Source organism: Erythrolamprus reginae, chromosome 5 (genome assembly GCF_031021105.1).
Source record: "Erythrolamprus reginae isolate rEryReg1 chromosome 5, rEryReg1.hap1, whole genome shotgun sequence".
Classification (NCBI taxonomy): Eukaryota; Metazoa; Chordata; class Lepidosauria; order Squamata; family Dipsadidae; genus Erythrolamprus; species Erythrolamprus reginae.
Genome location: NC_091954.1, coordinates 59,459,263 through 59,600,111, shown reverse-complemented (window position 1 = coordinate 59,600,111; position 140,849 = coordinate 59,459,263). Strand labels below are relative to the sequence as shown.

The 140,849-nt window shown below is 38.9% G+C and overlaps 1 protein-coding gene across 5 annotated transcripts; it reads left to right on the top strand.

Annotated features, from left to right (window-relative positions):
• Window positions 1–48,890: 48,890 nt before the first annotated feature.
• On the top strand, window positions 48,891–135,773 carry ADD3 (adducin 3). 5 transcript variants are annotated; one of them, XM_070752728.1, is made up of 15 exons: window positions 48,891–48,969; window positions 110,505–110,713; window positions 114,783–114,921; window positions 115,946–116,097; window positions 117,037–117,117; window positions 117,938–118,087; window positions 120,349–120,492; window positions 120,579–120,677; window positions 121,106–121,279; window positions 124,892–125,149; window positions 127,081–127,200; window positions 129,802–129,888; window positions 130,376–130,499; window positions 132,386–132,481; window positions 133,196–135,773. In XM_070752728.1, the coding sequence occupies exons 2-15, from the start codon at window positions 110,519–110,521 to the stop codon at window positions 133,486–133,488; spliced, it is 2,112 nt and encodes a 703-aa protein (XP_070608829.1). In that variant the 5' UTR covers window positions 48,891–48,969; window positions 110,505–110,518; the 3' UTR covers window positions 133,489–135,773. The 5 variants fall into 5 exon arrangements, with proteins under 5 accessions (XP_070608829.1, XP_070608828.1, XP_070608831.1 ...); XM_070752727.1 differs by lacking the exon at window positions 48,891–48,969 and adding an exon at window positions 50,563–51,229; XM_070752729.1 differs by lacking the exon at window positions 48,891–48,969 and adding an exon at window positions 51,238–51,611.
• Window positions 135,774–140,849: the final 5,076 nt, after the last annotated feature.

Genomic DNA, 140,849 nt, shown 5'->3' with positions numbered 1-140,849 from the left:
TGGAAAATGTGGAGCATTGCTGATTGGATAGACTTTGGATTGCATCAGAGCTTCTAACTTATGAAAGGCTTGTAACAAGCCAATATACTTAACAGATAGCTCTTGGTACATCTTAAAGTTATATTGTTTCCTCAGTGTGTCTGCATTCTTCTTTGGAATGCTTCGGGTACATCAAAGCTTTTGAAAGAAAGCTATTTGTCTCCTTTTGTCCAAAGAGATTTAAAGTTATACATCGAGATGCAATAACGTGGTTTCTGTGGTGCAGTTTGTGGGAGTTTTATATAGTTCTTTGTCCAGCATAGTTATCAAGTTTTAAATGAAATAAAGTATCTATTTTAATAAACTACTTCTGCACTAAACATATAATGAAATTTCACCCGAAATGTAAGACTCTAGAATTGATTTAAACATTCATCATTTGGATATCACATTATATGAGGCAAACGTGTTATTTCATTTAAGATAATGAAATTTGAACTGAATGAAAGAGGTTGCTTTTTTTTTCTCCTTCAAAAACTGAAATATGCAAAAGTGGTTTGAAATGTTACATATATGTTAATTATTAATAAATTAATATTCATTAATTATTAATTATTATATTTTAATAACAATTTAATATTTATAAATTATTAACAAACATATATCAACCTATATGTTGTTGGTAATTTTGCAAAATAGCTGCTAAGAGCAGATTTTCTCATTCAGTAGATATAGAGATTTTTTTTCTTCTTCTGTTCAATCATGTCTCATTGTCAGAGAATGCCTGGACCAGTCCCTCCTGTTTTCTTGGCAAGGTTTTTGTATACAGTATCTTCAAATATGGATGGAATAAATGAGTTGCAAAACCAAATTAATAAGGGGAAAGTATCTAATGCTAGCTCATCAGCAAACTATGACTGGCAAAGCGATAGAATTTTTTTAAACCAAAAATTGGTAGCATGTTCCACTACAATAAATTTAATATCAAGAAAAAGAGATAGCATGCAATTATTTTTAAAGGCAAAAGTGTGGCAAATTATGTTATTTCATTGTACAAATAGAACACAGGAATTGAGCTATTATTGATATGAAAATAATCTGGCACAATGTGTATATAAAAGAAAAAGAACAAAAGAGCGGAAACTGAAAGAAAGAAAGAAAGAAAAGAGCTGTACAGCAGGATTAAATAACAATGACTCAATTGGTTTGATCTCTGAGGCAAGAGTGTTCCAAAGAAAAAGAAAAAAGAAATGTATTTGTTTTACAGCTGAAACAACTGATGTACAGTATACTTAGAGAGCAGAGAAGCATTCCTACCCTCTTAAAAATCATCACTTTGAGAAACTGACCAACATTCAGTAAAATGTCTAGCTTATATTTTTACGTTGAAAGATACTTTTTTATTTTTAGTCATGGAAAAATACCTTCCAAGTAATAAAAAAAAAGGTTTTACATAGCTTGTGAATTATACCACTTTTTTCTTCTTCTTTTTTTTTTACTGCTTAATCTTTTATGGATGATAGCACCAATTCAACAGATTGGCCAGTGTTTTACAGAATAGAAAAGGCTGGATTTAACTTTATAGAGCAGCAAAAAAAAAAAGTAGAAAGGGCAGGTCACAGCGATCTGATCAAATGAGCCGACATTACAGAAGAAAGTCTTGTTAAAACTTTCATTGCTTTCTGAAGTCAGAACAAAATGAAACAATAAAAATAGACCCTGTTCTCTTGGGAGAAATAAGTAGAAAATACCAGTTCCAAACTTCGCAATACCTAAAGAAATAATATGACAGATTAATCCCTAGTTAAATCATAAGTACCAATTTTCAAGGCTGATTTATATATATTATTATCATATAATATGTATAATCACCTGCTATGCTTCCACAAGCCTATAGTGAAATGAAACATAAGTTGGTAGAAATTTGAGAATAAACCGAATCCACTTTTAACTGCATTAATAAATCTATTGGATTCAAAGATTATATATGCTACATTATATTCATTGTAATATGATTCAGAATGAGCAAAGTTAACATGAATGATTAGCATGGATATAAATGAGAACTTGCTCTGTGATTAATGTTCTTTCTAAGAATCTACTCCTGCAATATTTGAATAGCATGGAGAATGCTTGAAATGCCCAAGAGTGGAATGAGATTTTAAGTGAACCTGGAATTACTTTATACTAAATTCTGTGCTTTTAGAAACTATGATAAGCATAAAAGCTTCTGCAACTACTATAAAATTAAATAATTAATTCATTAATCACATTTCATGATTTAGACTACAAATATTCTTTTAGAGCCACTTAATCGGAGCTAAATCTACAGGCTCATTTTTAAATTATGTGTTTATATTGTATTTTTGTGTATACCCTAAAGTGCATGTACTAGTTGTAGCTGGGGAAATAAAATTGTACTTTTCCTATCTCATTTGTACTGTATTTTTTTCCCTAAAAAGCAGGATGTGATATCAGAAGATAATAATGTCCGGCATTGCAAAGGATGTTACCCTTTTGTTATCCTACCCATATCAGGAAATAAACAATTCCTTATCAGTACTCTTAAATGTCACACCTTTATAACCCTTTTAAAAAGTATGTTCTAATCCCTTCCCTCTTACTATTACAGCTCACTTCCAAACATCATCCTCCAAAATCAATACAGATGGGGGGAAAGTTCTCAAATATTTTTGAAAGCTTTCTAGTGAAGGGAATGAATTACAGGATTTATCCTGCAGCAAGGCTGTAAGCCTATTTTATACATCTGTATATTTTGTTATTTGGCGGCAGCTAGAGAATTTAATATCCTCAGAATTTTTATTGATAGATTGTTTTCTAAAGCAGTATTTATAGCTGAACAGTTAAAGATCTTAAGTTTGCAACTAATAATATTAGTAATAATTTCAGTTTAAAAACTGAAAACTAAATTGGCCCGAAGGATAAAACATGTGTTTCACATTGCTTCTTATCACTGTTGTATACTGTATTACACTTCAATACAGATTTTCCTAAAAATTGCACAAGTGCACAGTCTAGTTTGCCTAGCAATGTAATATTTAATCTAACCCAACAGTCGTGAAGGTTAGATTTCAATAATTACATTAATTATCTGTCTTCAGCACTCTTATATAAATCCAGCATCTATTGTCATGTATCACATATTTCCAGCATCCATACAGTTTCCCTATTCCTGATCTGAAACTGTTTCAAAAAACAATAGATACTGAATATGTTATTGAAAAATACGGTCTTTTTTTCTCATAAAGCTCATAACTTTCCCATCTTGGTAGAGTTAGGTATTGTATTGCCTTTGATTCTAGAACCATGCTGCACAAATGGAGAAAGGTCTCAGATTGGGTAGTGCTTTTGACAAATGAAAAGCCAATATCATTTGCACCATAAACAGGTTTTTGTTTTAGACTTTAAGTAAAGAGTGTATACTTCTCTCAGTCAGATATCTCTAATACTATGTAAGATTGCATTAAATAATTTCTCATCTTCATTTGTACTAAGATAATTAAGATAGTCTTTTTAAATGATATGAAGTGCTTCTTCCCAGGTTTCTTTTTACCTGGGCTAAATTGCTAATTATGAGGTCAGTTGACAATTGACTCACCTGTTTATCTTTATAGTTTGTTTTTGTCTGCTGACTTCTATTTCATTCTCAGCCTTCCTATAATCTCTCACATTTAAAATTACCTGATTTGAAGTAATTAGGTAAGTCCAAGGACATCACTACACTTATTTATTTACTATTTTGTTTATTAATTTGATTTCTAGGCTGCCCTTCTCCTGAGACTAACTTGTTCTTTCTACCTGTCAAAAATCAGTTTTCATGAGCCAATTGATTCTAGTGCTGCAGTCCAGAATTACACTACAGGCAGGTGGGGGTTGCTACTCACCACCGCTACCAGTGCAGAGAGCACATGCATCTTGGTGAGATTTTGCTTCTGCACATATGCATGAAGCAAAATCTCGTGAGAGAACGCACGCGAGAGATTGCGGCGGTTTTTCAGCATGCGCAGAAGCAAAATCTCATTGGGACCCATCCGTCCACCGGTCACCCAGAGCTGCACAACCATTGCTATTCTCATTACCAGTGTGCAGAGTGGCCCGTAGCAGTAAGGAAGCCAATATTGATTACACGTAATTTTCCATAAATATACTGAAAATGCAGATCTTCAGACAAGACTTATTCCTTCCATGGTGAAACTTTTACTGTATCCCACTATCTGTATCCTAGGCTCAAACCATCCACTGCATGCTTTCAGCAGCTTACATTTTTCAAGCCTTTTAAGTACAGTACAAGCACTCTTGAAGACTTTTTAAACGTAATACTGTTATTTTAGATTCTAATTATTAGATTTGTCATTATGTATTGTTTTTATCACTGTTGTGAGCCGCCCCGAGTCTACGGAGAGGGGCGGCATACAAATCTAATTAATAATAATAATAATAATAATAATAATAATAATAATAATAATAATAAAATGAGCAAGCAAAACTACTGTGGGACTTCCGACTTCAGACTGACCGAATTCTGAAGCATAACACACCAGACATTGTGATCGTGGAGAAAAAGAAAGTATGGATCATCGACATCGCAATCCCAGGAGACAGCAGAATTGAGGAGAAGCAGCTAGAGAAATTAGTGAAATACGAAGATCTAAAAATCGAGCCTGCAACGACTCTGGCATAAACCAGTCAAAGTGGTCCCCATGGTACTTGGCACGCTGGGCGCAGTACCAAAGGATCTCAGTGGACATTTGAAAACCATCGGAATTGACAAAATCTCCATCTGTCAATTGCAAAAGGCCACTTTACTGGGATCGGGAAACATAATTCGCCCCTACATCATGCAGTCCTAGGTGCTTGGGAAGCACCCGACTGGTGATGAAATACGAAATCCAGCATAGTCATCTCGTTTGCTGTGTTGTACTGACATAATAATGATGATGATGATGATGATGATGATGATGATGATGTGTTCATTGTCAATTATTCCTATGTTCACACAAACATTAAGAAGTGAGCAACAGCTGTAAAGCACTGTGAAGTGGTGTAGAAAGTTAGTATGCTCCCCTCTACTAGAATAATGAAATATTCTAGGAAATATTTAAAAGGTAGAATATTTCTGCTAAAAGACAAATCAAAAATCTTAAAGGAAACAGAAACAAAAGACTCCAGCTCCCTGCCTGCAGCAGATATTTTGGTGCCAGCTTATCTACAAGACAAAAGACTGGGCCAGTCTAACTCCAACTCCAACTATCTATCAGCTCCAGGATAATGGGAATATCGTTCAGGGCAAAGCCATTCAGAAACAATAGGAAATTTCCCTTCATTGCATCCATCACCCAACAAGATTCAGCAAAGCCTGAGACAAGACCCACCCCTTGAGAGTCTGACAGCCAATAGAATATATTTTTTGCACAGGAACAGGAAGCTCAAATGCAAGGCCCAGAAGAGTATGTTTGAAGCGAGTATAGAAATTGGTGATAAATTGCCACACTATCTATAGAAGACCTGATGTTTACGGGAACTTGGGAGGGGTGATTTTCATGAGGGAACAGATGCGGCCACAAATAATTCTTTCAAGTGGTTCAAGGCCATCCTATGCTCACCCACCTGGGCAGAAGTGGGAGGAGGACTGGCCATGCTGGCATAATCTGAGTGGGCAATGTGACAGGTTTGTGAGTGGGGGACAAGGGATGTGAACTTTCAACTGGGTGGGAAACTCAGATTCAGGTTTCCCAGTGTAGGTGTTCCACCCCATCCTGCCTGCTGCCTACCTCTGGGTGCCAGGATAGCTCCAGCAATAAATTGGAACTTTGACAAGTACTTTGACTTGGACTCTGATTTAGCTTGGATGTTACCTGGAACCTTGACATTATGTATGTATGTATGTATGTATGTATGTATGTATGTATGTATGTATGTATGCATGCATGCATGTATGTATTTATTTATGCATGTATGCATGTATGTATGTATGTATGTATATCCTTGATGTGTTCAGTTACCCCAAATCATATGTGCTTAGTGGTTCTGCCTCACTATTAAGCCAACCTTCCAAGCAGCCCCCATGTTTCCAGTGTTTTCTTTCCACTTGGAACTGAACCCAGATAATCATTTTTCCCAATAATTGTACATAAGGCTAAGTGCTAAGTAGGTAATATAGTGTAATAATGCAATTGCAGAGTGGTACAAACAGGAATGTTAAAACAACAAAATGTAATGCATCCTCTATTTCTGATGTATAATTTTTTTACAAAAAAACATCAACTATAGAGTGTTTCCCTTTCATTTTATTCCTTCCTTTTAGGCTAATGATAAGTTACATAATTTATTTTAATAAATCTTCTCAAATTACTTGCCTACAAAAACCAGGAACAGTAATAATAATTTCAAACTGAGTCTATCTGAATAACTGTGCAATCATTCTGCTACACACCGTGGGAATGAGATTGCATATTGAAAGATGTTTTGGCTCTTAGTCTCAGAGGTCAAATACAGGAAGTTGAATCGTAGGTCACACTAAGCCATTATTTGCTTAAGCATTTCTTATCACATTTTGCTAGGTTCATACCACATGCTAACGTAAAACCAAGCTAAACCAAATATATTATGGTTTAATGCAGTGCTGTGTTTTAAATTAGATTGCCACTGGTTTGCTCATGCACAAATGCTTCTGTGCATGCACTCCTGTGCAATACTTCTGTGCATGCGCAGAAGCATCCTGCGGGGTGGGTGGAGCCTCCCACCACTGCCACTACCGCTTCTAAGAACTGGTCCGAACCAGGAGCAAGCCACCACTGGTTTCATGTACAGTAAAGTGCAAGCCTAAGCAATGTACTTAAAGCTGATTTCATTTACTATCTTCAACTAGGAGATGAATAGGGCTGATACTGAACTACCATGAGAGAAGTAAAATTCCATTTCTATTAAAGTTAAACATGTTCTACAATAGATTCAAGAGTGAAAGGTTTGTGGAACTTCTCATTTGTTATGGAGATCTCAAAACCGAACAATTAAATTTAGATGTCAGCCCTTGCCATAATGTTGCTGATCAGTTTGGCACACTCTCTGGTGGTATAATGCCATCGTCAGAGGCACGTATCTCCTCTTTGTTCAACATATACCTTTCTTGAATAGCTGCTGCCTGATAATATCCAGACCAACTTCAAAGACTTTCGCTATTCAATGCCCCAGAACTATCCAAAATGTAGCTCACATAAGTTTTTGAGTACTTTTAGGCAGTCAAGTACCAACGTATTGTCAGACAAAAGTACTAGTTCTGTTGCTGCCATCCATTGGAGAAACATGTCTGAGACCAGAGGTATAGTTGATAAATTCCTTGTTTTGTTTTATTAAATCTGTGTGTCTCTCCTTTTTGTTCAATTTAAATAGCTTTTGCAATGCTGTCAATGAGTCAATTTTGTGTTGCCCTAAAAGTTCAAGCTGGTTTGTGAAATCTGGAATTTTCAAATCATTCAGATTTCTGTGTAGAATTCTAATTGTAAATATTTATTTATTTATTGGATTTGTATGCCCCCGTCTCCAGAGACTCGGGGCGGCTAACAGCGACAGTAAAACAGTGTACAATAGTAATTTGGTATTGATGATTAAAAATCAATTAATATAAAAACCAAACATACATACATACATACCATGCATAGAATTGTAAAGGCCTAGGGGGAAAGAGGATCTCAATTCCCCCAAGCCTGGCGGCAGAGGTGGGTTTTAAGTTGTTTATGAAAGGCAAGGAGGGTGGGGGCAGTTCTAATCTCTGGGGGGAGTTGGTTCCAGAGGGCTGGGGCTATCACATCGAAGGCTCTTCCCCTGGGTCCCGCCAGGCGACATTGCTTAGTTGACGGGACCCGGAGAAAATCCACTCTGTGGGACCTAACTGATCACTGGGATTTGTGCAGCAGAAGGCGGTCCCTGAGGTAATCTGGTCCGGTGCCATGAAGGTCATAACCAACACTTTGAATTGTGACCGGAAACTGATCGGCAACCAATGCAGACTGCGGAGTGCTGGTGTAACATGGGCATATTTGGAAAAGCCCATGATTGTTCTCGCAGCTGCATTCTGCACAATCTGAAGTTTCCGAACATTTTTCAAAGGTAGCCCCATGTAGAGAGCATTACAGTAGTCAAGCCTCGAGGTGATGAGGGCATGAGTGACCGTGAGCAGTGACTCCCGGTCCAAGTAGGGTTGCAACTGGTGCAGAAGGTGAACCTGGGCAAACGTCCCCCTCGCCACAGCTGAAAGATGTTTCTCTAATGTGAGTTGTGGATCGAGGAGGACGCCCAAGTTGCGAACCTTCTCTGAGGGGGCCAGTGATTCTCCCCCCAGGGTAATGGACAGACAGATGGAGTTGTCCTTGGGAGGTAAGATCCACAGCCACTCCGTCTTGTCTGGGTTGAGTTTGAGCTTGTTGACACTCATCCAGGCCCTAATATTGTCCTCTATCAACTGTAAAGTGTGCAAGTGATTTCATATGATCATTGACATTACACTACAAACTGGATTGTCATTGCTTAAAGCAGAGGAGTCAAACTCAATTTCATCAGGGTTATGTTTGACCTTGCAGGTCGACATGGCCAGGGTGGGAATGGCCAACTCAATGTTACTCATTGAGGTTTGACTTTTGGTTGGGACGGTTTCCTGCAGCCCTTGACAGAAGGCTACAAGAGGCCATTGTGGCCAAAAACGGAGCCCTGCATGGCTCTCCTGAGTTCCATTTTGGCTGGCAGGACACTGCGTGCCAGTCCTTTGATGTTTCCAGGTCAGGCCTGTTTGGCCATATCTAAGCAATCTGTGGGCCGGATCCCATGATGACTTTCATATTTTATTTTAAGCTGCATGCATTTAAAAATTAAATTAAATTTCTTCAGGTTAAAAAAAAAAGCATGAATTCATGAAAGAATCTTAGTCATTTACAATATTAAACAATCCAAACACTCTCTTATAAATGCCACACATAAGGTGTTTATGTAGATTATGTTAAATTTTCATGCGGTTTATTTGATTTGGCTTAATGTATTGCATGAATCCAGGAAATAAATCATAGTCTATGTTTGGTGTGTTGTATAAACTCAACCAACTTTACTATAGTTGTATTTTACTTTGGCTTTACTTTTACTTTGGTTCAACTTAATAAACTATGTGGAAATGATGAAGGCTCCTTCAAGTTAAACTTGATTTGTAGTGGATTGCACAAGTAGTTTCCATAGAAACCCAGAAGTGGTTTGATAATTGTCTTTACTTAAGTTGTTTGTTTCTTTCATTGTTTCATTGATTGATTCTTTGGGTTTCCAAGTGACCTCCCATCCAAACCTGCTTAGCATTGAACTATCAATCACGTTTGTCAGGTACAGCTGTCTCTTATGAGGAAAAATAATACAGATTTAATTCTTGTTTGATTTTACTACATGGATGCCCTCATAATGCTCTCTTGGTAATAAAACAGAAATAGTTTTCTGCCATCTTCTTCCAAGGTATTTAATTAACTTTCCGGTCCAACTCATAACCCTATATTTACTGGTAATCTTTAACTCCAATCTTTCCTTCCTTCCTTCCTTCCTTCCTTCCTTCCTTCCTTCCTTCCTTCCTTCCTTCCTTCCTTCTTTTTTTCTATCATTCATGGAGGACTCATGAAAAGCAAAATACTGGACACAAATATGTGGCACTGCAGAAAATTTTAGAAATTAACAGCCATATGAAATGGGAACTTTTCTTATGGAAGTTCAACTAGCAATGCTAATGGACAGTTGGTCTTATATCTTGTAACAACAGTGTTGCTATTATAGGCACAAAATCAGAAGAGAGAAAAACACTATAAACGGAGGAATGGCTTGTGAAGATGGCTGTGTTTACTAAAATAGACAAATTGACTTGATTAAAAAGGAAACTGCAAATTTTTTTTTTATAAAAGACTGGAAAATGATTAAAAATGAACTTTTGGTTTCTTTGTTTCTAACTGCTGATTTTAGGATTTATTGATTAAAAAGAGCTGTTTATGGGAAAAAGAGAACTGATGTACAATATGCAAGGATGCATATTATATATAATTGATATAATTGTTTGTAACTGCTGCAAAAAGATTGCAAGACATTTCTTTAAAAGTTTTTCTTCAGTTTTGTTCTTACCCTTTTTTTCTTTTATTTCTTTTATATTTCTGTGGTTTGGAAATTTTTCTTAAAAAATGTAATTAAAAAATGTAAAGCAAACAATTTTGCCATGAAGGATAAACTGCTAACATGGATTAGGAGCTTCATTTAAAAACAAGTACTCTCCTCCAGCTTATTTTATTTGCACGATTGCTTTTTATGGGTGGATTCTAACTTACCTCGCTGCCAGTTCACTTCCTCCCACACCACATTGCTGTGTGCACGTGTTCACATGCATGTGCATGCGCATTGCCAATTTTTAAAAGAAAATTCTGGGAAAAAGTGCCACAAACTAGATGGAAACATATGCACAGTGCCATAAATTGGCTTTTGCACATGTACAGAATAAAAAGATGCTTGGGAAACCCTCCCCAAATTCCAATAAAATAAAATACAAAATTTTAAATAGAGGGTGGCATCCACAAGTCGGCACTGACCGAACTGGTTCCGTGACATCATTGTGACATCACCAGCGGGTTGTTACCAGTTCGGGTGAACTGGTCCAAACTGGGAGGAACCACCTCTGGCTTTTCACCAACAGTAACAAAATCCCCAAAACTTTTTATTCATAGAAACATAGAAGACTGACGGCAGAAAAAGACCTCATGGTCCATCTAGTCTGCCCTTATACTATTTCCTGTATTTATCTTAGGATGGATATATGTTTATCCCAGGCATGTTTAAATTCAGTTACTGTGGATTTACCAACCACGTCTGCTGGAAGTTTGTTCCAAGGATCTACTACTCTTTCAGTGAAATACAGTGATCCCTCGAGTATCGCGAGGGTTACGTTCCAAGACCCCTCACGATACTCGATTTTTCGCGATATAGTGGTGCGGAAGTAAAAACACCATCTGCGCATGCGCGCCCTTTTCCCATGGCCGCGCATGCGCAGATGGTGGAGTTTGCGTGGGCGGCGGGGAAGACCCAGGGAAGGTTTCTTCGGCCGCCCAGCAGCTGATCTGCTCGGCAGCGCCGCAGCAGCGAGGAGCCGAAGATCGGGGTTTCCCCGCCGCCCACGCAAAGGGGAAACCCCGATCTTCGGCTCCTCGCTGCTGCCCGCCCACCGCTCGCCCGCCCGCCCACCGCTCGCCGCTCGAGAGCAAGAGGGGGAGAGATAGAGAAAGAGAGAGAAGGAAAGAAAGAGATGAGAGAGGGAGGAAGAGAGTGTGAGAGAGGAAGAAGCAAGAGAGAGAAAGAGAGAGAGAAAGAAAGATGAGAAAGGAAGAGAGTGACGTCATCGGGTGGGAAAAATCGCGATATAGCGTTTCGCGAAGATCGAGATCGCGAAAATCGAAGGATCACTGTAATATTTCCTCGCGTTCCTTTTGATCTTTCCCCCAACTAACTTCAGATTGTGTCTCCTTGTTCTTGTGTTCACTTTCCTATTAAAAACACTTTCCTCCTGAACCTTATTTAACCCTTTAACATATTTAAATGTTTCGATCATGTCCCCCCTTTTCCTTCTGTCCTCCAGACTCTACAGATTGAGCTCATTAAGTCTTTCCTGATACGTTTTATGCTTAAGACCTTCCACCATTCTTGTAGCCCGTCTTTGGACCCGTTCAATTTTGTCAATATCTTTTTGTAGGTGAGGTCTCCAGAACTGAACACAGTATTCCAAATGTGGTCTCACCAGCGCTCTATATAAGGGGATCACAATCTCCCTCTTCCTGCTTGTTATACCTCTAGCTATGCAGCCAAGCATCCTACTTGCTTTTCCTACTGCCCGACCAACAGATTCAACAGTATGATTACTCCTTCTTTGAAAAATTATTCCTTAATTTTACTACATTCCTCTCCAGTCTGTATAGGGTTGCTAAATTTTTTACTATCGCTCTGAGGAAATGGCTAATTTTGTAGGTGTAGCTTGCTGGTCATGTGACTGGGAGGGTGTAGCTTGCTGGTCATATATTAGTTATTTCAGAGAGATGTTTTGCTATTTTATATCTTACCTGAAAAGCTTTGCATAAAAAGTGTGTGTTACACCATGGCAGCACAGCAAACTTTATATGCAGAAAATACTGTAATTAAAAGACAAGCAAATCTCATAAAGCATTTTTGGTTTCAGTCATGGATTCTTTAGACGAATATATTGAAGACTATTAAAAGAACAATATGTTTTAACAGTCCTCAATATTTTTGGCTGAATAACAGTATAAAACTGTATAAAATTAACAGGATAAAAGGTTAAGCTTTCAGAAAATGCCCACTTTGGAAAGTTTTAGGCAAAAGCAAAGGAAAAGTGTCGAATGTGAGCTTCTTATTTTCAAGCAAAGGGATGGGGGAAAGACTTAATTGTCAGATTTTCAGTTTTTCCAGACAAGCAGGCAGTTGATTAAGCAGCTTCCAATGGGATGCGGGAAGAGAAAGAGGAGGCGCAAAGAAACTTTTAGTGCTTGCTCAGAGTTTGAAATACACAACACACTTCTACTGGGTACAGTGGTAAACCAAGACTTGGGAAGAATCCTCATCCGAATCTTTAGCCTGGATGGGGCATGGGTCAGTGGGGGGCATACTCACTGGTTTATGGGTGGCACATTCAGTGGGATAGGCACCTCCTCTTCTTCGTATTTGGGCCCATCAACAGAATCACCTTCATCCAGAGTGCTCAGTCCCCCACTGGAAGCAGTGGCTACGGAGGTGATGGAGGAGAGACGCTCCCAGCAGTATTGGTGGCGATGCCAATGCCGCCCTCAGAAAACAATAGTGCTGTGGCTAGCAGTCCGTTGGATATCACTGCAGGGAAAGGCCTGGAACCCATTACATGTTCCATTGTTCCATTGTTATACTGTTTTTTATTACTGTTGTGAGCCGCCCCAAGTCTTCGGAGAGGGGCGGCATGCAAATCTAATTAATAATAATAATAATAATAATAATAATAATAATAATAATAATAATAATGTGATCCCTGGATTTCTCCCACACTGGGCTCATTAAAAGCGGGAAGGGATGGAAAGAACCGAATGGCAGTGGCTAAGGCTGATGGCAAAGAGGGGATCTTGGCAAAGCTTGGAGAACCAGGGGGGGACATTGCCCACCACCAGTTATTATTATTATTATTTATTGGATTTGTATGCCGGCCCTCTCTGCAGACTCGGTGCGGCTAACAACAGCAGTAAAACAGTACAACAAAATCCAATACTAAAAAAACAGTTAAAAACCCATTATATAAAAACCAGTCATACATACAGACATACCATGCATAAAATTGTAAAGGCCTAGGGGGAAAGTGTATCTTAGTTTCCCCATGCCTGGCGGCAGAGGTGGATTTTAAGCAGCTCACGAAAGGCAAGGAGGGTGGGGGCAAGTCTAATCTCTGGAGAGAGTTGGTTCCAGACGGTCGGGGCCACCACAGAGAAGGCTCTTCCCGCCAAGTGACATTGTTTGGTTGACGGGACCCGGAGAAGACCCACTCTGTGGGACCTAACTGGTCGCTGGGATTCGTGCAGCAGAAGGCGGTCCCTGAGATAATCTGGTCCGGTGCCATGAAGGGCTTTATAGGTCATAACCAACACTTTGAATTGTGACCGGAAACTGATCGGCAACCAATGCAGTTGCTTGCAGCAGGGGCAGCAAGGGTGCAGCAGCAGTTCTTCCATGGGGCTCCAACCTGAATACCTCTACCCATTCAATGATCCTAGGCATTGCTGTGCATTCAGGGCTTCTTGGGCTGCTGAGAAGGGAGGGAATGGAGATAGCTCCTGCCGCCCATTTTCCCCCAGCAGCCCGAGAAGCCCAGAATGTGCGAAGATGCCTGGGATCATTGCTGCACGTTCAGGCTTCTCAGGCTGCTGAGAGGGGGAGAATGGGCAGCAGGAGCTCTCTCCATTCCCCAACCCCACAGCAGCCTGAGAAGTCCGGAATGTACGAAGATGCCTGGGGTCATTGCTGCACGTTTGGGCCTTCTCGTGCTGCTGAGGGGAGAATAATGGAGATAACTCCTTCCACTCATTCCCCCCTCCCTTCCAGCAGCCCAGGAAGCACAGAATGAAAATGCCTGAGATCTTTAAATGGGGAGAATCATTCAGGCCGGAGCCTCCTAGAAGAATCTCCACCGCGTTCCTGCTGTTCCTATTCCCACCCCTTCCTAGCCTTTAATGGGACGGCCTACAACTGGGAGGAGGCAGCCGAGAGGCACATGGGGAGAGAGCAAGAGGACTGTACTCCGTCTCCGCCTCAGCAGGGAAGGGAGGGAATCGGTGAACCCGAACTGTCTGAGACATGGAATGGGAACTATAGAAGAGCTGCGCTAGGACTCAAGTCATTTTCTAAAAGGGTGGGCATGACAGTGATGTTACCAGTGGGCCACCGCTACCGGTGGGGGTGCACCCGACCGCACTGGGAGGAACCCACCTCTATCTTCAGTCCATTGCTATAACCTTTTAATACAGATTGAAATAGCAGAAGTCCTTACCATTAGATTTCTACATCTGTATTTACTAATCTAGGGGTATGGGTGGGTGGATGATAACTGTATTTGTGTGAGTGTACACACTTTTGTTTTAACAGACTACATATGGAGTAAGCTACTTACGGAACTTTTTATCTTTAAGTTATGACAACATCCAGATCCATGAAACATTGTTCCCAGCTTTATTCATGAAACAAAACAATGCTGCAACTGAAATGTGAACCTTACCTGTTTCTGCATGCCAATGGGAATGATTACATTTAATATTAGCTTTAAAAAAGCAATGCCACTAGTCAACAAAGCTTATTCTTTGTTTCAATAGTGAGCCGTTTGGACAAACACTTCTCACGTTGACAAAAGCTCATTTGATCTGAAAGCATTCACAACTCAGTAAGTAATATTGCATTTCCTTTAGTTGCACAAGTAAATTACCGTTCTTAGGTAACAGGCCATCATTTGAAATGCTTAACTGGATGTAAACACCAGTATTACTTCCAGATAAATGTTTATGAGCTGAGTTTGTAATGATTTTTATCTGTATAACTTTAAGAACAAGATCAATTGAATAAAATAATTACTTCAGAGTTGTTATGTACAGTTGGATGACATAGTTCAGTCAATTTCCATTTTTCAAAAAGTATATGTCCATTATAATAAAATATTACCACCTGGCTGTAAATCAGTATTATATATCTTGGAATATTTCTGATTTCAGCATTTTTGTCAACTTTACCTTTAAATGACTTTTTATTATCAGATTAGATTGTTTTTTTATCACTCCAGCCATTTTTAAAATCTGGTTTCCTTTTCAGTGTTTCTTTCCAAATGATATATCAAAAGTCAGAGTCAAAGTTGGAATGTCTTTCAAAACAAACAATAATGAAACAATCATCTCATTCATAAAATATGGTTGTTAGTTCTGCACTTTCAAAATACTGATACTTTCACAAAGTGGGAATGGCATTGTGGGGCAGGTTCTAGCAGAAGAATTATATATTCGTTTAAAGTGTGATTAAATTGTATACTATCTCAGTTTTTATTTTTTTTACTTTAGCACCCTGTCAATTAAAGGGTGGGTCATGAATTGAAATAATAAAATTATACATGTTTCTTTTTGAGAGGGAGAGAAAAAGGAAGGAAGGAAGAGAAAAAGAAAGAAAAGGAAGGAAGGAAGGAAGGAAGGAAGGAAGGAAGGAAGGAAGGAAGGAAGGAAGGAAGGAAGGAAGGAAGGAAGGAAGGAAGGAGATCCTCGGCCAAAATATTTGTTTTGTTTTGCTCTAGTCCCTTAGCAACCCTTCCATAAGATCTCACTTAAATATAGCCCCCCCCAAAATATCTATTCTTCCTAGTTTAAAACCCCTCCATATTTGGAAGTAAGAACACATTCATGTATGTCTTGCAATCTTGTTAAATTCCTATAAATTAAATAAGCCCAGTATCCTATCTTTGTGAAAACTATTTCAGTTTTTTAAAAATAGTACAAACAAAATTATTTTAAGGTAGTCTTTTTCTATTCAATGATTTTTTTAAAAAAGACTATATCGCAATGCAAAAATGTAAACATAATTAATGGGGGATATGAGAAAGAGACGCTTTGGGCCTTACAGATGTTTCTTATTCTTCCATATGCATAATACATGAAAACTTAGTCTTTCAAGTTTTTCTTTAGCATTCTTTTTTTTAACATTCACTATTTCCATTTCTTTGTTTAAATATTTCTTCTCTAAAAAGAGTTTAGAATAATAGTGTCGTCTCCCATTTCAGATAAACTGTAGAAACAGACCTTACAGTTGAAAAGCACCAACTTATATTGTTTTTAAAGCAAAAGTTCATTTACTTCATCAAGCCTACTGCGATGTCATATAAATGTTTAAGGTCTAATCACATTAAGATAGTACAAGTACATTTTTGTACATGTAGCACAATAGACTGCAACCTTTGAAAAAACAGCATGAATTGTTCAGACCAATGAACTTTGATCACCTGAGTTAGACATGCCCCTCCCTAGCTTCTCTCTTTAGTAATCTGTTCTGTTCTGCAAGCTCTTTTAAACATAGAATTGTATAAATAAAATCTGGCTATTGCTGGGTTCTTTATTGAGTTTACAGTTATACTTCAAGTAAACACACAATCAATCAACACTGTTTATAATGAAAAATATGATTTTCATGCATGTGGGAAGTATCTAGGAACTGCTATAGAATTGTGAAGGAAAGTAGAAAACCTACCACAATGCAAACATGTTAGGATCTCAGTGTAATTTTAGTCTAAAATTTAAAAATTAGTACTGGTATATGAATGGGGTTATGTGGCATTTAAAAGCAAGCACTGAAAGTACAATATTTTTATTTTTGCTAAATGGACTTCCTCTTTGTATGTCTATGTACATTATTGTTTTCTCAAATCACTGAAAAGGAGGAAGGAGCATTAAAAAATGTAAATGGGCTAAAGTAAAAAAAATTGAACTGAAATAAAATCAAATATTTATTACGGAAGACTATATCTTGAGTTCCTGATAAATCTTGATTACTATAGTCTTATCACTATGAGATTAGGAGGTAGTTTTAAAGTTCAAAAATCAACTTGAATGCTAACTGATTTGTTTTTAAAAGAGAGATTAAAGTTTTGGGTCCATACACCCTAGCCAGCAAAGAAGTATGTTTGTATGTACCTGTGGTCTAAAAAAAGCTCTTATCCTGTCCTATCTGCACCCAAATGTATGAAGTTATTTTTTTTATTTCTTTGTTTGTTTTGTCCAATACACAATAATACACAATGATGGTTATAGAGGATATAATAAGGTAGAATGTATTAAAGGGGGAATAGAGGAGAAAATAAAGGAGTAAAATATAACTATGAGAGAATAGCAGAAAAAATATAGGTATAGAAGAGGAGATATAGGAGAGACAATAGGACACAGGATGTTAGGCACTCTGGTGTCGAATCAAGTCCCACTGAGGGTATGGCTAGCTGATGAGGCCAAAATAAGGCCAAAATAGATCTATCCTAGTCTCCCTTAATTTTAAAATTCAGCAAAAAAACATGTGATATATATATATTTATATATTATATATAGATATAAATATATAAATATTCAGCAAAAATATGTGATATATATACCAGGGTGATCTGACATTAAAAAAATCTCAATCTCTCTCTCTCTCTCTCTCTCTCTCTCTCTCTCTCTCTCTCTCTCTCTATCTATCTATCTATATATATATATATATATACACACACACACACACACACACACACACACACGCGCGCGCACACACACACACACACACACATATGTAGATTGTTCTGAGTTCGGGTTTTGCCCTGTGTAATATTTTGCATGTCTATGCGACGTTTCGGTGAAATCACATTCACCATCATCAGGCTGAAGTTTTAAGCTTTGTGTTGCTGTAAATATGGAATGTTTGTAACTGCCATTTCTTCCTTATATATAGTGTTGGGGGTGGAGATTTGGTTTGAATGTAGCAAATAGATTGGGTGACTATGTTTTAGTGATTTGATTGGTTGGTGGAATCACACTTACTTGAAAGATTGATATGGTGATTATTCTGATATGTTTTTTTGTTTAAGGCTGGTTTCCAAATCTCTGGTAGGCGGGACGTATCATCCCTTTTATTTATGCATAGGGGGCGTTTCTCAATCTCTATGGCTTCTCTAGTAATTCTTCTGTATAAATTTTCTGTTTTGGAAAGTAATTTAGTTTTTTCAAAGTCAATTTCGTGCCCTGTTTTTTTAATGTGCTGGACAAGGGAGGAAGTCTTTTCTTCTTTTTAAACTGCATTCACATGTTCTGCAATGCGTTGGCTCACTCTTCGATTGGTTTGTCCAATGTATGTGGCTGCACATGTTTTGCAAGGGATTTCATAGATTCCTTGGTGTTCTAGTCGGATTTTATCTTTTGGGTTCCTTAGGATGTTTGATATTTTTTGGTTACTGACAAATGAAGTTTTAATATTATGTTTGTGCAGGATTTTACTAATTTTGTCAGTGGTGCCTTTGATGTAAGGGAGAAGGGTGGTACCATTGTCCAGTTCTTGATCTTGATTTTTGGGGGGTGTCCCTTTTTTGATTAGGTTTGTGATTGTTTTCCTTTCGAATCCATTAGAAATTAATACATCTTTGAGTTTGTTCAATTCAATTTTTAAGTGCTCCTGGTCAGCTAGGCGTTTGGTTCTGGTGATGAGAGTTTTGGCTACTGAGGTGATTTGTGCGGGGTGGTGGTGGGAGTGTGCATTTAGATAACGGTTGGTATGGGTTTTCTTTTGGTAGATGGTGTGTCCAAGGGTGCCATTGGGTTTTTTATAGATTAGTACATCTAGAAAGGGAAGTTGATCATTGACTTCTGTTTCCATAGTAAATTGTATTTTGGGGTGTAGGCTGTTGAGATGTGTGAGGAAATTGTCTAGTTTTTCCCTTCCATGTGGCCAAATTACAAAAGTATCATCAACATATCTCAGCCAAAGTTTAGGTTTGTGTTTAGATTGCTCTAATGCATTATTTTCAAAATATTCCATATAGAGGTTGGCGATGACAGGTGAGAGAGGTGATCCCATGGGGGCTCCCTCTATCTGTTTATATCTTTGTTCATTATAGATGAAATATGTATTAGTCAGACAGTGGTTGGTTAGATCTAGGATATATTTGGGGGGCTTCTGTTTGTTTTGGATAGCTGTTAAGGCTTCTTTAATAGGTATTTGTGTGAAAAGGGACACGACATCAAAACTTACAAGTAGGTCACCAGGTTGTATGTTTTGTTTCTTAATTATTTGCATAAAGTGGAATGAATTTTGTACATATGAGGTGATAGTCTCTGTATAGGGTTGAAGATATTTGGCTAAAAATTTGGCAAGATTTTGTAGAGGGGAGCCTATGGAACTAACTATTGGCCTGAGAGGTATTCCCCCCTATGCATAAATAAAAGGGATGATACGTCCCGCCTACCAGAGATTTGGAAACCAGCCTTAAACAAAAAAACATATCAGAATAATCACCATTCCCCATTCCCCCCTATGCATAAATAAAAGGGATGATACGTCCCGCCTACCAGAGATTTGGAAACCAGCCTTAAACAAAAAAACATATCAGAATAATCACCATATCAATCTTTCAAGTAAGTGTGATTCCACCAACCAATCAAATCACTAAAACATAGTCACCCAATCTATTTGCTACATTCAAACCAAATCTCCACCCCCAACACTATATATAAGGAAGAAATGGCAGTTACAAACATTCCATATTTACAGCAACACGAATCCCAGTAAGGGTGTGGCTAGCTGATGAGGCCAGAACAAGGCCGAAATGGTACCATCCTAGTCTCCCTTAATTTTAAAAAATTTCAGCTAAAAACATTTGATATATATATATATCACATATTTTTGCTGAATATTTAAAATTAAGGGAGACTAGGATAGTGCTATTTTGGCCTTGTTCTGGCCTCATCAGCTAGCCATACCCTTACTGGGATTTGATCCCGGGGCTTCTGCCTTGTAAAGCAGAGAATTAACCTCTAGGCCACCGGATCTGATCCCTTCAGCTTTGTACCGGGGAGGGGCTATATGTTTTTTCTGTTGGATCACCCTGGTATATTGAAGGAACGTCACAGCTCCTTTTTGACTCTAGGCCCAACCCAGGGCCATTTCAATGCAGTTAATTTATTCATAGCCAACAAACTATGTTCCTTATGTATCTCATATTTTTGTTGAATATTTATATAAATATATACACATACATACAGTATATATATATGTGCAAAAACATCACAAGTTTTTGCTGATTTTTTAAAATTAAGGGAGACTAGGATAGCACTATTTCGGCCTTATTGTGGCCTCATCAGCTAGGCCACACATAAATACACACACACAGTGTTTTATATATATATATACACACTCTACCTACAAACGCCTCTACTTACGAACTTTTCTAGATAAGAACCGGGTGTTCAAGATTTTTTTGCCCCTTCTCAAGAACCATTTTCCAATTACAAACCCGACTCTCCAAAATTGTAACTGGAAAAGGCAGGGAGAAGCCTCCATGGGGTCTCTCTAGCAATCTCCTGGGAGGAAACAGGGTCTCCACCCTCCCAGTGGTTTCCCCAATCGCTCGCATTATTTGCTTTTACATTGATTCCTATGGAAAAAATTGCTTCTTCTTACAAACTTTTCTACTTAAGAACCTGGTCATGGAATGAATTAAATTCGTAAGTAGAGGTACCACTGTGTGTGCGTATACACGCACACACACAGCTAAAAGATAAAGCTAAAAATTACACTAATCTCCAAATCCCCTTTAACCATATGTGATTGTATTTAGCATGTAGAAAGGTCACAAACAGCATATGTAAATATGGAAGACAATATATTGTCTTTTCTTGTTTTCAGCATTCAGCTGACTAGATTCTTTTTTTTTTAGAAAAAAGTTTTATTGAATTTATGTACAATTTAAAAAGACAGTACATTATCTATGGTATCTTATTCATATTCTATAAACAAATCTTGTATTGTACATTTGTCTTCGTACAAACAAACATTTAACACAAAAAAGGAAAGAGAAGGAAAGTAAAGAAGGAAAAGGAAAAGAAAAAACCTGTACCTGTATAACAAATACCACCTCCCTTGCTGTCTATCTTGACAGCCAAACCATTTATCATTTATATTATTTTACTATGCTCGATACCAACGGTTTTCATTTGGCTTCATATAAAGCCTCATTTTTCCCACTTCATTTGTGTATATATTCTTATTCATAATTTCAACCATAACCATCTTATGTTTTTATAATTATTTAACATAATACCCCTTTATTATAATAATAATATAATTTATTAGATTTCTATGCCCCCCTTCTCCGAAGACTCGGGGCGGCTCACAACATAACAGCAATACAATATAAATACAAATCTAATGTTAAAAAATTTAAAAAAGTAGTTTAAAAATACATTGTTTTAAAAAACTTATCTGCTATACAATCATAGGCACTCAGTCCGACTGAACATAAACATAATAAAGGTCAGTGAAATAAGGAGGGGGAGAGATTAAGCCCCCCATGCCTGGTGGCAAAGGTGAGTTTTCAACATTTTACGGAAGGCGAGGAGGGTAGGGGCAGTTCGAATCTCTGGGGGGAGTTGATACCAGAGGGCCAGGGCCGCCACAGAGAAGGCTCTTCCCCTGGGTCCCACCAGACGACATTGTTTTGTCGATGAGACCTAATCGGCTGCTTGGATTCGTGCGGCAGAAGGTAGTTTTGTAGGTACTCTGATGCCATGTAGGGCTTTATAGGTCATTACCAACACTTTGAATTGTGACCGGAAACTGATCGGCAGCCAGTTCAATCCGCGGAGTGTTGATGAAACATGGGCATACCTAGGGAAAGCCCATGATAGATCTTGCGGCCGCATTCTGCAAGATCTGAAGTTTCCAAAAACTTTTCAGAGGTAGGCACATGTAGAGAGCATTGAAATAGTCGAAACGCGAGGTTATGAGACCATGAGCGACTGTGAGCAGAGACTCCCTGTCCAAATAGGGCTGCAACTGGTGCACCAGGCGAACCTGGGCAAACGCCCTCCTCACCACAGCTGAAAGATGGTGCTTTAATGTTAGCTGTGGATCGAGGAGGATGCCCAAGTTGCAGACCCTCTCCGAGGGGATCAATAATCCCCCCATAGGGTAATGGACGGACAGATGGAATTGTCCTTGGGAGGCAAAACCCGAAACGGAAGCAGAGGGGGCGGCATCCAAAGACAGCTGCCATCTTCCGCTTAACAGTTGATCTCACCATGCTCTTCTTCTTCTTATCGTTGCCGTCTCAAAATGCCCCGAACAGAGCCCCTGGCCATATCAGACTCAGCCGCTGATCTTACATGTCAGGTAACACCAAAAGAATGCAGTCTCGAACTAATTAGTTATCTATATCCTGGATGTTTCTGGCTGTAGTCAGGCGAAGCAGCGTCTCCCAGCTACCTCCTGCTGCCCCACCGGAACCGCAATCTCTTATACAGCTTTATTCTGTTTCCTTCTTTCTACTTTCAACTGGGTAGATTCTATATGATTAATGTTAAATTTATTTTATATTTGGGTCACTTTTTCTCCTTTTTTGTACAACAAACTTCTTTCTTTCTTGTTAGTGCTAGATATATTGCTGTATGTGTTTATTCTTTTTCTTCTCTGTTTTGTATTGTATCTTTTATGATAAAACAAAATAAATATACTTAAAAATGAATCTTCTACTTATCGGACCAATCAAGCATGAAGGTGCTTATTATAGCCTCAAAAGCATTTGACATTATTACATATAGAAGTAAACATGGTATTTACTATGTACTGGAAGCCATTAAACTATCAAAGGCTAACACTGGATTTGATGCTTTGTAGTGTGCAGGTACTGTATCTATCAACAGGAATGCTTCCAGCTTAGCTGTAGTTCATTCTAAGTTCCTTATTCCACTCTCAATTGTTTTATTCTTTTAGAATTAGGCCACTTCTCCTTTGCAGCCTGAGTTAGTATATGCTGTACACATCTTAAATATTGGCTTGAGTCTTTCTTAAGATGACAAATCAATCTAGAGTTGACTTACTGAGGTTTTTCCTTTCCAGTACAGTAATACCTCATGATACGAACTTAATTGGTGCAAGGAGGAGGTTCGTATGACGAAAGGTTCGTAAGACGAAACATTGTTTCCCATAGGAAACAATGTAAAGTCAATTAATCCGTGCAACCAAAACCCCCCCCGCAAAAAACCGGCTTTCGGCGACTGCTGGGAAGCCACGCGGCTGTTTTAAAAGGTGACAGCCAGCCTGGGGGGCTTCCCAGCACCCCCCGAACCCGGGTTTGGGGTCCGGGGGGTGCTGGGAAGCCCCCCAGGCCGTCTGCGACCTTTTAAAACAGCCGCGCGGCTTCCCAGCTGTCTCCGAACGCCAAACGCGGAAGTTCGGCTTTGGCGTTCGGCTTCAGGAGACAGCTGGGAAGCGGCGCGGCTGTTTTAAAAGGTGACAGCCGGGCTGGGGGCATTCCCAGCAACCTCCCAAACCGAACCCGGGGTTCAGAAAAATTTTGCCTCTTCTTACGAACTTTGTTCGAGTTACGAACCGGCGTTCGGGAGGCTTCTGGGAAGCCCCACCGCCTGGCTGTCACCTTTTAAAACAGCCGCGCGGCTTCCCAGCAGTCTCCGAACGCCGGTTCGTAACTCGAAAAAAGTTCGTAAGAAGAGGCAAAATTTTTCTGAACCCCGGGTTCGTATCACGAGTTGTTCGTAATACGAGGGGTTCGTATCTTGAGGTACCACTGTATAAGCTGCTCTCACTCCTGATAAAACCATAGCAGAAATTAAGCTGCATTGTAAATCGGTAATTACTGCACTTCTCTTTAGTCCACACCTAAATGCTTTTAAAAATACTTTGCATTTTACAGGAAAGACATTTCATTTTGGCTCAAATTGACCAATTACCTGTGAGGGTGATATTCTGGCATTCCCAATGAATATTGTACTTATATACGCCGGTGTTAGTTCTTTGTATATTAATAGAATGTAAGCAATATACCAGTGTTTCTCAACCTTGATAATTGTAAAATACAGGTGAAACTCGAAAAACTACAATCCAAAACCTGTGGGATACAACCAAAGCACACATTAGAGGTTAACAACAACATATATGATAAGGAGAAATAGAAATAAAAATAAACAAATCAATGAATTGCAAAAGAAAATTAGAGAATAAATAACAAGTAGAATCAATGACAAACAAAATTAGGGAAAAATAGAACTAACAAAACATAAAAAATTATTAATACAAGTTGAATTGGCATAAAAAATTAAAAGAGCTAAACAAAATTATTTTGAATATGCAAATAAGCCAGGTAGGTGGCTGGCATACAAATTAAGAAAAGAAGAAGAAAAATTTATAGACCAATTAGAGAATTAGATGAGAAATATAAAAGTAACAATGGAAGAGGAAAAAGATATAATACTTAAATATTTTAGTGAACAAAAGGGAGGAAACAAAATATGATGACATACAAACATACCTACAACAAACAAACCCTCATCAATAACAGAAACAGATAGAAAAACATTTTAATTGAAGAAATAACAACAATGGAACTAGAAGCAGCAATACAAAAACAAAAGTTCCGGGGCCAGATGGTATCACAGCAGAACTTTACAAAGAATTACTAAATCCGTTGAAAAAATTACTACTGGCAACATTTAATGAAGTATTAAATAAGGGAGTACTGTAATTCCTAAAACATTGGCAGAGTCGATAATCACATTAATACCAAAAGACCAATCAGAAAAAAAGATACAAAACTACAGGCCAATCTGGCTGCTGAATGTAGATTATAAATTTTTTACAATATAATAGCTGAAGAATTAAAAATATAATTGATAAACTTATACATCCAGACCAAAATGGTTTTTGCCGAATAGACATACCAGAAACAATACAAGAATAATTCTAGGTATACAGTACTAGAATATTACAAATTAAACTGGAGAATTCTCAGAGTTGGAGTCCACTATCTTAAAATTGTCAAGGTTGAGAACCACTGCTATATATCATACTAAATGCAGGACAGAATTTATGACAGCAATTGTAAGTTTATTTGTTCTGACCCGGAAGTCATTGCTTTTCATCTATGAGATCAAACCTTACTCATTTCTGAAAAGTTACCTAATTTCTAACAATGGCAATAGTTCGTTCACATTTCCTCAAGCTTTCCTGTATAATGTTTATTATTATATTATATCTTACATTTGATATGCTGTTTGCAAACCTCCCGTTGTATTGTGTTTTAAAAAAAAATGATATTTATTGTAAAATAATAACAATAACAGTACCTTTGGGACAATCTCAGCACTGAGATGAGGTTTAGCAAGTCATGGAGGCCTTTGTCAGGGAACAAAGCCATCAGATACAAAGAGCAACTCAGGTTCAGACACAGGCAACCAGTCATAATGGAACACACTATGTCTTCCTGCTCTTGTGTAATTTTATATGATCTTCTTCCACATAGGCTGACATTAACCAAATAAAGGTACTCAGTAGTTTGATTAATAAGATGCAAGATAGCAACTGGTATAGGAGAAGACATCCACACCCAAATGCTAGTCCCTCTTCTATTGTAATGAGCTTTCAATAAATGTAATAAAAGGTTACCTATTCCTACTACCTGGATTAAAAAGTTATCTATTAATTTCTTTATTAGAGAGTTATTCAATTTTATTAGGTAATATATAACCTGCCTTTCTAAAGTGCATTATATAATAACATATGCAAAATATTGTATATTATTAAATATACTAGATACAGCATTATTTCATAGTTTCTCTTTGCAAAGCAATAAGATTCTGACGCAATCCTTGACTTTCTAGCATCTACTCTATGTTGTACAATGATGTACAATGATCTTTGAAATAAACTATTTCATGAAATATAGACTAAGTTCACATTGGATTTCACAATGAATAAGCATTATGCAGTATGCTTAATGTTTCTAGATCACCTGAGCACATCAAGAAAAATATAAATGGAAAATTTGCACGAACCTGGTTTGTCAAACTCGTAAAGGTTTTCCTTGTCCATTTGTGTCTAACTCTAGATGGTGCTCATGTCTTTTTCCTAGGTGAAGGAGCCAGTGTTGTCCATAGACATTTATATGGTCATGTGACCAGCTTGACTATATGCTGGAACACTGTTACCTTCCCACTGAAGTGGTACCTATTTATCTACTCCCATTTGCCTGCTACCACAGGTGGACAGCAATTGAAAAAAAGAATGGGAGCTCTATTGGGTCTTGAACCTAGGCGGTCAGCTTTAAAACTAACAAACTTAGTGTCTTTAATCACTCATATACCAGAAATAAACTATGATTGGTTGTCAAATATTTATTTGGATGCAACAAGCTGGAACCCTAGTAAATTATCCAATTTTTTTTACCTTGAGTTAGTTTTATCTATTCAAGTGGACATGCTTTTTCTCAGATCAATGGCACTAGTGTATCATTTTGAACAAAAATACTGTATTGCATATGTATTAAGAGAATTATAGCCAATGCTGTTAAATTCAAAAGAAATATCAATATTCCAGAAATGTAATTCTCACAATTTCTTAATCCAGATCCAAGCTTTTAATATCAGCTTTATTTTCTTTGTCTAGCAAGCTGCCCACCTTAACTAGAATAGATAGTATGATTCAAATTTATATTTTGCTCAGCATATATTAGCATGTACCAGGAGACAGGAATTTTGCATAAGAAACAGCACATCTGTAATACTGCTAATAATAGTAAGTTTAGTGATTCCAGGAGCAATTATCTCTATTAGATTGTTAATTCTGACATGTGAATAGCTGATTAGCACTGATAGCTTAACAGCTGTTCAGTACTCTTGGTGCCAAATATGTATTCATCAGAAATATCAAATATAGAACAGCTTGAACATTCTCAGGACAATCCTTTCTTAGCTACATATTTTAAGTTTCAAATGGGTGTATTTATCTTTTTGGATTGTTTTTTAGCACTTCGCAGAACAAAAGTACTGTCTCTATGCAGCTTTCCTACATTTTTCACATTCATTTTTTCCTCTTTCAAAGTCTTGAAACAACACGGCCATATTGCCATTGAGCAGAGTTATTTCAATGCACTACAGTAGAATTTTTCCAGCCAGAGAATTGTAGACCAAACATATCTAAAGAATAGCAAAGAAACCAATGTCACACTGTTATTTATTTATGTTTTTCCATTTTTATCCATGGATTGTTCTTGCAAAAGCCATATGGCTTTGAACTTTATTCATTCATGCTAGGAAAATATTAGGTCAATAGCCTTCCAGTTATGGGAAAAATCATACAGGAAAATCTAATCAAACTCTAGAGGTCACCTCTCTGTATGAGAGAGGGTGATGACAACAACTTTTTATCTGTCAAGTAGTTATCACAGATGCAGCTATTCCCTTCCACTGTGCCATCGCTTAAAACAATTGTAACTATTAGTTCATATCTTCAGGTTTCTAAAGGATTAGATTTCATACTAATTAAAAAATCAACCACTTTTATTCAGGCCAGGTGAAATTACATTCCGAGGACTATCATATTTTGTTTGATATCATGGTGCATATATTTTCTATCCCATGTTTACAAAACCAAGCTAGGACTTTCCTAGCATCATACAGAGATTGCATTAAGTTTCAAAGTGTCTCATTGATTTTTAAGTACATGCATATGAAGATCAAGACGTTAAGAATATTGCAACATGTTTAAAACAGATTTACTCTCTTAAATCTACATGAAATATACCATTGCCATGAATGTTTCCTGCCTGAGAATAATGAAAAATTTTGTTCAGCAAGAAGGAAAAGCTGTAGCTTCTTTCCTGTTCCTGTTTGCACACGCAAGCAACACTTGAAATATGCTGCATCCTGTCTTATTGCTGAGTTACATTTTGAAACAAACTTCCCCATTGTTCAGTATTTTGGCTTTAAAATTATGTTCCCTTGAATAAATGTTTGACTGTAATGGGACCATTAGAAGGAGGAGGGGGAAAAGTACAAGAACTGACCACAGTGGAAAGCCACGTTTATTTTGTACAATCTATTGTAAATAAAACCTAGCAAAAGAGAACAGAAAATATAAACGTCAAAATTATCATCCAGGCTTTGTTGTAGAAGATTGAAACCATACATGTATCTATATTTTTCCCTAGGAGAAAGAAAGATATTCATTTCTCAAGTCTTGGGCTATGGTGGGTGTCAAACTCCTTTCAGGATTTAATATTATTGAATATTTTCTTTCAGACATACATTGTTTACTTAATTATTCTGGTGTCTATTTTATTTAAAAAATTATATGCTAACAAGTTGAGCAGCATTCTAAATTTAAATCAATAACATTTTTTTCTAGAAAAGTTGTGCATTTGAGACATAGTTAAGAAGTCTGGACTTTTCACTGTGCTAGAAGAGATACGATTTCCGCAAGTCTTCTCTGTACTTCTAATGCATATAGAAATATACATCTTACTCTGAATCAGAATCATAATCTAATGGTGATAACTTACCTTAAAAAGATTATCAGAAAATTTCAAGAAAGTGGTCACTAGCCCATACTGGTAATCAATCAGAAACTTTGGTGATGGAAGGAGAAATAGAACACATCATAAAGATTGGAATGGAATAATCTACAAGGAAGCATGACAGAGGAAGCAACCCAGCTGGCTAGGGCAGTGATGGCAAACCTATAGCACGGGTGCCACAGGTGGCACGTGGAGCCATATATGCTGGCATGCGAGCTGTAGCCTTACATCAGTTCCAGCGTGCATGTGTGTTCCAGCCAGCTGATTTTTGTCTTGCATAGAGGCCTGGCAGGTGTTTTTGGCTTCCAGAGAGCCTCCAGGGGGATGGGGGAAAGTGCTTTTACCCTCACTCGGCTCCAGGGAAGCCTTTGGAGCCTGGGGGGTGGGGTGAAACATGAGCCTACTGGTCCCACCAGAAGTTGGGAAACAGACCATATTCAGCATCCAGAGGGCCTCCGGTGGCAGGGGAAGCTGTTTTCACCCTCCCCAGGCATAGAATTATGGGTGCACGCCCACGCACTTTCGGCAGCCAAAGAAAAAAAGGTTTGCCATCACTAGGGAATTCTGAGAGTTGAAATCCAAACAGCTTAAGGTTGCTGTGGCTGAGAAAAAGTGCAGTATCCTAAAACCATGCAATTTGTTTCAAAATATGTCTCTGATATTCCTCAATTCTTTTAGAAGTTCCTAAAAAAAATAGAAAGTTTTTTTAAAAATATTCATTCTAAATTCTTTGGATCACTTATATTTTACTATTGAGCTTCGATCATGGATCTAAAATTAAGCTAATGCTATATTCCAGGGTGGAATATTTTTCATATTTAATACTTTAGATACATGGAAGAATTTTTATATCAGGTATTTTGAGTAACTCCAGACTTGACTACTTAACTTTATTTTAGAAAAAAATAAAGAGGAGAAAGTGATAGATTTTAAGTTAATAAAAGTAAGTTTATATTGGAGAAAGGATTTAGAAGTTAGCATTGTGACTTGAAGTTAGGTATTCTGTCCAATATATACAATTCATTAAGGCAATTAGAAACAGTAACTTTCAAATCAAAATTAAGGGAAAAATAGTGTTTTTCTTTCAGTATTCACAGATTTCAATTGCTAATCAATCAACAATCCCATGAAAAACCAACACTGGTGTACATTCAAGATGTAAAGGTTCAGCATATGCTGAACGAAAAGTATGTTATCAAAAATATAAAATACTACATTCCATTACTAGATTCCAAGATATTTAATGTTTTAGCTCTGGTTCGTCTCATTCCTCTGGAGATAACTTTCCCTTCCCATCAACTGAACTTATGATCACACAATGTAGTTATCTCCTTTCAAATTCTTTAGGCATTTCGCTATTTAAGACTGAACTCATTTAGAAAAGATTAATGAACCAAGAACTGACATTCTGCAGCTTGAAATCATCTCAAAGCTAACAATAAAAGATACAGCATAGAAAGCAAAGGAGGCGAGATTATACTGTATATTGTGAACAGTTGTCACAGCAACCTGATATGTTTTAGTGAGTAAAACATGCTGGGTGCACATTGTTAGAGACCTGGACACGTTCAAAGCGGGTGCCTTGCTGTAAAATCTTGTTGCCAAGGCAATGCACAGAAAGCTAGACCTGAAATGAATACCACAGATGGCGCATGACAGTATAGTCATGTACCGGTTGAACAAAATATGTGTTCAAAAAAGTGCTGAATTAAAAGAAGCACTGGAGTGAAAATCAGGTGAAGTATTATAAGACAAAACAGAACCTATAACCTAGTATCAAATGATTGGCTTCATATTTTTATTGATAATATAATTTTGTGTTTTTAGTGTCAAATGATGTATTGGGGGAAGGAGGCAAATTAACAGAAACAAATTCATTCATTTAAAAGAATGTCTTATACAGAATTCTACATTTATACGAAATGTAGCAAATTTTTACATTTGAGAAATGATCTGGGGGTGGAGAAAACAACTTTAGCTGGAAAATTGTTGTACAAAATAATATTGTAGGCTTAAGGTGCAAAATATATTTTACTAAATAAGGGGCAAATTTGAACAAGGGTGAATTATAAGGACAGATAAGGATTAGTCAATTTAAGGTACTACTCAATCCATATTAGGTTTCTATTCCAGAGTTACATTTCTTAATAATAATAATAATAGCAACAACAACAACAACAACAACTATAATAATAATAATAATAATAATAATAATAATAATAATAATAATAATAATTGCAGACAACTTCATAGTCCAAAAAGTAAAGGAGGGAACTAGAGGGGCAGCCACACTGGACCTAATTCTCACAAACAGAGAAGAAGTGATAGTAGAGGTTGAAACAGATGGAGTGCCGTGTGAAAGCGACCAAGACATCCTCAAGTTCAATATAATACGGTAGCAACACAAATAATTGGACCCAACAAGACCAAAATCCCAGATTTTAAAAAAGTAGACTTCAATAAACTCAGAGAAAACTTGAGAGTGATCCCTTGGACAACAGCTCTGAAAAGCAAAACCACACAAGAAGCTTGGGAAATCTTAAAAATCACGATCACAAAAGCCCAAAACAATGCTATCTCTATGAAAAAGAAACACACAAAATCCAAAAAGAAACCAGCTTGGCTACACAAAGACCTAACAAACAAACTGAATGAAAAAAAAGACAGATACAAAAAATGAAAAGAAGGGCACATAACAAAGGCAGATTACCAACAAACAACCAGAATCTGCAAAGAAAAAATCAGGACAGCAAAAGCCCAGTACGAACTAAGCCTAGCTACAAAAGTCCAAGACAATAAAAAAAGCTTCTTCCAAAACATAAATACCCAAAACAAAACTAAGGAAGCAGTCAGTCCACTAAAAAGAGAAGATGGCAAAGAAGTAGTGGACAATAAATAGAAAGTAGAACTGCTCAACACTTTCTTCGCATCTGTTTTCACTCACAAAAGAAACAACAAAACAACGAGTTTGTATCACAGCTGCAGAAATTAAAACTCTACTTTAATAAAAATACAGTAAGAGACCACCTATTGGAACTCAAAGAGTACAAATCACCAGGACCAGATGGACTGCACCCCAGAATCCTAAAGGAACTAATTGATGTCATCACTGAACCTCTGTACAACATCTTTCAAAAATACTGGATCACATGGGAACTACCAGACGATTGGAAATGAGGTGATGCGATCCCTATTTACAAAAAAAGGCACAAAAACCCAGGCCCAGAAAACTACAGACCAATCAGCCTAACATCTATTCCTGGGAAAATACTAGAAAAGATAATCAAGAAACAGATCTGTCACCACCTTGAATCGAACAATATAATAACCACCAGCCAACATGGATTTGTCAGAAACAAATCATGCCAAACCAACCTCATTTCATTCTTCAACACTGTGACCAAATCAATTGACCAGAGAAACGCAGTGGACTTAATATACCTAAACTTTAGCAAAGCATTTGACAAGGTGGACCAAAACCTACTACTCTCCAAAGTAAAGAAGAATGGGATTGACACAACAGAATGGATTGAAAACTGGCTGACCAATTGAATCCAACGAGTAGTCCTCAATGGGACTAAGTCCACATGGAAAGAGGTAGGTAGTGGGGTGCCACAGGCATCAGTCCTGGAAAATTCATTATTCTGTTTAATTAGTTATATTTTGTATGGCTAAGTTTGGACATTTTTTTGTAAAGATGGGAAATCAGAAAACTGGATTTTCAACACTTCTTCTAAGACAGTACTTCTTAAACTTAAACTTAAACCCTAGGGAAGTGATGGCAAACCTATGGAATGGGTGCCACAGGTGGCATGTGAAGCCATATCTACTGGCATGCGAGCCATTGCCCTAGCTCAATTCCAATGTGCACAATGTGCCGGTCAGCTGATTTTTGACTTGCACACAAGCTCTGGCAAGGTGTTTTTGGCTTCCAGAGAGCCTCTGGGGGATAGGGGAGGGCGTTTTTACCCTCCCCCACTCCAGGGAAGTCTTTGGAGCCTGGAAAGGGCAAAACACAAGTCTACTGGGCCCCCCAGAAGTTGGGAAACAGTCCATTTCCAACCTCCATAGGACCTCTGGGGGGCAGGGAAAGCTGTTTTCACCCTCCCCAGGGATTGGATTATGGGCACTCACGCATGCACGATAGCACCCACCCACACTCTTTCAGCACCTGAGGAAAAAAGGGTTCATCATCACTGCCCTAGGGTTAATGAAGCACATTGAAATTCCTTGTTTGTGAATTGAGGATACAGTTGTGAATTGAGGATGATTGCCACAGCTAAGATGCTGATGTAGAACAAGTCTGTACTTTTGTGGGATATGACGTTATTTGAGCCTGGTAAAGAGGTAATTGGGTCAAACATTTTAAGAACCACTGTTCTAGAAAGTTACACAATTAGAATTTGCCTGTCCATTCTAGCATTTCACTGGTGAAATTTTATGCTTTCACTTTAATACTATAGTTGCATTTTTCACTCAATGAATCTCCAGATAAAATATTGTATGAAACACACCCTAAAATGTGGGTGTTGTCTTCCTTCACTACCAGAGATAACACCAAACTGTTTTCATTGCTGAACTTATATGAACTCTTTACTAAGCATCTGTGATGGGCTATGAACAAATTAAGAAAGATCTATTTTGTTTGTATTACATTTATGTAATTTAAATCCATGATTAGAATTGTCTTTTCTTTTCATATCCTCTCAGATTGATACAAGCCACCCCACCCCCTCATAGTTGTTATTCAACTTATATATTTTTTTAAAAGTACAGGATGTTCTTTCCTATCCTAAGGGGGCTAGCAGGAAATGAGAACTAGTTTTTCTGGCAAAATATAAAATGTAATACTGTTTGGAGAATAATTTTACTACATAAAGAGTGGTATATGCTTTATTATTTTCATCATCCCAAAACTTTATTTTCAACCATCTTTGCTGCCTGCATTTCTCCTGTGGAAAATGGAGAGTACATTTCAATAGGGTTTAAATTGCAAACTGAATCTGATAAATCTGAAAAAGATTCAACATTACACGAGTGAATTGGCTTTTCAATTGCATATTTTATTTATTTATTTTGTCAAGCGGGTAAGAAAAAGAGATAAAGAAAGAAAGAGAAAGAAAGTGAAAATAAAGAAAGAAATAGGAAGGGAGGGAAGGAGGGGAGAGGGAGGAAGGAAAGGAGAGAAGAGAGAGAGAGAGAAAGGGAGGAAGAAGAGGAAAGAGTGATAATAAAATAATTTGGAACCCACCCCTGGTCCAGAAATGCCATAATGCCATTTTAGTTTTATAAGTACAGTAGTTTGTCATGTACTACTGAAGAAGAACAGTGATGACGAACCTTTTTTCCCTCGGGTGCCGAAAGTGTGTGCGCACACACTATCACACCTGCATGAGTACCCACACCCATCATTCAGTTCCTGGGGAGTTCAAAAATTGCCTCCCCTGTCCCCCCGGAGGCCCTCTGTAGGCCAGAAACAGCCCATTTCCCAATTTCTGGTGGGTCCGGTAGGGGAAGGCAAAAATGCCCAACGCCCAACCCCCAGAGGCCCTCCAGGAGCTGAAAACACCCTCCCAGAGCCTCTGTGCCAGCCAATAATCAGCTGACCGGTGCACACATATGTATTGGAGCAGAGCTAGGGCAACGGTTCGCATGCCAGCAGATATGGCTCCATGTGCCACCTGTGGCAACCGTACCATAGGTTCGCCATCACTGGTGTAGAAGTTGCAGATTGCAGGATAATTTTTTTTTCTGAAACCAAATTGTTTGTGAGAGAGTAGGTTGTTCATCTCTAAGAAGAAGGTGATGATAAGAATATAAAGAAGAAGGGATGATCTTTAATCATTGCAGAGTAGCTTACTGGTGGGCAGATTTTGTTTCCTAAGACTACACGTAACATTTATAGTGGACTTAGGATCACAATACATGGGGCCATGATGAAAAAATAGGAAGAAGTGTCATACTTGAGAAACTATTTTAAATCAAAAGTTGGAAATATAGTGTAAAGTTGTAGTTAGCCATTTCTGTTAGGAAATTATTACGGGGAAATTCTAGATTACTTTGCACACAGTATACTCCCAATCAATCTACAGTACATGTGCAAACTAGAACAAACGTGAATGCTACTTAGTTCAGGTAGAAAAAATATAACTTGATGATTATTTATTAAACATCCGCAAACATCCAAATAGTTAATTGGTAAAATGATACAAAAGGCAGGCAAAAGTAGATAGAGAAATAAAAACATCAGGGGGGAAATAGAATGGCATAGGATTTAACAATAATAACCTATGTTATCTACATATCTCTCTATAACAAAAGCAGAGAACTTTCCAGATCTACTAGAAACAATATTGCAAAGAATTAGCATGGAGGTGCCAAAGGGAGTGCTCACTGGTCACCCCAACCTTAACCCTTTTATGTACATAAAAATAAAAGAGCAGAGATGGAAAAGATAACTTCAAATCCTCCTCCTTTATTTTGCACTATAAAGGAAACAATTTATTCTATGGGGATGATGCATCCAACAATTTTAAGGCTTATAAAATAAATTTCATGTTCAAAGTATTAATCTATATAACTGGTTTTTAGAAAACTTTGGTCAGAAGATCCTCTGCAACTCTTACAGGACAGAGACAATAGAGAATTCCATAGTACTTGGGACAGGTATATCTGGATAAACCAAAAATTATTTTTTTTAAACTTTGACATTGCATATTTATTTAAAAGAAAATGGGGAAAATGCAGAAACAAAGAAACTGTTACCAAATGTACTTTTATCGACTTTTATAGAACCACTAATTCGCAGTTAAATATAATCCTAGGAAAGAAGTAGAGAGATAGAAACAAGGTAATTTAAGAAGATTACTTATTTACACCCATTTCATTTCCTAATTTCATTATAAATTAATCTTCTTAAATAGCCTTGTTTCTAAATAAGCTGTAAACAACAAGGTCCAGCCAAACAGCTGGCATTTATGTTAAGTTCTGATACCAATGTAAATTATTGTATAAATCATTATGCTTTATTATGTAATGTTTCTTGTTTGTATGTTTGTTTATGTTATCTTTTTCTGTTTTAAATAAAGATTTTTTTTAAAAAAGGAAAAGATAACTTCAAGTCATCCTCCTTTATTTTGAACTATAAAACAAATAATAATAATAATAATAATAATAATAATAATAATAATTTATTAGATTTGTATACTGCCCCTCTCCGTGGACTCAGAGCGGCTCACAACGAATAATACAATATAACAAAGCTAATATTAAAAACATCTAAAACCCAACATTAAAACCATACAACACAGTCATTCCATGCGTTAACTATATATACCTGGGGGTATCTTAGTTCACCCATGCCTGGCGACATAGGTGGGTCTTTAGCAACTTAAGAAAGGCAAGGAGGGTGGGGGCAGTTCTAATCTCTGGGAGGAGTTGATTCCAAAGGGCCGGGGCCGCCACATAGAAGGCTTTCCCCCTGGGGTCCGCCAGCTGACATTGTTTAGTGGACAGGACCCGGAGGAGGCCAACTCTGTGGGACCTATTCGGTCGCTGGGATTCATGTGGCAGAAGACGGTTCCGTAGGTATTCTGGTCCGATGCCATGTAGGGCTTTATAGGTCATTACCAACACTTTGACTTGTGACCGGAAACTAATCGGCAGCCAGTGCAGGCCATGGAGTGTTGGAGACTTATTCTTTGGGGATGATGCATCCAACAATTTTAAGGCTTATAAAATAATTTCATGTTCAAAGTATTAATCTATATACAGTAACTGGTTTTTAGAAAACTTTGGTCAGAAGATCCTCTGGAACTCTTCCATGCACTCCCATTAGAACAGGATCGGCTGGGCTAGTGATAATTCATTCTGTTACTGTTTTTTCCACACATATACCCCACTTCTTTACCTCAGAGTTACTTAGAATCGTAATCTTCTCACCTTGAATTCGTGGGCTGCTAAGGTGGAACGGTGACGTGTGCTCGCCCCCGTGGCTCTGAGTGCTAGCGGAATCCAGCACAATTCTGCTACTGCACCTGGGCAGATAGAGAAATCACGCGTGGAGTGGACATGCTAGCACTCAGAGCCAGGGGGGCGAGCGCCCATCACCATTCCACCATAGCAGCCCACCTATGAGAGACAGTGCAGAGAATTGGAATTAGGATACAGATGAAAGAGGCAGATCAGAACCTAGGGAAGTAGAAATGGGAAACAGAACTTTATTGTTGTGGCATCTTATCAGTTACAGTATATCCTTACTTTAGGAACCAATCCTGTCAGTCTTTCTGACATATAAGGCTTTTCTTTTAGTAGAATCTCTTACTGGATTTTATTCCTAATGTGACTTTTTTAAAAAGATGAAAAAATATGTCTGGCCATGTCTAGCGGAGACGGGCAGCATACAAATCCAATAAATAATAATAATGATGATGATGATGGAATCTTAAGCTTACAAGATAATCATCTTGTAATTTATTCTTAATATATTATTATACTATTGTCTTCATGATAGTTGTTATGGTAGGTATTTGGAGAATTCTGATAGCAAACCATTGTGTTTCAAACATGTGGTACAATCAGACTAATATAGGGATAGTAGTAAAGGAACACAAATGTATTTACATAAGCAGAGGGAATCAAGATAGATGTTTTTCATTTGGCACTGTGAAACTAACTGAGATGTTACCAAAATTGATTAATATTTAAGATAAAAGATGGTCATGAAATTTCTTATAGAACAGGCAAAGCACTCAGAATAAATTAGCCCCCGATCTCTGCTTTACCCAAGGGCTGGGTGGGCAGATAAGATTTATTTCTTAAAATGTACAACAGTGAAGGAGTTGGTGTTTTATAGCAGGTTCACAGAAAGAAATTGCACTAAACAAGTATATCCTGCTGCTCCAGTACTTTGAGCTGCCAAAAACACATGGAATTTCTAGAGCATTCTACTTCTTCCAGAGTCTTACGTACACAAATCTAAATGTAGACTTATTGAGCTGAAATTGTAATTTATAAATTGTGCTGTGTCTTAGAGATGAAAAGGATTTTAATAAAGATTTTGCCAGGGATTCTTTACTTCCATGTATCACTGTTCCTTCTTACCATTGACAGGAAGGTTGAGATTGAACATCCAGCTGTGTTGTAAGTACCATGTACAACAAATGTGCAATGCCTGATGTAGTGGCAGGAATTACACTTTCCAGGGTACAACGAGCTTAAAAGAACCATAACCATATTTTATCTTTTCAATTAAAATGAAAGGCTTTTAGGAAAGTTTGTGGTACCTGTACTTAAGAACGCCTCTACTTAAGAACTTTTCTAGATAAGAAGCGGGTGTTCAAGATTTTTTTGCCTCTTCTTAAGAACCATTTTCTACTTAATAACCCGACCCCGAAAAAATTTCCCAGGAAATTTGAGACCAGCACGAAGGCCCAGCCAGTTTCCTGCCATTCCCCTTTTAATCCCAGCCATCTGGGCTGCCAGAGGAGCCTTTTGGTGGCACTTAAGGAGGCTTTGGCAGTCCAGAATGAGCAAAGCATTTTCCTTTCTCTGGGCACTTGGACAGGGAATAAACCTCTGCCAGCGCCCAGAGAAAAGAAAAGTTCCCTTCGCTCTGGGCAGCTGAGGTGTCACCACAGTGCAGGAAAGGTGCCGGCTACAAAGTGAGTGAGCGAGAGGAGAGAGGAGCCCTTCAGCATGGGAAAGAAGAGGCAGCAGGTAGCAGCAGCAGCAGCAGCCAGTGCATGGGAGGCAATGTAGGGGAGGCAACCTTGCACCGGGTGTATTGGAGGCGCGTACTCCTCCTCGCCACTTCAGAGTCCCTCTTTTTTTTTTAAGCCTTAAAGCTTTGGATTTTTTGATTCCCCTCACCTCACCTTCTTCCTTCAGCAGCCACTCTCCTCCTCCTCTTCCTCCTCCTCTTCTTCCCACCCAAATTCCAAGCTTTTATTTATTTCCTAATGGGTTTGCACACATTATTTGCTTTTACATTGATTCCCATGGGAAAAATTGCTTCTACTTAAGAATGTTTCTACTTAAGAACCTGGTCACGGAAAGAATTAAGTTCTTAAGTAGAGGTACCACTGTACTAGGATGTCATTACATTTCACACAGAGCATCTCCCCGTTCAATTTCCTCCTGTGCCTTTCTATCTGTATATTCCATTATACAAAAAAACCACCTTCACTTACCCCTGATGAAATCTTAAGCAGAGGTCTTCTATTTTCCTAATGCTAAATCTTGGGATTTATTTCTGAATAATTATTTATAACCCTGTTTTATTAACCAACAATAGAGTTCAAAGGCTAGATTCATATCTCCAACCAAACCTTAATATTTGGTTGGGACCCACTTCACCAAATAAATGAACTAATCTACGAGTGATAGACGCAAAGCCTTCTAATGTAATTCCTTTTCAGGGATTGTTGTACTTTCCTATGGAGTACACTGCAGAGATCTTGCATACACAAGACATGTTAAAGGAAAGGAACATAACAAAGTACAACTCAAAGGAAATACCAAGCCACTATGCTCCATTCACAAGCTTGCCATAAAGCTGTTCTTTTTATCATTTCTTTTCCCAGATTAAGAAGAGAGACAAAGAGAAGACTATTCTCAGAGAATATGCAAGGCATTTTCTTTTTCAGAATAAGCTTAATAGTTAGCTTTTTGTACCTCAAATGTTCAACAGGCATAATCAGGGGTGGGTTCCTCATGATTCACACTGGTTCACCAGATGTTGGTGACATCACAATGACATCACCAAACGGATTGGTTGGTGCAGATTTTTCCAATTGTTTTGAGCATGTGCAGAAGCTGGGTTTCCAGCACTGTGCATGCAGTTGCCATCTTGTGGAAGCAAACCAGTAGTGAACTAAGTTAGAACCAGGGGTGGGCTACTGCCTGGACAAGGGGAAATGCAGTGAGGTAGCGAAACTGGAGTTCCACCCAGAGCACCCAATTCGCGCTGAAAGATGTTGAAAGAAAATGCAGGGAGTCGTGAATAAGCCACGCCCACAGTGTGGTAGTAAAACTTTTGGTAGCCCTTCACTGGTTAGAACACACCCCTGCTTGGGTCCCCTCAACTTTTCAATCCTGGAAAGTGTTGTCTTTGGGCCTGGGCCAGCCGTTGCTCCCACAGATGGGAGAGACGCGGCACAAAGTGAATGTGAAAGCCTGGCTGACAGCCAGGAAGATGTGGCAGACAGCCAGGAAGATGTGGCAGAGAGCCAGGAGGATTCAGCAGACAGCCCAGGGGATTTGACCTGCAGTCCCTCAGACAGTTTGCCCTCGCTCAGTTCGTCTGCAGAGCAATATATTGATTTACGTAACCGAAGAGCTTTGCAAAGAAGGGATCGCTTTAAGAAGTATTATAAGTCATGATAGGAGCACCTGGGCTGGGTGTGGTTCCCTTAATGAGGGTTAAAGGGGAAAAAAGGGAACAGGGGCCAAGGCAAACTGTGGGTGTTTATCTGTGTTGTTTTGTGGTTCCTGCTTCGAAGTTTCTGTGCTGTTGGAGTTTTCAACCCAGCTTTGTCAGACAAGTGGGAGGTGAAAACTCTGGGACTTGCTGGTCGCTTCCAAAGATTCAAAGGGACTCCTGAAACGTCTTTGTTCATTCCAGGTTGTCTTTGTTTGTTTTTCCCTGTGTTTTTGTATGCGGCTGAAGTAAGCCTTGAACTATCATCGTTTTCGGACACTAAGAACTGTTTTCAGTAACCATTTTTGTTTATCTAATACAAGTTTGCTGCTTAGCAAAGCACGTGTGTGTTTGATTTCTTTTCATTGGACTATTACACATTGCTGAGCCAGTCAGGCAGAACAAAAAGCAGCTGAAGAAATGTCCTTCTCCTGTTTTGCAGCCATGGACCATTTTCTGTCCTTGCCTCCTTCCCATTTTTATTCGGTTTTCCCTCCCATCCTGAAAGCAAATGTAAGTGAGGGCAGAAGGAGGGGGAGGGAGAGAAGGATCTAGAAGTGTGAAGGGAAGAGGTTGGGAAGAATGAGAACAAGGAGAGCTTCCTGTCTCTGGGAAGGCTTGGAGTCTGGAATCCAGAGCATGCCTTTCACCTTCTCTCTCGCGGTGCTTTTATTCCCAGAGGGCCTCTCCCCCAACTCTACTCTTATATTTTTAAAATCTTTTTGAATGGCTCTAATCATGTTTATAAGCTGCAGCAGTAGTTAAGATAATGTAGAGAAGCAGTATGTTTTTACTTACAAGTATTGTCCTTCTCCATTACTTTAGCTACTACTTAAAGTGGTTAAAATACATATTTTACATTGCAGCAACTGGAATACAATGTGAAGGCACTTTCATATATCTATCATTTTCACTCTACTGGAATAATCCAATTAATTCACTCCTCAGTCCAGTGTTCCCTCTAATTTTGGTGTGTGTCTATAACAGTGCAACTCTATCAATATCAAAATGCCACTTAAATAGTTGAGCTAGTTTCGAACTAGATTTTTATTTTCTTTCTCTCTTCCTTACTCCCATTCTTTTTCTTTCTCTTTTCCTTCCTCTCTCTTTTCTATCTGTTTCTCTCTCTTCCTCTCTTTCTCTCTCTCTCCTTCCCTCTCACTCTTTCCCTCTCGGCTGCTGGGCAGGTTTGGAAAACTCTGAGTTGATGATGATTTTTAAGTGAGCGATTGCTCACTGCTCAGCTTAGAGGGAACTATGCCTCAGTCCATGCAAAAGAAAATAAAGAACTAAACTGAGATAGAATTTTTCATATATGTTCTTCTTCTGTGGAATAAAAAATACAGAATCGTTCTCTAATTCACAATTTATTAATTCAATCCAACATGAGGACCCAGATTGTGGGGACAATAGGTTGGCTCTGTTAGAAAAGTGCTATTGCTAACATGTTGTAAGCCGCCCTGAGTCTAAGGAGAAGGTCAGAATAAAAATCGAATACATAAATAAATAAATAAATTTCCTTTAAATTTCCAGTGGGTATTTTTTTTTCTCAAAAGGCTAAACAAAGTCTGATCTGGTTAGCACTTGATGCAAAGCACATAAATTACCTGGGAATGAAGGAAGGCTAAACCGGGGAGTTTATAAAACATAGAATAAGGCAATTAGTGTATTGTTGCCAATACAAGGCCAACAGAAACTAAAGAACACTTTACAATGAGGTAAGAGTTTCCTCCAATGGGGCAAGAGAATAGCCACAAACTGCAGTATTTCACTTTTGTCAAAACAAAAGACAGCTTTTCCCCAGTAAAGTTTATAAATGTACATAATTTGAAAACTGCACCTTTTCTCAATAGACCAGACTCCTAAATCCTTTAAAATATAACAACTCACCTTCATATATAAATAATTGTTCAATAGCTGTCTTAAAACATGACCAGCTAGGATATGCCCATGTTACACCAACACTCCACAGTCTGCATTGGTTGCCGATCAATTTCCGGTCACAATTCAAAGTGTTGGTTATGACCTATAAAGCCCTTCATGGCATCGGACCAGAATATCTCCGGGACCGCCTTCTGCCGCAGGAATCCCAGCGACCGGTTAGGTCCCACAAAGTTGGCCTTCTCTGGGTCCCATCGACTAAGCAATGTCATTTGGCGGGACCCAGGAGAAGAGCCTTCTCTGTGGCGGCCCCGACCCTCTGGAACCAGCTCCCTCCAGATATCAGAGTTGCCCCCACTCTCCTTGCCTTTCGTAAGCTATTTAAAACCCACCTCTGTCATCAGACATGGGGGAATTGAAATTTCCCTTCCCCCTAGGCTTATAGAATTTATACATGGTATGCTTGTATGCATGAGTGGTTCTTTAAATTTGAGTTTTTAGACTGTTTTAATATTAGATTTGTTTACATTGTCTTTTTATATTGTTGTTAGCCGCCCCGAGTCTTCGGAGAGGGGCGGCATACAAATCTAATAAATACAAATACAATATACAATATGAAGATTTCTATTATCTCCCAGCCTTCTTCATTCAACTGTGGTTGGAGTTAATCATCATACTAAACCATGGACAGCTCTAACTATTATATGTCAAACTACATGTAATGGATTTGACTAAATATATACATTAATTTACTACCCAACGTTACATCATCCCTCCCAGATGAAGTTGTCCCACCCTACTAGCCTTCCAGAAGCCCCTCAATATGTCATTTTTAAAGCCAAACAGGCAGCCTGCAATGGATTTATTGAGTATGGGATTTTTTTTTATTAAGAAAAAAGGTAATTGCTAAAGGAACAGCAGAAAAAAAAGATTTCAAGAGCATATGACTGTGTATGACTCTGGGATCATTTGTTGTCCATCTGTAATGAACTAAAGTTTGTAAACCATAATGATTGTCTTTACACATTTTCTCTTCTGTTCAATCATGTCCTATTCTTGGAGATTGCTTGGATAAATTCCTGCAGTTTTCTTGGCAAAGTATTTTAGAAGTGTTCTGCCATTGCCTCCTTCCTAAGGCTAAGAGAGAGAGACTGGATCAAGGTCATCCAGCTGTGATTGTGCCAAGGCATAACTAGAACCCCTAGTTCTCTAGTGGCTTAACCATTATATCAAACTGCCTTTCCTTTACACAGTATATAAACACAAAACATTGCTTAATTACAGCAAGGTTTGGATTCTGTTTTAATTCTGTCTGTTGTCTGGGTCCCCCCAGACGCCAACACCAACCAAAAAGAGTAGTCAGACACACTGGTAAAAAGCAAAGGAAGTTTATATAATTCAAAGCAAACACAGGTAACAAAAACTGTTCTTACAGACAGGAACACTATGAAGCTTCACAGAGGTTTCACGAAGGCCAGACAATAAAACAGGATTCTTGCTGGCAAAAACAACGGTCGAGATAAGAAAACCCACCCCTCCCCAAGTCTTCCAGACTTCTAGGCCACAAGCCAAGATCAGAGACACCGAGGATCGAAGCAAGGTCACAGGACTCCCAATTGATAACTCTCCACAAGACTGTAAGGGCGGGCCTGCCTTTTCAACCCTGCTGAGGAGAACCACACCCAAACCCAGCTGTTGCCAATTCAGGGATGGAAATACGTTTCTAATTGGCCCCGTCTTTGAGCTGCTCGTCGCTGCCTCATGTCTATTATAGCCTGTGCGTCTTCATCCAATGAATCCAGGCTACTAGCTAGGGAGAGGCCCCCCTGGGGGTCTCAGGCTGCTCTCCTTCCTCCTCTTCCTGATGTTCCTCTCCCCCGTCTGCCTGGTCCTCCCCCTCCTGTTCACTGTCCTCCTCCTCTGGGCATGGATCCGGCAGAGATCCAGCCAGTCCCTGAGGAGCCTCAGGCTGAATCACAACACTGTCTGCCTTTTGTCTCAGCTGAGTTACTTTACTTTCTTTCCTTTTCCAACAATATACCATTCCTCTCATCAGCAGAAAAATGCTGCTCCATTCATATTACTGGCTGATCCAGAACATAGCATTTCTGTCAGATATGTAAGGGAAGGAGGAAAATTTTCATCAGGTTTTATTCCACATTAACCTAGCTGTTTCTGAACAGAAAAAAAACGATCTGCAGTATTCTTTTTGCCCTCTTCCTGTTTTTATTTCATTTTGTCTATATGTACACATTAATAATATGGAGAAAGACAATGGATCGTTTTCATAATCACTGCTAAAATTTTGGACATTTGGTGAGGGGGTTAAGATGTTGCAAAACGCTAATGTTAGAGACCAATATCCTGGTCTACAAATTCAGTATTGTCTTATAGACAGTGCACTAGCACAGTGTTTCCCAACCTTGGCAACTTGAAGATATTTGGACTTCAACTCCCAGAATTCCCCAGTTGCAACTGGCTGGGGAATTCTGGGAGTTGAAGTCCAAATATCTTCAAGTTGTCAAGGTTGGGAAACACTGCACTAGCAGAAATAAACATAGTATTCCAATACTGGACTGGAAAACGGTCTGCATACAAAAATTGGCAAGGGAACACAATCAATAAAGGAGAAAGAAATAATATTTCATTATACCCAAGGTCAAGAAGATTGATTGAATTATCTAAGGATATATTTTAAAAGGCCTCTACTGCAAAAAACAGAGCCAATGAACACTGAATTCTGCTTCTTGAGCCAACTTCAGAAATTTTAATCTATGTGGCAGTGGGTTGGCAACTAGACAAGACTGATTCTGAGACTTGTTTGGTCATTTCTCTCCTTCTGGCTTTTCCCATTTGCAGGCAAAACGAATCTACTGGTTGGCTGCTGTGTGGAATGGTCTTTTTTCATTTAGGAATTGTTTCCTCCTTGTTTTCTTCTTGGTATTTCTTGGCTTTTTCAGATATCTCAACATACAGTATATGTCCCTTCAAATTCCCTTCTCATATATTCTACTTTGACATTGAACCCCTTGTCTTCCCTTCTCTCCTTATTGTAGCATTGTTACTAGGTTGTTATCAAGAAACAATTCAGCAATGGAACAACTGTTCTTTTAGTTCTAACCTTCTTCTCTTGGTCCATGGAAATGTTATTTAAAAATTTATTTAAAAAAGAACTGGTAGTTCAACTTCATAGGAACAAACTAACAATCCTCCTATATTGCAATTTTAAAGGTACTGAAAATATGAAAGGAAGGGAAAGATTTCAAGTATTATGAAAAAGGAATAAAAAATAAGGGGGAACATGCTTCACCTAGAATGAGAAAGAACATCTATTGGATAATGTAAGAGGTTAGCATTGAATTGTAAGGTTATTTAAATATGGATAATATAACAAGTCTGCAGTCTTTGTTGAAACAGCTATGCAGGAAGAGAGCCTCTTCCCATCCATTGGAAGAGAAGGGGGATGCTAGGTTTTCCAGTCAATCAGAGCCAAGCTGGAAACTATCCATTCTGAAAAGCTTAGTAGTGCAATAACATTTATTCCAAACACAACACATAGGCTAGATTTTATCCTAAGAATTGGTGTAGTTACAGTAGGATATTGGTCAAACAAATTAATCTAGATATGCAAATCATGCGGTGATCCCCAAAAGTTTAGATGAGAAGTGAGACATTTCAAGGAACAAAACCAAGAAAGTCCAATTGCCCTCTATAAAAACACCTTTAGGAAAACATGAACCTATGGATGATTGAGAATAATCAACTCATGTAATAGATTTGGTGCTTAAAAGGCCCTTAATGTGCTGCATGTTGTATTTTTACATACAATGCTTATCTGAAAAAAGGCATTCAAGAAAGAAAGTGATGGCCCTCCGGAGGCTACTGCACTATACTCCCATCATTCTCGAGTTGTGCTGTTAAAGAAATCCAGTGCCACCAGAGAGAAGTCAAGTTATTTTATTTATTGTTATTTATTTTGTCCAATACATAATAATATACAATGAAGCTTATCAGCACCTAAAAAACAATAACTTTTTGGACCCAAATCAGCATGGCTTTACTGAAGGCAAATCATGTCAGACTAATCTCATTGATTTCTTTGACTATGTCACAAAGGTGTTGGATCAAGGTGGTGCCGTGGATATTGCCTATCTGGACTTCAGCAAAGCCTTTGATACGGTTACACATAAAGAGCTGATAGATAAATTAGTGAAGATTGGACTTAATCCCTGGATAGTTCCGTGGATTTCAAGCTGGCTGAAGCATAGACATCAGAGAGTTATTGTTAATGCGAGTATTCTGAGCAGAGACTGGTTACAAGCGGTGTGCCACAAGGGTCTGTTCTGGGTCCTATTCTTTTTAATATGTTTGTGAGTGACATAGGGGAAGGTTTGGTAGGGAAGGTTTGCCTATTTGCCGATGACTCTAAAGTGTGCCATAGGGTTGATATTCCTGGAGGGGTCTGTAATATGGTAAATGATTTAGCTTTACTAGATAAATGGTCAAAGCAATGGAAACTGCAGTTTAATGTTTCCAAATGTAAAATAAATGCACTTGTGGAAAAGGAATCCTCAATCTGAGTATTGCATTGGCAGTTCTGTGTTAGCAAAAACTTCAGAAGAGAAGGATTTAGGGGTAGTGATTTCTGACAGTCTCAAAATGGGTGAGCAGTGTGGTCGGGCAGTAGGAAAAGCAAGTAGGATGCTTGGCTGCATAGCTAGAGGTATAACAAACAGGAAGAGGGAGATTGTGATCCCCTTATATAGAGCGCTGGTGAGACCACATTTGGAATACTGTGTTCAGTTCTGGAGACCTCACCTACAAAAAGATATTGACAAAATTGAACGGGTCCAAAGACGGGCTACAAGAATGGTGGATGGTCTTAAGCATAAAATGTATCAGGAAAGACTTAATGAACTCAATCTGTATAGTCTGGAGGACAGAAGGAAAAGGGGGGACATGATTGAAACATTTAAATATGTTAAAGGGTTAAATAAGGTTCAGGAGGGAAGTGTTTTTAATAGGAAAGTGAACACAAGAATTCAAGGGGACACAATCTGAAGTTAGTTGGGGGGAAAATCAAAAGCAACGTGAGGAAATATTATTTCACTGAAAGAGTAGTAGATCCTTGGAACAAACTTCCAGCAGACGTGGTTGGTAAATCCACAGTAACTGAATTTAAACATGCCTGGGATAAACATATATCCATCCTAAGATAAAACACAGGAAATAGTATAAGGGCAGACTAGATGGACCATGAGGTCTTTTTCTGCCGTCAGTCTTCTATGTTTCTTATAGAGATATAGTATAAGAGATATAGGAGAGACTATAGGACAGGGGACGGAATGCATTCTATTGCGCTTATGTACGCCCCTTACTGACCTCTTAGGAATCTGGAGAGTTCAACCATGGATAGTCTAAGGGTAAAGTTTTGCGGGTTAGGGGATGATACTACGGAGTCCAGTAATGAATTCCATGCTTCAACAACTCGATTACTAAAGTCGTATTTTTTACAGTCAAGTTTGGAGCGGTTAATATTAAGCTTGAATCTGTTGTGTGCTCTTGTGTTGTTGTGGTTGAAGCTGAAGTAGTGTTTGATAGGCAGGACATTGCAGCATATGATCTTGTGGGCAATACTTAGATCATGTTTAAGGTGTCGTAGTTCTAAGCTTTCAAGACCCAGGATTGTAAATCTAGTTTCGTAGGGAATTCTGTTTCGGGTAGAGGAGCGAATGGCTCTTCTGGTTAAGTATCTTTGGACATTTTCGAGGGTGTTAATGTCAGAAATGTGGTATGGGTTTCAAACAGATGAGCTGTATTCTATGATGGATCTGGCAAAAGTTTTGTAAGCTCTGGTAAGTAGTGTGAGATTTCCAGAGCAGAAGCTACGTAGGATTAGATTAACAACTCTTGAGGTCTTCTTGGCGATGTTGTTGCAGTGGGCTTGGGCACTTAGATATTTAGTTATTAGTATTCCAAGGTCCTTGACCGAGTGGGGATTATCTGTGATAATTTATTTATTCAGTTTGTATTTGAAGTTCTTATTCTTTTTGCCGATGTGTAGAACAGAGCATTTGCTGGTAGAAATTTGGAGTTGCCATGTGTTGGACCAGTCAGAAACTGAGTCTAGGTCTTTTTGTAGAGTAGTTGTGTTTTCAGTGGTGTTGAAGAGTTTTACATCATCTGCAAAAAGAACACAGTTGCTTGTGATGAGATCGCAAAGGTCACTGATGTAGAGAATGAAGAGCGTAGGTCCCAGTACGCTACCTTGGGGGGACGCCGCTTTTAACAAGGATGGATGTGGATATGGAGCTTCTTATTTTGACCACTTGTTGCCTGTTTGACAGGAATGCAGAAATCCAGCTGTGGAGGGATCCTGAGATGCCATAGGATTTGAGTTTTAGTAGTTTGTGAAAGAGAAATTGAAATTCCTCACAAAACCTCATTATTCGGGTTAAATTGCCATGTTAGCACTTTGTGATAAATAAGTGGATTTTAGGTTGCAGTTTGGGCACTCAGTCCCTAAAAGGTTCACCACCACTGAATTAGGATAACAATTAATCATGCAGACTTGGACAGATTTTGAGGTACAGTTCTGGTAGAGTTCTAAATTATTAGGAAATAATTTTCCCTGAATGAAGTGAAACTTCAAGTCTGAGTAGTCATGCATCAGATACAATATCCTTGATTCACAATCTAGTAAATTTTTCTCTTTTTAATTTTAATTTTATTGTACCATTCTGCTGCCCGGATAGTACTTCTCATAAGCCTTTTTGGACTCTAGGTGGAAGGAAACAGTGGGAATGACTCAATCAGTTTTAGCAAAAATGCCTTTTGCTTCTTCCAGCACATAGGGGCAATATCGAGCCTCTAGGAAGCAAAATACTTTCCTGTCCTTTGGCTTTAGAACTGCTGCAGTCTGTTCCCTCCCTCCTTCTCTCTCTTCACTCTCTGCAGCATTGTGAGATTTAACACTCCTACAAAAAGGAAAAGGCACCATACAGGAAATCTGGGAAAGCTGGTAAGGAATTTCTATCAGTTTCTAAAATGAGAATGAAAAAAAGCAGGATTATTTTGTCAGGAATCATTATCTGCTGCATGCTTTTATGTAAAGGTTGCAGACTTGGATAATTATCTGATGATAAGAGACACCTCCCCTTTCCCTGCCCTCTAGAGTGCTTTTGTACAGTTAATTAATGCAAACTTTCATGCAAGAAGGAAGTAATTATAACTGTGTATTCCCTTTTAATGATAGAGAAGTATGCAACCTCTTCCTTTCCAGGGAGACTCAATCACAGCAAATAACAGATGACTTACTGCCATAATGAAGTTGGCCAAATCCCCACATTCTAAAACAGCAACATTAGTTCTGAATGTAAAACCTTATGAAGATGATATATTAAGGTGACAGTTGAGGGGATGAGATTGCAACTGTGGAGATATTTTTTTTAAAGCTTCACCTTTGTCATCAGAAAAAAAAACTTAGAATGATAAAAAATATTTACATACTGGAGAAGGAAAATACATGTATAAATAGACTGTATTTGAACATGATGTGGGTGTACCTGATTAGGTGAGTGGCAGCTTGAAAGAAATGGAAAGCATTTTAAGTGTATATGTACATGCTGAAAAACCTGGATATGGGTTTCTTGAAAAAAATTAAGAGAAAAAAATCTTATGATATATTAAGAAAATCAAACTTTAAATACAAATTTAAAATTATGTCACAAAACTATACTGTATTTACTTTTAAATAATTTTCATTGGTAAGCATAAATTACTATTAGTGTACACTGTAGAAGTTACTGCTGAATAACATTATAATTATGTTCAACAGCTGCAGTTCTTTGCCCTGAATACATGGGAGTAAACCTTATAGTAGAATTTACTTTTGAGTAAACATCTTTGGTGTGGCTTAAATAGATGGAGCAGGTGATTGTAGATATGAGAATTGGCTAATATGAAGGAAGCTTGATTTTGAGAGTAGGGACAAAAGTTAATATGAACTCAAAACTGATTGATGTTTCAAGCCACATATTGAAGTTGTCCTTTTGAAGCCCATTTGTTTAGATTACTTAATGGATATTGAGATGGCAAAGATTATGCATAGTACTTGATAGAACAATGTTTTAAATCCACATTTGGATAGTTTACTATCAAAAGAACGCAAAAGCATTGGTAGGTATTGAACTAAACGGCACCGAGGCATGGCTGCGGAAAGAAAAAGGGAATCGAACAGACGCCGAGAGCTGCGTGAATATTGAGCGTTCTTAAGATATTTATCGGGAATAAACAGGAAAAAAAATACCCCCAGTTTATGGGTTCCCTTGCTTTGGAATGGGGGTGTTTGCAGGCATAGTGCTCGCCTGCTAGAATGGGGCAAGATGCATGTTGGCAAATTTGGGAGTGCACGGTAGGCAGTGCAATGCCAAATGAGACCTAAACTGTACGTGTAAACCCGCCATTACATTAGCCATTTTGTTCTAGTCGATATCGGAGCGGCGGAGGGAGAATACGGACCGCGAGGGCCACGTGAGCTTGAACGAGCGATAACGGCGTTGTGTGTTGTTTTTTTTTAACGCGCGTTTCACCTCTGGGAGGGTTAACGTTCGGCGCAGAGATGCCTGACCTGCGACAGCCACCCCGCCTTTAAAGATGTGCGGACGTATTTTCCCCGCCCTTGATCGATGTAGCTAGAGAATATCTGGCGAAAGAGGGCGTGGAAGCGGGCTCCACATCCTGGCGGAATGGGGGAATGAGGGACGAGGCGGGGAAAAAAGCAAGACGCTCTGCTGGCCGGCGTCGCCCCAAGAGGACCACCCTCCGGTTCGCTGGTCTCGGAGTCTCCGCCTTCAGGCGTCGTCCGTGCCTGCGGGGAGATAAGAAGCTGCCCGCTTTAGGCCGATTCCCTCCTCCGGCTGCGGAGCGGGAGAATGACTTGAAGCCCTCAAAATCTTTCATCTCCGCGGAGGGCCGCCTCCCATCTCAGCCTGCCCCGCCTGCCCCCATCTCTTTTCTTGAAGAATTAGAGCCGAGTTTGTAACGAGGACCCCAGCTCGGGGAACCGGTGTGGGCGGAAGGGGCGCTGCTCGTCAGCCTGGCCCGCGAGCCCCTTCCTGCCAGCCGCTGAACGGCCCACTCCGCCCCCTCGTGGCTTTGACCAGGCCCGGCCCTCCCTCCGTAGGAGGTGCTCTGCTCCCCGGCAAACCAGCCAGAGCGCCAGAGGCAGCAAGAGGGAAACACGAAGCAGCCTCTGCACCCCTTTCAGCCGAGGGAAAGAGGTAGGTGAGGCCTTCGGAGTAGGGGAGGCGGCGGGGGTTGGTTTGGTTTGGCTTGGGTTCTGCTGCCGTGGTTCTCGCCAATAATCCCGAATGAGGGTTTGAACGTGACTGTACTGTTGCTGGTTGTTCTTTTTTATTTATTTTTGCACTGCGTTTTGTTTGTGGTTTTTGGAGGGAAAGGTAGCTTAAGGGTGGGACAGATTCTCGGAAAGGCTTTGACCAAAAGAGAAAGAGATGAGAAAGGATAGCAGATAATACAAAAGGCAGAGAATCGGGAATATGTGGGTATGCTAAAACGAATGCAGGAGTTTCCATGGCAAAGAGCAGGAGCTGCTGGGAGGCTTATTTGCAGACAGAAGGAGTCGAATATACGCGGGACTGGGTGAGTATTTCTTACTGATACAAGTTCGTGTTTTTAAAGGATGGGAGACGAAGGGGGCAGTTCATAAAGCATCGGTAGAGTGAGAGCCATTTGCTTAACTATGAAGTCAACCTTCGCTTGGGTTGAAGTTTGTCACTGTTTTTAAGATGGTGTGACTAGCAGAGGATCTTCTGATTCATGGTTATTCTTAATACTGTTTTGCAGGGCTTGGGAGAGTTCAATTTTAGGTCGTTTCTATTCAGTAATTATGTGAAAGAGCATGCAGGGCTTTTAAGACGGGTTGCTACTTAGATTTGGGGATATTGCTCTACTGCTGCCTTGATCACTGTAATTTAGGCTTTATGTGCTAATTACACTTAGAGTCACCTTCATAAAGTCTTTATTTTGCAACTGGGCTACAATGTTTCATTTAGTGACTGCCAGTGTAAATATAAATTAGTGTTGTGTCTTATAAATTGCATTGGATTATTTATTGTGGTCAATATGCACTAAAAACGCAGTGCTGGCATGTTTACCTGTGAGATGGATTTTTTTACTACCTTTCCTGTTAATATTATTTTGCCCTACCGCAAGAAACTGGAATACAGTGACAATTCATGCTTTACTTCTTATCTGTACATAATGCACTGTTTACATCCTTTTAGGTTCTGTCCTGCACTTTTGTTTCTGGAATGTACTGTTAAGTAATGGAAGAGAGGATAATAATAATAATAATAATAATAATAATTAATAATTTATTAGATTTGTATGCCGCCCCTCTCCGGAGACTCGGAGCAGATGCTAGGTAACCTTCATGCTTATTTCTATGGAATATAATTGCCCAACATACCTCTGTACATATATGGCTGAGGTGCTGAAGTCCTTTTTAGAAAAGCAAAGACAGATCCACTAATTGCCCATTGAAGCTAGCACATTTTTGTACCAATCACTTTCCTCCACCCCTCTTTTCTTGAAAGTAGGCCCTGTTATATCTAATGGAGCATTCACATAAACATAGCATTCTGTACAACAGCTCTATCAATGCAACTTGATACATTTTACAGTACGTCTGATTACAAATTGTATTGCATGTCTAGGTTTTTTGTAGGTAATATAAATTAAATATTCGGTATTGGAACACAATAGTGTGAACATGCTATATAAATATTTTCCCAATTGACTTTTCCTAGATCTCAGTGTTTGAATAATATATATTTCCCTTTTACCATGTACAGTATTGTAAATTTGCTAGCATCTTACATTGGATAAAATTTCATAAAAGGCTGTCTTTTGTGACTTTTCAAAAAATATTTAGCTTTTTATATATGCCAACACTTCTTAGGATTGTATTTAATGTTTGTTTTTTTCAAGAAAGGGTGCCTGGTTTTCATTTACAGTATTTCCTTCTTGCCTCCTAAAAAGATATTTCTCAGTATTGGGGAAATAAAGAGATAAGATAAGATAGATAAACTAAACTTCATTGTCATTTTTTTACTGTAAGCACACTGATACAAAAATGAAATTACGTGGCCTGCTCTCAAAAGAAAGTTCTGGAATACCAAACTTATAAAGTTGATTTCTATGTTTTGTTGCAAATTAAAAATCACTGTTTCAAAGAACTAAAACTCCTTAGTTTCTTTTCTTTATGTTATTTAATAAAACGTTATCCAAGTTAAAGCTACAGACGTATGCAATACTTTTCATATACTTCATCTTGTGAAGTATTTGAAATACTACTTTTCTGCAGTCTTAGGCAGAATCAAAACTTAATCATTATTAACTTGATTATGATAATGAGAAAGTATCCAATGACTATATCATATTGAAATATTATAAAAACATTGTCAAGCAATTTTGCTTAGTTTACAATTAACATGAAAATATATAACAGAATGTCCATCCTGTACTTGGCTAATGGTTGTTTTAGACCTCTATTGGTTGTTTTAGGTCATAAGTTGTCTGCAGTAAACTAATGTGCTGTACTTACAATATACATCTTAACTGTGATTTATTCTGATAAACAATTTTCTGTTTGCAAATGCTGTCTTTTGGACCATGATATACATTATCGCTATTTTAACAAGCAGGATATAAACAGTAATTCAGAAATTACAGTTGTCCTAGGCTAGGTCAAATGTCTGTAGGTTGAAAGAAAGATCTCCCTAAAAGAGAGTGGGGGAGGAAGAGAGAGAGAAAGAGAGAGATAGGCAGGCAGGCAGACAGCCAGACAGATAGATGAAAGTAAAGTTTTGTCCAGAAAAAGTGTGTGAAATTGAACTACATTTTTTGTTTTTTCTATTGTAGAGAAATGAATTAACCTTGAGACACATAGTTTTACAGCCTGAACTTTGCTTAAAAAAAGAATCCAACTTTTTCAGAAACTAAGGCCTATAAATCACATTCCTTATTGTCTTTATGTTCTACATTTTGATAACATGCTTTTAATTAAAAAATAAAGACTACCTAGTTGAAAACATTTATTTAAATATAATTTTAGGGTGTTAAATAAGAGGTGCATAGCTTACATTTAATTCCATTGTATGCCTTACTTTTTGGATTCCTTCATAACAGTGTCTTGCCTATGTTTTAGTGGTTGGAAATATTAATAGAACTCCATCACTTAAGGATAGTTTTGGGAACCCTTGGAAGCTGTGAGTGTATCCTAAAATACTCTATACTGGGTTACAATACATTTACTGTCATAGTATGAAGAACTTGTTTCTAAAGAAAACATTCATATCTATCATGCATTTGGGTTTTCCATCATGACATGGAATCTTGCCAGCAATAGCACATCTTCAAATAAGTATTTTTTACAGCTTAAACTGCTGTTTTAAAATGCTTTTTAAAAGAATCTGTGATTGTTATAGTTTCAAGCTGCCAATTTTTGTGCTATGGTGAATCCAGATTCTTTTATTTACGTTGCAGATGCAATCCTGCAGATGTTCAAACCCCATGACATTGGCTGCTGGCCAAAATATGGCATTCATCTTTTCTCTGCAGGTGTCCACTATTGTTTGATGGGAACTGGGAGGGAATGGCAAAGGATGAATCGTTCTGTGATTGTTCTGTTCCTGACAGGTTTTTCACTAGTATTTGTTACTTCACCAGCATAAGAAAAAATAACAGTTAAGCAGCTGAGCACGCATAAGTAGCAGGTTCTGTAATGTATATCTTTGAACTTTTGAAAATAGTTAAAGTTACCATATATTTCATGGTTTGTGTATTTTTCATGATCCTGAGACTCTTATTTGTAATGTAATGTCTGAAATTTTTCTGCTTTATGGGTTGTTGGGTAGACTTTAGAAAATTCTATATTTTCAAATATAAAATTTAAACTTGAAACATCTTTAGACTTAAAAGTATACTACGTGTTAGCAGGGTAACAAATTCAAATGTCAATATCTTGATTTTTTTTAAAAAAAATCTTCAGTAACAATACTGTGACAGCTTTATCTATTATTTTTGTTTGCAAGTCGATAGTTCCCTTAACTTCTCCTATTCTGCCGCACGTGACTTCTTACATTTTTTATAAAAAATATATAATGGAGAAGTAATATATTCACATCAGAGGTGGGTTCCTCCTGGTTCAGATTGGTCTGCCCAAACTGCTAGCAACCCGTCGGTGATGCCACGATGGTGTCATGGAACCAGTTCGGTCAGTGTCATTTTGTGGGCATTGCCATCTTTTTTGGAATTTTTGAATTAAAAAAAAAACATTCTTTTCCTAAACACATCGCATAACAACAATCAACAAATCAAAACCAGCAAAAGAAGTAGTGGTTCCTTTGGTAAAGTGCGTGTTTTTTCCAGAGTACATTTGTGAAGACAAATAGGACAAAAGAATTACATTATAGTGATGTAACATGAAGTTTATCAAAGTCTAGATTACTTCACTCAGGCTATATTTATCCAAGAAAGATGGAAAATGATGAGCAACACTTCAAACTCTGCAGGTCATGAGAAGGATGTGCACTTTTTTAATCTGAAGGGAGAAAAATGCCTTGGCTTCAGTGTGGGTGAGTGAATTGCTAATCAGTGGCTCTTTAGAGAAACTGCATTTTTCCTGTGCTATCCCAGTAACTACATGGTCCCTGTAAAATATGTTCATCAGTTAAAGAAGTGTTGACAGCACTGCTAAGCTGTACACTTGCTTTGATGCAGTTGTGGCTATATGCAGAATAGGTTATGTGTCTGCTTCTAAACTGGGCAGCTACAATGTCTCAATCTCACTAGATGGTAAGTAATTGGTTTTGGTGTAGACCGCCAGTCTTTATCAAGAGTCTTAAATAATGTGTAGCATAGTGATGAAGGACTTCAAAGCAAGATCTGGAGGAGAGAAAGAAAAACTTTCACTGCTTCTTTTACTAATAAGTCACTCATAATTATTTTAAATAGTTTATTTTATTGATATGAAGGAGGAAGATATGTGAAAAGTATTTTTTATGTAATGCATATGTTTAAGATTCTACACATTTTTACATTTTGAATTTGCTTTAAAAGTAATGTATTTTTATTCATTTATTTTTATTTATTTATATTTATTTATTTATTTATTAGATTTCTATGCTACTCTTCTCAAAGCGACTCAGGGTGGCATACAATATTATAAATGCAAAAGAAATCTAATTTACTTTAAAAAAATGATACAAATTGCTAAAAGTGTTAAAAACTTCACATACAGACATATACATTCATCAAATTCAAACATTCATAATATCGGTTGGAGACAATCTCATCACTCACGGCCCCCATGCCCGCCGGAAGAGGTGGGTCTTCAGAGCTTTATGAAAGTCCAGGAGGGAGGGGGTGGTACGTATCTCCGGAGGGAATTTGTTCCAGAGGGCTGGGACCGCTACAGAGAAGGCTCTTCCCCTAGGTCCCGCCAGACACATTGTCTGACTGATGAGACCTGGAGAAGGCCGACTCTGTGGGACCTAACTGGCTGTTGGGATACATGAGGCAGACGACAGTCCCGAAGGTAGACTGGTCCTAAGCCATGAAGGGCTTTATAGGTCATAACCAGCACTTTGAATTGCACGCATAGACCAATTGGCAGTCAGTGCAGCTCACGGAGTGATATTGAAATGTGGGCAGATCTTGGTAGCCCCACTATAGCTCGCGCGGCTGCATTTTGCACAATTTGTAGTCTCTGAACACTCTTCAAAGGCAGCCCCATGTAGAGAGCCCCATTTATACCATTTAAGACAAAATAAATTGAAATGACATTTTAATCAAATCTCTCCATATCTGTTTGATTGGAGACAGAAAATAATTCTGTGAGAATAATTCCTATTTGTGAAGGAATCTCATTAAATAAAATAAAATTCTGACTTTTTCCATCTTACTTAAGTATTAACAGAGATAACGAATGGGAGATGTATCATCTATATATATTTATTCTTTAGGTGCCAGAACAAGAAAACAGTTAAACCTAAGACATTGTATTTAATATACAGTAGACCCCCGCTTGTTGCGAGGGTTCCGTTCCAGGACCCCCCGCAACGAGCGGGTTTTCGCGAAGTAGCGCTGCGGAAGTAAAAACACCATCTGCGCATGTGCAGATGGCGTTTTTACTCCCACAGCGCTAGCGAGGAGCCGAAGATTGGGGGCGGGGCGGCTGTTTGCCGCCGGCATGGAGGGCTTCCTAGCAGCCCCCCAAACCCGGGTTGGGGGTCCGGGGGGCGCTGGCTCTCGGCGCTTTCGAGCTGAGTCCGGGAGCGAATTCGCTTCCGGACTCAGCTCAAAACCGCCGATAGCAAGCGGCAAGGAACGGCTTGTCTCGGCGCTTTCGAGCTGACCGGACTCAGCTCGAAAGCGCCGAGACAAGCCGTTCCTTGCCGCTTGCTATCGGCGCTTTTGAGCTGAGTCCGGGAGCGAATTCGCTCCCGGACTCAGCTCAAAAGCGGCGAGAATGAACGGCGTGGGCGGGCGAAGGGCGGGCGGCAGCGAGGAGTTTGCGTGGGCGGTGGGGAAACTCCTCGCTGACGCCAGCAAGAGGGGGAAGACCCAGGGAAGCCACTGCCATCTACGCATGCGTGCCCGGCACGCATGCGTAGATGGTATTTTTGACTTCCGGGTTGAAAAATAGCGAAGTACCCTGTTCGCAATGGTTGGGGACGCAATAAACGGGGGATCACTGTAGTTTAATGTTGTTGAATAAGACAATGGTTTATTTCACACAATGCTAAGCTATAAATCATGGTTAATGAACCACATGTCTGAGTTTACATTTCTTAGCCAAAAAAAATCTTAAGGTGACTTATTAATCCATTATAGATCTTTAAGGAAAGTGATAGTCATAAAAGATTGTAGCACTCATTCATATTTTCAGCAATATAATTTGCTAAAAAGGTGCAAAAGACACCTGTGGATTAAGATTGTGATCTTCAGATTATACATCAACTCTAAGTGCACATTAATACCCTAAATCCGTGATAGTGAACCTATGGTACATGTGCCACAGATGGCACATAAAGCCATACCTGAGTGCATGCAAGCTGTTGCCCTATTCCAGCACCAACACGGATGTGCACGCTGGCCAGCTGATTTTTGGTCTTTTGGAGGGCAGGGGGGAGGCCATTTTCTCCCTCCCCAGGTTTCAGGAAAGCCTTTGGAAATTGGACCCAATGGGCCTATTGGAAGTTCGGAAATGGAAACTTCCATTAGGGTCCATTTTTCCATACAAAGCCTTTCCTGAAGCCTGGAGAGGGCGGGAAACAGCCCAAGGGGCCTACAGGAAGTTCATTTCCGAACTTCTGGTAGGCCTGTTGGGCTCGTTTTTCACTATCCACTGCCTCCAGAGGCTTTCCTGAAGCCTGGGGAGAGCAAAAAATGACCCCAAGGACCTATTGGAAATCCATGCAGAGGGGCAGTGCGGGGGAGATGTGTGTCCACATGCATGGGAGGAGGGCTTTACATTATGGGTGTGATTATATACACATGCAACCTTTTGGCATCCAAGCAAAAAAGGTTTGCCATTACTGTCCTAAGTGATAGACATCTTTGAGATTTTAAGTATCATTTGTGCAGGTGTGACGAAAAAAATATATAAAACTTTTCATTGTTGTTAGCTGCCTTGAAAAACATTTAAATTAACATGTTTACGCCAGTTTTAGAATAAAGAATGATTGACTTCAGTAGAGTTAAAATGCTAAACACTTTTTAAAGCCCACATAGTTCAGCATTTGGGAACCTACTTTAAATTTTTGGGGTAAAATTTGTTTGCATTTTTTTTAAGATGAAGACAAAATGGTAAATTGAAGTGAAGCTTTGCCACGTAGGATTCTAGCATTAAACATACAAGAACAGATAATCTTATTTTCCACCCTTGTAATGTAAATTATGTGTTGCTTCCAGTGACTTATATATTGAAATATACCAGTACTGAATAAAGTTATATATCCAATCCATGCTATTCGAGCTGAGATTTTACTAGGGAAAATAAATCCCTCTCATCAACAAGGCGACCTTTGAATATATTTTAGTTTTAGACCCTTTTGTACAAAATATTGCTTAACAATGTTACCTGCCTATAATTAAATAGTGGTTAATTAAAAGGGTATATTTGAAGTACAAAATCAAATATAATTGCTTTATATATTAAAGTTGCATATGGAAATAATCTATCCTTTCAATGGTTTATAGTGCATTCTATTCATTTATAGTGTAGGTATCATACAGACACACAGAGACAGAGTCACGCACACACATTTACTAATACACATCAAGGGTGATACTTGATTAATATAATTAGTTATAATTATAATTAATATAATATAATAATATAATATTATAATAAAAGTTATAATATAATTAATATAATTAATATAATAAGTTATAATTTTCTTATTGTTTAATTTGAAGGAACGTATATCTTTCAGATATATCTAAAATGAAAATAATTGTTGATGGTGGTAGAGAAATAAATTGAATCCGGTTGCCAATTTAATCAACTTTCCAAATAAATTCTAGGGAAAGTTTGAGTTCCTTGATAGCTATCTGGTAATTTCATGATTAGTTGTGATCTTGAGAAAATATTTATAAATCGTGACACTTGTTAGTATAGACAAACCTCTAAGACAGTGATGGCGAATCTATGAGCCATATCTGCTGGCACACGAACTGTTGCCCCATGTGTGTGCTAGCCAACTGATTTTTGGCTTGCACAGAGGTTCTGGCAGGGCGTTTTTGGCTGCCAGAGAGCCTCTCGGGGGATGGGGGAGGGAGTTTTTACCCTCCCCTGGCTTCAGGGAAGCCTTTGGAGCCTGGGGAGGGTGAAACATGAGCCCACTGGGCCCACCAGAAGTTGGAAAAAGGCCGTTTCCAGCCTCCAGAGTACTTTTCAGGGGCAGGGGAAGCTGTTTTCGTCAGGCATTGAATTATGGGTGTGGGCACTTGTTAATGTGAGATAACGCGTGCACACACTCTTTCGCCACCTGAGGAAAAAAAGGTTAGCCACCACTGCTGTAATATATACACATTTGTATAAAGATACATGCCTGTAAATAATTAAATGTTGGATTAAAACATATTTCTAATATAAAAATATTTTTCAAACTGAGTTCCAGTGTTTTCATGTTTCAGTTGATAGAATTGTAGCCTTAAAAACAGTTTTCTGTTTCTGGGTTATTTGTAACTTCCATCATATCATAAGCTAAAATCAGAAATAGGAAAAAAATGTTTAATTTATGTCAAACTGACTTATTCTCTTGAGCCATCTCATTCTCTTGGGCCAGCTTACTTTCTACCCAAGAAGAGAGAAAAGAGGATCATTTTGTACTTTAATTTAATTTTGATCTTAATATTAAAAACAGAGAGGTAACAAGCCTCTGTAATGTTAATTTAATAATCAGCCCAATTTATTTATTTGTTTGTTTGATTTTTTAATGCCGCCCTTCTCCTTAGATTCAGGGCGGCTTACAACATGTTAGCAATAGCACTTTTTAACAGAGCCAGCATATTGCCCCCACAATTCAGGCCCTCATTTTACCCACCTCAGAAGGATGGAAGGCTGAGTCACCTTGAGCTGGTGATGAGATTTGAACCGCTGACCTGAAGAAGAAACAATGTGTAAATTCTGGTGCCTTTATATAATTTATGTTCGTTCGTGTTTAATAGTTTATTTTTTTCCAAATCAAAACTCGGTATAACAATTTTTTTCTCCAGGAATGTCTCTTCCCCCCCCCAAACAATTCTTAATTATTGGTGTGAATAATTGTTATTTTCTCACCTCAGTTTATTTCACTAGATGAAAATTATTGCACAAACATTGTCATTTGCAAATAAAAATGTATTTGTAGTATTTATCATGTTTGATAAAATATTGGGTTTTTTTTATTACTATACAGTGATCCCCCGTTTATTGCGTCCCCAACCATTGCGAACAGGGTACTTCGCTATTTCTCAACCCGGAAGTCAAAATACCATCTACGCATGCGTGTATGGGCACGCATGCGTAGATGGCAACCGGGAGATCAGCTGCTGGGCGGCTTCCCTGAGTCTTCCCCCTCTTGCTGGCGTCAGCGAGGAGTTTCCCCACCGCCCACGCAAACTCCTCGCTGCCGCCCGCCCTTCGCCCGCCCACGCCGTTCATTCTCGCCGCTTTTGAGCTGAGTCCGGGAGCGAATTCGCTCCCGGACTCAGCTCAAAAGCGCCGATAGCAAGCGGCAAGGAACGGCTTGTCTCGGCGCTTTCGAGCTGAGTCCGGTCAGCTCGAAAGCGCCGAGACAAGCCGTTCCTTGCCGCTTGCTATCGGCGGTTTTGAGCTGAGTCCGGAAGCGAATTCGCTTCCGGACTCAGCTCAAAACCGCCGATAGCAAGCGGCAAGGAACGGCTTGTCTCGGCGCTTTCGAGCTGAGTCCGGTCAGCTCGAAAGCGCCGAGACAAGCCGTTCCTTGCCGCTTGCTATCGGCGGTTTTGAGCTGAGTCCGGAAGCGAATTCGCTCCCGGACTCAGCTCGAAAGCACCGAGAGCCAGCGCCCCCCGGACCCCCAACCCGGGTTTGGGGGGCTGCTAGGAAGCCCTCCATGCCGGCGGCAAACAGCCGCCCCGCCCCCAATCTTCGGCTCCTCGCTAGCGCTGTGGGAGTAAAAACACCATCTGCACATGCGCAGATGGTGTTTTTACTTCCGCAGCGCTACTTCGCGAAAACCCGCTCGTTGCGGGGGGTCCTGGAACGGAACCCTCGCAACGAGCGGGGGTCTACTGTAGGTTTGTATTTTCATTGTTATGCTAGAATCAATTAGAAAGAGTCATTTAGGCATTTGATTGCAATGACTTGGATAAACTTATTATTCCAATCTGAATTAGGTTTTCGTGTAGTTCTTTGTCTTGTAGTAATAGGAAATTCAGTTGCAAGAAAATAAAACCCTCAGGAAGAAAAAAAATACTTTTTTCCTGTGTGAATTTGTGCACATACCGATAGTCACAATATTATTTTTTTTCATTTTTCTGTTTGGGGCAAGCAAAAAAAAAAAGTTTTATTGTTGCCAGAATTTATGACACTTCTACTAATGGACAGTGCTGCACTCCATTATTGTTTTGACTAACTGAAACTCTTGTGCAGAAAATTTTCAATGTATGTGGAATATGGCTGAGTGTGCTGAGTTTGGAAAATGCATTCAAGAAAAAGGCCACTATCAATGCAAGAGGGAATGGAGGGATGATACTGGGAACAATGGAAGTGTGAAGCAGAAGGATATGCCTTGCTGAAAAATCGATAGGAACAGCTGAAAAAAATAAGAAAAAGTATAAGAAGTCAGGCAATTCAAAACTATGTCATGCTGGGGCAAACCAGATAAAAGGAGAGAAGGAAAGTTTATAAAACAGAGGTGGGTTCTGACCAGTTTGCCCGAACCAGTAGCAATCCACTATTTATGTTACAATGACATCATAGAACAAGCTCTGTTGGTGCCAGTCTGTAAACGTCGCCATCTTTTAATTTTTTTAAAAAAAAATTCCCAGTTTTTTTCTTCTGTGCATGCGCAGAAGCCAGGTTTCCAGCACCACGCATGTGTTGCCATCTTGTTTTCAGCTTTTTTGTCGGGGGGGTTGGGGATTTTTCACCACTGTGCTATCATTAGTTAACCTATAACTTATTGGAATATTGTAAAATACATTTCATATTTTTATTAATGTTTCATTCTTCAATTTAAATGGACTTGCTAATAATATATAATTGTCATAACTGTTAATAATTGACTGACATTTTGAAACTTCAGGGAAATGATTACTAACCGTAATACTTTTATATGACAGAATGTTTATTTTTAACATTAACTTCCTTGTGCTTAGAATACTATGTATTTTTATATAGTCTTAACAGGTGATAGCACCTTTTAATTGGTGATGTTGGAAGATAAGCAGGATCAGACATGATTGGTAATTGTATAGGGGACCACCTAAAAATCCCAGGACAGTGGGTTAGACTGGGAATTGTAAATAAATATCCTGGAAGCAAACAGCAACAAGTCACTTGTATAGTACATCCAGGAAAACTGAATAATGTGGTTGTTAGGAATTGACTAAGAACTAATACCTTCTTTAACTTTGTAATCTTTTTATTATAGTAGTTACTGAACCTATTCACTGCTGCCTCTGGAGAGAAATTGCTTCTCAATGCAATATACTTAATTCAAGTGTAGCGCAAATTAGAGTCAAAAACAAGTGAGTTTGTCTGAAGCTTTTCCTGTTATAGTCTAGGATCTTGCATATTCTAAAATATACACAATTCTCATTCTCTCTCTCCTTCATATTCATGTCCATGTTTATACATATAAAGTGATACCTCGTCTTACGAAGTTAATTGGTTCCAGGACGAGGTTTGTAAGGTGGAAAGTTTGTCAGATGAAACAATGTTTCCCATAGAAATCAATGGAAAAGCGATTAATGTGTGCAAGCCCAAAACTCACCCCTTTTGCCAGCTGAAGCGCCTGTTTTTGTGCTGCTGGGATTCCCTTGAGGCTCCCCTCGCTGGGAAACCCCACCTCCGGACTTCCGTTGCCAGTGAAGTGTCCGTTTTTGCACTGCTGGGATTCCCCTGCAGCATCACAAAAACACGGAAGTCCGGAGGTGGTGTTTCCCATGGAGAGGAGCATCAGGGGAATCCCAGCAGCGCAAAAACGGGTGCATCACTGGCAACAGAAGTCCGGAGGTGGGGTATCCCAGTGGTGGCAGCTTGGGTTTGTAAGGTGAAAATAGTTTGGAAGAAGAGGCAAACAAAATCTTAAACCCCATGTTTGTATCTCGAAAAGTTTGTATGATGAGGGGTTTGTAAGATGAGGTATCACTGTACCTGTTATCTTGTACATATTTGACAAACAAAATAAATAAATGAATAAAAATATTCTCTAGCAGCCATAACATATCTAAATCCTTAGTTCTCTAGTGTGCTGAGCTGATAATCCAAAAGCATGGGTTAACTCTGCCCTTCTTCCCACAGAGACTTTAAACTTTGTAGCCACACCTCTCTTGATTGTATCCCAGTTTCAACTCAGTCTATGCCCAAGAGACAGACATTCTTGGAGAAGAGCAAAAAAGATGGGGTTAAAGGTTTTTGGATTCTCAGCTTTTTCGGTAACAGAGTTGTCCAGGTGAGCCTCACAGCCACAGCAGCAATAATCAGCTGATTGGTATGAGAGTGCCAAAGGGTTTAACAGTAAATCAGCTGTTTTGGGGAAACAACGTGGTGCTAGGGGCACGATACAGCCGCTTCAGGAACCAGGCAAGTAGCACAAATTACAGGCGAGGATTGTAGCTGCTTCAGCAATCAGCTGTTTTTAGCAAAGATACAGCATTGTGTAAATCAGCTATATTTTGGCTACTAGGGTGAATTTAGCTGCTTCACATTTTTTTAAAAAGCCCCAACAATTCAGCTGGCTCTCCCGTTTGATTGGCACAGCAATTGCAACAATAAGCTCAATTTAGCATTGCCATAGATCAACAACTAAGTTTGAGCCGGAATAGCTATAGAGCAACGTGGCCGGAGCCTTTGTTTGGCTCAAGGCCCCCCCCCTCTTTAAACGGATATGATGTTCGGCATGCTTTTCAGAGCAAACTCTCTGGTGCCTCTCCAGCAGGGGAAACAAAGGATGGAGGATGCTACAACATCAGAGAACCATCAGATGGTTCACACGAGTGGGAAGAAAAGTGGGAGCAGTAAAGTCCAATATTAAGCAGAAGCATGCCTCAGCATCAAAAGCGGGCTGCAAAGCTGATGCTGTCTGAATAAAGGCATTCCAACATTCTCTAATGCTGAGGAAAAAGATGCCCGAAGACACTAAAAGGCCCTGGAGAAAGAGATTTCCAAGACTGAGGCAAGCTGAAAGAAGGAGAGAGATAGATCCCTCAGGCAAATTCCTTCACTTGTCTGATCCAACCAGTAAATAGGAGACTATCAGCCTGCCAGATGGTGCCAAAGAACAATCTCTACAATTACCATTTGTAAGAAGAAGCTTTGATTATCCTTTTGCACCACAGGCAGATAGACTGCAATCAGAGAGTCATTGGGATCCAAATCTAAAACACAGGCAGTCTTTTCGGCAAGAGATCCGACAAGAGCAACTCTCCCACCAGGGTCCAGGGTCCACACAAGGTACTCCAGTCCTTACACTCGTGGAGGCCTGGGCCATTACAAGAGAATGTGGCTTCGAGGAACGCTCACTTTCAGTTGCAGATGGCACAAAGACGGTGGTCAGAGGATGATCTGAGGAACAATATCAACTGGCTGGAATTTAGAGCAGTATATATGGCCCTCGTTTTGTTCCAGGACAAGATCTCTGGCCATCATGTCTTCATTACGATGGACAATGTAACCATCACAGCACACATCAGTTGCCAAGGGGACACCCACTCCATAGTCCTCAGGCGAGAAGCAGAGAAACTGGGCCTTTGGGCAGAGAAATACCTTCTCTCCATCAGGGCGGAACATATTCAGAGACAATGAATGTACAGGCGGACTGGCTCAGCAGGACCACAGTTGGCCATTCGGAGTGGCTACTGCATCCAGACTTGTTCAGGGAACTGTCAGAATGGTTCATGACTCCTGTCCCAGACCTGTTAGCTACCCGGTTAAACAATCACTTGCTGTTCTCAACACGGGACAAAGGGGAGCAATGCACTATCCACTCTTTGACCTTGAGGTCTCTTATATGCCTTTCCCCCTCCCAGATCCCTGGGTTTTTCAGGAAGGTATGGCAAAAAAACCAGAGGTATTGTTCCTGGCCCAGATGACCGTTGTTTGCGGACCTAGTCAATCTGACTGTGGCCAAGCCATGGAGAAATCTTCAGGACAGAATATCCCTCAGTTGGGTCCATAATCCACCCATAAACGCAATGGCCCCAACTGACCGTATGACATTTGAGCGGATGTTTCTGAGGCAGAGCAAGTTCTCTACCAGGGTGATCTGGCTAATCTAGGCCTGTAGCTGGTGCTCCAAGGGCAACATTAGCCCCACCTCGGTATCAGTTGCCCAAATCCTGGAATTCCTTCATGATGGGCTGGACAAAAGTCTATCCCCCAACACCATATGTAGACAAGTGGCAGCCCTCTCGTCTGTATTGTCATGGGGATCTGGAGTCCCCCTCACATCACCCCATCATTTGCAACTTCCCTCTCCCTTAGAGAGGGAGCCACTGAGAAGGCCTGCAAGAGAGGCATGGGTTCAAAGCTTAAAGGACTCAGTCTCTGTGGGAAGAAGTGTGGAGTTAATCCACGCCGAGGAGGAGCATATTAGGTAAGACCAATGTCCCTTCTATGCAAAATAAGAATTTAAATCACCCTTGCTCTGATTTATGAGCATGTGCTGAATCAGGGGCCTGCAGTTAGCAGCTTGAATACATTATATAAAGACATATTGAAATTAAATGCATTATTACAGCCAAACATTCTTCTTAACAATATTGAGGTATAATGTTAAAAATGTATAATCTGAATATGCCCTTTGTTAACATCCACCACTAGTTGCTAAAAAGCTTAATCAGAAGTATTTAACCATTAGAGTATTGTACCATCCCTGAGAAAGAACAACTGTTTATCCTTGGAGATTTTAATGCCAGAGTCGGAGCCGATTATAGTTCTTGGCCTACCTGTTTAGATCAGTTTGGCTTTGGAAAGATGAATGAAAATGGCAATGTTAATATATAAAAAGCTGGTAAAATGTAAAAGCCACCAGGTGGAAATTGTATTATTCCCTGTACATTGGAACTGAAAGAAATGGAATTTGTTAGAAGCTTTATTCTCATGATGAATGAAATGACATTACCTTCTGTCAGCCTTACATATTTGTAAACAAGCTGTGGCTGTTTGAAGAATCTTTGAATTAATAAAATTTAGTTTTGTATTCAATAGACAAGTATGAAAACAATTGCTCACAAGTTCTTGGCATAATGAACAAGTAGTATGATGAACAACACATGTGCCCCTCCTAGACGACATTTAATTGTTGCCAGGAATACATTTTAAACATCAGGTTTCCTTTCTTTCTCTCTGTAATTTGCTTGGAACTAAATTAGAATTAATCCTGTCCAGATCACCTGATATATATTGTGCTATTAGTAAAGTGGTTTTCTGATAACATATTTTTTGATTGAGAATGATGAGAGAATTGTTTAGTAATTGCTACATTTCAATTAGAGGCCAATAGTATAGTGTAGTGGTTGTCAACCTGTAGTCCAGGGCCCGGGATGGGATTGATACCAATAGGTCCATGAAGTCTTCAAAAAGTACTAACGATTTAAATCTTGAGTTACAACTTGGGGATCCATTGTCATGATCCGTTGACACAAAAAGTATTTAAAAGGGGCCATGGTGAAGAAAAGATTTGAGAACCACTGGCATAGTGGAAACATGTTCCTTCCATTGAAATCAGTAGGTTTTACAGTGGTCCCCCGATTATCGCGAGGGTTCCGTTCCAGGACCCCTCGCGACAATCGATTCTTCACGAAGTAGCGGTGCGGAAGTAAAAACACCATCTGCGCATGCGCAGATGGTGTTTTTACTTCCGCCGCAGCAGCGAGGAGCCGAAGATTGGGGTTTCCCCGCCGCCCACGCAGATCTTCGGCTCCTCGCTGCTGCCACGCCCGCCGCTTGTCCGCCGCCTGCCTGCCCGCGCGCCCGCCGCTCGCCCGCCCTTCGCCCGCCCACGCCGTTCGCTCGCGCCGCTTCCCAGCTGAGTCCTGAAGCCAAACGGCAAAGGCGAACTTCCGCGTTTGGCTTCAGGACTCAGCTGGGAAGCGGCGCTGGGGTCTTACCGGCCGCCCACGCAAAGGGGAAACCCCGGCTCCTCGCTGATGCCCGTCGCTCGCCCTCCCGCCAGCAAGAGGGGGAAGACCCAGGGAAGCCGCCCAGCAGCTGATCTGCCCAGCGGGGAACGCAAACTCCACCATCTACGCATGCGTGGCCATAGAAAAAAAGGGCGCGCATGCGCAGATGGTGTTTTTACTTCCAGGTGGAAAAATCGCGACATAGCGTTTAGCGAAGATCGGGATCGCGAAACTCGGGGGATCACTGTATATGTTATTTTACAGCCATTTTATGAGTTATTACGTGAATGTATGACTTATACTGCTGCAGCTCATTCTAAATGTTAAGAATTTAATATAATTGAAATTTTATATTAATATAGAAAATAACATAGGTATAATTTCAAATTCAATCTGGCAAATTGTGAAACACATAAATGAAAACCTGGATAATTGTTTAGCAATTGTAGGAAAATAAATAAGAAAAAGTAATAAATAGAAAACTGGTATTGCATTATGTTTTCAATGTTACTTGAAATTTATTATCTGATTTTGTCTAATGCAAAAGAATTGAAAGGACTCCTTCCTCTCGTAAAGCTTTATCAAAACACAATAAGTGAACGTTAAAAGACAAAGGAGGGCAAAATCATGGCATTGATTACAGTGTTGCTTGACTTTGGTTATTTTGGTCCATGTAATTTCTATCTATCCCCACTCCTTTCTGAAGAATAAATAGACTTTAAAAAAATCTTCCATATATAAAAGAAAGAAAAAGGGCAAGAAGACTGCTTCTCTGTACAAATAAAAGAACAACTTCATTTCAGATCTTAAGAGACCTTTTACCTTTTCAAGGACAATTTGATTTCAGTGAAGTGGAGCTATTGTTCTATAATATCTGATCTTGTACATCAGTAGTTTGTGACCTAGAGGTTGAAGGATTTTCCATTAAAGACTTGTTTATTGAGATACCTTGTACTATTTGAATTCTGGCAAAATTTCCTCCTAAGAGAAGAAAACCTGTAGAAAAATCTGTTATCATCACTATTTGTCTTATATATAAAATCAAACACAGGTAATCTTCAACTTATAACAGACCTATAATTTGTTTAGTAACTATTTGAAGTTGGAACAGCACTGAAAATAGGGACTTATGACCATTTTTCACATCATCATTGCAGCATCGTGATAGACAGTTCTAATGTTCCAAAGTCATGTGATCACCTTTGTCAAGCAAAGTCAATGGGGTAGCTAAATTCACTTAACAGCTGTATTACTAACTTAACAATTGTAAATTCATTTGATAGCTGTGGCATGGAAGGTTGTAAAATGGGGTAAAACTCATTTAACAACTGTTGCTTAGCAATGGACTATCTGTACTAAAAGAATTCTCTTCAATAGTTCCTCATCAAATTGAAGTGAGTAAAGCAAGGCTTTCTAACAATTAGATCAATTTAAGAGTAAAACCCCTTTTCAAAAGACAACTGGACTTTCTGCTTCTTTTTTATTTTACGATGTTTCACTTCTTATCCAAGAAGCTTCTTCAGTTTTTACTGAAGATGTTGGGGAATGGAAAGATTTATAGAAACATAGAAGACTGACGGCAGAAAAAGACCTCATGGTCCATCTAGTCTGCCCTTATACTATTTCCTGTATTTTATCTTAGAATAGATATATGTTTATCCCAGGCATGCTTAAATTCAGTTACTGTGGATTTACCAACCACGTCTGTTGGAAGTTTGTTCCAAGGATCTACTACTCTTTCAGTAAAATAATATTTTCTCATGTTGCTTTTGATCTTTCCTCCAACTAACTTCAGATTGTGTCCCCTTGTTCTTGTGTTCTCTTTCCTATTAAAAACACTTCTTTCCTGAACCTTATTTAACCCTTTCAAATATTTAAATGTTTCAATCATGTCCCCCCTTTTCCTTCTGTCCTCCAGACTATACAGGTTGAGTTCATTAAGTCTTTCCTGATACGTTTTATGCTTAAGACCTTCCACCATTCTTGTAGCCTGTCTTTGGACCCGTTCAATTTTGTCAATATCTTTTTGTAGGTGAGGCCTCCAGAACTGAACACAGTATTCCAAATGTGGTCTCACCAGCGCTTTATATAGCGGGATCACAATCTCCCTCTTCCTGCTTGTTATTCCTCTAGCTATGCAGCCAAGCATCCTACTTGCTTAGTGCCCGACCACACACACTGCTCACCCGTTTTGGGACTTATACTCCTTGCAGGCAGCTGGCCATTTGCCTTCTTTTAGTAATAAACCTGTAGGTTTATTTGTGTTGTCAGGGTCACCTAAGTAGTCCAAATGAGTGTGGAGCCTTCTTAGAACTGTAGAAAGGACTGTTGTAGACTGGAGATAGATGATGTTGTATCTCTCCCCCTCTCTTGAGAGAGAGGTCTGTTCAGTTTTGACATAGATGGCCTCTTTGATCCCTCTTTCAAACAAGTGGTCATCTCTGTCTAATATGTAGACCTTGCTGTCTTCAAAAGAAGTAATATGTAGACCTTGCTGTCTTCAAAAGAAGTGGACTTTGTCTTTTAAATGCAGATGGACTACTGAATCTAATCCTGACGGATTTGTTCTCCTGTGTTGTGCCATGTGTTTATGTTTTGGTTTCCCAATGTACAAATCTGCACATATCTCACTGCATTGTATTGCATATACCAGAGTTCCCCAATCTTTCTGGGTTGATGGTCTGGGAGGGCGGGACGGGCACCTTTAGGCACGCACGTGGAAACAGGGTAGCGAGCCATGAGTTGGGTGTGTGCTCGCAGCAACACTAGCACCTGAATGACATTCACAGCAATGCTAGCGCCTATGGGATAATAATAATAATAATAATAATAATAATAATAATAATAATAATAATAATAATAATAATTTATTAGATTTGTATGCCGCCCCTCTCCGAAGACTCGGGATGCTAGCTCTAGGAGGAGTGTGTGTTCATGGCAACACTAACTTGTAGCATTGGTAGCCACCGTGTAATGCTGTGATACTAGTGCGAGTGGGGAGGTGTGCATTTGTGTGCATTGGACAATCATTCACGTAAACCATTGGCCAACAGCCCAGTAGTGGGCCGCAGCCACAGGTTGGGGGCCCCTTGAACATACCATTTTGCTCAGTTTGTGTCTTGGTGTTTTATTCTTGGGATGGAACCTATGTAATGATATGTAAATAAATGAAAATAATAATGAATCAGCTATTGTTCATTGATCCATGGCTGTAGTAAAATTTCACAAATTGATTATAAACAGTGTCATAACTGAGTTGCCAGAATTATTTATTTGAAATTTTGCCAGAGGTTTAGTTCCAAACAGACAGACATCTTGTTCATAGCATGTCTGATATAATAATTATTATTGAAAAGAAAAGCAATTATTGATGTTGCTATTCTGGGTAATGCTAGGATTGAAGAAAAACAGTTGGGAAAAAATGATGAAATATTAAGATTTGTAGATCAAAGTTGAAAACCTAAGGAAAAAAGAAAACTCTTACTACACTAATCATGATTGGAGTCCTTTTATCAATAACCAACGGACCATAAATCAAAGTTAATATAATACATATACACACGCGCACTCACACATCAAGAAAGAAACAGAACACCTACAGTTTTGTATTAAGTGCTTGGTTTTAAATAACAGAGTCCTTTAGGAATTGGGCGGCCTATAAATCCATACAAAGAAGCAAACAATAGTTATAGATTGATTAAGTGTCTACCAATTGAGATACTGATTCTGGCTTCCCCAGGTTGTACCCTAGAAATGTGCAAATCTATACAGCTGCAACTAGCAAACCATTTGTTTCTAACCTGATACTGATGGGAATTATAGTCACAACTAGGGAATCTGGAAATTGAGAAATATGATATACTACTTCCTTCTACCAATTAAAGAAGTAAACATATATTCTGTATATATTTTTCCTTTTGCAGTTGCAAGATAGAATGATTTTTACATTAATGTTTTAAAAAGAATTTTAGTTCTTAGTCCTATTGTGTTTTTACTTAAAACTGGAGACTTTCTTTGAAATTCTGGATAATTTACTAAGATATCATGCCTTTGCTATGGTTACTCGATTATATCCAGCCATGGGAATGTTGAGTAAGCCAAGTTCTAGGGCGGATTTGCTCTGGAAAATAATTAAAAAAAACTTTATTGATGGGAGTGTGAAGTTGGCATACCTTTATATAATACCATACTGACTTGACAGAATATTTATGAGCAGTCAAGGAATAATTGATATTTGTAATAAACTGTTTTAAGTTAGAAGCAGTTAAAATTGGCAATTGATAAAATCAAGCAAAATAATGGACATTCATATTTCTGCTTCATTATCCATACAAAATGATGGCAAAATTATTATATGAATTTCAGCTGGAAAAATTGTAAAGGTCTATATTTTAATGCATATGTTTGAAGTTTTCTTGTAAATTATTTGTAATTGGAATATTACCTGTGCTAATATAACATTTAATATTGTTTATTTAGTTTTTCATTCTCAATTATAGTAATCTTGAAGCCAGTTAAAATGGATTCAGAAATTAGCAAAAGTGTTTTTAATTTTTTTTAAACAGTGGTTTTAATTTATTTTCTAACTGAAGACTGAGTCCCATTTATAGACAACTTCTCTGCCTTTCAGTCTTTATTAGACTGGGAATAGAGAAGAACAAAGAATGATCCTTGTAGTTGTTTTGCAAAATTGAAGAGGCATTTACTAACTGGATTGTGCATAACTGAACTAAAAAGTGGCACACTTGGCAATATAGATTATTTTAACAATATATTTGTATGGGCCTTGTAATGAAATGTGCATAGTCGAGGGCCAAGGAAGGTTTTGTATTTTGTTCCAGCTCTGCCTTAAAGTGTTGATAAGTGAGTCCAGAGAAAAAAATGTTGGGGAAGAACAGGGTGGCAAGTAGGAGTTGCACTTGACAGTTAACAGTGACAGTTTGGCAGGGAGTCTGGCTGGAAACAGTCATACAAAGAAGCTTTGTATAACACACATGATTTTAAAAAACCTAAAACAGACGTGTTTAGGCTAGGAGATAGAAGGAAGATACCTGAGGGTTTTCATAAATATATATAGCCATTGGGACTTAAGATGAAGTCAAGCATTTAGTGTCCATTAAAAAAAACTATTTATAAATTATTAAAAGAACTGTATACTGTACAGTACTACTATTACATAAGAAATATCAGAATCTTTAGAGCTATGTAAGCCTAGGGTGCAAGAATAATCTACTTGTTTGCAAATAAATATTATTTTATTTAAGTTTTTGCTAAAGTGATTGCAATCAAAATCTGCTGAAGCTTAATGTAAATATGCTAACCTGTGAAAAGTGATTATTATTACTTGTACTAATTATGGTGGTAACTATATCAATTTTGACATTTTTGCCAGGTACGTAAGAGATATTTTACAAACATAATAATTGCTAAGATTCTACTATCATAACATTTCATTTTTGTTATTGTTTAAATGAAATTTCCATATTGAATTCAATTAATTTGAGAATGGAATGCTTTGTTGCTGAATTACTACTTTTTTACACAGCCCTAATACGTTTATATAAACTCCTGAACATGTAGATGCAGCCTTAATGTCTAATTCACATAGAAGAATTTAATCTGTTCTTATAGATGCCTTAATTTTTAAAAAAAAATAAAAGTAAACTTTATTTAAACACACAAAATACAAAAAATGACTCACACAGAAAAGGAGAAAAAACATTAAAATAAAAGTTGGAAATTATTGTGATGCACCTTTAGTATAAACCTAATGGTGCTTATTTACTATTACATAAATTATATTTACATATATACATCGAGTTTTAGCAGAGATCTTATTCTGATATGTCTTTTGGTTTTCCTTTTGTGACCAATTCTCTGAGATTTACTTCCCATATTATCTAATATTTATTAATGATTTTACTATTTTTCCCTTTTGGAAGAATTGTATTTGTTCCTAGATGCCTTATTCTTTTAGCATTAAAAAACTAGCAATGTTTATTTTTATCCCTACTTTACAAGGTGACAAATATACCTAATACTCCTCCTTTTTCCTATTTTCCACACCACAGCCCTGGAAGGTGGATTTCGCTGAGAGAGAATGACTTGGCCCAGAGTCACCCAACCTTTATGCCTAAAATGGGACTAGAACTCTAGTCTCCTGGATTCTAGGCCAACATCTTAATCAATAGACCAAACTTTTTTTCTAGTTTAAATTTTTTAAATTTTTCTAATTTCAGAATTTTGAAAAAAGTGTTATTTTCTTTCTTGTCTACAAAAAATAAGTGAGAGGTGATTGCTAGAATACTTTTTAAAATAACTTTTCTTTTGAACTATTGGGAAAGAAATGGCATACTGGAGTTAACATTTGTGGCTAGAACTAGTAGCCAAGAAGTACAGGGGATGGACACAAAAATGGAAACACTTGACTTTTTGGCATAATGTTTGAACATGTTCAAATCAATCAAAAGTTGACATATTTTAATGTTTAATTTTTTAAAAATTCTGTTATTTAATATGTTTTTAAACTACCTTTTTTTAAACAGAAATTTAAGGAAATTGATTATAACCTTCTAAAAATGGCAGACCTCTCCGACTTTCAAAGAGGCCAAATTGTTGGTGCTCGAATGGCAGGCACTAGTGTAACAGAAAGAGCCTGAATGTTTGGCGTTTGAAGAGGTAATGTCTCAAAAGTAATGACTGCTTTTGAAAGAGAAGGGAAAACGTCCTCAGCCAAGCACAGGTCTGGTTGAAAGTCATCTGAAAGAGACCGTTGGACTCTAAAGTGAATTGTTAGAGTGGATCGCAAGACTGCAGCTCCTAAAATCACTGCAGAGCTCAATAGACATGTACAGAACCCAGTTTCCACAAAAACTGTTCGAAGGGAGCTTCACAAATCTGATTCCACGGAAGAGCTGCAATTAGAAAACCTCTGCTCTCAATGACAAATGTGGTATAGAAACCACCAGAAATGGTCCCTTGAGCAGTGGCAAAATGTTATTCCTTTGGAAACAATTCACAATTTGTATTAATCAATACCTTGGAGAATTGAGGCTGTATTTACCACAAAAGGTGGACTACCACCATATTAAAATATATTTTGATGATTTTTCAAGGTGTTTCCGTTTCTTTGTCCACCCCCTGTAGATTGGCACTTTCTAATCTAGGTAGGCTTCGACTTACAAGCCCAAGAGGGCTCAAAATTTCTGTTGCTAGGTGAAACAGTTGTTCAGTAAATTTTGCCCCATTTTACAACCTGTGTTTCTACTATTGTTAAATAAATCACTTCAGTTATAAAATTAGTAACACAGTTGTTAAATGAATCTGGTTTCTCCATTAACTTTGCTTGTCAAAAAATTGCTGAAGGAGATCACATAATTCCAGGACACAAACTGTCTTAAGTATGACTCAGTTGCCCAGCATCTGAATTTTGATCATGTGATCAAGGGGTTACTGCATTGCAATTTTTAATGGTCACTAAACAAATGACATCCATAGATCTGATGAAGGCATACCTCCACTTGCCTATTTTAATTTGTACTTTGGTTCAGTTGTGGCTGATTTCAATCTGATATTTCCACAGATATAGCAAGCTAAAAGTGTTTAAACTTGCATATTTTTAATTTTTTATCTCTTTGTATTGGTGGAAAATTTTATCCTGAAATTCCATAAAATAATGGTAACTGAAACCTTTACTTGAATTCTAGTGCAGGGTGTAAGACAGATCCACCTGAAATGGAGATCTTTATTTCCTTGGTGTTGGAAACAGATTTGTTGTATTCTATTGCTTCTCCTATTTTGTTTCCTTAGCAACAAACAAAAGCAACTATACAATAGGTATTTATAGTGTGAATGATTTCATTTATTCAGATAATAAAGAATTCTTCTCAGCAATTATTTACAATTTGCTATTTAATAAATAGTACCGTCGATACTATTTTTCAAGAGTGTATAATTCAATAATAAATGAGCCAGAGATCAAATTCTTTCCTATTTCTTTCTCCAATTATTTTCTTCATGGCATTTTTCTTAAAATACTAAAATGTTCATTTAAACATTTTTAGGAACGTATCATTAAAATTCAAAAAACATAAAAATAAAAGCAGTTTTTCCTCATATTGAAGGAAGAGACCAGGATGGGTTGTTCTAGCCCCATAGCTCTATGGACGGTTGAATTTTCTGAGGATCCACCTCTCTCATGATGTTTCTCAGTTGTTTCCTTTTTGTCATTTTCATTTGTGTTTCCCTAAATATTCCTTTGGTAAAAATGAAGAGAGAGCAACTGAGTGCTAATATGCATTTGCATAAATTTGTTCTTGTCTTCAATATGAGCTACAGTGGAACCTCGACATACGAGCAGATCTACTTACGAGCTACTCGAGATAAGAGCTGGGAGCGGAGCGACATTTTTGTTCACCTCCCGAGCTCACATTCGGGATACGAGCGCCAAGGAGCTGTCTCCTGAAGCCGAACGCTAACTTCCGCGTTCGGCTTCAGGAGACTGCTCCTTGGCGCTCGTATCCCGCATGTTTTAAAAGGTTGCAGCCGGCCTGGGGGGCTCGGGGGGGTGCTGGCAAGCCCCCCAGGCCGGCTGCAACCTTTTAAAACACCCGCGCCGCTTCGCAGCTGTCTCCTGAAGCCGAATGCGGAAGTTAGCGTTCGGCTTCAGGAGACAGCTGCGAAGCGGCGCGCGTGTTTTAAAACGTGGCAGCCGGCCTGGGGGGCTCGGGGGGAAGCCCCCGAACCCCCCAGGCCGGCTGCGACGTTTTAAAACACCCGCGCCGCTTTGCAGCTGTCTCCTGAAGCCGAACGCTAACTTCCGCGTTCGGCGGCAGCGGGTTTTTTTGTTGTTGCACGGATTAATTGACTTTACATTGTTTCCTATGGGAAACAATGTTTCGTCATACGAGCGTTCCGACTTACGAGCCTCCTTCCGGAACCAATTAGTCTCGTAAGTCGGGGTTCTACTGTATTAGAATTCTATGTCAGCAACAAATAGGGTACTCTTTCTCAAGCTTGCAGTTTGATTCTGCTCACTAAAATGTAGTCTTTTAATTAAAAAAAACCTTTGAAAATAAAGTTTTTAAAATAAACTTTCAAAAATAAACTGATAGGAATAGAAATTATTTTGAAAATGGGGGGTGGAGAGGAGAATTTTAGAATGCTTCTTTATGTTTTTCAGTAAATTGATATGAGCCAATATTTTATCCTTTTCCATCTGATCAATTTAATAGACATTATAATTCATCATAAGATATTTGGCCAATTAAGTGCAGTTGTGTGGGAGTCATAATTCTTTTAAAGATAATTGCAACTTGATCCAGTCTATAATCTATACTTAAGAACATGGCTAGCCCTGGGATTATTTTTTTATAGTTACTATTACTAATGATTTAATGCATCACATATGAATTTATAGTTTATAGTTGAGTCCTCGGAGAGGGGCGGTATACAAATCTAATGAGTTATTATTATTATTATTATTATTATTATTATTATTATTATTATTATTATTATTATTATAGTTGAAAAAATAGTTTAAATATTTGCTTCATTCTGAGACTTTTTGCAATACACAGATATTTTAATTGTTACTGTTACCTTTGAATGCTTTTGGAAAATATTTTAGCATTGTACTTAGTTTTTGAACTTGTGCAAGGAAATGAATGTTTCCAATATCAAGAAAAATTCTTAAATTAGCGTATATAAAAATGGTGACCAACATGTTTTCATCTCTTGGGTTAAAAGTCCGATTTATGTAGGTCAATCTTTGCATTGTTCAAGAGCTGTCTATATTGACTTTTCAGTAAATTGAGGGGGGTGGGGAAGCACTTTGAATCAGTCTGTGCAAGTCAAACTAATTTTACCATATTGCATGATTTTTTACAAATATAAATATGAAATGTCATTTTGACATTTATTATCACCACTGAGTAATTTAATTTCTTATGCCACATGTCATACAACTATATTGAGAATCATAATGTTCTAGTGTTATGAAAGCATAACTTGATTCTGAATTGGCTCCTTTGGTGAATCAGAGCCAATTGAAAATATGACTTAAAATAATTGTCTTATTGTATGTTCAGTTCAACACCAGGCCCCAAAATCAATTTATTGTTGTAAATTGGCAAATATTTAAGAAATGTAGCTGTAGATTTTCTGGAAAATGTACTATATCATTGCCCTGTCTTCAGCTGAACAGTTTGTATAATACTATATTGTTGTCTTTTCTAGACATGTATAAGCAGATTTTTTAAAATTTTGCCAATTATAAAAAGTGTTTTCGTAGAATGATGTATATAACATCTCTGGCTTAGGTTGATTCTGCTCTTCTGGGGGAATTTGTGAAGCAGAGCTCACAGTTGTGATACAGCAATGTGAATTGTGGGGTCCCTGGTGCTCTCTGAGATTGGTTTTCTTTATAGATATTGTGTTACCAAAATAGACAACAACATTCACAGTGTGAATTCTAATGCAAAAATTTTGTACTGCTGATATTTTTGTCATTGGATCAGATTAGTTATTAATGTTGTATTTGTGAATATAGAGGCATAAAAGAAATAATTTATCTGGGCATGGATGTTATAGGAATGCCTTATATACCATATTTTTCAGAGTATAAGACGCATCGGAATATAAGACGCACCTTAGTTTTGGGGGAGGAAAATAGGGAAAAGAATCTGCTTACCAGGTATTTATTCATCTGGCTAGTGTCCTTAGTCTGGTTAGCCTCAGCACATTATTTTATCCCCTGGTTAAGGGCTTAAATTTTTTTTTAAATTCTGAGAGAGTAATAATGAAAGAGCTTGCAAGCCAGTGAGAGCTGGGAACATCATTAGCACCTGGAAAGAAACAGTCTGAGCAAGTAGAGTAATGGAAAAAACTGCAAAGACTTAGGGCTTGGAAAACATTGTTCGCAGAGAGAAACAATGAAAGAGCCTGCAAGTAAGAGCTGGGAAGATCATTAAGAGGGCTTAAAATACCCCAGCTACATTCAGTGTATCAGCCTCTTTTAGGGAGGAAAAAGTTGCATCTAATATACTGAAAAATACAGTATACACTTATAAAATCCTTAAACTTTAAGGTTGCTCACAACTATTGCCTCTTGCAGAAATGAAGGATATTCACTAATGGCTATTAAGTTGTTCCTTAAGAGAAACTAAATCAGTGGAGTTGATTTAAGGCAAGTTGATTTAAGTTATGATTTAAATCATTATTTAAATCACTAGTAAAATGGCTTGATTTAAATCAATTTGACTTAAATCATAATTTTAAAGAGCAACTGTCATCTCTGTCCTACAGCAGCTGCTCCTCTGAACCACTGTTGACTCAGCGACACAGCGACAGTCCCAATATTGCAGAATATACAGCCTCATGCTACATAACTAAGCTCCATTTCATGCTGAATAAGCTAAATTATTAATGTATCTTAAATAGAGAACTGTCTTTGGATAGATTTTTACTCCAAAAGCATTTTATTAAAATAAATTTGATAAAAATAAACCAATTTAAATAAAAATCAATTTTTCTCCATTGTGCTGAGCAGAGAATCCAAGATTAACTCTGATCTTATCCATGGCATCCTTGGGAGAGTCCAGGATAGGATGGGTACCTCTAGCCCTCTAGATCTATGACTGGGTTGAATTTCTGAGGACTGCCTTCCTGTCAACAGTCCCCAGTTCTTCAACTCAACCCAATCACGTCAGTCACTTATTAGTGAGCTCCAAAACTTTGAGGAGATTTAATTTAATTTATTAAATTTATAGGCCACCCAACTCCTATCAGACAACTCCTATCACCCAACTCTGATCGAATAAGTATTTAGCTTAGTATTTGGCTCTGAGTCTACGGAGAGGGGCGGCATACAAATCTAATAAATAAATATATACCGTTCAGCACAGAAACTATGAAAAAAAGGAAAGAAAATCTCCCCCTCCCCCAGGCTACCCCGCCAATGGTCGCCTGTTGGCCCAGGTGCAACTCAGTGTGGGTTGCTGGCTCTGATATCTCAGCCTGAGAGGATGATCACCCTACTAAGTCTCTCCTGGGCTTACACAGCTTGGCCATGACCCTTGGCACCTCAGTGGATTACAGCTTCAAAGGCATGGCCATTTTGGCGCAAATTGGAACAGCACCAGAGAGCAGCAGAACTACTTAAGAGTGACATTTGTCAACTGTATTGTGCTGTATTGTATACCTGTATTGTACTTCGACTCAAATCTTTTTGGTCCTTCATGTCCTTGTAGATCTGTATACATTCAAGTTTATCAATATATATGAAAAGTGAGCACACAATAACAATAGAATTCTTTATGAATCTTAAGAGATCTTGTACTTTATTTAACCTATAAATATATATTTTTCATATGTCCACAAAACTTTGTCCATCAACCGTTCATCTTAAGAGTAATCATGACTAAATAAAGATGCTCATACATTAACTTTTTACTTGCTTACTTTAATGTTTTTGCCTCTATACTTGAGAGGCAAATCTATAAAATAAAGGGTTTTTTTATGTTTTAAGAGTGTTCAGTCTCCCACTTAACATCAAAGGGTCTAGTTTGTAAGAGGTCTATTATTAGCAATAACATATGAAAGAGAAAGTGTAATCTAGACTATAAAATGTATGCTGTAATGAATCAATTGTGAATTTAACAGTGGTTTGATCTGTCCTTTAATTAGATAGTTAATGGATACATTCAATTTATACTTTTGTGCATTCCAAAAGAATGCTTTTAAAGTTTTAAAGTTTTATTACTGTGAAAATGCTGTGTATTCATTTTCAGCAGATACTACTGGGTCTGCTTGCAACAGTAATGTATACATACTGTAGTGAAGTTGGAATTTCATATTGTTCCATTGAAGTGTTACATTCAGATAACAAGATCTTCCCTTTTCTATTTTCTGTCTTTTTAAGCTTCCAAAATATAAAAAGGTATGAAAGAAATAGGATATAGTCCTGCTTATATTAATAGTATCTTGAATGTTGTTTCAAACCAACCCTTTATGAATTGTGTGAAGCTCTGCCAGTCTCTGGAATGATACAGAGGGCATTGAGAGCATTTTTTTCATTATTTTTTTCCAGATATTTAAAAGAGAATGGAAAGATTACTGTATGTTCATACTCACAATGCCAAAAGTCTATAGTCCTGGATCATAATCAGTTCTGTATAGCTGTTTTTGTTGTATTATCTGTTCCTGCTTCACTGTAAAATTATGCAATAGAGGCAAATTTTATATTTTAAAAAATTAAAACAAGGGTGAACTGTGAACTGAGAACATCCCAGTTTAAATCCATCAAATGTTCTACAACAAGCCATTTTCTCAGCTTCACTTCTTCCTTAATTTTATTGTTGTATTGTAGAATCATTATGCTTACTAGTCTTGCTGTAAGAATTATTATTAATATTCATTAAGTCAGTAGTGGGCTGCTGTATAGATGGTCCAGTATGCAGTCCTGGTTGGAAAAATGGAGATGCACACGCATCTCTGCGTCCCTGACGTGTGCGCTGACACGAGATTTGGCTTCTGGCATGTGCAGGAAGTGAAATCTCATGCAAGAATGCTCATGTGTGAGAGATTTTGCCAATTTCCAACAATTTTTTTTGCTGCTGAGCATGCGTGGAAACAAAAAATTCCAAAAATCGGTGAAACCTCACATGCACAAGCTTTCGCGCACAAGATTTTGCTTCCTACACATGCGCAAAACCCAAATCTCACAGCAGTGCAACTGCGCCGATCACCGGGAGCACACTGGTAGTGCCGCTGAGGGGGAGCCCTTCACTGGTGAAACTAGTTTGTAGATAACTATGAAGCTAAACTCTTTCTCTTGAATGTGACAAAAGAGCTTTTGCTATTTCTTGAATACCATGAATGTCTGAAAATAATAATAATAAAGTTTGGATACAACTAATAGTGTGTAACCATTATTTGTTTGCTGTAAAACTCTCAGCAACTCTGGGACAAACAAATAGCATTCAGACTGCCATGGTCTATAGTTGTATACAAATTTACAGTTGGGCTTAAAATGTAAGTAATATGAAGAAGAGAGAATAATGTACATTCTTTTCTTTAAAATCCATTCGTATTTATTTATATCGTTAATATTTTTCTTTAAGTCAGTCGCAAATAATATAGTTTTATAATGTACAAAAAGGTATATTTGGAATTTGTATTAAAACATAATTATTGGACAGCACATAATTTTTTAAACAATATAAAAACTAACACAAATTAAGAAAACTAAGCAAAACAAAAAGAAAAAAGTTGAAGAAAAATAAGCAAACCAAAAAGAAAAAAGTTGAAGAAAAATATAATAAAGAAAAAAATCAATGTCCTATAGCAATGATGACGAAGCTTTTTTGATAAGTGTGCCAAAAGGTTGTGCATATGTGCGCTAGCGTGTTTATGCATTCCCACACATCTGCGTACCCCCACTGCCTCAGGCATGCGTACAGACCTCATAACGAACTCCTAAAGCCTTAGGATGGCGAAAAGCAGCCCAGAGGGCCAACCATAAGTTTGGAAATGAACTTCCGGTTGGCCCATTGGGCTGTTTTTCACCATCCCCAGGCTCCTGGAGATGAAGCATGGGGAGAGTGAAAATGGTCACAAAGAAACCCGAAAATCAGTTGGCCAGCGCACGTAAGTGCACTAGACTGACCTCAGGCAATGCTTTGCGTGCTTTCTAATATGGTCCATGTGCCATCACAGTCCTATAGCATGGGAAGTGTATTGATTAACTAAGTTGTGGCTTTGAAATTAACCTTTAATCAATGCATTACACAGAAAACTGCTCTAATTGACTACATGGAATGCTACGTTCAGTGATTTAAAATGGCCTTCAACTCCATATCTAGAGAGGTTATGGTCAGGAACTTTCAGAAGTAAATATACTGTTGTGGATAAATTGTGGTGGTTCATGAAAGCATCTACAGGGTGTGGACAAGAAAATGGAAACACCTTGAAAATCATTAAAATATTTTTTAATATGGTGTTGGTCCACCTTTTGTGGCAAATACAGCCTCAATTCTCCAAGGTATTGATTAATACAAATTGTTAATTGTTTCCAAAGGAATTTTAGCCCATTCTTCAGTTAAAGCACCCTCCAGTTCTTTTAGAGATGATGGTGGTGGAAGTCGTCTTCTTACTTGAATCTCTAAAATTGACCATAAATGCTCAATAATGTTGAGGTCTGGTGATTGTGGTGGCCAGATGAGATGCTGAACTTCATTAGAATGTTCCTCGTGCCATTCTTTAACACTTCTTGCTCTATGGATTGGTGCATTATCATCTTAAAAGATGGCATCCCCCTCTGGAAACAGTTCTTGAACCATAGGATGAATTTGGTCGGCCAAATTCCTAAATAGTGATGGCTGTTAATTCTTCCATGAAGGGAAATCATTGGCCCGATGGATTTCCAAGAAATAGCACCTCAGATCATCACTGAACCCCCGCCACGTTTGATGGTTGGGAGAAGGCAGTCTGGATGAAATGATTCTTTTGGCTGTCTCCAGATGTAAATACGTCCGGAGGTTGGAAAAAGGGTAAACGATGATTCGTCAGAGAAAATCACATTTTGCCACTGCTCAAGGGACCATTTCTGGTGGTTTCTACACCACTCTTAAACGCTTTGAAACATTTGTCTCTGAGAGCAGAGGTTTTCTAGCTGCAGCTCTTCTGTGGAATCCAGATGTGTGAAGCTCACTTCGAACAGTATTTGTGGAAACTGGGTTCTGTATGAGTCTATTGAGCTCTGCAGTGATTTTAGGAGCTGTGGTCTTGCAATCTGTTCTAACAATTCGCTTTAGTCTCTCTCAGACAACTTTGACTTTTGACCAGACCTGTGCTTGGCTGAGGATGTTTTCCCTTTTCTTTCAAAAGCAGTCATTACTTTTGAGACATTACCTCTTGAAACGCCAAACATTTGGGCACTTTCTGTTACACTAGCGCCTGCCATTCGAGCACCAACAATTTGGCCTCTTTGAAAGTCTGAGAGGTCTGCCATTTCTAGAAGGTTATAACCAATTTCCTTAAATTTCTGTTTAAAAAAAGGTAGTTTAAAAAAACATACCAAATGACAGAATTTTAAAAAAGATTAAAATATTTCAACTTTTGATTGATTTGAACATGTTCAAAAATTATGATGCCAATGTTTCCATTTTTTTGTCCACATCCTGTATATGCATGTAAGATGTACCATATTTGGAAGTCTTTCTGCTGCTTTAAAAACAGTGAATATCTTTCCTTAACATTTGTGTTTGGGGGGCTTGTATGAAATTTATGTTCCAACAAATACATTCATCTTTGTTGAATCACTTTCTTTGAACAAATAAAGTAAACCTTACAAAACTTATTATTATGTACTGTATTTATTATCAAAATTTTGGATACTCCATAAATTTAGCAGAATGGGGAAAAAATTGGAACACAAACTACAAATTAACGCTAGCAACATCATACAAGGAAAACTTATATAAAATGTTTTACCCTTTGCACCTCCCCCCCTAGGATGACTCAACAAAATATATCCAAACATTTCACCGCTATGTTGGAAATGCAAAAGGGAAACAGGGACCTACTACCACTTATGGTGGACTTGACCAGTTGCTAAAAATAATGGCGCAAAATCAAAAGCTATCTAGAGCAAATTGTGGCACAAACAATCCTTTTAAAACCTGAACTTTTCCTTCTTGGTATTGCAAGGCAGAAATTTAAAAATGAAGACAAATACTTAATCCTCCATATTAAAATGGCAGAAAGATTGCTATATGTGCAAAATTGGAAAACAGAAACATCCCCCACAACTTTGGATTCTCACTCAGCATATTGAGAAGGCGAATATCAGGTATAACCAATTCCCCTTTTAATCAAATTTTCATTGTATGGACACATTAAATAAGTTTTCTTTATTTCTCATCTTAACGCTATTGTATGCATTAATTTTTATTATATTTCAATAGAGAGGATTTCCAACATGTTTTATAAAATAATCTTTTAAGATAAATCTTAAACATTTAAAACCTGTCAAAATAGCTGTTATTTTTACAATCATTTGTTTGTATAGTATAATAATACATAAGTGCATTATGATAATGACAAACTGCATTTTTTTCTCCCCGAACTTGCATACAGACAATTTTCTGACATTAGATAAATTTTTATATCACTTTTTGTCAAATTCCTAGGCCATGAGCTTAAAGCAATTTAATACAGTAAAAAAAGGAGATGGATAAGGTTAATGTAAACTTTCAGATTATACTCTTGGGTAAGAAAAACATAGCTATTACTTAAAAAATATGTAGAAGTGAGTACTGGTGTCATTTAAATGTGGAAGGGGTGAAAATGTTTCTGAAACATGTTTTCAGTTGAATTCTTTTTCATTTTTCTTCAAGGTAACAAACTCAAATTGTGTTATTTTGGTTTTTTTGTTGGTGCTTATTTATTTACAAAAGTGCTATGTTAAAGAAATATTAAAAATAATTCCCAATGGTTTTGAGTTGCAAGTTTTCTGATCCTCTTCAAAGGACAGTGATAGTTGCAATGCAAAAGGTGGCTTGGAGAAAATAAATTATTTGTTCTCTGCTAATATTCACACTGTTCAAAATTAGGAAACTTAAATTATGTGTAATTTGAGAGGAAAATGTGTGACATTATGGTTTGTTCACAGTATTTCTTCTTGAGTTTAAAATAGTCAACAGAATCTTCTTAAAATTTGTTATAGCTTATGCTAATTGTATACAGGTTACAGGTAGTCCTTGGCTTACAACAGTTTGTTTGTCTTACAACAGTTGTTTGAAGTTACAACAGTGGAAAAAATGACATAAGACCATTTTCACACTTATGACAATTGTAGCATCCCCGTGGTAATGTGATTTACACATTAGCACTCTTGACAACTGGTTTATATTTATAATAGTTGCAATGTCTCAGGATAATATGATCTCCTTTTGAAATCTTCTGACAAGCAAAGTCAGTATGGAAACCAGATTCACGTAACCATGTTGATAATTTAACAATTGCAGCAACATAAATTTTGGGCTCAGTTGTGGTCGTACAAGTAATCCTTTTTTTTTAACCTGCCTTTAAAAAGAACATAGTATTCATTAGGGAAAAGTTTAATAAAAACTTGATGAATTATTATATAAGTAGGTATCTGTGGCAAACCAGTAGTAAACAGAGACAAATTTAGTTTCTTATTCTTTGCCCTATTAATCTTTCAACATCTGACATTGATTTAGCAATGTCATTGCATCTTTTTGTTAAGATGTTTTAAGTGCAAAAGCATTTTAAAAATAATCAAAATAAAATAATTTAACACATTTGTTACATTAATTTGTATTACTCAGACTATCATGTTAGCAGAACTGTTGTAATTTTGTAATTGTTGTTCTGGATATCTCTCAAGTTCCTAAATCCTCTCCACCCCGGAAATTACCATTCCTATATACAGGGTATCTAGCAAACCTGGAAAACGGAATTATCAGAGAAATCGACAGTTCGGGAAATATCAGGGAATTATGTGAATTTGTGAAAAAAAACGGAATAAATCAGGGGGAAAAAACAAACTGTATTAAAATGTTTAAAAGTCAGGGGAAAATCATGTTAAAAAAACCCGAATCACGCTGCCTGGCAGAGTCAAACAAAAATGAGCATAACTGTGGCAACAACTTGCTTCCTCAACTACCGATATTTCTCCACAGCCTAGCCATTTGGTATGATGTCACCTATGACCATGTCTTAACTAGATCACAAGTTACAGGGAAATATTAGGGAATTTCAAAATGCTTTCCTCCTGGACACTCTGTGTATACCTGTCAGCTTTTTATTATAATACACTTTCTACATTCTTTATTTGTCAAAATGTATAGCTTATTTCATTGTCAAAAGTCTGGGTGGCTTAAATAAAAAAAGTCAGAAAATGGCATAAATCCTACAAACAACATGAAAAACAGACACAAAACACTATTAAACATTATATCGTTAGGGAAAAACATGTTGAAATGATAAGAAAAGTATGTCCTCAATTTGTCTTAAAAATAAAATTTATGGAAATCAGATCATTCACATATGGGAAAAATTAGTTAATTTGCCTGAGTTGCAGATAAGTATGATTCACTGAGCAGAAACCCTTTTCTGATTACTTCTTTAGGATTTATTTGTACTAAGAGAATAAAAGGTCCTCTTATGTTTATGGTAGACCTAGAGGCAGCATAATATTTTCACTGATTGAAGAAACTTTTTTACAGTGCAGGTAGTTTTTTGGTGTTTGCAGCCCACACTTTAATTTTTTAAACACTTTTTATTTAATTTGGCCACTTTATTTAAATATTTATTATTCAGCAAATTGATTTAAATGTTTATTATTTTTACATTACCCATTAAAAAGACATTTTTGTCTTTTTTGTCTTTGAGTTTGCAACAAAATCATGCATCCTGAAGACAAATCGAATAATAAAAGTAAAATGAACTATTTAAGATATTAATTTTTAAAAATATGTAGATTACTTGAAAGACTATGTAATGTAAATGGCAATCTCTATATACTTCTGAGAAATGAGTTTCACATTTATGTAGTGTAACTGAAAAAGCCCTATTCCAGGCTATAGAAGGATATATAGACTGCCACTAAGAATAGATGGGTGTTTATAATAAGGTTATTATATGAGATGATAGACTGGTAAGTTTGGCTTCCTTTTTGTGAATTTATAGATGGTGAGAATTAATAAGAGACTGTTAAACCTACCAAAGCCTACCACTCCGATTTTATTATCATGCTGATGCACATAAAAATATACTTCTGTGATTCAGCAGTATGATGTTGGCAAGTGAGTAAAAGATTCAAGGAATTAAAAAACTATATATAACTTATGAATTACAAGTTTATGAGCCATAAGTTGCCTATTCTCCATATACAGGTTAAACTCAAAAAATTAGAATATTGTGCAAAAGTTCATTTATTTTAGTAATGAAACTTAAAAGATGAAACTAATATAAGAGAGAGACTCATTACATACAAAGCAAGATAGTTCAAGCCGTGATTTGTCATAATGGTGATGGTTATGGGGTACAGTTCATGAAAACTCCAAATCCGCAATCTCAGAAAATTAGAATATTATATAGAATCAATAAAACAAGGATTGTACATAGAACAATATTGGACCTCTGAAAAGTATAAGCATACATATGTACTTAGTACTTGGTTTGGCCCCCTTTTGCAGAAATTACTGCCTCAATGCGGCCTGGCAAGGAAGCTATTAGCCTACAGCACTGCTGAGTGTCACAGAAGACCAGGATGCTTCAATAGTGGCCTTCAGCTCTTCTGCATTGTTCGGTCACATGTCTCTCATCTTTCTCTTGGCAGTGCTCCATAGATTTTCTATGGGGTTTAGGTCAGGTGAGTTTGCTGGCCAATCAAGCACAGTAATCCCATGGTCACTGAACCAGGTGCTTTTGGCAGTGTGGGCAGGTGCCAGGTTCTGCTGGAAGATCAAGTCAGCATCCCCATAAAGCTAATCTGTGGAAGGAAACATGATGTGCTCCAAAATCATCAGGTAGATTGCTGCGTTGACCCTGGACTTAATGTAGCACAGTGGACAAATACCAACAGATGTGTGCTGGGGGGGAGTGCAGAGGGAGGGGGGTCCATCTCTGGGGCTGGGGATCTTTGGGAATTAACCTTCCCCTCCCAGGAAGCCATCCCGGCCCAGTTGCATCCCTCTAATCTCCAAAGTCTCATGGTAGCTGCTGTTCAGCAAGGGCTGGACACATGCCTTTAATCTTGGGGCAGGCCTTCCCTCACAGATTCCAGGTCCCACCCAGGACTGGATCCCTGCCAGAGCCCACACTGTCCAGACTGTTACTCTGAGGTATTGGAGGAGAACATTCTGATGGACTGGGATGACTTATTGGAAGATGAGGACATAATGCAAGACCAACATATCTCCACAATTCTTTTTCCATTGGGACTCTTTAAATCCCTGGTTTCTAAAAACTGCACAGTGGCGGGTTTGTCTCCTGCTGATCCGGTGGCCCAACAACTGGCTCTCTGTTCACTCAATTCACCCTAGAAGTGAACATTGCCCCATCTCCTCAGTTGTGGACAAACGGAGAACAAGAGGTTGAGGTTGAGCACATGTGAACTTCCAGTTGGCCCCTTGGCTCTATTTTTGTATGGAGAGAATGGCCAAAAAGAAGGCCGAAAATCAGCTGATATAGGGCAACTGCTTACGTACTCTCAGATATGGCTCTGCTTGCCACCTGTGACAGTTGTGTCATCATTGCTATAGACCATTTTGTTCATAAAGTTGTGGAAGGTAAGAAAATCAAAAGTGGTTTTTAATAAGGAGGTTAAAAAGTAAAGGAGTTCCTGCAAATTTTACTCTCCGCAGACTCGGGGCGACTCACAACAGTGATAAAACAATATACAATGACAAATCTAATATTAAAAGTCTAAAATAACAATTTAACATTAAAAGCCTAAAAATCCCATTATTTAAAAAGCATACACACAAACATACCATACATAAAACTACATAGGCAAGGGGATATGTCTCAATTCCCCCATGCCTGACAGCAGAGGTGGGTTATAAGAAGTTTATGAAAGGCATCATCTCTGTTTCAAAGACATTGATTGAACTAGTGCTCTCCGAAGACATCTCTGCGATCATGTGGCCAGCATGACATCATAGAGTGCTGTCATCTTCCCACCAAAGTTGTACCTATGTATGTATTCGTATTTGCAAGCTTTTGAATTGGTAGATTGGCAGGAGCTGGGGCAAGAGTGGGAGCTCATCCTATCACATGGCTCTTGGGTCTTGAGTCTGGGCTACTGGCTTTCCAATCAACAAGTCCAGTATCTTAACTATTAAGCCACTGAACCGCCTTTCTGTAACGATGAAAGATCTATGGAAAGTGTTTGGCATGTCAATTCTGTGTTAGCAGCCATGTTAGATTGAAAATATTTCTAGCAAAATATTGTATTGTTAAAGAAACTACTGCTTACTAAAATGTCAATACCATTTAATATCTTTCTTGATTTTAATGATACCGACTAGAAACTATTGAAAGCACTTCTGTAAGCTTGTTCACTTCACTTAAAATTTACTTGGTTTGGTTTTATGTCATTTATGAATGCTGTAATGCTCAAATTTCCTTCATAAAACCTATCTTGATCATTTATTTGTTTTGACCAGGATATTGTCTCACATTAATACTTTATTTTAGAATGTCATATCTTTCATTTGTCAGTAAAACACCTTTCTGCTTTCTAGATTCACAGTCTGATCGACTGATCTACTTGGAATTTATTCATTTTTATCAAGGGAATGGTGAACAGGGAATAAACCTGATCTCTTAATTAAGATATACAGCCCCAAAATTGCAAAGACAGATCTGGATTTGATTTCTTCATCTGCATGTGATCAGTGCACATTCCTAACATGTTACAAGCAGCTTGTGCCTCTGAAAACACAAGATCAGTTTTCAGTTGCAACTGCCCCTAAAGGAATTAAGCTGATTTTTCTATGTGCAATCATTTGGTCCATTATAAATGGAATTAATTGCTAATCTGTGCTTGCCTATGTTGTTATCTTGCCATTTCCTTTGCAGCTGTGAAAGGCAAGATTTAAAACTCAAAGTAGGATGAATATATCCAGCTGTACTAAATTAAATATTGATTCACTCATATTTAAATATAAAATGACTAGTGAGTATTCATTCATTCAAATTTCTAGGTTGCCCTTCTCCAGGGGACTCAAGGTGGCTTATAAGATAAAATCAATACAAAATACAGATACAAATTATAAACCCCAACCATAAAACCCAAATCTTAAAATATAAAAATATATTTAAACCCATTAATCTAAGCACATCCAATCACAATCATACTATTATCCGGAGCAGAATGTCAACGTTCAACGCCCCCAGGCCTGCCAGCAAAGATGTGTTTTTAGAACCTTTCAAAAGGCAAGAAGGATGGGGGCAGTGGGGGGGGAGTTGATTCCAAAGAACAGGAGCTACCACAGAGAAGGCCCTTCCCCTAGTGGCGCTTGGCCTCTGCTCTGTTCAGGGGTCAGAATTTATTTGATGAAGCTCTGGACCCGATCCTGATAGAGACACAGGATAGGAGGAAGATTATTTATTTATTTATTTATTTATTTATTTATTTTTTTATTTATTAGAGTTGTATGCTGCCCTCTCCGTAGACTCGGGGCGGCCATCTCATTCTAGGAAGGACGATTTTTGCCTGCCTCCAATGGCCCTTTCGGGTTGCTGACCAGGGATTCAGCTTTTCCCGGCCCAAGGCCAGTTCGGATAAAGGCAGCGTCAGCCTCAGGATAGATCCAAGGGAGGAGGGAGGCAGTTCAAGTGATCTTTCAGAGGTAGAAGAGGAGGTCACCTCTTTTGTCACTCCTGCTCCTTCCAATCCTTCCATAGGGGGTCGTCTAGCCCTTTCAAACTTCCAGCAGACGTGGTAGATAAATTCACAGTAACTGAATTTAAACATGCCTGGGATAAACATATCCATCCTAAGATAAAATACAAAAAATAGTATAAGGGCAGACTAGATGGACCATGAGGTCTTTTTCTGCCGTCAGACTTCTATGTTTCTATGTTTCCTCCGCAGTGTGGAAGCAGACTACCCCAGGATAGATGGGTCCTAGAGATGATAGGTCAGGGTCTTTCTCTGAAATTCCTCTCTATTCCCCTGAGGTTTCATCTAATGTACCTTATCCAAGGTGCCCTCCAAGAAAGCCCTTATGGACCCAGGGGTCCAACAGCTGCTGGACATTTGTGCTATCCAGCAGATGCCTCTGGATCAGCAGGGACAGGGGTACTTATTCCATCCTGTTTGTAGTCCTCAAAGCCTCAGGGTTATGAAGGGCAATTCCAGACCTCAAGCGTCTGAACCAATATATCAAATATAGATGGTTCAAGATGCACTCTTTGCAGTTTATCCTGGGATGCGTAAGGCAGGGTGACTTCCTGGACTCTGGACCTGACCAAAGCTTACCTGCATATACTGATAAACCATCTTCACCAGCAGTACCTTCGGTTCTGCTATGCAGACAGGTATTTCCAATACAAGGCTCCCCCCTTTGGCCTTTCTGCTGCCCCCTGGGTTTTCACAAAGGTACTAGCAGCAGTGGTACCTATCTCATGTCCATGACTGCATGTCCAGTGTTACTTGGATGATATATTGGTCCAGGCATCGTCTGAACACCTCATTGTGTGTCATCTCCAAGTAATCATGTCAGCTCTCTGACAGCACAGGTTTTTGATCAATTTAGACAAGAGTTACCTGTCTCCATCCACATCCGTGCTCCATCTGGGAGCCATTATAGATTCCTTAGAACGTAGGATTTCCCTATCCAGGGGAGAGGCAGGACAGTATTAGGAGCACACTCTCAGGAACAGATTGCTCAAGGCCATTGGTCGACAGCGGAGTCTGGATGCTCTATCAATTGGCTGGAGTTTTGCTCCTGTCTTTGGCTCTCAGACACTTCCAATGGTTGCTAGTTGGAAGACATGTTCTGGTCCTAATGGACACCACATCAACCAAGGCCCATGTGAACTGGCAGTACTCGCTCCAAGACTCTGATGCAAGAGGCAATGTGGCTGGAACTATGGACGGAGAGACACCGATTCTTACTTTTAGCAGATGATATCTCCAGGGTTTCCAATACCCAAGCGGACTGGCTCAGTTGGACAAGTGTATACCATGCAGAGTGTCACCTGCACCGATCCATCTTCAGCTACAGTCATGAGGCTATTCATAATATTTTCATATTCATCAGGCCTCAGGATAACCAGGCAGCCGAGAACCCAACCATTGGTTGTATACATATAACGTTTTAATTAACCCTTTTTGAAATCTTGTTATTACTCATGTTATTTGATTTTACTGTTTTTTATATTCTGTTTTAATTGTTGGTTTTATTGTATTCCACACAGTCACTTTGTGTCATGGGCAGCCATATAAATTTGATTGATTGATCAATAAATACATATAATTTATGTTGAAATAAAAATAATATGTGGTAGTCTCAAATCTAGATAAGCCTGTGCCTGAGTTTCTTTTTATCCAAAATATATTATAGTTCTATCTGAATGTACACGGATGTAACTCCAGGGTGAGAAATATTTTATAATTATTTTTCAATTTCTGTTATTCTGTAAGAAATCCTAATGAAACCAGCTCATATCATGCGAAAATGAAGAAAGAGGGGGGGGGGATTTCTAGAGAGGAGGTATTTATAGCAATAATTTTAACCTTTTTAAGGTGCCAGACTTTGTACTGAAGTGCCACTCCTTCTCTGGAAAAATTATTTTTGAAGAAAGCTTGTAATAAACAGTGGAATTTACTTCCTATTAAGTGCTTTTTTCAGTGTTTTATCTTGTCACGACAATTGTGGGTGAACAGTAAGATATTTAAATAAGCATCCTAACTAAGTCAATATTTAGTTAGGGTAGTGTCCCAAAGTGTTCAATGTCTTTGTTAATATAATTAGTAATTTGCAATTGAATTTTTCTTTAGGAAGTTTAAATATCTAATTCCTAATCCTATCCTTACAATTCAAAGTGTTGGTTATGACCTATAAAGCCCTACATGGCATCATACTCAGATTACTTGTGGAACCACCTCCTGCTGCATGAGTCCCAGCGACCTGTTAGGTTCCACAGAGTCAACCTTCTTCAGGTCATGCCAACTAGATAATGTCACTTGGCGGGGCCTAGGGGAAGAGCCAAGTGATGCTTGGCGTCTGTCCTCATCAAGGGTCAGTCTGTTTGGGGATGCATTGGACTTCATCATAGTAGAATCAAGGGATAAAAGGAAGCTCCTTCTTCCCTGCACATGTAAAAGTGCCTTTCATCCCTCCTCTTTTAACAGGCACCCCTTTCAGGCCTCAGATCAGGCTTATGTGAGATTCCAGGGACAGTATAGGGCCATACAGAGACGGAGCAGAACAGGGACAGTGATGGCAGACAATTCCAGCGGCCCTGTTGAAGAGCAGGAGGTTGCCCCTTCCACTGTACTAAGTAATTCCATGCCTGATCCTGCCATTGGGGGTCAGCTAGCTCTTTTTGCTTGGCAATGGGAGGAAATCACTTCTGATGCGTGGGTTAGGGAAACCATGTTATCAGGGCTCTCGCTAGACTTCCTCTCCATTTCTCTGAGGTTTTTCATTTGATGTCCTGTGTCTTCTAACCCCGAGAAACAAGTCCTCATGGATGGTGCAATCCAGCACCTGCTGGACATTTGACGCATTCAGTGGGTACCTAAGGGCCAGCAGGGGTAAGGATTCTATTCCATCTTGTCTGTGGTCCCCAAATCTTCAGGATGCAGAGTCCTACAAGGATTGGTGCCAGAAACTGGGGAAAGTATCCAGACGTAGCCCTCCCAACAGATAGACTGCTTTGGTATGTCCCATTCTTGGAGGTTAGCTCCACCCACTATGGAGAAGGGACATTGGTCTTACCTGATACGCCTCTTCTCGTAGGGTGGAGCTAATCTCCAATCCTACCCAAAGTTAGTTTGGTTTGACCTTCGAGACATCATTTTGTTTCTTCTTTATTTTGATTTGGGAGCTACATACCAAGTCTGACCATTGTCTTTCGTCAAAGAGGAGAAATGGAGGCAGGGGAATGAAGATAAATTGTCAGATTCAGTCCTCATTAGCTGAAATAGGATGATGTCATCCCATTCTTGGAGGTTAGTTCCACCATACAAGAAGAGGCATATCAGGTAAGACCAATGCCCTGTTTCTTTTTACAGTGCATTGTATAATTAATGTAATGGGCAAAACTCTGCCGTAAATTTGTGGTCCAGTCTTTACTGACATTGAACAAACCACATATTTATGAGGCACCAGATACTGAATGAATGCTATTAATAGAACTACAGTATTTAGGGAACTTATTTATACTAAAAATATTTGGTATACTGTAGTTGTTTCAACACTTTTAATGTAAGGAGAAAAAAAAGGAGCCGAGACGGGAGAAAAAAACCTAGAGTGTCACAAAGAAATAATATTCCCATTGTCCTTATTAACATTTTGGCCTTGAATATTGAAGGTCTTCCCTAAAAGAATTAAAAATTTGCCTTGTATTCACAGCAGTCCTGTCTGAAACTGCAGTCTTTTTTCTGCTACTAGTAATTCCAGCTGTGTTGACAGTTGGTTCTACTGGTCTTCAAGTTGAGATACTGTCAAATGAACTCTAGGTGGCAGTATTTTGGTGGAACTTTGGTTTTTCTAATACTGTTAACATAGATGACCAGAGTTAAACTTTATTTGAAGTGGACAAAGATAAAGAACTCCAAGGGCTTTCATTATCAAAAAAATTGTGTAAATAGTATAGCAATGTCGTTTGAGATCAGTTGTTTGTGTAAATGTTTGAAAAATCTGCCAGTTGTTGTGTCTGTCACTTCAGTTACTTATCTTAAATATTGAACTTGGACTCTGAATAGTTGTTATGCTCTTACATTTTTTAGGAACAATAAACTTACCATAAAATCGAAGTAGTTTTAAGAAATTATGTTAGTTAGGGTGGCATACAAATCCAATAAATAAATAAATAAAATGTAATTCTACGTTTTTTGGAAATAATGAGAAAAGTTGGATAATTTTTTTTAATACTATATAAGGTGGTATGAAAAATATATATGATTCTTTATGAATCCCATATACCCAAACAGTATGTATGTACGTATGTATGTACTTACTTACTTACTTATTTAATTCGACTTCTATGCCGCTCCATCCCAAGGGACTCAGGGCGGCAATAAATTTACACCTAATGCATCGTTTGTGTTTCTTAACTTCAAATGAAAACTTTTCCTTTTGCTCCAAAGGGAAACGTTGTAGAGAATGAAGCAATCTGATCTTGATTGTGTAAAAGAGGCTAGGAACTAAAAGGAAATATTTATACATTGCCAAATTCTTGGCCTCCAAAACAGTCTAACTAAGACCAAATGTATTGTGCATTTTTTAAAATATTGTGTCATAGTTACCTTAGTGGAACCACAAAAACGGGCTATTGCTCACAAGAAAAGATTTTTAAAGATTTCCATGAGTACAAATTTATATAAAAATGAACACATTAGAACAGCCAGCTAAAAGCAAATACAGAGAATAACGGCATATTTGTCTAGCTTTCACTAATCAGACATTTCAGAATACTACCAAGTTAAACCAAACATAAATAGTTTTAAATGGGCAGTAAAGCAGTGCAGCATAATGCAGTAGGATATACAGTATATGATATTTACTTATATCCAAGCCTAGTTAAGAACAGTGAGCATAAGCTAGGTCATGAAAACCAAAAAACTGCAACCAACAGTTTCAGTGCAACAGCCCATGGCAGCTTATGCTGCCAGCACTGCAGCAGTCTTCCTATCCAAGGAGAGGAACATACCATTGCTGAAAGCAGTTTTTCAGTTCTTTGATTTATAATTATTTTAAGTTACAATCTGAGTCTTCACATATCTTGTATATCTGCCACATCATATAATTGATAGTTATGTGTATGCATAAATTTAAGTATCCATATAAAATATCTACAATAGTAGACAGTTAGGAGGGAATGTTTCATGTTAAGATCTGCACAAAATGCAGATCACAATACAAGGCATTTTGTTGCCTAAAATAAAACTAAATCGATGTGTCGCTGAAATTTATTGTAAATATACAGGACACGTTCCCTCAGTACCAGATGTTATTATTCTAAGAGTAAAATAACTACTGTATTTTTGGACTAATAAGATGCTACAAAGCATGACGTACCTAGCTTTCTCCATTTTGGTGGAGATAGCATCCAGGAATAGGTTAATCTGGTCTGTTCAGCTGATTGGGCTGAGTCTGTCAGAACTGTAATGTCATGCCTCTGTTGCTAGGGCTCCCCAGCTTCTGACTTAGTCCTCAGCCAGGATTGGGGCCATAGGAATTCCTAATGGAGCTGGTACGCCTAATATTCAATAGCACTCAGCACAAGCCGCCAGTCGCAGAAGCTTCATGTTCGAGCAACATATTGTGTCGCAGGAGGTCTGCACTCCATTTTAAAACCGCCAATGGCTTTGGAGGTTAGTAGCTCTGTGCTCCCCCATATCATCTCTCACCATCAAGGTGGGCTAACACAGGAGCTCTATGCTCCACAATTGATGGCCAAAGAGAAGAGACAGAGATGTGGACATTCCATTCTTCACTGTTAACCCAAAGGCTCTTATTGACTCAAGTGCAAGCTTTTGGGAGTCTCAGAGCAGCAATCGGGGACTGCACTATCAAGCCCAGCCACCCTCAACAGCCTCGGAGCTTCCTTTCAAGGCGAAAATCTTAACTGTGGCCAGATTGTCAGGCAAGAGCACTGCCTAAGCAGGAAGCCACTGAAGTTTCCCAATCCCTCAAAAAAGGCGGGAAGCATGAGAGAGGGAAATTTAAAATGGCCATCGCCCATAGAGCAAGATCCAAGACAAGCAAAAAGACTGAAAAACCAGTTATCCCTGCAACTACTGACACATCAGCAGGCACTTCCAAACACAGTTCCCAGAATGAGAGAGGGAGCAGTAACATTCTCCACTGCTTCTGGAAGGAGAGTCCAGGATGGGTTAACCCTCAATCTTATTGGTTGAGACTGAGTTATAAATTAACATGTTAATTAGGCACCGCCCCTTGCCTGCCCCCAAGGGTTCAGTTTTTAAAACTCAGTCATTGGAATGAGACCTATGAGTTTTTGCTTAGTGATTTAATGTGATAATTAAGTACATTAAAATGAATATTTTTACTAACATGTTTTCTTTCTCCTTTCTACTTTACTGTTTTTCAGATGCAGTTGCCAAGTAGGGGTCTCTGCCCTCAGTGGGCACCACCCCCATCGTTTGTCCCTGTGGAACCTCTTCCCTCAGAGGGTACCGTTTCGAAGGGGGACTCAGCCTCAGGTCCCTGACCTCAGCGGTCAGACCTGGCTGCAGCCGAAGGTGGGGGGGTCCGCCCCCCCCACTGGGAGGCTGTTTGGAGGAGCTGGAAGGTCGAAGGCTTCCCTTCCTGGCTGCCTAAGAAGCGGATCGCCGCATAACGCCGCTGCCGCCATCGTTCGCCGCCAGCCGATCAGCTGTTCGGCGCTAGGAGCGGATCGCCGCCGGAACGGCCGCGGCCGCCGCCGCAGCCGCCGCCGCCATTCAAGGCAGAGCCAGGGCCAAGGAATAAGGCCCCTTGTTGCGAGAGGCGCGCGTGCGCGCGCGCTGAGGACCATATGTTCGGCGGCCTCATTAACCAGCCTCCCATATGATCGGCGGCTCCCCGGGCTACAGGGGATCGATCGGCCGCCGCGGCTGCAGGCATTTCGGCTCGGGGACCTCAGGCTCTCTGATAGCTGCCGGGGGATGAAGGGCAACGGCGATTGCCGCCCTCACTACTCGCGCCCGCCATTTTGGATACATTTCGGGCCGCGTAACGGTTACTGCCGCCATTTTTTGGAGAAGATTGGCGGGAACACCCCCCCCTGCCTCCTCACTCTCCTCATAGTCCTCCTATCAGGTTGGAGGGATGGCATGAGTGGGTGGAGTCTTCTTGGGCAAAAGACCGTTCGCCATTTTGTGGAAGGAAAAAAAGCCTCGGTCAGTGTTTTTACTTCACCGTAGAGCTGTGTTTGGTCAATTGCCCTGTTTCCTGCAAAGGATTATTCTGTGAGTACCATGGAGCCAACTGTCCCCGGGCCAGAGAAGGTGGCATGCCCAGATGTAGTGGCTAAGGCCAAAGATAAGGCCAAATCTAAGCCCAAATCGCAGGGGACTTCCTCCTCAGCTCTCAGAGAAGCCGAAAGGAGGATTCAGGCACTCGAGCAGAGGTTGGAGACTGTTTTCCAGGCCCCTTCCCTGTCTACAGGACCTATCCCAGGCCATCTACCATCAGGAGCCTTAACACCACGCTCCATGCCTCAAGGGGATTTGTTGCCAGGAAGGGATTGGTCCCCAGATCGCCAGCTTACTCATCAGGCCCCAATGCCGGTAAGCAGGCCAGGGTCTGCCAGCAATACAAGGCCTTCATGGGGTTTTTCGCCTCAAGCAACTGTAGGCCCAACTGCTTCATTCACCCCCACAGCTGCTGGACTCAGGAATCAGAGTGACACCTGGCAGAATTTATCTCCTGCCCTGCAGGAGATGATTACCAATGTATACTCACAAGGAGTAGCATCGGGGGTGCAACAATGCAGCCAACAGCCCCATCAACCAGGCCGGAATTTGTGGTCTGCACCGCCCCTTTCAGGTTTGGAGTTCTCAGAGGGAACATTACAGGAGGACAGCGACAAGGATTATGACTTGTCCGATGACGAGACAACTCCTGAGCCACCCTCAGTGGCTGGACTCTTTAAGCCTGCCTTGTTCAGGACTTTATTGCACAAGGCAAAACTAGCGGTGGATCTCCCCGGTCCTGCAAAAGCCGCTGAAACACCAAGGTCAACTATCCTACTGACAGAACCCAAACCTGAAACAGACCATATCCCGGCACCAGATATTTTCATACAAAACGCCAAAAGACCATGGCAGCAGCCAGCGGCAGCTCAAGGCCCTTCAGCGTTGGAACGCAAATTCTATACCTGTGATGAAGAGCTGGAGAATCTACTCCAATTTCCACCAATTGACCACCCAGTGGTAAACCTGGTGTCTAATGCCATGGTTCCTGCTGAGTCCGGGGATAATTTGAAACCCGAGGACAGGAAAGCGGAGATCCTGCTCCGGAAATCACATGCCATGTCTGGATGGGGCTTTCGAGCAGCGGCCGCTGCTTCCTTCTTCAATAGGGCTTCCATAGCATGGATTGAAGAAATGATGTCAAAACTGGGACCGGAAGATGGTAGGCTGCGGCAGGACTTGAGTAAACTGCTAGCCGCAGCGGAGTTTTCGGCAGACGCTACTCTCCACGCTGCCAAATTTTCAGCGAGAGGGATGGCCACAACGCTTTCATCCAGACGCCTGTTGTGGCTAAGGAACTGGCAGGCTGACACCAAATCCAAGTGGCGCCTGGCCTCCTCCCCTTTCCGCGGCGCTGACCTCTTCGGGGAGGTGCTGGATAAAGTCCTTATTGAAGATAAGGATAAGAGGAAGGTTCTCCCCAGGTCCAACAGGCGGCAGGACAGGCGGACTACACCGTACAACAGACGACAGTCCTTTCGTTGGGACAACTCCTCTGGATCAGGCCACAACCAGCGGCCATACTCGCAGGGCCGATTCAACCAGCCCTCCTCCTTTCGAAATGACCGGTCAGGGTTCCAGGACAGAACCAGAGGATATCAGCAGGCTAGACGCCCATTTAGAGGCACTAGCCAGAGGGGCTTCAAACGCCCCAAATGACTTCCAAGACGGCCAACCATTAGGAGGGAAGCTCCGCCTTTACAGCTCATTCTGGCGAGCCACCTCCTCGGACAAATGGGCTATAGCCACGGTGTCGCGAGGCCTCAGATTAGAGTTCCTTCAGCCCCCGCCCAACCGTTTCATCCAGTGCCCAACACCTCGGGACCCTGCCAAGAGTCAGGAGTTGTTTCAAGAGATAGCGCACCTTTTGCGTATACAGGCCATAGAGCCGGTACCGCAGAACGACTGGAGAACCGGTTTCTACTCAATGATCTTTACTGTGCCAAAATCATCGGGAGGTTGCCGTTTGATCCTGAATTTGAAGCAACTAAACCTGTACATTCTGTACAGGAAATTCAGGATGCACTCGTTGCAGACCATCCTGACGGCAATACGCCTCCAGGACTTTTTAACATCACTGGACCTCAAGGAGGCGTATCTTCATGTACCGATTTATCCTCCTCATCGACGGTTCCTACGGTTTTGTGTCGAGGGCGTACACTACCAATACAAGGCCATGCCATTCGGCCTTTCTTCAGCGCCCCGCACATTCACCAAGCTATTGGACGTCCTCACGGCGAGCCTGCGCGCACAATCGGTGCGTCTAATGGCCTATTTGGACGACATCGTGATCTTGTCCAAATCACGTGCCCAGGCTCAACAAGATCTCGCACTGACGATGAGGACCTTGACGGAGCACGGCTTTACCATCAATGTGCCCAAGAGTCAGCTGATTCCATCTACCACGCTCCTTCATCTGGGCTCCATCATCGACACGACTTCGTGCATGGTGTACCTTTCCCCGGAGAGAAGGAAGAACATAAGGTCTCTCATCTCATCCGTCCGGAGAGACAAACGGTCATCTCTGGCCTTTTTGTCCAAGGTGCTGGGGACCTTGGTCTCTTGCATCGGGATAATTCCGTGGGCCAGACACCACATTCGGAGCCTTCAATGGTTTCTACTGCCAGCCCAGAAGGTTCGGACCAGCCATTCCACCATGCGGGTTCGTCTTCCAAAGGAGGTAAAGGACTCTCTAGCGTGGTGGGTCTCCCCAGCCTTGTGCCGTGGACTATCGTTCAGCACGCACGACCTAGTCACTCTAACTACAGACGCCAGTCTCTCGGGTTGGGGAGCACATATTGGCCAACAGTGCGCACAAGGCCTCTGGTCCAGGGAGGATCTCACCCCCGTAAACATCAATTTTCTGGGGGGTACGAGGTCGCGACGCCTCATGCAGGAAGCTTCGGCCCTCTTCACCTGGGCCGAGAGGAATCTGGCATCATTATCAGCGGAGCACATCGCGGGGGTCGACAACACGCAGGCCGATTGGCTGAGCAGGACCACTCTCGACCCGACAGAATGGAAGCTGGATTCGCGCTTGTTCCACAAAATCACGGAGCTTTTCGGTTCGCCTCTGGTGGACATGTTCGCGACACATACCAATGCACAGCTCCCCAGATTCTACACTCGTTTCCCTTCGCCCAGGGCGGAAGGAGTCTATGCTCTGACCTCCCGTTGGCCGCAGGGTCTCCTCTACGCCTACCCACCTACGAAGATCCTACCGAAAGTGGTGGACAAGATTTTACGGGAGAGGGCAGAGGTGATTCTGGTTGCTCCATACTGGCCACGCAGACCGTGGTTTTCGGATCTAGTGTCTCTTTCAACGTCCCCACCATGGAGGATCCCGGACAGAGAGATATCCCTCAGCCAGGGATCGGTCAATCATCCGGAACCCCAGTGGTTTCAACTAACCGTCTGGAGATTGAGCGGAGCAGGTTGAAGGGACATCACTTACCTGATGACATTATCTCAACAATACAGGCGGCTCGACGCCCATCCACCTCGAGAATATACCAGGCCACCTGGTCAGCCTTCTGTAAGTTCTGCCAGGAGAACAGTACGGACACGGAGGCGGCTTCGGTGTTGCAGGTATTGGGGTTCCTCCAGGCGGGTCTGGATCGGGGATTAGCCCCCAATACCCTTAGGAGGCAAGTTGCAGCCTTGTCCACAATCATTAGGACAGGGGATCAGAGATCATTATCTTTCCATCCTTGGGTTAAGGACTTCCTTAAGGGCGCTGCAAACACTCATCCTCCCACAATTCATCGTTTTCCATCGTGGGACCTGTCGTTAGTGTTAAAGGCATTGACTGGTCCACCGTTCGAACCATTAAGGTCCATACCACTCAGGTTCTTGACAATTAAGACAGCCTTCCTGGTTGCTGTTACCTCGGCTAGGAGGGTTTCGGACATATCTGCGCTCTCTGTACGTTCCGATCTTTGTATATTTTATCCTGACAGGCTAGTCCTACGGTTAGATCCAGCATTCCTGCCCAAGATTAACTCTTTATTCCACAGGAAGCAGGAAATAGTGTTGCCTGATTTTTGTGCTGGTGGGAATCATCCGTTAGAACTCAGCTGGCACAAACTGGATGTCAGGAGAGCCGTCAAAATTTATATTCGACGGACAGAGCCTTTTAGACGGTCCGAAAGGCTGTTTATTTCTTTTTCACAGACAAAATCGGGGCTTGGGGTTTCTCCCAAGTCAATCAGTCGCTGGATTCGTGAGTGTATTGCTGAGGCCTACAAAACCACCAATCAGACTCTCCCTCAGGGGATCACTGCTCATTCCACTCGCAGTGCAGCCACTTCAGCAGCCTGGAGGACCCAGGCTTCGGCTGAGGATATATGCCGGGCAGCAACGTGGTCTGCGCCTTCTACCTTCATCCGGCATTATAAACTGGACACGTATGCCTCAGCTGAGGCTTCCTTTGGGAGAAGAGTTTTGCAGACGGTTTGTTCTACTGTTAATCCCTGAATCTGCACTCTCCCACCCTTGGACTAGAACTGGGGCATATCCCATCCTGGACTCTCCTTCCAGAAGCAGTGGAGAAGAACCGTTGTACCTACCTGAACGGTCTTCTCGATGCTCTGGAAGGAGAGTCCAGACCCACCCAAGTAATCGTTTGATTCAAGGGATTTGGGTTGTGTTTTGTCTAATCGTTATGTTTCATAAGGGTTCAATAAAATTGTGTTGGATATTAATGACTTCGTTTTTTAAAACTGAACCCTTGGGGGCAGGCAAGGGGCGGTGCCTAATTAACATGTTAATTTATAACTCAGTCTCAACCAATAAGATTGAGGGTTAACCCATCCTGGACTCTCCTTCCAGAGCATCGAGAAGACCGTTCAGGTAGGTACAACGGTTCCTCTTGAACGCTCCAAGGCAGCTGAGAGAGATAAGTGCAGGAGAGTTAAGGTTCTAGAAAAGTTGTGCACAACATTTGACAGGAGATGCTCCTATATGCCAAATAGGCAAACTGAGCCAAGCCTCTCCAGCAGAATGCACTCAAGGTGTCTCTGGCCAGAAGGAGCTGGAGAGCAACTTTCTCTGCATAACCCAATATTGCCTATTAACAATGCAGATATCTGGGGCTCAACAACAGCAATGCAGAATCCTGATGGGGTCTGTGGGCAGATCTTAAATGGAGCCAGAGCTGCACCGAAGGCTACACTTACACCAACTGCTGCAGGTCTTAGACCAGATATGGAAGCAGAATTGGTAACCCCTGGCATTATGCAAACTATTATTGCTGATGCCATCAGGCAGAGAATTGCAGCTGGACTACAGCAGTCCAGGTGAGCAGCCTCAGTTGGTTCTGGCCTATCCTTTGAACCCTCCCAAGGTCTGGACACCTCCTCCTTCCAAGGGACCTACCCAGAATTCCCTGAATCATACCAGCTCTTTCCCTAAAGAGCCAGTTTCTACTTTCAGAGTAGAAAGGGCTCAGGGAATTGGACCTCTCAGAGGATGAAGGGATGTTACCTGATCAGTCAACCTTTACTGGGTTGTTCCATCCTGATCTCTTCAAGGCCAAAAACTCAGTTTGTCTTGGAGCTCAAGCAACAGAACAACCAGAGAAACTGATTATTCCAACTAACCCTCTTTTTTCTGATCTGAGGCAGAGGTAATCCCTTTGCCCAGATTTTCTGTTGATGTGGTCCAAAGTGGACCTTTCCTGGGTCAAACTTCAATCCATCTTTGGCTGACAGTTTACAACGTAGGCCTGGATCTGGCATGGGTTCTGCAAATGCCAGTAGTGGACACTCCAGTGGCAGTGTTACACCCATTCTCCACTATACCTGGTGATCCAGAGGAAAACCTGAAACCGGAAGATTGGAGAATGGATCAGGAACTGCAGAAGGCACATCAGGCAGCTGCATCTGCAGTCCGTGCTTCAACTACAGCCTTACTCTGAGAAGATCCCAGTGGCGGATGTCAGAGCACACCAGGATATCAACAAATTCCTGGCAGTGGCAGGTTTTCTGCGGACACCACTTTGAATGTGGCTAGATTTGCCTCAAAGGCCATTGTGTCTTCTGTAGTAGCACGATTCATGCTCTGACTCCCGGAGGCCATAAACATGCCTGTTTTTGGCCTGCAGAGTGCTTCTGGAAGACAAAATCTGGTGGGGAGGATAAAAATGTGATGCATGGAGGATTTGGGAGCCAAAAACATATTCACTCTATCTATCTATCTATCTATCTATCTATCTATCTATCTATCTATCTATCTATCTATCTATCTATCTATCTATTTATTTATTTATTTATTGGACTTATATGCTGCCCCTCTCCATGGACTCGGGGCGGCTTACAACATTTTAGTAAAAAATACAATAGATAAAACATTCTAGGCCAATTAATAGGATAATAACTTTTAAAAATTTCTTAAAACTAAACATTTAAAATAAAAAAGTCACACATATACTATCACACCAGATGCATTCATTGGGCAGAGGCTGGGGTCTATAAGACACACAGACTTTTCCACCTGTTTTTTTTGTGGGGGGGGCATCTTAGTCCAAAAATGTATTTAAATTGCAGTGCTTCATTTAACAACTATGGCAAAAAAAGGCAAAACAGGCAAAGCTCACTTGTTTAACTGAAATTCAAGTTCCATTTGTGGTCCTAAGTCAAAGACTCTATTGGTAAGTCTATTGCAGTGAACCTTTTTCCCCTCGGGTGCCAAAAGAGAATGTGTGTGCATTATCGCGCAGGTGCGAGTGCTCACACCCATAATTCAATGCCTCAGAAGGGCAAAAACAGTCCGTCCCCCCCAGAAGCCCTCTGGAGACTGGAAATGGCTTGTTTCCCAACTTCTGGTGTCCCCAGTAGCTCGTGTTTCACCCTCTCCATGCTCCAAAGGTTTCCCTGGAATCAGGGGAGGGTAAAAACACCCTCCCCTATCTCCCCACTCCCACCCCAGAGGCTCTCTGGAAGCCAAAAATATGCTCCCAGAGTCTCTGTGTGAGCCAAAAATCAGCTGGCCGGCACACAAATGCACGGTGGAGCTGACAGCAACAGCTTGCATGCCAGCAGATATGGCTCTGCATGCCATCTCTGGCACCTGTACCATAGGTTCGCCATCACTGGTCTATTGGTTTAGCTGAGATTAGTTGAAATTGACATAATTAGTTGTGCCAAAGAATGCAACAGTCTTCTGGCAAATACTTTTTTGTTTAACTTTTGTGAGTGTGGTTTCATGAAGTGGTTGGAGAACAGAAAGTACTTCTATGATCGATGTTGAAACAGACATTTTGGAAGACGTATTCCCTGATTAATGAATTTTTGTAACATTAGGTGCTATAGTCACAGTTCTAAGATTTGTGGGTTTCCCATTGTTTGCTAAGCATACACTAAAACATAAAGTAAAGTGATTTTGAAGCAAACTTGATAAAGTAAGAAATCTGTACAGGAGTATGGAGAAGTACAGAGATGACTTTTACATTTCAGTGTAAACGTTTTTAGTAAAGTGATCTTATTAGTTATGATCTACTCTTACTTTATATTTATTTTGTACAGTAATTACCAGTTCTCAATTAAGAATGTTGGCCCCAAGTTTATTTTATTTTTAAAAAACAATGTCTTCCTTTGGGCAGAATTTGGAATCACAGGTAATGGACAAGCTTCCTTGCCTATTGACCCATCTAAATATTGGTTTAAAAAAAACCACCAGCAAAGGTTTAGTAGGAGGGATTATTCAAAGTGATTCCCAGGCTTTTCAGTTCCAGATGGAAGGAGTGAATTGGAGTTGAACTTTGATCCCATCAATATTACTTCAAACATTGGAACCAGTATAATAATCTTGGGTAAAATTCCTTCAAGAAAGGAGGAAGCTTTATCTTTTCCTTCTCATTGATCCTGAGTGAAGAAAGTATGAAATGGATTACACTATCCATTCCATGGTCTTCAGAGAGGGGCAGCATACAAGTCTAATAAATAGTAATGATGATTTTGTGATCATATATGTTTCATATTATGCACATGCTTAGAACTGTTCTGATCTATGTAGCTGGACTATTGTCTAAAGGATCAGCAAATTAGGAAAATATAAAATGTTTCCTCATATGTGATAGATTTTGAAAGCATTTGAGCAATTTGCATTCATAGGGTATATAAATATATTCTGAGATATAACAGAACTGCTAAAATGTGTGAATATGTTTTCATTTGGCAAACAGATCATTTTACAAAAAGAATTGAAATTGTATTATCGGATGAAAAAAATTATACAAAATAATATATTTTAATAGATAATGTGTTTCCGCAGTAATGGGAAATTTATCCAAAGCCAGATTCTACCAGTAAAAAATATAAACAAGTTCATGACATGGATTATAAATAATTGGAAACAAAAAACAAAAATTAGTATGTTTGATTTTCCAGTTTTAAAATAACATTAAAATGTTGTTTTAAAAAAATAAATAAAACCATAGATCTATTTAGTTCAGTAATTTCAACATTACCTGGCAACAGTTTTCCAGGGCTTCAAGGCAGGAAATCCGTAAGTTCTTCATGTAGAGCAGATGTGGTTCCTTTGACTTAATCAAGAAAAAATTTCATTTACACTAATTTATAATTGGATATCAGCTTTTCATTCCAAATTGCAAGGTACATTACCTTAAATTTAATTATTGCTGATATAATCTTAAAATAAAACACAGCAGTAATTTGCAAGTGGTCTATATTGATTCTATCACTTAACAGTGGCTAGAGAAGATTGCTTCCTTAATTTACATTTAATCCTGCCATATAACACAGATTTCAGTGCAAGTAAAATACAATATCACTCAAAAGATTCAATAATTTTTTGTTTTTGACATCTTAATGGATTTTAGGCATATTTTCTTCAGGTTGTATGGAACTATAAGATTCCAATTTATTTATTTAGCACAATGTAAATCACTGCAAAAGAATATGAAACTATTCGGCCCCATCACACACAAATGAATGTACTACCTAGAGCAGTGCTTCTCAGTTATTTTCTATTATGCACTCTCTAAAAAGAGATAAACATCTCGCGCCCCCCAACTCCAGTCTGGCCCCCATTTGGATTTTGTGTTAATATTTATTATTTTACTTCTAATAAGCTGCAAGCAAAATATTGGCTGGGGAAAGCTGCTCTACCAACTTACCTGGGAGTAAGTCACATTGAACTCAGTGGAGCCTGAGGCAGGCATACACTACCATGGTTAGGGCCATCTTTTGACATGGGACCAGGCCAGCTTAATCAAGCCAATGTTTATGGGCCTGGCCCATAAGCACCACATCTGCCAGGTACTTATAGCAAATGGTGTGGAAGGAGGCCTTAGGATGGCATTTGAAGCTTTCTCCCAGCTGCAGAAGATGCTCCTCCTTGTCGAGCAGCAGGCTAGCTACGCCGTTGATGGCTATCACGCCTGCCCCCCCCCCCAGCCTGGCCGCCGTTTCTTACGGGCTTGGAACAGTGTGCAACTGGGAAAACATTGTCCAGGTGAATTGATCAAGAGGGACCATGCATGTTCCCTGGGGTTCCCCTAGCATTGCTCTATGCCCCCCCAGGAGCCTACCCACTATTTGAGAAGCACTGATCTGAAGAGTTGAGAAATTAAAACTAAGGACTTCAACTTAACATTTCGTTTTCAATGTTTAGAAAATATGCATGAAATCTCTAACAGCACTGCAGTATTGCTATATCAATAATACTGTACGCCAACCACCAGTGAGTTCATGATTGAACGGTATGACCCATACCAATCACCTATGCACAAACATATGAGGGAAATATGCAAAGATTCCTATTAAGAAATATATCCATTTAAAATAATCCATATTGGGAGATTTGGGGTTAGATATTTTTTAAACCTGCATAACCTAGGAAGGTTCCCAAGGAACCTAAAATTACATGCTCTCTTTTTTTGTTGTTGTTAACAGTAATGTATGTTTTATAATTCTGTCTTTCTGTAGTCTTCACCAAAACAATGTGTGTGGGGGGGGGCAGTAGAATTTAAAGAGGAATTAACCTATTCCAATGTGGCATTTTCCTATTGTTGACTACTCTTATCAGACAGTAGCATGGCAGTTATTTTCCAAAAGTAGTTATTAGGTGACTTTGGAAATGTTCTTACAACTTGGACCAGGGGTTTTCAACTTTGTAGTGTCTTGATTTCCTAAGAAATTATTATCTGTGATTGCCCTGCCCCTAAAACTAATAAGCTGCTCCTCAATATTTTGAGTGTGCCAGGTACTAATTCAGCATCAAATCAGGTCCTCAAAACAAGAATATGTTCTTGCTGCCAGAATATGCAAACAGAGTGGGTTTGAATTCTTATACTGCTTAGCCGTATTCACACAAAGCTAGGTTGCCATCAGTTAAGCATGATAAAACAAATAAAAATACTGATTTTCTGACATTTCAACCACATTCAAGACTGATAGGATATTTCATAGAAAAATAGTTTCATACACACGCACATACACACACACACACACACAATTATGTATGTGTGTGTAAATTTTTCAGGCCATAGAGATCAAGATATGTGAACATTATTCTGTTATTAAAGCTCAATACTGTACATAATAGTCAGTCTTGTAATTAAGACTCAAATAACTGATTTCAAGGGAATTAGAAAAATTCTGACAATTTTTCAAAGTTGTGGTAATTATTTCATGAATGCATATGATAACTTTTAGAAATAATATATTGTATATAATATGTGACAAGGAATGAGGGAAGGAGTTAAAGTAAGCCTAATGAGCTGCATTGCCTCAGCTTCATGCTCCCATGATTAAGAAAAAATGTAGAGTCTTGTGTTAAAAAGGCCTGTTACTGCAGAATTTGGTCATATGAGAGAGAGGGAAGGAGGCAGAAGAAAGATTTGATGCTCCTGAAGCATCAAATGTTGCCCTCCACAAAGAAAGACAAACTATTTTTACTGAAATTTGGTTTTTTAAACATTTGGTGAAACAATATATAAACTGAACAGATCTGTAAAATGCCTACATTTTACAGGTACATTCTGTACATTCAGTATATGTACAGAAATGGTTGTGATTACTCTTGGCTTGAAAATTGGCTTTCATGGAACTTAAAACATTCATACAATTTTTCACTGATGCCAAATTTATGTGTTTCCAACAACACTAGTGGAATTTTGAGACCAATATTGTAAGTGATCTCATCAAACTTTCAATGGACCTAGCCGGACATTAAAAACACTTTTAATTTTGGGACTGCTCCCTTCTTTAGGGCTCTACTGTAATGTCCATAAATCCCCAGCTATAACTGGGGGTATAGGGTAATGATAATATTTGACACACCTTAAAGATTAGACTGAATGAAAACAGTGGTAAATGTTTGTTGAAATGTTTGTTGAAATAGCAGAAAATGAGAAAGAAACCGATAAATTAGACAGGACTGAATTATGATTTATAATATCATTTTATAGGCCCTCTTCTTTCTAGTGTCCTGGGTAGTAGCTTTTGAGTGTCAACTGACAAGAACCATGTCTGGTTTTATAATAGGATGGGGTTTCTGGCTTTGGCCTATCTTTTCTCCATACATAGGATTGATGATGATGTTATTATTATTACCGTGTTTCCCTGAAATAATACCGTCTTATATTTTTTTGAACCCTGAAATAAGCCCTTGGCCTTATAGCTATGTACTGATTAGGCTTATTATCAGAAGATGTCTTATTTTGGGGGGAAACGGTATTGCTAATATCTAGTGCCTTTCTTTGGAAATTTGAACTATTTCCACCTGCTGTGAGTAATTTCAAACATAAATTGATGTTGCTATTTCTAAATTTAGGCAATGTTATCATAAAAGTATAAGTAAAATGTTAGCAATTCTATTTTTTAAGGATATTCTAATGTTCCTTTCTGCTCCAGGGATTATATTTATTCATGCATGTAAAGTCAATTAGATTACTTGTTCTTATGTACTATTAAATTTCTCATGACTTTTTAATATTCTAGGTAAAGATTAAAGCATGAGCACTGAGATCAGCCAGAGAGTAATCACAACCCCTCCACCCTCCAGCATGCCTCACAAAGAGAGATATTTTGACCGCATCAATGAAAATGACCCTGACTACATCCGTGAAAGAAATATGTCTCCTGACCTCAGGCAAGACTTCAACATGATGGAACAAAGAAAGAGAGTCACCCAGATACTGCAGAGTCCCGTGAGTAAGATTCAGGGTAGAAGAAAATCCCCCCCCCCCCAAAGAAACTGCATGTTTGAGTGTTCATGAAAAAAAAATATATATAAAGCAAAAGTTGACTGAACAAAGGAGGGAAAACCTCATTGACTATAGAAGAATCTATGTCATGATTGTAACTTTTCACAAGCGGATTGTTTGTTCAGTATTTGCATAGTTTTCATCTGCAAACAAACAGTCCTTTATCCAAGGTTTGCTCCCTCCCTCCTCTTAAGCAATGCTTCATTAACACTGCACAAAAGTAGATTTCCAGCTACGTTTCAATTGATTGCTGCTTAGTCACAAGGAAGAGAAGGAAATCTTTAGACAAATACAAACTGTTGGGATGTTTTCTTGCAGAATGGCATTCCACTCATTTGACTTCTGTATTCAAAAACTGCCTGAAATGCTGTTACATACTTTTGCTAGTTAGAAGAAAGTAAAATAACAGTGAGATAAATAATCCATCTTAATGTGATGTCTAGATTATGCAGATTTTATAAGGAATAAAATTAGAAAATACTGTAGATCAATTTTACTGCTTATTTTTAATGTTGGTACCGTGAATTTTTTTAAAAAAAATTAACTTAATGAACTGTAAATGGTTTAGAGTTATTATCAGCTTAGTGTCAACTTGCAAAGCTTTCCGGACCTGCTCCCAAGTTGCCAAAGACATGGGGATGGGAACCTTGATACTTAGCGTCCTTATAAGATATTAGTATTTTTCATTTGGATTTTGCATAAAGCAGCTTTTAATAGGTAGCTGGTTGTATATTGCTAGCGAGATCTCATTTAGGAATTGATAATAATTAAGGGTTTCAGGTATAATTTCGCTGCTATATAATAATATATGGAGATTCTCAGTCATCCAGGTCATGGTTGCTCCAAAGGTGTTTTTTTCAAGAGGCAACTGGACTTTCTTGTTTTTCTTTGAAGACATTTCACTTCTTATCCAAGAATCTTCTTCAGCTGAAGAAGCTTTTTGGATAAGAAGCGAAACGTCTTCTAAGAAAAACTAGAAAATCCAGTTGCCTCTTGAAAAAATACCTTTGGGGCATATAATAATAGTTTTGCAGCGTATTCAATGGAAGTTTATCCAAAAGTTCTTATTCTATCCTTTTTCCAAATTTTGAATTAAGTAACATTTTAGTAAACTGCGTATTAATAACTATTATCTTAAACTATTTTGTTCAGCATTTCCGTTCATTACTCCATTGTTTGAGTTTTTTCAGTAACTGTAGATAACAATTTAGTATTTATAACCTGTCTCTTTAAAATAGTTCTATTTCTTATAGGAAGATTATAATATAGGGTATTTTTTTAATTCTAACTAATGCCATTGGAATACGTTTTCTGAAATATTCTTTAGATAAAAAATATGACCAACTGAACTATAGTGTCATTCATGTAAAGGTGTACTTTACGGGGACCTGAAAATCTAGAAAAACTTTGCATTAAGTGGTAGCTATCTTATAATGCATGAAAGGAAGAACAATTATAATTGTCTTCAAAAATAATATAGTTCAGTATAAATGTAGACATCTATTTCTCTGTGTGTGTGTGTGTGTGTGTGTGTGTGTGTGTGTCCGTCCGTCCATAGCAGTTTATGCTTTCATGTTGTCCAGAAATTAAACAGAAGAGCAAAACAAGCAACGTTCTGGATAGTGAGCTAATGTGTTGTTCTCTCAGGCCTCTGTTATGAAAAACTTAAATGTGTTTGTCCAGTTTGATTAAATCACTTAGTTTGATCAAGTGAAAAAATTGTGCCCTGTCAGACCTAACATTCTCAGAATTCCTGAGAGCATATGCAGTGGAAAGACAGCAGATGACAAGGAGAAAAAACATCAGAATAATCATAGACACTGATCTCGGGACTTGAGAAGTAATGCTGTTATAGTATGCTTAGGCTCAACACATATATGTCAGCAGATATTGTACATGGCTCATGTAGCCATACTTACTGCATTATTTCAGTTGAAAGGAGGATCAGTTAACAATTTTAAACAATTCAGTTTTATTCATGCCCCATGAATATGTGTGTCACTGAAACAGGATCGTGATGGTTGGGAGGTCGACTTCTTTATTATTAACTTTTAGATAAATAAAGAATAGAAGGGTAAATGAAATCGGAAATATGTTTTGTTTCAAAATCAGAGTACATGCCCAGCAAAATACTCTAGCAATAGGTTCTGAGCTGAGCACATTTCAGTGGATGAAAACTCAAAGCAACTATGTTTTTAGCATAGAAAACTATGCAAGAAATAAACGTTGACAGTGTTCACACTGAGATCCTTGTTTAATGTGTTCTGGTGACTTTTACAGGAAGAAGAAACAAAACTTTGGTGTTAATTCCTGACATTGAACGCACATTTACTGTAGTCTGCACTTGGAGATTACACAAAGAGCAAAAATATCCCTGCCCTGCTTCCCCCCGGATTACAAATTAGTGCTACAAAACTACTGCACTTACTTTAATTGCTAGGCTAAATAAACAAAAGCCTGCATTTATATTAATAAAACCTATACCCTACTACACTATATTCATATTGTGTTTTAGGAGGAATTGAAAAACCTCCATCTAAATCAGAGCTGTCAAACTCCCGGCCCGTAGGTCAGATGCATCACACACTGGCCATGTCCCCACCTGGTTTAGTGAAACCAGTACATCACTTCATGATGACATGGTGACACAAGTTTGACACCCCTGATCTAAGTGTACTCTAAAACTCAATATCAACACATAGGCCACACATAAGTTCAAACAATCAACCCAGGAAACAATATTTCTATTTTAAACACATTCTAAAAGTTTAATATTAACATGACACAAGAAACAATACTAAACTAACTGATATTCTCTGACCAAGTGAAGGATTCACTGTTTCATTGAGTTTTCTATGTTTAGTGATTGCAGGTGCATGTGCGTGCGTGCGTGTATGCATGCGTGTACACACACACACTGTCTTTTAAATGTAATGTTTGGTGCTAAACATACAGGGTAGAAAATATAAACTTTATATTAATTAGTTAATCTTTGGGGTTGTATTCACCTGTGCATCCTGACATGCTGTTGTAACCTCTTGTTGAGATTTAGGATATCTTAAAAACATTTCATTGATCAATTATAAGAAAAGGAAACCAGCACACATAGAACTCACATAGTAAAGTTATAGAAACTGATGTCTTTCAAAGTAACAGTATCATATGCATACATCAGTACAATTAACAGCATAAATGTAGAGAGCCAGTACAGTGGTACCTCTACTTACGAACTTAATTTGTTCTGTGACCAGGTTCTTAAGTAGAAAAGTTTGTAAGAAGAAGCATTTTTTCCTATAGGAATCAATATAAAAGCAAATAATGTGTGCGATTGGGGAAACCACAGAGAGGGTGGAGGCTCTGTTTCCTCCCAGGAGAGTCCTAGAGAGGCCCCATGGAGGCTTCTCCCTGCATTTTCCAGTTACAGTTTCGGAGGTTCGGGTTTGTAAGTGGAAAATGGTTCTTGAGGCAAAAAAATCTTGAACACCCGGTTCTTATCTAGAAAAGTTCGTAAGTAGAGGTGTTCTTAGGTAGAGGTGCCACTGTAGTTCATAGATACCTTGGCATTCAAAATGAGACAGCTTGCTGTGGCCAACTGCTATGGCCAACTTGCCACAGATAATTCACTGCGGAACAATTTAACAATTCAATTTAATTATTTAAATTAAATGCATTATTTTAATTTTTGTCATTTGCATTTCATTTTGTCCTTTTTTCATCCTTTCTTTAATGATTCTATTCCACTATTTCTTCGATATTACTGTAACTCTTGTCCTGCGGCAAGTTGGCTATGGTTAGTTGGCCATAGCGAATTGTAATAGACCAGTTCTACAACTATATTATATGTCTTTCATAATATAATTCCACACATTACCATAGATATTCTGAAGCAACATACAGTTAATATTAGTGTAATTCCTATGTACTTAAATTTAAAACCAACAAAAACTCTTGGTCTTTTATATTGTATGTAGCCATTGTGTGTTGCAATAGATAAATTTTAAATATCTTACAGGCTTTTCGGGAGGATCTGGAATCTCTTATTCAAGAGCAGATGAAGAAAGGAAATAACCCAACCGGACTGCTTGCCCTACAGCAGATTGCAGACTACATAATGGCAAGTTCTTTTGCAGGATTTTCTTCATCACCTCTAAGTAAGTAAAATTGTTACAGTAAAATAAATGGCTAAAAGAATAGCTTTCTTATTTTAGAGATCTTCTACCAAGTCATTCCTTGTCCTTGATGTAATTTATGGGTACTATAAAGTTCATATAGAAACATAGAAACATAGAAGACTGACGGCAGAAAAAGACCTCATGGCCCATATAGTCTGCCCTTATACTATTTCCTGTATTTTATATGATCTTGGTAAAGTCACTGCAAATTTTATTTGGCCCTTTGCAATTTTATTCTTTATAAATATAGAGAGATAAATGATACGAAAAGAGTTGATACATATCCATAACACTGCTGTTTTATTACTGCATTTTTTGGACTATAAGATGCAGTGGAATATAAGACACACCTTACTTTTGGGGGAGAAAAATGTGGGGGGGGGAACCTACCTACCAAGGTATTCATTTGGCTAGCTTTCTTAGTCTGTTCAGTTTCAGCACATTATTTTATCCCCCGGTAAGGGCTGAAAAAGCCTTTTTCAGCGGGAGTAGGAATGAAAACAAGCCTGCAAAGACTTAGAGCAGGAAAAACTGCTTTGAAGGGAGTAGGAATAAAAATAAATGCTGCAAGCCAGGAAGATCATTAGCACTGTGTTAAGGCTGAAAAAGCCTTTTTCAGAAGGAGTAGGAATGAAAACAAGCCTGCAAAGCCTTAGGGCTGGAAGAAACCTTTAGGAAGCCTGGAAGATCGTTAACACCTACTGCTGGGGGGGAAAAGCTACATTCGGAGCATAAGGTGCACCCAAATTTTCTGCCTCTTTTAGGGAGGAAAACTGTGTTTTATACTCTGAAAAATAAGGTACTTAAGGGTATTCGTTTAAAAGTTAAAATAACTTTTTGTTCCATGTTGATAATTTTTTTGTTGTAATGAATCACTGTGAGCTTGGTTTTGGAGGATTTTTTTGTTTTTTGTAGTTGTACAAAACACCATTGTAGTTTTTGTGTAATCATGATGTTTTGAGGAAGAACATTTTCTCAGGCATTTTTATCAATATCATTTTAGGCTCTGGATTGATAACACCTATTAATGATCTACCTGGGATAGATACCACTACATTTGGTAAAGGAGAAAAACTTATTCGTTGTAAATTAGCGAGTTTGTACAGAATTACAGAGTTATTTGGATGGGCACACTTGGCCAATTCATATATCACAGTGAGTATTTTATTTATTTATTAGATTTGTATGCCACCCCTCTCCGTAGATTCGGGGCGGCTAACAACAATAACAAAACAGCATATGACAAATCTAATATTAAAATAACTAAGAAACCCTTATTAACAACCAAACATACACACAAATATACCATGCATAACTTGTATAGGCCTGGGGGGAAAGGAATATCTCAATTCTTCCATGCCTGACGACAGAGGTGGGTTTTAAGGAGCTTGCAAAAGGCAAGGAGAGTGGGGGGCAATTCTGATCTCTGGGGGGAGCTGGTTCCAGAGGGTCAGGGCCGCCACAGAGAAGGCTCTTCCCCTGGGTCCCGCCAAACAACATTGTTTAGTCAACGGGACCCAGACAAGGCCAACTCTGTGGGACCTAACTGGTCGCTGGTATTCGCGCGGCAGAAGGCGGTCCCGGAGATATTCTGGTCCGATGCCATGAAGGGCTTTATAGGTCATAACCAACACTTTGAATTGTGACCGGAAACTGATCAGCAACCAATGCAGACTGCGGAGTGTTGGTGTAACATGGGCATACTTGGGGAAGCCCATGATTTTTCTCGCAGCTTCATTCTGCATGATCTGAAGTTTCCGAACACTTTTCAAAGGTAGCCCCATAATTGGACTTTTATGCCTCCCCTCTCCCAGGACTCAGGGCAGCTTACAACATATAATAAAACAATATATAATATCTTAAATCCAATTAATTAAACTTAATTTTAAAAGCTAAAAAGCCCCAAACCCATAAAAACAGAAGGCCTTTCCCAATCGATCAACTTTCTCTCAACACATTCTGAGTATCCTGAAGGTAACATATTTAATCATTTCTGCTACATCGAAATATGTTCCAGAGGTCTCACTTTTATGAACAATTTTTTAAATATTTAACATACAAACTCACTATAATTTTATTTATCTTCATTTCTAGGTAAGAGTAAGCAAAGAACAAGATCATATTCTTATAATTCCAGAAGGCCTTTCATTTTCTGAAGCCTCTGCTTCCAATTTGGTATGTACTTGACCAAGTTGATATTTTTGTAATGATTTATTTTATTTTATTATTTTATTGACTTTTATGCCGTCTAATCCCATAGGACTCGGCTTTCAGCAATATAATACACAGGTTTATAATGCACAGCAATATAATTCAGATTTTTGTATTTTTTTTAAATCTTCTACCATCTGTATCAGTGATGACGAGCCATATCTGCTGGCACATGAGCCATTGCCTTAGCTCAGCTCCGACATGCATGTGTGTGCTGGCCAGCTGATTTTGGGCTTTCACAGAGACTCTGGGAGAGCGTTTTTGGCTTCCAGAGATCCTCTGAGGAGTATGGAGGAGGGCGTTTTTATCTTCCCCAGTTCTATGGATGCCTTTGGAGCCCAGGGAGGGCAAAACACATGCCTACTGGGCCCACCAAAAGTTGGGAAACAGGCTATGTCTGGCCTCTAGAGCAGTGTTTCTCAACTGGCTGGGGAATTCTGGGAGTTGAAGTCCAAATATCTTCAAGTGGCCAAGGTTAAGAAACACTGCTCTAGAGGGCCTTTGGGTGTGTGTGTATGTGTGTGTGTGCAGGGGAAGCTGTTTTCATGCTCCCCAGGCATTGAATTATGGATATGGGGACTTGCACATGTACGATAGCACCTGCCCACACTCTTTCGGCACCCGAGGGCAAAAAGGTTCGCCATCACTATATTCATGTAAATCCTTGATGGAAATCTTCCAAATTGTTGTTCTTTCCTGCCGGATATGCCTTAGCAACTGGCAGTGACAATTGAAATGTATTCGAAAGAGTTTTACTCTATTGTGTCCCTCATCTTTTGTTCAGGTAAAAGTAAATATCATAGGAGAAGTGGTTGACCAAGGAAGTACCAATCTGCGAATTGACACTGCAGGATTCAGTCCTCATGCAGCCATTTATTCAATGCGCCCAGATGTCCGATGTGTGATCCATATACACACTCCAGCAACAGCAGCAGTAAGTCTCTTGCCGTTTAGTAGGAACATGATGATGACTCACTATTTATAAAAAATCTCCTTTATTATTCAATTCAATTCAATTTATTAGACTTGTATGCCGCCCCTCTCCAAGGACCCAGAGCGGCTCACAACATGCAATACAAACAATATATATACCGTATTTTTCGCTCTATAAGACGCACCTGCTGATAAGACACACCTAGATTTTAGAGGTTCGGGGGGGTGCTGGGAAGCCCCCCAGGCCGGCTGCGATCTTTTAAAACAGCTGCGCCGCTTCCCAGCTGTCTCCTGAAGCCAAACGCCAAAGGCGAACTTCCGCGTTCGGCTTCAGGAGTCAGCTGGGAAGCGGGTTCGGGGGGGTGCTGGGAAGCCCCCCAGGCCAGCTGCAATCTTTTAAAACAGCCGCGCCGCTTCCCAGCTGACTCCTGAAGCCAAAAGCGAATTTCCGCGCTTCAGGAGTCAGCTGAGAAGCGGTGCGGCTGTTTTAAAAGATCGCAGCCGGCCTGGGGGGCTTTCCAGCACCCCCCCGAACCCCGAACCCGACTCCTGACTCCTGAAGCGCGGAAGTTCCGCGGAAGCGCGGAAGTTCGCCTTTGGCTTTTGGCTTCAGGAGTCAGCTGAGAAGCGGCGCGGCTGTTTTAAAAGATCGCAGCCGGCCTGGGGGGCTTCCCAGCACCCCCCGAACCCGGGTTGGGGGTTCGGGGGGGTGCTGGAAAGCCCCCCAGGCCGGCTGCGATCTGAAGCGCGGAAGTTCGCTTTTGGCTTCAGGAGTCAGCTGGGAAGCGGCGTGGCTGTTTTAAAAGATCGCAGCCGGCCTGGGGGGCTTTCCAGCACCCCCCCCGAACCCCCAACTCGGAACCGCGTTCAGACGATTTCCCCGTCCCCGCGCCTACCGCACACCGCAGCCCGACACACCAGATCGCTCGCTCCCTCGCGCGTCCCGCCTGCCCGCTGCCAAGCCCCGCCCGCCGCCAGGCTCCTTCCATCCACTCGGCCCGGGCGGCCGCTTTCCCGGGACGCAGGCGGAGCTGCTGCTCCAGTTCGCTGCCAGTACTGTAGTATCCAGCTTGCACGCATTAATCGCTTTTCCATTGTTTCCTATGGGAAACAATGTTTCGACATACGAGCTTTTCGACTCACGAGCCTCCTTCCGGCACCAATTAAATTCGTATGTCGAGGTTCTACTGTATATCGCCGCCCCCCCTCTGCTCCAGCGCCTCCCCCCCCTCCCTGCCTGCATCTTCGCTCCATAAGACGGGGCTGATTTTTCATCCTACTTTGGGAGGGAAAAAACTGCGTCTTATGGAGCGAAAAATACGGTACAAATCTAATAGTTAAAAACAGTCAACTAAAATCCCATTATATAAAAAACAGTCAGTTTACTCAATCACACCCATACATAACATTTGATGGTCAGAGAAGAAGGTGGCATGATCTAGCTTCCCCATGCCTGGCGACATAGACGGGACTTAAGTGTCTTGTGGAAGGCGAGGAGGGTGGCGGCAATACGAATCTCCAGAGGGAGTTGATTCCAGAGGGCCAGAGCCACCACAGAGAAGGCCAACTCTGGGACCTTATCGGCCGCTGGGATTTGTGCAGCAGAAGGCGGTCTCGTAAGTAATTATGTTCAGGCTTGGATTATTTTGCATTGTGAAGTCGTGTAAAAGTTGGATTCAAGTCTCAATACATTTGCTTTTAAAACATTAATTAAGATGTACTTCTTTAATTGAGCTTTTAATTGCTAACTATTGTTAGTATTTACAGTTTTTATTGCGTATTTTTGTATGCTTTTGTTACTGTTATTACTTGTATAGTACCAGAGAGCCAGTTTAGTCTAATGGTGAAGGCACCAGGCTAGAAACCAGGAAACCATGAGTTCTAGTTCCAATGTAGTCATGAAAGTGGGCTAGGAGGCTTGAACACGTCACACTTACTCAGCCCAACTCACCTCACAGGGGTTGTAATAAGTGGCCTTAAAAAAGGCAATTAGATATTTATTTATATAAATAAATTAGATATGCTTGCTTCTTTGAATCATTTATGAAAGTATATTTTAGAAATTGAAGATTGGAGTTATTTCTGCATAGTTGTAATTGATAGAAAATCCCCTATAGATGCTCTGTACTTCAAGTACCATAATCCAGTTCATTGTTTGCTTGTTGGGATTTAAAGGTGGTAAAATACTTGAAGGATATAAATATTCGTATGTCCATATTTTTACATTTCCCCCATCATAGAAAGCTTAAATGTTTCAAACAGGTGTCTTCCATGAAGTGTGGAATACTTCCCATTTCTCAGGAGGCTCTGATTTTAGGGGATGTTGCATATTATGATTATCATGGATCTCTGGATGACCAGGAAGAAAGAATTGATCTTCAGAAAGTTCTTGGACCAAGCTGTAAGGTATTTCATTCTAATGGTGCATTTGTTTTTGAAAATGTCTACTACTTATGCAGTTTCTACCAATTACAAGTATCTCTGTTTCATAGGTATTAGTCTTGAGAAATCATGGAGTAGTCGCTCTGGGAGAGACATTAGAAGAGGCCTTTCACTACATCTACAATGTGCAATTAGCCTGTGAAATACAGGTAAGAAGCTAACCTATATTTTAAATAGTTAAAAAGTATAAATTTGTTAAACTTCAATACTTTAAAGTCTAATCCTTTTAAATAGTTAAAAACTGTTTAAAAGTTTTAAAACTATGTTTAAAAAGTATAAGCAGATAATGTTTGTTTTTAATGGATTGCTTGATAATAGGATTAATTATTTCTAGGAAATTAGTGGCAGTGAGGGAAAAACCTATTTGTGCTATCATATTTGTAATTTATAAATATTAACAGTATATTAAACAATGGAATATTATATTATTATTAAAAGACAAATATTTAGTTGTTAATCTGTATAAGTTGGATAGCATATCTTTTCCATGCTAATATGCCTAGAATAATGCTAATGCATGTTTTTATTATGGAAAATTCATGAAGTCTCTATATTTACTATATTGTTTATATCATAGGTACATTCCTTATCTGCTTGTGGCATAGACAATCTTCTTATCCTAGACTTACAGAAATATAAACCTTTCACACATCAAGTAGCTGCAGCAGCCGGATTAAGTATGGGCTCTCAGTTGAAGTGGAAAGTTGGCGAGCTAGAGTTTGAAGCACTGATGAGGATGTTAGATAACCTGGTATGTGTAAAAAGACTGATTTCTGGTTCTCAGAACTTGGAATAAGTGCATCCAGCCAAACCACATATCCAACATTCAACCCCAAGGCCTAGGAAAATAGCCAAGTTTTCCTTTAAAAAAAAACCTTCGGGAACATCATCAGAACAGAAATTACATAAATCCTTAGATGGGATGGGTAGTTGGCAGCTATCATTCCAAAGTGCAGGTGGTGTATCAAAAAATGTCTGTTTCAGGGAACTCGAAATGCAACAATTCTGCCTCATGTTTCTAAAGGGATGGAAACCATGAAAGACAGATGGTTTCTAAAATAATTTGACCCCAGTACTGTGATATAATTTATAGATGGTAACCATGCCTGCCTTTTAAGTGCTAACATCACTGCATTATTATCTAAAAAGCTCTTTTGCAATATTGTCACCATATAAATACTGGTGGCTATATTCTGAGAATTCAAGAACTTATCAATTCTTGAAAAATATCTTTTGTTTTTTATAAAAGTAGGTAATTTCTTTCCAATTATTATTTTTCTGTCTCCATGAATATGCAAACTAAATTGTCCGTTATATTTTTAATTTTTTTCTTGGTTTATATTGTGGTTTCTTAATCTATTTTTTGATGATTCTTACTTGTGGGCAAATCATTCCATTCTAATGTCTTGTTATGCACCAAATTTTATATAGTTTTTCCATTAATTTATCCAAGACTTCTTTATAAAATTGTTTTATTTTCATTTCAGGCATAAATTCCTAGCCTCGTGTAAATAACTATCACCCTAACACACCTACCATTGTCATTAGTAGTGTTGAGCAAACCGAACTTGCATAGTTCGGGTCTGTGCTGAACTTTGCGAGGTTTGGCATACCGAACCCTGACTTTTTAAAAAGTCCATGTTCAGGTTCGGCATTCGCTCGAATAATGCAGTGGGCGGGAGGTGGAGGTGGGGAGGGCCCTGACTCATCCCCCCCTGCCTCCCCCTCCTGCCCATCGTCTGCTTGAAGCTGCCGGCCAGGATCCTGAAGCGCTGTGGGGGGTGTCAGGCTCCTGGCCATTGCCCGCTTGATGGAGCCTGACACCTCCCAGCGCTTTGCCTCCCGCCAGGTAAGAGGGCTCAGGAGACAGGTTCTGCCGGGCCGGCTTCTGAAGATCCTGGCGGGTAGCTTCAAGTCGGGAATGGCTGAGAGGGGAGGCGGGGAAGGCTCTGAGTCAGCCAGCGAGCGAGGAGGTGCGTTTGGCTCGAGGAATGTAGAGGGAAAATTCCTTGTCCCGGGTGTGGGAGAGGGTCGGCCCGGGGAACGGATAACCCGCATCTCCTTCCCTCCTTCATCCCTATCTGTTCCAAGCGTTTAAGAGGGGAAAGAAACCCTCATTATGGATTGGATCTTTGGATCTCTGCAAGCCCCAAACTTGGCAGGGCAGGTGAGAAATCCCCCCTCCCTTCCCTCACAGTGCTGCATCTTCTGGGTTGCCATGCCTTAAATCCGTCCAGAAATAGCCCCCCTCCCCCTCCATTTTGCTGAAAAGCCTTTGGAGCAACCGAAAATGAAACGAAACACACGCTTCTCCGTGAAACCAACCCTGTTTTTCTAGCCCTTTCGCGGAGCAATTCCAGATTGCTAAAATCCATAGGAATTCTGCAGATCTTGGAAAGAAGGCAAAGAGGAACAATATGGGGGGCGGGCAGCAGGGATAGGGATGTGTGTGTGTGTTTGTGTGTGTGTGGAGAGAAGTGAAGTCCCAAGAAGAAACTCCGCGTAAAAGGATTAGAAAACATTGACTTCTCTTCCGACCCGTCATCCTTTTCATGTGGAAACCCAAGGTGTAGTGGTTGTACCGGTTGCCGTAAGAAGAGAGAGGCAGAGGCTGGCGGTAGTACGTCCCTTTCGCCTCAGTCAGGCAAACCAGGGTCCCAGCATAGAGCAAAGATATTGACGCGCCCAAGGCAACTTCTCTGGAGATGCCCTTTGCCAGATTCATGATCCTCCCCACAATCGATCATGCAGGTCTCCCCAAAGGTCTGCTGGAAGGAGTTCGGTCTGAGGCTAGTTGGATCTCAGTCTTTTCAGGCTCAAGGGGCAACTCTCCCCGGAGAAAAGGTGGGGTCCGATCTTCTCAAAGGAAAAGAGAGGGAGAGACCCAGGCGAAGAGAGCTCTGTCCAGGGAAGTAAGGGAAGCGTGCTCTCCACTGGCGTTCGAGCTGCTGGTTCCAGTTCAACACTCTTTTGTACCATTTCTTGACATTCAACTTTTCTCCAAGAAGCTCCGGTCCCTAGTATGGGAGGGAAGAGGGACGGGACACTCTCTCTCACTCTCTCCTCTCCTCTCTGGATTAGCATAATACTCCTGAATAGCCGGCCAGCAGAACCTGCCTCCTCACCCCTCTGGCCCGGCATGAGGTGAAGCGCTGTGGGGGAGATGTCAGGCTCCATTAAGCGGTTGATGGCTGGGAGCCGCCGAAATGAGAGAGAACCAGGGGCAGGGATTTTCAGCGGCTCCCGGCCATCACCCGTTTGATGGAGCCTGACACCCCCCTTCCAGCTCTTTGCCTCCCACCGGGCCAGAGGTGTTGGGGTTCGTGTTTAGCGAACCTATCCGAACTCTGATGGCAAGTTCATCTGAACCCGCCGAACCCGAACTTCAACGGGTTCGCCCAACACCAGTCATTAATCAATATCAGTTCTGTTCGTAATTGAGGCTTTATATATGAAACTGCTCTATTTGTCTTTCGTTCTCAGTGAACGAGAACTTGTCTAGATATAAATCAAATATTTTTTATCTTTTCTTCTAATATGTATTTTTTGTAAGCAAATTATAAACAAATTGTTTTAGTTTTTCAAATAATAAAATAATTTTCTTTCTTCAGGAGCATTTGCTCTATTTATATTCCATGCTGGGTTTTTAAATTTCATCCTTTCAAGAGCTGGTCTAACATAAAAAGTAGTTTTTAAAATTTATGTTCCAATTATTTTTCTTCCTTAATTACTTTCGACTTGTCCTAGCTAGCTTTCTCAGATTCTTATTGTTATTTTCCCCTGCTCAATTCCTATTTCGGGTCATTTCATCAATCCTCTCTCACTTCCACTTACATAAGAACAGCTTTGATTTTTTTTCATTATCCCTACCACCCAATATGAGTGGGGAAATTAGTTGGCTAGGAAAAAATGGAGCTCAAACTACTCTTCGCCTTTTCCATTTATTTTTGGATAATGTTGAGGACTTACATGAATCCCAATGGCATTCCTGGAAGAAAAAAAGAGGAAGATTATCATTTTTGTATGTAAACATGAGTTAAACTTATTTAAATGTTTGTGTTTAGTTTATTCACTTTATTTAGATTATTTTTAATGCACAACTTCAGAATGTGTAATGACATGTGGGAATGACCTTGGGAAAATACAGCCTAAACAATGGGTCTGATAAATTAACTCTGTCCTAGCAAAGTTGAGTAGGGATTCTCTCTAGTTGGGAGAGAGAAAGTAACAGACAGGAGAAGTACTCTCTGTCTTGCAATATTCTTCTACTATAACAAAGGTAACTTATATTGATGCTTGGACTACCTCAAAGGGCTGGTGAGTATATTTCCTACAATTTTACAAAAGTGTTGTGTTCTCACAGGGTTACAGAACAGGCTATGCTTATCGTCAGCCCTTAGTGAGGGAGAAACCTCGGCACAAGAGTGATGTTGAAATCCCAGCCACAGTGACAGCGTTTTCCTTCGATGATGATTCCATTCCGATTTCCCCCCTGAAATTCTTAGCACAAAAACAGCAGCGGGAAAAGACAAGATGGCTAAACTCACCAAATACGTATTTGAAAGTGGATGTTCCTGAAGAATCTCGGAATGGAGAAACAAGCCCTAGGACCAAAACAACAGTAGGTATCGCTTATCCAAAGAATTGAAATGGTTTTCCTACTTAGATGTATCTAGATAGATTTTAACTGAAGGCCAAAGTACCTTCAATGAGCAATAAAGATAATTTTAAGCTGAAAAATGTAGGGCAAGTCTTGATTCCTGGTGACTTAATGGCATTTCCCTATCATTATCCCCATAACAATATAGAAGAGATTAGCCCTTTTATACCCTGAAGGTCTCCCGTCTGAATACTACCTACATCTGGCCCAGTAGTGGGTTCTAAAACCCATTGGTACTGGTTCGTGTGTGCGCTCACATGTGCTCGCTACACTTCTCTGCATGCCTCCCACTGCTGGCACTACCGGTTCACAGAACCGAGCCTAACCAGGAATAATCCACTGCTGATCTGACCTTACCTAATATTGTGAGTTCAACCAACATCAATTAGGTGCAGCCAGTTGGCTGGACAGAGATCTGTCTTGGTATAAGGCAATTTATTGTATTAGTTATCTTGTCTTTTTAGACACCTATTGGCATATAATGCAACTATAAATCCCCTATATGGCACGTGGAGCCATATTGAAGGGCACACAAGATTTTGCCATATGTCAGTTCTAGCATGCATGTGTACCCTGGCCAGCTAATTTTCGGCTTTGGGAAAGGCCATTTCGCCCTCTGGACACTTCAGGTTTTCCAAACTTCCAGTTTGCCCCTTGTGCTGTTTTTGCACTCCAGTGTTTCAGGAAGCTTTCCTGAACCCTCCAGAGTGCCAAAAAATAGCAAACCAGAAGTACATTTTTCCAAACATCCGGTATGCCCGTTTAGGCGTTATTTTTCATGTAACAGGCTTCAGAAAGGTCTATGCGCATGCGCAGGGGGCAGCGCAGGGAGTGCACATGTATGGGGGACAGGGAAAGGATGTGGGGATGTGCACGCATGCTAGCACCCCCATACACACCCCTTTTTCCATGCGAGCCTAAAAAGGGTTGATGTCACTGTCTTATACAAACAACTGGGAAATATGGGCAAGAAAGAAAGAATTTAGAAAGCTGCTGTGGCCTAGAGGTGGAGCTCTTGCCTCACAATCAGGAAGTTGTGAGTTCCATCCTAGATAGAGGCAATGTAGGGTCTCCTGCTTGGACAGGGGCACTAGATGAATTGCAAGGTCCCTTCCAACTCTGTTAATATGTTATAATTTCATGCAAACTACTGTACCTCTAAATATCACTGAATTAGGGGATAGTCCTTTGGTCAGAGATAAACAAATATTCAATAGTTTCTGCATAATTTTTATAATACAAAGAATATTTTAACCCCACTGTTCTGGTTCTGTACCTCCTCAATATTGTACGGACAACATAAATAAAAATATGCTTTATACAGATTAGTTTTAATACAATGGAAGTATATGATTAGCTCCACCTGGTGGTGATGAAACAATTCACCCATTTTCATTTTTGTATTTTTTAATTAAATATTATTATTATTATTATTATTATTTATTAGATTGGTATGCCGCCCCTCTCCGCAGACTCTTAATAAAGTACTGCTTTAAGGAAACAACAAAATCAAGACAGCTATCTAAGAAATGAATTACTAAGTGTACATTTTAGTCTCTCATAAGAACAGTTCCTGATTACATATTACACAAAACAATCTTATTATTTAAATACCCTAATTAAATATTTTACATATGATTAGAACTACACAAAATTATTCAAATTAGGGACCATAACCCTAAGAAAATGCTTACTGATAATAATACTATATGTGCCACCTTAACTATTTAAGTGTTGGGGTTGGGGTGTATTTGACTACTACTTTTTTAATATATATTTTTAAATAACAAGTTCATTGCTCAAAAACCTCCATGCCTTCTCCAAACATTAAACTGCATGCATTTCCTTTTCCTATTTTCTTAAAAATCTTCTCTTTTCCCCCCTTTTTCCAGTGGATAAAAGCTGAAGATTCCTCTAAGATTAGTGGAGGAACTCCAATAAAAATTGAAGATCCAAATCAGTTTGTTCCTCTGAATACAAATCCAACTGATGTATTGCAAAAGAGGAATAAGGTGTGTTTTGTTTCATGACCACATTTACTTCTTTAGAAGTTGCTACAAATATTTGATAAATCAGCTCGTTTGCCTAGTAGCCTGTTTCCCTGAAAATAAGACCTATCCCGAAAATAAGACCTAGCATGTTTTACATTTGTGCCTAATATAAGCCTTACTCCTCCCCCCCAACATAAACCCTACTTAAGAGCCTACATAGTTGGCTGCCCGCTCATTCCATTTGGGTGCTCGTGGTGGCGTAGCCACGAGAAAAGGTGGCAGGGTGGAGCTGCCCCAAACTGGCTTACCTCATGGCCCCCACAGCCAAGCCATCGACACGCCGTCACTTGCCTCGCAGTGGCAGCATCAGCAACCATGTGCAGCAGGAGCCCAACTGGCCCTCAGTCCACTTCTTCTTGCTTTCAATCACAGTGGAGTAAGAGGCTGAGCGGCATGCTAGTGCCCTGGCCGCAAGGCAGGTGTCAGGCATTGAGAGACTGGCTGCAGGGGTCCTGAGATAAGCTGGTGCAGGACGCGTGTTGTAGTTCAGCCCACCACTCACATCGACTCTTGGCCATGGTACTGGTGTGTCGCTCAACTTATTGCTCTATTGTGGCTGCAAACAAGCAGAACAAATAGGCCAGCAGCCATACAGGATCCTATTAGATGGGTATGCTGTAGCTACTGCCGCAAGGGTCAGGGTGTGGGTGGCCTGGCTGTGAAGGCCCTGAGGTAAGCCAGTGTTGGGTCTGGTAGACAGCTCCACCCCCCATCTCTTGGTGGCCTGGCATGCCATGCACCTCCTGCCTCACCGCAAGCAAGCAAAAGAAGTGGATGTTATATACAGTGATACCTCGTCTTACAAACCCCTCGTCATACAAACTTTTCGAGATACAAACCCGGGGTTTAAGATTTTTTTGCCTCTTCTTCCAAACTATTTTCACCTTACAAACCCAAGCCGCTGCCACTGGGATGCCCCGCCTCCGGACTTCTGTTGCCAGCGAAGTGCCCGTTTTTGCACTGCTGGGATTTCCCTGAGGCGCCCCTCCATGGGAAACAGCACTCCGGACTTCCGTGTTTTTGCGATGCTGCAGGGGAATCCCAGCAGCGCAATAACGGGTGCTTCACTGGCAACGGAAGTCCTGAGGTGGGGTTTCCCAGCGAGCGGAGCCTCAGCAAAATCTCAGCATCACAAAAACACGGAAGTCCGGAGGTGGGGTTTCAAGGACTTCCCTGTTTTTGCGATGCTGCAATTTCGCTGAGGCTCCGCTCGCTGGGAAACCCCGCCTCCGGACTTCCGTTGCCAGTGCTGGGATTCACCCGTTTTTGCACTGCTGGGATTCCCTGCAGCATCATGGAAGTCCGAAGGTGGGGTTTCCCATGGAGGGGAACCTCAGGGGAATCCCAGCAGTGCAAAAGCGGGCGCTTCGGCTGGCAAAAGGGGTGAGTCTTGGGCTTGCACGCATTAATCACTTTTCCATTGATTCCTATGGAAAACATTGTTTCATCTTCCCTAATGTTTATTTTGGGCCCAAAAGAAAATAAGACCCATTCTTATTTTCAGGGATATTGTTTTATTATTGCTTCAAAGGTAGCTTTGTGGGCAGCAGAATACTCCATATTAACTGTTCAGTGAACCACTTTTGCTTTGAATTTCTATGTTTCCAGAAAATATAAAAGTATTGCAATGTTACTGTCTTTTGCTCTGATGTAACTGAAGCTTTGAAGCTTCCTTTGGTTTTTAAAACAAACCGAGTAGTTTCCACAAGAGAAAGTCTATAACGATAGCACATTTCTGTTTCTTTGCTTCAGTATAGTTAAAATAGTTTAGAGTAGTAGTGAGAAATAACTTTAAAGAAATATTTGTAAGTACAAATTGATGGTTGCTTTTTCTAATGCTTTATTTGACGTTCATCAAATTCAAGATCCACCCTTGATTGTTCTGCCAGAAACATGATGTTTCACGCAGAGGTCTGAGAGTGTTTTGTTCAACATCTGGTAGTAATAAAAAGAATTATACCACTATTCCAAAATTGTTGACTAGGTTCAAAAGAGGTTGCAGTCATACTTGGAAAGGATATTACCCAGTTATTAACTTAGAATTTTATCAAGTTTAGATATGGCAAATAAACTGTTTAAATTACTTTTTTTGGTCAGTGAGTTATAACAGAGTACTTTTATGCCTAAAATATTTTGTCCAGATTCACAAATGCTCCGTTAGCATTATTAGTTAGTTAGTTAGTTAGTTAGTTAGTTAGTTAGTTTGTTTGTTTGTTTGTTTAATTGGATTTGTATGCCGCCCCTCTCCAAGGACTCGGAGGACAGTTAGTTCTGCAGTACTCAAAAGAAAACAGTTAATGACAACTTGCAGCTGTGCAAGCACTTATGGCTAAACTTGGTCAAACTGCAAATATCTGCTTAATAATGGCAGAAACTCTGGAGCAGGAATTATTCATCAGCATGTTTAGATGAAAGCCATAAACATTACCCCAGAAATATTGGGAATTTAAATAGATGGAAAGAAAGCTCCTTATGATATCGAATTAATTAAGTAATTTCTTAGGAATACAGAAAGCTTTCTCATGGGACTGGATACTTCAAAAACTTTTTTTTAATCTCCAGATTCGAGAACAGAATCGATATGACTTAAAGACTGCAGGTCCACAACATCAGTTACTTGCTGGAATTGTGGTGGATAAAAAGCCAACTGTAAGTGTGTCTAATGTTGTTTAAATATGTTGTCTAATTGTGTTCAGTAGCTAGAATACCAAACATATATATATGCCTCTCTTTTATTTTGCAATAAAAAACAGAGCCAGAGTGCAAATACTTTACATGAATATATATATCAGTCATGCAGTTCTTCTGCAGAATAAGTAATTCTGTACATACAAACATTTAAAGTTGTTTGGAGAACCAGTATTGTATGTATGTATGATTTGATTTGATTTGATTTGATTTGATTTTTATGCCACCCTTCTCCTTAGACTCAGGGTTGCTTACAACATGTTAGCAATAGCACTTTTTAACAGAGCCAGCATATTGCCCCCACAATCCGGGTCCTCATTTTACCCACTTCGGAAGGATGGAAGGCTGAAGAATGATGGAAGTATTGTATTGTATCAAGTATTACAGTAGGATATAAATGTAATAAGTAAATAGATTTTGCTTCTCCATTTTAACAATTTTTCTTCAGCCCATGCAGTTTGAAGAGGATGAGCATACCCCACCAGCACCTCCTAACCCGTTCAGTCATCTCACTGAAAAGGAACTGGAAGAATATAAGCAGACAATCGAACGCAAACAGCAGGGCACTGAGGGTGGGTGTTGGTTCAAAGTTTCTATGTCCAAGTTAAGCTTTAAAGATTTAAATTAAATAATATGTATTGACAACTTCAGTTTTAAATAATTTTTAAAAATTTGTGTTTAAAACAAATTCTCATTTTTGGATGAGTCTTCTGTGAAATTGGCATATAGGCATATGTTATCTTGGAGTAGAAGGGGTGAATAAGTTAGTTTAATAGACTAATATCCACATGATTTATAGAATAAATCAAGAAACTGGAAATGCTTTGTTTCCAGGATAATCTAATGTGTGTTAAGTTACCATATCCTCTTGACAGTGAATAGATAGAAGATACATTTGCAACCGAACCTATAAGTCACAAAATATATTTTGGCAAGAGCTTATTTCCTAACATATGGCATTAAATAGGACTACATATGTTTGAAAGAATAGAAGAATTTGTGGGCTTTACAATTTAGTTCTTCCTACTATCAAATTTCTTAACAAATATTCATTTGATTTCTCTACATATATAAAAGATAAATGTCCCTCTTTGTTGGGACCGGGTTTCTTCTATGTGGGAGTGCTTTGCTCATTTATACTTTCAGGCAAGTATCAAATGGACCTTTTGTTCAGGAGACTTCCCTTCCAGGATTTGGAAGAAGGTTATCCCTTTTATGTTGTCATCAGTGCAGTCTTGTTTATAGAGATTTAAATTCAATTTTGATCAATGCAGTTAAAAATAATAAATAACATAATAATAACTAAGTGAAACCTCAGTATAATTTACAAACCCTTTTATATAAATAATTAAGTCAAATATATTAGTAAGCCTGTAAATCTTCCATATTTATATCCAGATCATTGCTTATATCAGTTATATATTAAGGCAACTGATTCCATGGGTTTTTTTAAACTTTTATCTTATTCCTACTGTAAACTATTTCTAGGTGAGATGGCTACCCATTTCATTTCTACCTTCATTAAATTATGATGATGCTTGCATTTAGCTGTTCCAGATATAAGGAAGTCTACTACTATTTCCCTTAGTAATATTAATCAACATTACTTTAATCCAGTCTTCCCTATTTAATTGTCTATTTTTCCTTCCCACATTCTTGGAATACTTTTCTAATAATCTTAGGATAAATTTAAAACTATTTTCTCTTTCTTGAAAACTCTGGAATAAACATAAATAATGTATCCTTTTACATAGGATAATACATGTATAAGTACTGTATGTATAAGACTGGATAAATGAAACTACTCATACACTTGTATTGCTTTTGTATGTTACTAATATAAAAGCAGACAAATACAATTAAGTACAAAAAAGCAGAATAATAATTAGATATTCTTGAACCAGTATGTTAGTCTTTAAAAGACATCATTCCTGAGCGAAATGGTCTGATAGCTGTATGTTCTGTTGCCTGTAGTTATAGCAAGCAATCTTCTAACCTATCAATTTCTTATTTTTGAAAGCGTAAAGATTCAAAGGTAAAATCCCCCTGTATTTTAGCATTTTGTTCACCCATTTTCATTCAAAGCATCTGATAAGGCTTTTTAATAATATGGGCATTACCAATTTACTGTTGTCGCTAACTAGCATTTTCAACACTAACACTGCATATATCGTTTTGACTACTTTAATCACAGTACTGTTACTCAAGAAGCTACAGTATGTTCTTATAGAATACTTTCTTCTAACATTTGGATTCATCTTTGATATAATCTACATTTAATAACCATAGCTTGGTAATAATAGAGTTTATAATCTAATTTTGTGTTATAACATTTGCATGATTAGGTCAATATGGCTAAACTGTTTGCCTGTTTGTACGTACTAATATGTACTGACTTTTTGTGTGTGTTGTGCTTATTTTGGCATGGCTTTTACTAACTCAGGCTCTTGTCCTACAGATGCTGATCAGGAATTATTCTCAGATGATGGGTCTTCTGTTTCCCAAATTAACTCTCAAACTCAGTCCCCACAAAATGTCCCTGACAAATTAGAAGGTATATAATGTAAAGTCATGTGCAGTATTACAACTCTGGAAGGTGTAAATGCTATTTGCCATTGCACTATATTATGAGCCTGTAAATCCTTCCTTACAGCCTATTTTTTTAATACCAAAGATAGATCAAAGAAAATATAGTCAAACTCTGAATATGTGAAGCTTGATACAATATCCATATAAATCATTATGTCATTTGGCCTAATCTCATTCATCTTTCAGAATACGTAGACCACCAAAAAGACAAATTTCAGCCATTGTGTTAATGTATGTCCTACCCTTAATTACAATTTCTCTGTGTGTGTGTCTGTTTTAAAAAAGCTTTGTTCCCTGCATTATGTAGTACAACTTGGTCTACTAATGCCAATCTAACATAACAAACAGGTAATGATGCTGCTTAGCAGAATATACCGTCTAGTTAGAGGTATATTCTATATGTCCAATTGTGTCTGGAATTTGGTTAAAAACCTGGTTCCAGATAGCCAAGGAATATTAATATTACTTAATGTCACTTTAAAGTGAAGCTTTAAAGAGAAAAAAGTAACACAATAAAAAAAGGAACTTAAGTCCAGATTACCAAATTTTACAAAGTCCCAATTTTCAAAAATTCCCAATCCAAAATTGTATTTAGCCCTGTTTAGAATGTTACACAACCATCTATTCTATATAACCATCAATACAAGAAATAATAAAATATCATTTTCCCCCCTTTCAGAACATAATGATAATTACCTACAGGATCCTAACCTTACTTCTTTGGAGCTGCCACTTGTCATGAATGGCAAAGAAGATGTACACGATGTGGAAGAAGATCTTGCCCAGAGGGTCAGCCAGTTAACCACTAGTACTGTAGAGAATATAGAGATTACAATTAAGACTTCTGAGAAGATTGAAGAGACCCTTTCTCCTGAAGGCTCTCCTTCCAAATCACCATCAAAGAAGAAGAAGAAATTCCGTACTCCGTCATTCCTGAAAAAAAACAAAAAGAAGGAAAAGGTGGAGGCCTGAGGTTTCATTGACACTTTAGTCATACATCTAATCAGTTGTGTTAAAATGGTCAAGTAGGGTTATGCAAGAAACTGGGCCTTAACCTAAGTACAGAACTGGAAACAATTACATAGAAACTGGGTTTTAATTAATTAAATGAAGAATTCATCTCTTAATTAGTACAAATAAAATTGTTATGAGAATTTTAAGTATTTAGTAGTTCCACCACAAACTAACACCGGCAGTTGGTCCACTATAATACCACAATAATTTCAGATATCCTTTATCTAGCTAGTTACACATGAAGATTTTTGTTGATTAAAATGTCTTCAGCAATTTCACTATTAAATGAACAGATAGTGTTTGTTTTTAACCTACTGCCACGTTATGTAATTGGGTGTGGGTTTTTTGGATGATTTTGATTTTGTCCCTCAAAGGGTGATGTCTCTCTAATCACACCCTCACAAATCTTGGTCATTTAATTATATAATGGCACATAATTTCAGAAGAAACTGTAAAAGGAATTGCATTTGGAATTTTACAGACTCTGTGAAAGTTGCATTCATCAATAATAACTTTTGCCAAATATTCATTTTAGTAAGATAGAATTTTTGAAAACTTTTTTTATTCTATCAGTTGGGGGCAGGGAGAAAACCCTTATTTTTTAATAAAGGGGATTTTATACACTTAACATTGATAACTTCGTTTAACTATGGCAAAACAAAAAATTTTATATGTTGAAAATTTTGTATACCATTCAATATAAAGTATTATAGGCATGTAAACCAAGCGTTTAACAGTAGAATGTATTCCAGGATGCTTGGTGTAGAGTATACTTAAATATAATTCATAAATCCAGAACTTCTGACATCAGACATAAAGAGCATAAACATTTACTGGATTCAATTCTAAATCTTATTATATTTTTTCTCATAATATTATTGAATGAAGAAAAATAATCTTGATAACATATGATCTTCCAGAAGGTCATATCAAAGTATGTCCTTATTTCATTTAGCCTTTCTGAATTATTTCTACAGAAATTTCTGTTTAAATCTCAAGGTATGAGATAGAGTATAGGTGACAAGGCTACAGAATGACAAAACAAGGGGATGAAAAGTTATCTCACTAGCCAGCAAAATGTCACTATTAGTATACTGTAGTACTTGTGACACTTCTGTAGTCACTTTTTGGATAGTCTTCTGAAAAGTAGTAAGCCCCATAACTGGGAGGAGTTTATGTTGCTGGAATAAGGCTGTACAGTATTGCCATTTGAGTGCAAGGATATGTGGATCCCATGAAATGACTTCGATGCAGCTGTATTTGTGTTGCACTATAAACTGATCATCTGGAAAAGACCATAACCAAATAAAAGAGACAAAACTGGAAAAGGGAAAGTGAGATGAAAGGAATAAGGGCATGGAGAAAAAAATGGTAGTTTATGAATTATTTTTCATAAAATATATGTCATGGAATTGGAGGTATTTTTATTAAATTGATGGAACATCTGTTTTATATTTTAAAATTACAATAGAGGTTAATAGGATCGTTTTAATCTACATTTTGCCTTCTCAATGAATCTTAGAGCAAATTAGTGCTGATTTGTAAGTGCTGATCCTGCCATTTGTTCTTGCTGGTAGTTTTATTTTGTTTTGAGTTAAACAGAAAAAGAAAACAAATCTGTAAATACACACGAAACATGAAAACGAACTATGGCCTTTTTTACATCCATAGGCACAAGAGGAAGTCCATTTTAAATGTGAATGTTACTTCCAGATTGCCGGTTGAAATATATTACCATATATAGATGGTTGAATATGGCCGGGATGTGATTTGGCATGCAAAAACTGAGTATAGCATGTTACAGGGCTGGTGAGCTTTGACTGTGTAAGTGTGGCAATGCAGCGCAGAAGTGAATCTGGAAATGATATTTTAAATATCTCAAAATACTGGAATCGATGTGTTCTCTTAAAAAATAGTGGGACTATCTAAGTTGCTTAATTTTTTATGTTCTACATTTTTTTGTGTTGTGTTACAACATATGTAGAAACAGTAACCTGTGAACTATGCTTTTCATAACTTTAAAATCTATATCTAAATGAATGCAATGTGCATAAATATTTTTTAAAAATGCAACCGTGAACTATTTGCACCTTTTTTCGCTAATGCCTCTATTTACTTGCTTTGGCATATGAATGAGCCAGCCAACTGTGTCCTGTGGAAAAAGATATATAAATGTTGTTGGAAATTGCTTATAGATGTAATGCTAATTAATGTTAAATCACAAATAAACAGTATTTTAAGTAGATGTGTGTGAATTATATCTTTTTCATGGCATTCTTCAACAGAGGAGTATATAACATACAGCTCTTAAAATATATGATTGTAACCAGATAGCTTCTTTTTTAAGTGGAAATTTAGAAAATTATTCAGAAGAATTGCTTCAGATCTTGCTCAAGTGCAATACTTTTCTGAATTTCCTATTTTTTCAGGTTTCTATATGAGCATGAAAACCCCCTGCTATTTTAAGAATTGCATTAATATTAATGAGTGCATTCTTTAAAGTTTCTTATATGGAAACTCAAAAAGAATAGGCTGCTTTAATGAATAATAGAAAAATGCTACTCTTACAGGTAGCAAAAGTTTCACAATCCTACTATACATAGAAATATTTATCAATTATAACTACTGTACTTTAATCATATAAACCTATAAGAATACACATTTTTAGTTTTAGTTATAACAGGATTTTTGTATTGTTAAAGCCAGAAAAAAGAAATAAATACTTTGTATGCTTTTATTGCAACCCCTGCCACATCTGCTTTTATGTACATTCTTAGTAGCTGTTAACAAATTAAAGAGTGCCCTATCAGTGTAGTAATTGTAGTGATATTACATAGATATAGTTGTACAATTCAGAGCTATGCAGACCATGACCATAGGGTGGCAGTAGTTCCTATTTGTAATTTTGATTTATATGAAATTAATCCTTTGAAAGACAATTAGCAAGCTGCTTTCAAAGAAAGTATGTTGAGGGAAGTTCTGTAGGCACCATTCCAGCTGCACTGGAATGAAATAGATGAAAGAGAACAGCTGGCTTTTCTTTTTCTTTTTCTTTTTGATGTCTCTTTCGGCTCAGTTAGGATCCCAGAAATGGAATGTTCTCAGAGGAGTTCTCTCTCTTCCTATACCCATAGAGATACTTTGCTTGATTTTTTAAAAAATTATTAAGCTGGTTTTACTAACTAGGTACCTGAATAGAATATTAGCCTCTTATAAGATGATGGAACTGATATAGTTAACATGCTAAACAGGGCTCCATTTTAGGTCTGTATTCAAAATACTGGCAAGGAAAATAACTAAAACTGAAAAATACATTGCAGTTCTAATGCAGAATGCATCTGCAAAATTATTAAAATTGCCATGTATCTTTTGTAAAATATTTTTATATGTGCTTTGATGCAAACAATTAAAAACAGCTTTGAAATCAAGTTCATAGAGAAATTGAAGCAAACACTAAGATCTAACATAGATTTTATACCAATATAAAAACTATATATTTTTTGGCTAGCATTTCTTTCTAGGTGAAGAAAGCCCTAAAGAGATCTGTAAGATACAATGGAGAAGGTCTTCATCATGTTGGTACTTCGATAAGTCCAGATTGTAGAAACAAGATGAGCTCAGAACCCCCACCCCACCCCCACATCTATGCATACCAAAATAATAGAAAGAAATAGATGACCATTCGAATCACACTATTATAATGCCAAGTTTAGAATAAATTTGGTATAATGGTTAAGGTATCAGGCTACAAACTGGAAAGCCGTGAATTCTACTTCTGCCACAAAACTAGCTGGATGACCATGGACCAATCATTCTTCTCAGCCCTAGGAAGGAGGCAATGGCAAATCTCTTCTGAAATATTTCCAATTTAGAGGAGATAATGGTCTAGAATGTTCAGGCTGTGATTTGCTCTTTTTAAGTGTTAGATTTCATGCCTTATTACATAATTTGAAAAATCCCTTAGTTTTGGGATGTTTTCTGTTGTACACCAGTAACATACAAAAGCATTGAATAGATTTCTTTCTGGAAGAAACCTTAATTTAGTTGTGATTTTCTCTGGATATTAAACATGTTGAATGACAGTTCCCAGTATCTCTGACCATTAAGCATGTTGATTAGGAGCTATAGTTCAGGAACATTTGGAGTGTGACAAAACATCTGTTGTTTTACTATAATGTGCAGAGCATAGGATCTTTTCAGATTATGATACTTTAGCATTTTACCTAAACAAGAGTCTAAAAGGGAAACTGCTCTGTAAATCTTATTAACCATTTTAAAAAGCTAACACAAACATACAAGCAGATATTTCATCACACAACAAGATAACGCTAGCAGTGTGAGTAAGTGTGAGATTTGCTGCTGGTTTATATACAGTAGTGTGCCCTGCCAGTGTTGGTGGCAATGTGATTTTCTCTTTGGTAGTTTCTTGATTAGGATATTTTTACTGTTTCATTGGTGTTAATGTCTGTTTATTGGGGTACTGGTTGCTGGAAAGGATGTGTTCTGGTCTTCTTGTTTCTTAGCATTTTGTTGTTTCTTTTGAATGGTGTATAAGTCTGATTTATTTCCATGTATTTATTGATGATTGTTTTATCTGAATGCCAAGCTTCTAGAAATTCCCTGGCAAATGTTGGATCTGGCCAAGTGTTGTGAGATTATTCATCATGTCTTCTAACTACTGGTTGGTATTCATGGATGCACTTTGTTAGTCTTCTGCCTGCCTATCCTACACTGTGATTGTTACGGTCCTTACCCTGTATATTGTAGATGATTCTACATTCTCAGAGTGTCCTTGAAGAGGGGCGGCATATAAATCCAATATATAAATAAATAAAATTTTAACTCATGATTTTTTCCTCTGCCACACAAATTTAAATATATCCTTTTGCCATCGTTTAAGTGGTGCATCAGTTATCAAAATAGATGTTGTCTGAAACAAAAACATCATTCTAGGCAAGATATTTTTATTACACAAATTTTCCCTAGCAATGTCAATGGTTCCTTCTTAACTTGTTTTTTAACTTCATTTCATACCTCAACATAATTATTTTGAAATAACTTTCAATTTCTGTTTGTCGTGGTGATACTCAGGTGTTTTGTTTCTTTTTTTACTTCTCTATCTTAAAATTTGTTTCATTTATCAATTCTGTTTTTTGTTTTGGCTTAACATTTTCATCTTCTCTTTGCTCATCCTAAAAAAATCATTTTTTAAAATTTTTCCCATTAATGCTCAAATTCCCTTTTAATTATCTTCCAAAAACAAACACCAAACCAAAAGCCCTTAACTTTTAATTTTCTTTTTTAATCTTTACCCCTGCAGTCCTCTCAACTTATATCTCTTATCTTATATAAACATCTTACATCGACAAGGAAGGGAACAGTGAAACTCTTCATTATTTCTTTTCATATTTCATAAGGCTTTGTTAGATCTACATTGACGATTACTTGTGTTTACTGTAAAGTATAAATCAATGTTACACATTTAATAAAATTGATTCCAAAGTTCATATTTTTCAAAACGGGAAAGCCCAGTTCAACTTGTCAAAGGCTTTCTCTCCATGTAAGAAAACCAATGTGATTTGCTTTTCATTATGTTTCTCCAAATATTTCAAAATGTCCAACTAAGATTGTCCTTTACCTGTATTTTATGTGAAAACCCACATTGATCTTCATGAATAAATTCTTGCAAAATTATTTTCAGTCTATCAGTTAGAATCATTGTAAACAAGATGCAGTCAATATTCAATAATGATGTCAGCTATATATTGCAAAAGTCAAATCTTGTCTCTTTAGATATTGGTGCTAAATTGGCCTTTTCCCAACTCTGACATTTTTCTTCCCTATAAGAAACCATTGTATTTTGTAAATATTGTGAAAGTTCATTCTCAAAACATAATAAGGGCTATTTATTTATAATAAGGACCTGACAATCCATCTAATCCAGGCATCTTTCCTGGTTTAATATTTTTCTTATAGCAGTAATGGTTAATCTTTTTCTTGTTGCGTGCCAAAAGCACATGTGTGTGCTGTCATGTACATCCCTGTGTGCCAGCACCCATAATGCAATATGTGCATGACAGCCCCATGCACCCCATACACATGCACATGACATCCCCCCCTGCACTTCCCCAACCCCCTACGTATGCACATGTACATACCCTGCAACCTCCTGGGATCAAAAACAGGCTACAGGGTGGTGTACCCACATGCCCCATTTTGGGCCTAAGAGGCCTCCCTGCAGCCTCCTGAGACCAAAATCAGGCTGCACACACTTCTGCGCTCCCTCTGCTCATGGATATGCAACACCCCCATGCATGCGTGTTTATCTCCCACATGCGCCCGACTATAGGGGTATGCACAGCAAATACCCCGAAATCAGCTGGCCAGCAGGAGGCACATGTGCATGAATGATGTTGCTGAGCTGGGTGACAGCTCACATCTCGCAGAGAGGGCTCTGCTTCCCACCTGTGGCACACATGCCATAGGCTCACCATCATGATCTTGTAGCTTCAAAAACTTCCCTTATTTTTAATAGGTTCTTTCATAATCTCTTTCTGTTTCTCTAACCCGCAGTACATTTTATTTCGTTGGGTATTTCCCTGGCTTGTTCACAAATTCAAAAGTTTTTACACATTTTATTTTGTATTTCCATTATTATTATTATTGTTAACATAAATAATTACCATTGTAAAAACTTAATTTGTTAAGAATTTATATTTATTTGTTTTGATTGTATGTATGCCTCCCAGAATACTCTGTGAGTGACATGGCAGTTTCTAAATTTGATACAAATAAATATTTAACTTTCTTGGAAATTTCTTTAATTCTTCCTTTTTCTTTATCTCATCCAAAACAGCTTGTGTTTTCTCTTGCTTTTTTTTTTCCTTTTGAGTTGACTCTTATGCATATAGCCCCTGATAAATGCTTTACTTGAGTTCCAAAAACCATTCTTAAATCTGTATTTTTGTCTAATTATTTTTTTAAAATATTTTAGTTTCTCTTTTAAACCCTTTCACTTCCTTTTTTAACATTTCATTTAGTGTTCATCTAAAAACTGGAACTCAAACTCATATAATTATGATCTAAAATGTTATTAATACTTCTTTAGAAATCTTAGTAGCAAAATTCTTAGAAATGTAGATCATATTTATTGTTGAAAAGGATCTATGTCTTTCAGGAAGGAGGTATATTGTCTTGAACTTTTAGTTTAGTTTAGTTTAGTTTAGTTTATTTAGATTTGTATGCCGCCCCTCTCCGAAGACTCGGGGCGGCTAACAACAATAAAAAACAATGTAACAAATCTAATATTAAAAAGTAAT

What these genes read in the sequence shown, in the direction of transcription:
- ADD3 (XM_070752728.1), top strand. Translation starts at nt 110,519, where the DNA reads ATGAGCACTGAGATCAGCCAGAGAGTAATCACAACCCCTCCACCCTCC. An exon ending in AATTAGCCTGTGAAATACAG is followed by an intron (nt 120,678 to 121,105) that starts GTAAGAAGCTAA and finishes TTTATATCATAG; the next exon opens with GTACATTCCTTATCTGCTTG. An exon ending in CAAACAGCAGGGCACTGAGG is followed by an intron (nt 130,500 to 132,385) that starts GTGGGTGTTGGT and finishes CTTGTCCTACAG; the next exon opens with ATGCTGATCAGGAATTATTC.